Raw genomic sequence first — 144,179 nt, 5'->3', positions numbered from 1 at the left:
ATTATACGAATTCATCGTAATGCCTTTTGGCCTGTGTAACGCTCCAGCCACTTTTGAGAGAGTGATGGATAATATTTTACCCGGCCTCAAATGGAACCCATGTTTAAGCTACCTAGATGACGTAGTTGTCTTTTCCGCTGATTTCCCAACACATCTCAGCCGTCTCGAGCATGTTCTTAAATGGCTTACTGATGCGGGACTTCAACTAAACTTAATAAAAATTTCGTTTTGGCGCCCGAAAGCTCGCTATTCTTGGCCATGTTGTATCGCGAGACGGCGTCCTTCCGGATCCAGCCAAGCTCCGCGCTGTCACCGACTTTCTTCAACCAAACAAGTTAAAGGAGCTTCAAAGTTTCCTTGGTTTATGCTCCTATTTCCAACGTTTCCTTCGAAATCTCGATTCCATAAGTGCACCCTTCAGAGCCCTTCTAAGTGGTGACAAAGAACTTTCCACTTGATCGCCCGCCTGTGATGACGCCTTCACAAAATTACGCCACCTGCTAACCTCGCCACATATCCTCCGCCACTTCGATCCCGCAGCCCCACAGAGGTCCACACCGATGCCAGCGGCGTCGGACTCGGCGCCGTACTAGCGCAATGAAAAGCTGGGTTTGGTGAATATGTCGTTGCCTATGCGAGGCGAACTATAACAAAGGCCGAGACTAATTACTCTGGTACAGAGAAAGAGTGTTTAGTCATTATTTGGGCCCTTGGAAAATTCCTTCCTTATTTGTATTGTCACCCTTTCGATGTCGTCACTGACCATCACGCCCTTGGTGGGCTGTCTACCTTTAAGGGCCCATCTGGCCGACTTGCTCACTGGGCCCTTAAGCTACAGGAGTGCGACATCCGCGTTCTCTACCGTTCCGACCGCAAACACATGGACGCTGACGCCCTTTCTCACTCACCGGTCTCCGCTGACTGCGCTTGCCTATCCGCCCTTGAGCCCACACTTACATCTCATGCACTGAGCAAAATGCCGTCGGAGCAGCGCAAGGATCCCTGGATCACTGCTCTCATCAGCATGCTTTCTGAGCTATCCACCTCTTCACCATCTCGCGCTCTTCGCCGCCAGGCTACCCACTTCTGCATTCGCGACGGCCTTCTTTATCGTCGTAATTACACCTCTGACGGTCGCAACTAGCTTCTTGTGATGCCCCGCCATCTCCGTGACCTTATCTGCGACGCTTTCCACGCAGACCCTCAGTGCGCGCATGCCGGCCTCTTCAAGACCTATGCTCGACAACGCACCCGATTTTATTGGCGCGGCATGTATAACTACGTCCGAAAGTTCATTCGCTCCTGTGCTTAGTGCCAGCGCCGAAAATTACCTGCCGTACAAGTCTACCCGTCACAACCCCTTCCCTGCCCTAGTCGGCCCTTTGATCGTGTTGGTTTACACATATACGGACCGCTACCCTCCACTGCAGCAGGCAACCGCTGGATTGTTGTTGCAGTTGACCACTTCCGACTGCCACCGCCCACGAGGTTGCGTCGTTTCTGTTACGACATTTCGTTATTCGCCACGGTGCCCCTCGCAAACTTCTAAGCGATAGAGGCCTCGCCTTTCTTTCCGATGCTTTGAAGGCACTACTCGACGAATGCCGAATCGTCCACCGCACAAGTACAGCGTACCATCCACAAGCTAACGGCATGACCGAGTGCTTCAACCGTACTCTTGGCGATATGCTCTCGATGTACTTTGCCTCTGATCATTCAAACTGGGACCAAGTTCTCCCTTTCGTGACGTATGAGTACAATACTGTGGTCCAAGCAACTACTGGATTTTCCTCTTACTTTCTCCAAAACGACGAGAACGTTCTACTACACTCGATACCATTCTTTCACATACAACTGACGCGTCCGAAAGTACTCCGCTATCTGAAGCTGCTCCTCATGCCGAGGAATGTCGCCAGCTTGCTCGCTCTTTTTCCACCGAGGACCAGTGGTAGCAGCAATCCCGTCAACCTGCCGACCGTTCTGCACCAACTTTTTCTCCTGGTTCTCTGGTATGGCTTCGGGTACCCGCTACCATACCCGGCCTCTCCGCAAAACTTGTCGCAAAATAGCTAGCACCCTACCGCATCCTGGAGCAAACGTCCGCCGTCAATTACGTCGTAGAGCCTCTCACGCCATCGACGGACCTACGCCACCGCGGCCGCGAACTTCTCTACGTCTCTCGCATTAAGCCGTACTACGACCCAATTGTAAGCTCTTCGCCTTAAGTCGCCAGGATGGCGCCTTTTTCTGCGGAGGGCGATTGTAACGAAGAAGAGTAGCCTGCCTGTGCCACAACACCATCGCTACCGGCATGAGCTCGTGGTTGCTGTCCTTGGCGGAACGCTAGTGACTGCTACCCATTCGCCTGCGCCCGTTGCTAATAAATTTCTTAGCAGTAGCATCATTTACCAAAGTGTTAGTGTTGCCACGCGCTCTTTGTCACGCATCACGCAGATGACTCCGTGAAATATCTGGTTCCTTTGTTTATCGAGAAAAAAAAGACACCCGTGGTGGTGGATAGCGGATCCTGTTCTGAAACCGTGTTTTTTCATTTAAGAGGTTATCATTTTGTTAAGTGGGAGATAATGGCTTTAAACATAATCTGCTACATCACTTTGTAGCTTGTGAAAGTTAATGATATTGGTCGATAGGTATTTAGTTCAGTTTTAGAAGCAGATTTATGTATTGGAATTTTTTCCCTAATGGCCAGTCATCCGGTATTACTAGTGTTTGTAAAGAAAGACCTTGTGTAGATTCGCCGCTTAGTTCACGTTGAAGCGATAGGAGGAATGAAGGTCTATTCCCACCCTGCTGCTGCCGTGCTTCATCACTGCAGCGTTTCCACAACGAGGTTCCGCAGTCAGGGAGTTAGATGTATTCATCCTTGCTTGCGTGCGCGTCACACATGCTTATTATTTAGTTAGTAAGCGAACGTTTACAACCTTACACGGCGGATCAAACTACATCGTTACTTCGCTTGGATGTCCACTGTCTTACTATCACAATAGATACTTCGCCTTTTGAGATAAATTGTGACTTTTCTTTCTTAGAAATAATTGTGTTATTGAGCTGAAGTCAATAAATACATATGATAGGAAATACTTTATTAAAATGCCCGCAACTGATGGTTTAACGCGCCGTGACGTTAGCCAAGCGTCGACCCGGCGTTATGCTCTACTCTGCACCACCCCAGTTAAGCCCGTTTGTTGTGCGTCCTGAGGCTTGTGCTTTTCGAGCGCAGCCCGGGCCTGCTGGACGGCCCATAGTTCAGTATATTTGTCTGCGGACTGCACTGAACTTCGAAGTTTGGGTGTGTTAGTCCTGGATTTAGCTTCGGTCGGGAATCTGGCACAGTCCCACATGATGTGCCATTGGTCCGCCGGACTAACTGCACAGACAGCGCATACATCACTCGGATAGAGTTCTGGGTGAAGCACGTGGAGCACTGCCGGGGCGAGAAGTCACCCGGTCAGTACCTGCCTTAGGATGGTGGCCTCCTCCCGACCGAGTTCCGGTTGTGGAAGTGGCATTGCCCGTCGAGCTAAGTGGTGACAGCCAACACACGGAACGGTCACTCTCGGGGGTGCGAAGGGTAAGCGCACGCACCGCCGAATGGGCCCTCCCGTTGTGGTTCGGTGAGGATGCACACACGCCGGCGGGCACCGGGAACCACTTGATACGGATGGTGCTGCCGCGGTCTTGGAGCTGGAGCTTGCCGACGATGGCGGCAGCAGGCGCTCATACTCGCCCCTTGGCAAAATTGTGCACAGCGTTCCTCTCAGCCTCGGAGATCGCCAGAGCGATGGCAACCTCCTTGGCATCTGTGGCGTCCGTGCACCGCACGCTCGCTGCCGTAGTCTCGGTGCCGGTAGCCGCCGCAACGACCACTGCGGCGAAGCCTTCCCACTTGTATTCCGCTGCTTCCACATACCGAGCGTGTCGGTTTTGGGCGTGTTGTTTTGTGAGGGCCTTGGGCCACGCCTGCCGCCGTTCTTGGTTGTAACTGGGTGCATGTTCTTCGGGATGGGGTCCACGTGGATATGGGCCCGCGCCTCCTCGTTGATTCTGCACGGTTGCCGGCTGAGAGCTTGAGGGTAGTAACCCAGGGACGTCAGTATACTGCGGCCCGTCTTGGTGGTAGAGAGGCGCTGCATTTGCGTGGTGAGCTGCGCTTCGGATATTTCTCCTAGGGTGTTATCGACGCCGAGCTGCAGTAGCCTAACCGTACATGTGGTCTCCACTAAGCGCAGCACCGTCTTGTAAGCCCATCTGATCAGCGTGTTGATCTTGGGCCTGTCAGTGACCTGCCAGTTGAGGCAGGCCGCAACGTCCGCTATGTCACTGATACCGAACGACTGGACAAGGCCCAGCAGGCTGTCCTCACGCATGCACGCCCGTCGTTTCGGGACTCAGTGTATCAGCCGGATGGCGTCCATTGCTATGATTGGTATGACTGTTGATGGTCTCGTCGTTCTGGCCGCTCTTGTTTAGTAGCAGGCCCAGGACCTTAATTTTTGAAACTTTGGGGATGCGTTGCCCCGATGCAGTAACGATCTTGATGTGATTGTACTCCCGAGGGGGAGCGCGTTTCCGTCCCAGGCGTAGCGGTGTGAGAACGAACAGCTCGGATTTGGCCAGCGAGCACATTAGGCCTGTGCCGTCGATGTGCTGCTCGATGGCGGTAACCGCCGCTTGCAGCTGTTGCTCGACGCTGGCGTCGGTGCTGCCTGCCGCCAGGAGGGTTATGTCACCCGCGTAGATCGTATGCCGGACACCGGTCCCCGCTACTGACCTCGCTACCCCGATCATAACTAGGTTGAAGAGCAACGGCGAGATGACCGAACCCTGCGGGGCGCTCGTGCTGGCGAGCTGGCGTTCGGGGAGCTTGAGGTCTCCGGCTTGCTATTCCACAGTGTGGTTGGTCAAGAAGTGTTGGATGCAATTGCAGCTCGATAGCCCCATGTTGAGTCTTCATACTTGTGCTCACATGGTGGAGTGTTTGACTTTGGCGAAGGCGCTCTGTAAATCGAGCCCCAGAATTTCTTTGCTGTCTTGTGTCTTGTCAATGATTTATTGTTTGAGTTGTAGTATGGCATCTTGTGTGCTGAGTCGGCGGCGACAACCAATCATCGGGTCCAGATTGAGGCCTTCCTTCTCCAAGTATTCCTGCCACCGGTTGGCTACCACGAGCTCCAGGAACTTGCCCACACAGGACGGGAGCAAGATGGAACGCAGGTTGCCGATGTCCGGTGGTTTGGCCGGTTTCGGGACCGAGGTCGTTCTTGCCGTTTTCCACGATCGGGGGAGCCTACCCCAACGCCAGGAAATTCGTTGAAGTAACAGGTTAGGGCCTCGATCGATGCATCGTCGAGGTTGCATACCATCCTGTTGGTACCGAGATCGGGGCCGGCTGCTCATGATAATGAAAATAGTTCATGGGAGGACTACGACTGAAGACATCTGTAGCATCGGTCGCTCATTCTATATAAGATCATCCATCCCCCGCCGTAATCTCTGCACCGCAGACCTAGTTCTTGGCGCTGTGACAACTTTTAATTCACACACCGATTATGAATCTTCAATGTGGCAGCATAATCGTTACCGCGCTACGCAACGGGGCTGAATTTTTTTTTCGTTCTAGTCCTGCAAGGTTAGTCTAGTGTGTGTGTGTTTTTTTTAACCCGCCGTCGTTGCTCATTGGCTATGGTGTTGGACTGCTACGCTCGAGGTCGCGGGATCGAATCCCGGCCACGCGGCCGCATTTCACACCCATCGCTATGAAACGCTATGAGACACGCCGTAGTGGAGGACTCCGTAAATTTCGACCACATAGGGCTCTTTAACGTGCACAGAAATCTAAGTACACGGGTGTTTTCGCATTTCGTATCCATCGAAATGCAGTCGCCGATCCTGCCACGCATCGAATCCAGGCCACGGCGGCCGCATTTCGATGGGTGTGAAATGCGAAAACACCCGTGTACTTAGATTTCTGTGTACGTTAAAGAACCCTATGTGGTCGAAATTTCCGGAGTCCTCCACTACGGCGTGCCTCATAATTAGAAAGTGGTTTTGGCACGTTACACCCCATGATTTAGTTGTTTTCTTTATTTGCAAAGCCCAGCACTTTGGCGCGCGCTCCGGTGGCGAGCGTCGGCGTCCCTCGTACCCGATCGAACAAACACAGCAAAGGATGAAAAAGCTAACGCAGAGTGAAGCGCGAGAAGGAAAAGCGTATGTTCGCGCAGACGACTCTGTGGCGGCGATGGCTACGAGATGGCGCCAGAATAGCGCGCATCGCATGTTTACGGATGAGGCCACTGATACCATATCTGCAAATAAATTGCCGCGTGAGCGGATGTTTGACTGCGGCGGCTGCTGTCAATCGCGCCCGTGCGTTACCCTCGCGCTGCCTCTCGCGATCTCCCGATTAGCGATGCAGTCGCGACACACTTAGCTCCGTTTGCAACGTGCCGCACGACACAGATTATCCGCGCCTGCGAACCTATCTCGATATAAACAAACATATATAGCTGCGCTTGAATTTCGCATTAGGGAGTATCGTAACAGTCGGTGACTTTTCGCCGCGCGTTGTAGGCTGGGAAACATTGACTACCTGATTACATTGTGTCTTTTTGTTGTGCTTGTTTGGGATGGGTATCGCTGTGGAATCGGGCAAACGCTATTGTGGCACACTGACCTTAACATACCGCGGCTTTTTGACGGCGAAGCTGTTAGGTTCGATTCAATTGGCATTTTCCTCGCTGAGGCCTGGATGGAAAATAAGAAACCTTCAACGATTAGAGCGAAACGTGTATGCATTCTTTGGTATCACGTATAGAACATACAGCACAGTATTCGTTTCAAAAAATCTTCGCAAGAACAATTCACTGTCGCAAATAGTTTGTTTTTCATCGGGCGGATGCTGCTGATGGCCTGCCTAAAGGAAGTGTTTTCGACTCTAATTTTGCTAAACTTTAATTGCCTCTGTACAGTCGCATGCAGTTTTTTCTGCCCATGACTGGATTCCTTTTTGCGTTATGAATAGCTCTGAAGTCCACGTAGCCCTTGATAAAGCAGCTCACTTTAATTTTTAAGTGGTGAACCAATTAACAAATAAGTCTAAAGTCATCTAAATGTCTAATGATTTATTTCTACGTACGTACGCAAACTGCTACTTCCGCTGTGCTGTCATTAATTAAGGAGTATTCATGACAAATTCGTACAGTTATGTCGGCGTATATTTAAAGCCGACTTCGCGCGATCTGATAGTATCACTGCTATTTGTGACACAGCACCGAAAATGCCAGGATCTTTGCTCCACCAATCTTCGAAACGCAACAACACATATGTACACAGCTGCTATTCGCGTCCCCAGTTGGGTCACCCTATCAATATTTATAAAGACATATGAATGAGTTGATTCAAGATCGAGTGTTTCATTGTTCAACATTCTGACCGTAATACCAGCACACTAGAAAAAAGTCGGCAAGTACAGATACAGCTATCAGCGACCCGCCAAAATATACGCCTTGTATGCTTCAAGTGAATATCTATTCTCTGAGATGTCCACATTACCCTTACATGTACTTTTGCGCATGCGAGCTCATGCAAAATAAATGTTTAGTTTGAAACGCATCTGTCGCAAAACAACTGTCTCAACTCATCTGGATGGTCACACGCCATGAAACTTTGGAATGCCCTTCCCAATGATATCGCTTAATTGCAGGCTCTCACCATGATTCTTGTAGAACATGTATTTACATGTACTACAACTAAAAAAAATGCTGCGCACGCATATGAAAGTACCTTATTTATAGTGCATGTACTTCTTGTTTTACTCAAAAGTATATTTGTTTAATTTTGGTTCCCTTATCTTTCAAAAGCCAGAAAGGCTGTTTGTATAATATTTTGTGACAATCGACGCACATTATCGTGAAGAAAGTGTACTCACGTCTACCCTTAACCATCTATTCTCGCCATATTTGCCGGTTGTTCTAAAGCTCTCCCAGGATAATTTAGTCTTTCGGTGAGCGTGAGGCTTCAGAAGCAACACCCGTTCTAGAGCTATTGAGGTGCTATAAATAATTACATTTACGGAATTCTCGCTTGTTGAGCAGGTTTGTGGAATTTACCAAGTGACCTCTCTTATAATTCATGCGGTGTAGTTGGGGCATGGTCGCAAAAAAGGCAAGAACACTGCTTCAGGCATGCTGCCTTTAGCTCTGTTTCTTTACGGTGTATGTCAATAGGATAGTACCGAAATGGCTTAGAGTGTCTTTAAGTAAAAGAATATCTGCAGTATTTATCATTCTTGTGAATGGACGTTCAGCAAAAGTGTAATAAAATTTGGCATCAGATAATTTATTTAAAAAATATGTCTATATGGGGGGGGGGTGTATACATATATTTATGTATGTATAGATCCCATATGTATATATGTATATATCCCATATGTATATATGTATATATCCCATATGTATGTATGTATACTGTCACCTTTCGTGGAATTCAAATTCTCCTTCAGCCTAGTGTTAAGACATCGGCCAACTTGGCCCACATATGTTTTCCCATACCGACATGTTTTCTCGTGTGGGAAAACATGCGTGGGTCAAGCCGGCCAATGTCTCAACACTAAGCTGAATAAGCATTTGTATTCTATAAAAGGGATGGCCTACACACATCTTGGAATGCACGTAAGATACTTAAATATACAGGGTAAGTGCACACACAAGTTTGAAAATACATTCCCTTATAAGCACAAAGCTTAAACAAGGAAATTTGTAGAGGCTTAGAAACAAGGAATTTGTAGAAGAACGGTCCAGCTGAGGTGCAAGTGTTGCCAGCCAGTTGCGACAACGGGCGTCAACGCTTCCTGGAGCGCCGCCGCAAACCTCTAGCCACGGCGTCACTAAGTCGCCATTGTGACTGAATGCGTTCGACCAGCCAACTATTGTTACCGAACACACTAACGCCGCCCTGTTCTGCTATGAGTGGGGGAGTTGCCGCGGGAACGTGGACGAAGGCCCCTTCCCACGCGCCGACCAAGACGCAGGACAATGGCTACCCGGCCGCGCTACCCGGGTCAGATCCAAGTTCTACGAAGCCCCTGTGACGTCGGCTGCGGACCGTGCATCTGTGTGTGTGTGCGTGTGCGTGTGCGTAAGCCGTCCCGGGTAGAGGCGGCGTGTTTACAATGACTGGACGAACGTTTCCGTCCCCTTGGAATCAAGGGGGGACCGAGTGCTTATAAGCCGTTGTTGTGCGGATGCTCGACAGACTTCTTTAAGCAGTCATGTTGGACTGAGTCACTCTCTCAAGCAGTCGTGTTAGACTGACGTACTTTCTCTCGAAGTCATGCTAGACTGATGAACTGCATATAAGTACTGTAAATAAACCCTTATTCCTCGTTCTCAATGAGAAGCAGTCCTTCCCTTCATCAACGTCCTCAGCGTGGATAAGTTGGACGACAGCATGGGCCAGCTAACTTCTAATTCATGCCGGACTCCAATCTTGACAACGGATCACGAGCGATGGGATTGAGCCCCCAATCCTGACAAGGCCCACGAAATAAAGAAAAAAGGGGCGGGATATGTAAGTCATGTTTCTATAGCACTTCATGACACTGAAATATATGTTGCAGATGTGACTTGACACATGGCAATTTTTGGTGCGTAAACACCGATTATTGGTCATCATTTGTTTCTGGTTTCTTGCCATTTTTATGACGTTTCATGACGTTCGATGAAGTAGGACATGTCGCCTTTAGAACCTGCTTAACCGTTAGAATAAGCTTTCAGTTGCGAGTAGCGCAGTGTCCTGTTTTTTCTTGTGCTTTAGGTTGTGTCAGAATATTTCACGCTCTGAATTTAGCAATGGTCTTAGATGTTACCTCGAGGACAGGGCCACACAACCGGGAGTCCACCCTTGCAACGTGGAACCTGTTCCATAGGAACTTCCGCAAACCTTCGCGACAATTGTCAGGAAAGAAAGGGCGAAGTTGAATTTGAAGCCCGAATGGAGGTACCTAACGAGACCGTTGTCATCTTAACGGAAGCGCCGTCTTGTCCGCCACGCCGATCTGGCAATGTCCGAGAAGGAAGATTTCGCAGTTATGCGTACGTGGTGTTGAGCAAGAAGGTTTCACCTGAATGTTACAAACCCACTGAAGACCGTCGAAGAGTTTCTTCGTGAGACTACCAGCACCGAAAAAACTCTGGAAATGTGCAACCGGCAATTCAACCGCCGCAATATTCCAATTGCGGCGGTTCAATCTACGCGGAGGTTCAGTCATCAGGTCCCGACGACCTGCGCAAGACCATCAGAGCGGTCGTGCGGGAAGAGCTTCAGAGGTTGTTCCCTTCATCACAGTGTCAAGTGCCTTCAATGCTCCCTCCGTTCTCCTTCCCCGCCCTGAACAGGACCCGGTAACGCCACAGTTCCACCGTCCACCGCCGCCGCCGCCAGCCAGCAAACCCGTCGCCTCTCACAGCATTACAAGGAAGACTGATGTTTGGTGCGCCCCCGACCACTTGCCGCTCTGCTAACTTCGGAGAAGGGGGCACATTCACAACAGCGACTCGCCGTCAACGTGCCGGGTCCACAGCTTGTCAAGCGGCCACGTTACATTGCTGACTACATCGCCGCAACGCGCTGGAGACCCCCACAACCTTCGCATTCGCCGTCGCTAGGACGCTACCTCTCGCCGCAACACCGGTCATAAACTGGCCCAGCCCGGGGCGGGTCTGTAAGTCTGTATGCAGAAACCTAAAAGCAGCAACCGATTGAGGTACGGCTGCTGTAGGTTGAGGTGCTGAAGATCCTCCACCGTCGATGACCGCGCTTCAAGATCTTTCTCAACGACGCAGCGCAAACACGCAATCATCCCGACGAAGCCTGGAAGCCAATAATACACGGTCAAAAGTAGACCTGAAGACGCAATGCTCCAGCCACCGATCAACACCGCGTAGCCACGATCGGACGCCAAGAGCAAACTGCAACGCAAAAAAAAAAAAAAAAAAACATCGACACCGCTTAACAGTCACCGCTTTATTTAGCACAGGAGCGGACGACTCCATCATGAGCAGACCCATCGCTGCCCACTTGAAGAAAGTTAAGACTGCATGAGAAGACCCTACAATTTGGAAAGCTGGAGGACACCTAGTAACGCCGACTGGAATCTGCACGGCAAAAATTACCGTTCAGGACCGGACTTACCACCTTCGTTATCCTCGAATAGGGTTCACGAGACATCATTCTCTGCACAGACTTCCTCAGCCAATACGGCGAAATATTCTACCTGAAGTCGAAGTCGATAACAGTATCCGAAAACGAAGCGATATCACGGGAGTGCGCACGTAGACACCATTTCTTGAGTGTGCTAGATCAAGTCAGCATCCGCCTCCCCCCCGCATTGTCATTTCTATTTGCACCGAAAGAACTGCAGACGTAGAAGTGTCAACGAGGATCGCCAACCTCTGCTGCTCGACCGTGACCTTTGCGTCGCAAGAGCAATAAGTAAGCAGCAACAGCTCAAACGTTTTCTCCGCGGAAACAAAGACGGCTTTACGACGTCGTCGAAGATTCGACACATATCAAGGTAAGAAAAATAGTAAAGGGTGTACAACCCACAGATTCAAGGAACAGGCTTAACACGAAAAAAAAGCACCTTGCGGTTGTACTTTACGTTCATTATTTTCCCCATGGGCTAAAAATGTTGCCGGTCGGTATGGCGTTGAAGTGGTTTTCAACGCTCCTAACAAGGTGCAAAAACTATGCCAAGTTATTTCCAATAAGTTTGGCAATAGGGTAAAAAATGCAGCTGCGGTCTAAAAGAAGAACAAAGATTCACAAAATGCAGAATAGGTGTTGCGTACCGGCTTCCGTTAACCTGTGGCAAGATGTACGAAGGGCAAACCGGTCGGTGCCTAAACACCCGTCTAAAAGAACTCTCGGTAAACAAAACTATTCGCACTTATCGAAACACTGTAATCTATGTCATTGTGATGCGGTATTTTTTCACACTAGCATTTTGTTTTCAGGTAAAAACAAACACGTGAAAAAGAGTTCCATACCAATAAGTGCGCTGAAAAATGCATAAGCCAACCATCGGTTGTAATAACTGAAAATGAATTTGCTTTTTTTAAATACTGGTTGAACCTTCCTAATATGTGTTGATCTGTTTCTGTTTTACTGACGACTCTTGTTGCACATGTTCAGCGCTGATAGCTGGGGTATATATTTTCTGTATCTTTCAGAAAATAAAATAGTTGTGAGTAAGCGGTCGTGTGTCCCCCTTCACTGGGTCCTTGTCAATTGTGCTCGCAAAATATTTTACTATCAATTCGTACCAACTCGCCCAACCATCAGTTCTGCTGTATTACAGGTGCTTCGTCAAGGACATTGTTCGCGTCGCTGAGCCATTTACCTCTCTCGCGAAGTCGGACGTAGATTTCAAGTGGCAGGCGCCACAACTCGAAGCCATCCAAGAGCTGAAACAGCGCCTCCAGTCACCACCAGTGCTCTGAAGTTCGATGAAGATGCCGGCACCAAAATCCACGCCGACGCAAGTAGCCTAGGCCTCGGCACCGTCCAAGTCCTAAGGAAAGACAGACTCCAAACAGCCATTCCTTGCGCTAGCCGGTGGCTGTCGAAAGGGGAGCACCAATTTTCCACCATACAAAAATAATATCTTGCCATCATTTGGGCTATCGCGAAATTCCGCCCTTACGTATAGGCAAGCGCTTCAGAGTCGTAAGCGACTGGCATGCCTTGTGTTGGTTGGCAAGCTTAAAGAACCTTTCAGAACGTCTCGCACGATGGCGCTTGCGAGCAAGAAATTTGACATCACCGTCGTCAATAGATCCGGGCGGAAGCACTGATGCTGACTGGCTATCACGCGCCCCCACTGATCCGCCGCCGCAAGACAACGAGGATCACGACGCCTTCCCAGGAACAATAGGCGCGGCAGACTTCGCTGAATGGCAATGAGCAGACCCGGAGGTAGAGTCTCGTCGAGTATTTGGAACGCTACGCCGATGCTCTCCGTCGGGTATTTGGCTCATGATTGTCTTCGTTTTCGCTGGAAAGCGACGTCCTCGTAAAGAACTTCTCACCAGTTCTCGCAAACTACTTTCTTGCTGTTGCCTCAGCACGGCGTCCAGAGGTACTGCACGTCGTACTTGACGATCCTACCGCTGAGCACTTCGGCTTCTTCCGGACGCTATCGAGGATGCACGAAACGTATTACTCGCTGCGCCTGACCACTGACGTCGCCCGTTGGGTGAAGACATGCCGGGTCTGTCAGCAACGCAAGACACCACCGACAACGCCAGCGGTATAACTACAACCGATGGAACCTCTTTGCCGGCCATTTAAGCCGATCGAAAGGAATTTGTTGCGACGTTTTGAACGTCAACATCTGGAAATAAGAGGATCGCTGTGTCTTCTGAATAGCTTACCTGCTACGCCAAAACGAAAGCTCTGCCTAAAGCTAGTTCGGCAGAAGGTGCCAAATTCTTCGTCGAGAACATCCAGATGCGACATGGTGCATCAAGAGGTCTGATCACCGGCAGATGAACGTCCTTCACTGCAGAGTTCACCCAAGCCATTCCGCAATACAGCCAAACAGGAGGACATCTGCTTACCACCCGTAGACGAATGGTCTTACTGAGCAGCTGAATAAGACCTTCGCCGACATGCTTGTAATGTACGTCGACGTCGAGCGCAAGGCATTGGATTTCGTCCTGCCGTACGTAACCTTCGCTTACAGCGCGCCCGTGCGAAACATCTACTGCCCTTCCACTCTCTGGAGGATAACCAGCGAGGCTTTACTGTGTGATAACTATATTGATTGAATAAAGACCCGCACATAACTTCGTTGTGGGTCTCGCCTTTTATTTCTCGTACTTAGGCACAATGGCGACCATTGCTTTGCGGTCAGTGTGATATACTGCAATTGGTTGCGCTTTCACTCTAGCCACGTTCTTTGCGAATGTCAGATGGATACACTACATGTGAGACGCGATGAGCATATACACTTCAGCGTAACACCTCACTCCAAACCTTTCTTACATGAGTGAGATTAACCACTTTCCATCTGGTCTTGTTAGGTCTACGTTGAAATCGCATACAATGGCCATGGGTATAGCATCACCGCGAGTCACCCAAACAAACACGTCCGTCAGAAACGTTTTGACGTCGCCCTTGGACATAGCCGGAGGGATTTAGATTGTCGATACCACGGTGTCATATACCATCCTGACAGAACAATCGTCGGGAGAACCGGAGGCGGTGGCTTCGTTCATGACGGGCAGCGTATACGGTGTAACGCCCACGTAGTAACTCTTCGCGTCAATCGCGATGCCGCCAGCACGGGATTGCACGCTCTTGTCTCCAGTTCTCGTTGCCGCTCCTTGAGGGCAAGATCTTCTTCGGAGTGAGCAATACGCGTTCTGCTCATAGCGTAGCCGGAACACCACTGATGATAACGTCGCTAGTCGATGTTGGTGTCAAATAAAAGGCACACAGATAAAGTCGGACTATCAACGCATCATTCGCGTTTACAGACCGACGTTATCCGCGCGCGGACGAGCATGCCTCGATGCCAGTCGCGGCGGACACAAATAGGTATCGCGCAAGAGGGAATTCTCGTTCTGCAAGGCTCTTAATCACACACAATTTTTTCCAGAACCCAGCAATATATAGCTCGGCTGTCCAAACAACGCAAATCACGCCATTGAAACTTGTCTATGGCAGGAACCCGGCGACGACTATAGACTCCATGCTGCGGCACGTCACTAACGAAGGGGATGTCGACGTCACCGCCTATCTCCAGCGCGCCGAAGAAGCCCGGCAGCTCGCCTGCCTGCGCATCAAGAACCAGTAGAGCACCCACAGAGAAAACTACTATCTTCGACGACACTATGTCGAATACCAGCCTGGCGACCGTTTTGGTTTTGGACGATAATACGCCTACGAGGAATTAGTGAGGAACATTTTCGACGCTATTTCGGACCCTACATGATCATCCAACGTATTGGCGCACTGGAATATGAGGTCATGCTAGACGGCATTTCGTAATGCTAGTGGCGCCGCTCATGACATCAAATAATCTATATTATGCGCCTTACACCCTTCTATTAGCGATAACTCTAGGACTTTATTTCTTCGATGTTGATTTTAAGTGCACGTGCTTTGGTATCTTGCGTTCGTGTTCGTACAATCGGGACGATGATTTTTAAGAGCATGACACCTGCACTTAATTATCCTTTTCTCGGGGACAGCATTTCATTCCCGAACAAGTTAAAGTTATCGTTCAGATGAAGACGCGACTGTGGGACTGGAACTCTTAGATACGGACCATTGATTACAATAACTGAAATTTTCATAACACAACCACTCGCCGTCGAATTCCAATTATGGTGCCCAGATGAAAGTTGACGATGCTACCGGACCCGCTAGGCAGGTTGGTCATCCTGCCCTTCTGTGTTGCACGCAGAGCTTGTGGCTCCCCCTCTGTGATGTTTCCTGAAATAGCGACTGGAAGCCCCACGATTCAAGGTAGTTGACCCATAAAGCACTAGAACGTCGTCCAAGGATGACCTGTTCCCTCCAGCTGAGCGCCTTCCCGGCAGAGCGGCAATGACGCGCGGTGGCAGCCATCGACGATAGATCCCACGGATGGGTTCAACATGACGCCACTTGCACGAGCTCTACGTTGGGATTAAAATGACGACACGTTGCAGGGCAAGCCAATTGTATGAAAATGCAACACCTGCACAGGCTGGATGATTTGCTAAAAACGACATGACCCCGACAAACTGGACAGATTATAAGAGAGAACCATTGAAAAGAAATGTTTTCTTTTGCCGCGGTCCGTATCATACATTTTCTGCCCGTTGTAGATGACTTTTTACTATTTTTCTTAGATATATTATTGTACACAACGTAAACAAACCTTCCGTTCTCAAAGCCAACTCAACTTCGGCCAACACCCGCACTCAATGGCGAGTTCTAAATAGAACTTGCTAGAAATATCGATGGGAATATCGTTTTTCCGTTGTTACCGAAGCTTCAGTTTTCTGATTGCTTGCGCACCGTGAATTGTGTAGTACATTCTTGAAGACACGCGAGCACCAGCGATTACTCTAGAGCCATCGATGAATCATGCATAAAAGTCGACACGCTTTAACGGCACATCAGACTTCGACGATCGCCGTTTATGTTTTCCGCTATGGTTGTGCTTCGAGTCTCAGTAGTTTTGTGGGCACAGGTTCGTCCAATACATGTCACTTTCGTCATTTAGTTTTGCTGCCTGTGTTCGTGAAGGTCACTACAATCTGAGAATATGCTCATTTCTATGTGGGGTATATTTGGCATTATAATATTTTATTACTTTTAATGTATCACCGACCTAAACAGTTAGTTGCATGGCAGTCGTGGGTAGTGTACATACTGCAGTCCTGCTCCATTGTTATTCGAGGCAATTCTCATCGCGACGACAGCGCTTTCTTATAGTTTAGTCGCAAGGGTTGACTCAGGCACTCCGTGAGCATGTTCGTTTAACGTTAGCTGGTGTTGAAGCACAAAAAATTGCCTCCACCATTCATATCCCATCGGCAAACGAGTCGAGAACTGCGGGAACAAGGAGACACTCCAAATTTTCACATGCGCCAACAGCACGGACATTTATTTTCCGTTTTTGTTTTTCTTCCAATCACACTGAATCATTTCGCCTAATTGTCGCAGAGCTGAATTGTTTTGATTGCTGTCTTAATTCTTCTGGCTTTGTCGGAACTTCACTCTACCATGAGTCCAACGGCAAGCCTTGTTAGTGCACTATGAGGAACTGGCATGCAGTTCTCCGGTTACTGCTTTGTTCGTGTAATATTTCATTAAAGCAAATGAAATGCAACCTGCGCCAAAAGTAAATATAGAGTGAAGCAGAAGTGTTCTTAAATGTTGTACACTTATAATTTATGCACCGTTCCAGTGTTTCAAATGATCGCATTTACTCATTTGAATTAGTATTTCCGCTGGTTATTTACAACATTCGCCGGAGGCAGTGGTAGTCACTTCATAATAGCACTTGTGGTCAGGCGATGTCATTTCCACCATTGTATGCAAAACTGTCCCTAAGGCTTCGATGCCATGTCTTCTGAACAAAAACAACATACTGTATGCGAACAATTCCAATAAAGGCTCAACAGATTTCCGCTTGCGCGTCATATACCGTGCTTCGATACAGTGGCAAAGAATAATATGTTTACAGCAGCTCAAGCAGACTGTCCTAACACTTTCTGCCCGAGGAACCTTCGATGCACAGATTCCCATATATTGTCCACACGACACTAAAAATTTTCCATTTTGCCGTGCAATGAAGGCGTTTTTCTTGCTTTATGTTTTTGAAGTTCGATAGCAGATTTACCAAAATATATGAAGATTAAACTCAACTGAAACAGCACAATGCCTCCATTGTTAAATTTATCTCTTCTTTTCACACTACTTTCCAGTTCATGCTGCTTAGGCATACTCACATGAACTCCCAGCTCAGGCCTCGCATAGTTGATATTCGGCTCGTATGTTATAAAGTCACATGAAATGTAAACACGCGGGTATATTTGACATATTTTAACGTATTTTTCTTTCACTGTTACTCACTTGAATTCTACCGAATATGGTTTGAGCGTTGGTAATCTAACAATAATCCGAACCATAACACTACAAATCGAGCAAGGCAATCCTACACTTTTGATGCGTTAGCAATTTTAGGGTACTTCTTTTTATTATACGATAGGCTAACTATCTCTCTAGGTATGGCAGTGTATTTTATAAAGTTTTCGGGAGCTATGTATCTAAGTTTCTGTCCATGTACCTGCATAGATGTTTTCCCACCTACTTGGGCCACACCGTAGTCCATGGTCAAATGGTTAGCGCAGCGGGATGCTGTGCTGAGATAACAGGGTTCACAGTTTTCATCGTCACTATCGTCACTACACCGTGACAAAATCGTGGCTAAAGCTATGACACAGATATACTGGCCTTCCGCCAACCTCCCGAAGTGCAATCTTCGGAAATTCGGAAAGAGAAATTGGAAATTTCCCGCTCGGAGGCGGCATTGTTGTGCCGCCTCTGGCTCCGGGTAGTATTTGCCAAATCCTAGTCGTCCCGCATCGGAATGGAGGATAAGCCCAAGTGCGACTCTTGTGGAACCAAAGAAACGATTTAATACGTCCTATCCATGTGTCCACAGTACGACGTCGAGCGTGAAGCTCCCCGGACAACACTTAACCAGCTAGTCTCTAGACCAGTTTAAAAATTAAATATGGGGTTTCACGTGCCAAAACCGCTTTCTGATTACGAGGCACGACGTCGTGGAGGAGTCCGGAAATTTCGATCACCAGGGGTTCTTTAACGTGCACCCAAATCTAAGCACACGGGTGTTTTCGCATTTCGACCGCATCGAAATGCGGCCGCCGCGGCCTCTAGACCAGTTTCGGAAAAGAAGACCCTTGGACCAATGCCAAACGGGTCGATGGCACAGAAAGCGACGAAAGCGTTGTTGAAAAACCTCGATTCGACAGGACCTTGTAACCACGCGTAAACCTTCCAGTGTGCGCGAAACTGTGCCTTCTCTATCTTCTCTCTCTCTTCGTCCGCGTACCCTTTCTCCTTGTTCAGAGTAGCAATCCGCCCTGATCCCCACAACACAACAGCTGTTGAAGCCTCTGGTGCACTGCGTTCTGTCAAGAAACTACGCAGTTTTCTGGGCCTTTGTTCCTATTTCCACCAATTTATTCCTAAATTTGCCTACTTCATGTAGCCGCTGACATGACTACTACGAGTAGACATCCCATTTGAGTGGACTCCGGACTGCGACTCTTCTTTTCGTCAGTTGAAGATTCTGCTGACATCAAGAGCGGTTCTTCAGCACTTCAATCCTTCAGCTCTGGCGGAACTCCGTACGTGTGCCACTGGCATAAGTATTGGTGCCAGCCCAGTTCAAATCTATGGTCACCGCGAACACGTGATCGCATGTGCAAGTCGCTCCTTAAGTAGGTCCAACCGTAATTACACTGTGACGGAACAAGAATGGCTTGCGCTACTATTTGCGGTTCAGCGATTTTGTTTTCATTTGTATGGATGCCCCTTCACAGTTCTCAGTGACCATTACTCATTATGTTGGCTTGTGTGCCTTAGTGACCCTTGTGGCCGCCTTGCGCGCTGGCCGTTCCGACTACAGGAATACAGCTTCACCGTTTTTTATAGATCGGTCGATGACACACTGACGCCGACAGCTTCTCGCGTACGCCACATAGCACAACGATCCGTGACGCCAACGACTTCGATCACCTTGTGGCTTTTGTGTCACCAAATTTTCCAGACTTTGGCAGGTTCAAATCCAAACAGCAAAATGACATCAAATTATCACCGTTCCTCACCGCTACGATGGCTTGGAGGAACTGCTCCGTTTGTGTGAATCGCGCTTGCTTCACTGGACACCACACCGTCCATAAACGAATGGACTTACGGACCAGACCAACCGACCAATTATAAAAAAGCTATCTATGTACCTTTCATTCGACCACAAGAACTGCGTTTTATCACGTACGCGTTCAACACCACCAAGCAAGAGACTACCGGCTATAGCCATTTCTTTCTGCTGCTGGCGGGTCCACACTGTTATATGATAGACACTGTTTTCCCTTCCTGCCGTCCCACCAATCCTACGGTCGCCGCGACCCTCTGCTTTGCAGAAGTGTTGTATTGCTCGTTTACATATTTGGCGTCGCAGGACAGATAAAAAACACATTGCAACATTTGCCACAATTCGGTAACCTATCTCCCTGGTGATTTAGTTCGGTTGTCGACTCCTGTACGAAAACACGGGTTATGCCGAAAGCTCGTGGCCGCCTACGACGGAGCAGTTATTATTAAGGGACTCATGGAGGATGTCGTTAAGATAGCTTGCCTGAAGGCGAGTGTTTGAAGACCCGCCAAGACCAAAGTGGACCATGTTGTCCGCTTGAAATTTTTCACGTCAAGACAAATGGATCTCCCGGCGGGCTTTGCCTGCGACGAGAAGAATGTTGCACATACGCGTGAGAAGCACTCCTACCGATGAAGTGTTTGGGGCCTCTAGTTTGAAAAAAGCAACAGGACGATGTTGATATCTTGAAACGTCTGGCTGCTCTTGAGTTCACCTTCGCGACGTAAAAGAAACGGCCCCCTTCAGCCGTAAGGTTGATAAACGGTCTCCTTCGTGCGTACACGGCTCTCTTGCCTCTCATATTAACGCAACTTGTCATCCGCGGATAAGTGCAAATTGTTTACCATAGTGAATCTGCATACTGCAGCATGAAACTGGCTTAATGTGATCCACGCATTCGTATGTATGAATACTATGAATACTAGATGCATGCTAAAATTTTGGACACACACCAGAAGGCACCAACATTGTCCCAAGACGACACCACACCACAGTACGAAAAGCTTATCGTAGTGTTTACTTGTGGAAATGTACTTGCAAGCACCGCAAATACACTGCGTCGAAACCAGACTGGGCTCACCATAAGCACCAGGACGGATACACCAGACACATCACACGCGTATCCGTAAAGGCACTCTAGTGTAAACAATTTGTTTTATTTTTCGACTTGCTGCTTTACGTATAGATGCCAAAACAACAAAGTATAACCACAGATGTGTTTCTTCGGGATTAATGTCGAGAATTGAAGCTCGGATTGCTTGTCTTGTGCAGCAGGATTCAAGTATGCAATTTTTATTGAACATTGCTCTATTGGCTGCAATGGCGTGTGGCCCAGATATTGCTGTAGTCCTTTTATATAAATGAAATCTAACTATGGTATCAACAGGTTACAAGATATACGTTATAGACGACCAATGCATTATGCTGTTATTCTTTAAAGCCACTTTTTGAAAGATTAGATGTACAGCTATTTAAATAAGCACTTCATTGCAATGCAGTTGTAGTGCAACTTTCTAAGAAAAAGAATACTCACCGGAGAATATACTTATTTTTCCGAAAGGTACGTATCAAAACAACTCCAGTGCGTTTTTTCGTGCAGTATGCTAAGTATGGAGCAAGGCTTTACAAAAGAACCTGCATTGATTAATAGGTCTTGTAGAGTGAGCTTAAAAGCATAGATCATGTGATAATTCGGGAGAGGTGTGTCATTTAATCATAAGTGAAGACGGGTGAAGAGATCTTTAAATTACAGTGCTTAGTTTTCACTCAGCTTAATTGGCAATAACTAGTCGCTGTATATGCAATACAGGTTATGGATAATGCTCGGAGTGTAAAACTTTTTAGGGATATAGAATTTAGGTAATTTTTTCCCAGCGTGTTATAAGATAAGGCTATTCGTTTTTTGCTTCCTGTTCTGTCATTAAAGGTGCTTGACATTTGACCGCCATGTATAGGTCCCTGCTATGGTGTTTTGTGCAGACGAGATGCTACAATTGTACAAGAGAGACAGAGAAAGAATAGAGGGGAAAGGCAGGGAGGGTAACCATATAATTGTACAAGCCATGCACTGTAGCACCGACAATGAAGTAAGTTATTCGGTGTATCATTGCCACTGGTGTTTCGTGTCCCCATATCCGGCATGCCTTTAGTCACTCAGCATGCCACACATCACCCAACGTGCGACCTATCACCCACTATGCTGTCCGTCACCCAGCTTGCTGTCTAAATACCACCATGGCACCCAAAAACCAACGGGCCGGCCAACACGCAGCATGCCGCCCATTGCCCAGCATACTACCCATCAGCATAATCCACCATGAGGATGGATGGTAGATTCCATCATGCCCAACGACGGGCAACTTTCGAATAGGGTGGTACGACCTAAACTCGAGTACGGCAGCGCAGTTTGGGATCCTAATTAATTACAAAGAAGGCGCCAGATAAAACAACAGATGAAGGAAGGAGTCACGAGACAACTACGTAGGCGCCATCCTAATTTAATTGGACTTTCAGTCATGTTCAAATCAGTCCAAAATCGCCCTTCAAAGTTCATTTATTCAGAATACTCTTATCTAATTATCGTCACGGCCCTAAAATTCCGGGCCTACCTTCTAAGTCTTGAATGCCTCAGCGAAATTTCGAGGCTTTCCTTCTTTCACATATTTTACCACTCGTCGATTAACCCCGTTGTCATCCCTCCTGCTCATCGACTGTCGCTTCGCATCAGTCACCAAATAGCCGTTCATCCCTTACATGCGCACATTTCTGCCCATATGACTTCATTTTTTGTCCAAACGGTAGAAGATTAGAACAAGTTACCTGTAGATGCTGTAAACAATACCGACCCTGATAAATTTAAGGTGATTCTGGCTGACATTATTAAACAGTGCCCTGCCTTGCTTGCTCTTTTCAGGTTGTAACACACGGCACTGAAGTCTTTGTAACTAAACATGAAGTGAAATCACATTCTTTTAATATCACATTTATTTAACACTAACTCATTTATTGTTCACATTTATTTAGGTTACTGCTACAAGTATTGTATTTACTACTTATTTATGATTGTTATTCATAGTTACTTTGCATTCTTGTATTTACTTCGTCTTTCCTGTTGAATTCTTTCTAAGTACACTTAACTATTTCTCATATAAAACTGCGCCACAGGGGTACATTGACACACGAAACTAAATACTGCAGCCATCAAAATTCTTAACGTGCGCCTAAATCTAAGTACACGGGTGTTTTCGCCTCCATCGAAATGCAGTCACCGTGGCCGGGATTCGATCCCGCGACCTCGTGCTCAGCAGCCTAACACCATAGCCACTGAGCAACCACGGCGGGTCGCCATTTTTAACGAACCACTTCTGTTTGCTTTCTTTCCAAACTTCGTCATTGATTCGAAGGTAGCACGGAGTCTGACGCTGGCGCGTCGCTGTGGTCGTTGTCATCAGCACTTGGACCAGCGCGCGATTTTCAAGATATAAAAAAAATGCTAAATGAAATTCAACGCTACAAATTGACTGCAGCCGTTTATGGCTTCAAGACCGCCACGCCACCTCTCCATCCCCGTCAATCATCCAAACGGCTAACGCTTAGATAAATGAATACGGAGATATTAGGTCTTCAGTGACATGCAAGAGAATCGCTTGCGGTGTCACAAAGAAACGGCGACGAAGTAATAGTGACAGACACTGGTCGAAAGAAAATCCGAGCACACCTAATCCCGTCCTACGGGTTACGAACACAAAAGCGTCAATAATCAACTTAACGCTGCTGAGAGGCCCTTCTAGTTACGAACACCCCGCAGGCAAGCAAGCGCTTTGAGCCACTTGGCCAACGCCTCTTAGGTAGCACAAGGCCGGTGTCCTTCGATGCGTGACGTCATGCTATCTTGCCCAAATAATGCAAACTAATGGCATGCTCCTGAATAAGCCGTGGTGATTTCCACGACACCGTTTTCGTCACATTGAACTTGGCAATATAAATTTAGGTCCAAGTACCATGCAGTCATAAAGGATAGTGCGCACGCCTTCTATCAAGAAGGTGCTCATTTAGCAAAGTGGATAAGACAATCGGCTTTTCAGCGAAAGATCGTAGGTTCGATACTCACTACCACTAACCCTTATGTTGAAGTTTCATCCAGTGTTCGTCCAGTGCTGTGGTTGTCCCAGCAAAAGCTATTACCATCAGCTTTAGGACTCACCACCCAACAACATCGACATCTGCTGAACTAGCTGCTCTTCGCGCTGCACTTCGTTTCGTCAATCGGGAGCCACCTCGACAATGGTCAATCTTCAGCGACTCAAAGGCCGCCCTACAATCTGTACTATCAGCTCTGCGTCGTGGGCCATTCGAACAGCTCATATTCGGTATTAGATGCCTACTCCATACATCACAGGAGAAAGGACACCGCGTGACGTTTCAGTGGCTGCCAAGTCACTGGGGCGTCACTGGAAACGAAGACGCCGATAATGCCGCTCGGGCAGCTCTTGAAAACGCACAAGAGGCCATACCGATTTCACGATCAGACGCAGCTAGCAGACTTCGAGTGCTTGCACAGGAGATCACGCTCTCTCTATGGTGCACACCAAACAGCCAGACCAACCAGAGCAACCGTATATACCACCTGCCCTCTTTGATGCGTCTCTATATGCCAATTGGACTCCGCCGAAGAGAGGCGACTCTGCTTTATCGCTTATGGCTAGGGGTGGCTTTCAGGAAATCTTACTCCTTCTGCATTGGAATGGCCGACAACGCTCTCTGCAATGCCTGTCTTTGCGAGGAGACGCTGGAACACATTCTGTGCGACTGTCCTGAATATAATGTTCAGCGACAGTCCCTGGCATCTGCTCTAGCGCACCTTGACACTAGACCATTGTCCCTCGACACAATTTTCACATGCCGCCGATAGAAGACATCGCAGGTGAAGGCGACGAAGGGACTACTTCGGTTTTTGAAAGAGACGGGATTGGACAAGCGGCTGCGACAGGTTTGCCCCCGCACCCAACGAGATGTGAAAGAGTGTAGGGCGTGTGTCGCCGCAACTGGGGCAGATGCCGCGATATGTATGTGGGAACATTTTACTGTATCTGTGTAGGTTTGGAAATGTGTTTGTCTGAATAAGTCGGAGAGCTACGGCATCTTCAGTGCTGAGCTTCCTGTGAGGCGGAGGATAAATCCTGCGGTTGAGTCGCTGGATATCGAGTCGGTCGCAATAATTGGACGGCAGGGGCCTGAAGGTAAAGGGTGGGGGTTGATGAGACGATTCGTCTTGCCCCGCTCGGTCGATTAGCGCTCGAGCTAGGGCGTTCGCCCTTTCGTTCCCCTCCAGACCCGCGTGGCCCGGCGTCCACATGATTTGATGGTATTCTTGCAGCCTCGGGCCTAGAATCTGAGCCGCCAGCAGCGGTGTTCGTCCCTTGGTAAAGTTACGCCAGGCCTGTTGCGAGTCGGTAATGCCATGGACTTCCCTGCCTACCCTGTCTTCTTACTTTATTACCAGCGCCGCGGCTATGGTCTCAGCCGCAGCTGGGGTCTCTGCCCTTACGGAGGCCGCGAGGGTCAAGGAGTTGTCTCTCCCGTTTACGGCAGGTACCGCGAAGAGGCCCCCTACAGGGTACGCTGCCACGTCCACATACGTTACGTACGGGTCACCCTTGAATTTGCGGCGCTGTCTGTCGACGCGAGCCTTGCGTCGTCCTTCATGGAGTTCATGGCTCATGTGCTTCGGTATCGGGTTCGCCTTGATCTTGCCTCTGACCTCAGGCGGGAGTGATCATTGCCCATCGAGGGCACGCAGCTCCGTTGCCGTTCCGGTCCGGTGGAGGATGGCTCTGCCCACCGCCGTCTTCTGTAGTCTGGTCGTTTGCGAAGCCATAACCGCGTCCGACAGCTCAGCGAAGGCGTTGTGGATCCCAAGGGCCGCTAACTTCTCGTTTGAGGTGGTGAGAGGGAGACCCAGGGCCGTTTTGTACGCGTCTCTGATGATGGCATCGGCTTGTTCTTGGTCGCGTTTGTTTAGCGAGTGATAGTGATACGGCATGCATACGTTATTCTGCTGATCACCAGAGCCTGGACGAGGCGAAGCGTGTCCTCTTCTCGCATGCCCTTGCGACTTCTTGTAATTCGTTTTATAATCCGCGAGATCTGGTTAGGGGCAGACCTTAGGGTTTGGATGGTTTGGGAGGCTTTCAGGTTGCTCAAGGATCCAAAAACCCAGAATCCTAGTCTTATTGCCTTCCGTGATCTTCTGGCCCTCAAGATAGAGGTCGATAGGGCCGGGGGAGTTGTAGATTCCTCCTCCGTGCATCCGGATCACCTCAGACTTTTCGGGCCGACAACGCATCCCGCTCGCTGCCGCAAAGCTCTCCACGGCCGTCGCGGCCTCTTGAAGAGTCGCCTCTTTTCGCGCTAGGGAGCCGTTGGTGGCCCAGAGTGTGATGTCGTCTGCGTACAGGGCGTAACCTAGGTCGGGGATCTTCCGCAGCTCTTTGGTCAGCGCTAGCATCGCGACGTTGAATAGAATCGGAGAGAATCGGGGGGAGAGCAGTGTTGCGCTGTGAGGCTCGTGCCGCGGCATACACCACTTCCTCCGTGATGGGAGCGTCCAGTTCTGGTCTTGGCTCACCTTCATATTTTAGGAGGCAGGGTTGTATGGGGTCGCTACCCAGATATCTGGTTTTTAGGGTGTCAATCAGATCCTGGTCGTTTCCGGGGAACTTGTTAGTGATTTCTAGGAGCGTCCGACTGGTTGTCGATTTCGCCTTGTCGGGCTCGATCAGGCAACGTAGGATGGCCCACGTCTGCGCCGTACTCAGGGTACCCTTGAGCGAGGTGCAAAACACTACCGTTTTGCTGCGTCAGCTCGTTTGCGTAATTTCTGGCTTTGTCTGTTATTTTCGCGATTCGTAGACGTAGCTTCCGGTTTAAGCGCTGTCGCTTCCACCGTTTGAGGAGGCCCTCACGGGCTTCCCAGAGGTGTAAGAGCCGGCGGTCGACTTCGGGCGTCTCGACCGTGCGCTGGATGGTTTTAGTGGTTTGGATGTGGGCGTCCCGGAGGTGCTGCATCCATTCCGCTATGTCCGTTATACCGTTTTCGGGCGGGGGGTACCGCCTGAATGCCTCCCAGTCCGTAAGCCTCGTTTCGCCAATTGTTCTCTTGAGTTTCGGCGTGGATACCGAGATGCTGAGGATGTAGTGATCGCTGCCCAATGTTTCGCCCAGGTGCGCCCATGAGTATTCCCTTACGTTTTTCACAAATGACAGGTCCGGAAACGTGTCTCGACTTACACTGTTGCCTACTCGGGTTGGTTGGAGAAGGTTGGTTATCAATTCGAGGCCCATTTGGTCAACTGCATCGAGGAGCGACCTCCCCTTTTGTGTGTCTTGTTGGTAGCCCCAAGTCGTGTGTCCAGCGTTCATGTCTCGCACCACTACCAGCTGGTTGCTGCCAGCGGCTCTAACGCTCTCGTAAATGATGTTGCGGAAGTCGTCTTTCTGAGCCCTCGGTGGACTGTACAAATTCAGGATGAAAGTGCTACGTCTACCCCTCTTCTGCGGGAGGACTTCCACTAGCACATGATTAATGTCATGATGTTGATAATGTTGTCCGACCGCCGTCACTGTTTTGTGAACTAAAACCGCGACCTTCGGTGATCCCACGTGTCTAATTACGTAGTAACCCCGTAGCCTGATCGGCTGGTTCCCGACCTCCTGAAGGCAGATGACGTCGGGGGGTATAGGGGATTTTGGATGAAAAGTAGGAGTGAACTTGCCTTCTTGTTGAAAGAGCGACAATTCTACTGCCAGATCTCGAGGTGTTCGGGTGCGCTGCGTGTGGTGTTAGCCATTGCTGACGTTCATGGCACCGCCGTCGAAGTTGTCAGCGTCCCTGACGTCACCCGTGTTGTTTATGCACCTGTACGCCTTGATGCGTGGGTTGCTGCTCTCATCGTCGACCCGCTTGCGCGAGACAAACTCAATCTTGCGTGTTCTTCAATCAAGGTCTTCATGGCTTATTGTGTTCTCCTTGACTTTATTGTTTAATTCGCCCATCTGGTAAACCATCTTTTGTATCGTAGCATAAATACCTTCGAGGGTGACTACACTTGACTGGCCTGCCGCTGCCGAGGCCGCACTGGGGAGCGATGAGGGCGTGGTGGTTCTTGAGGGGGCAGGAATGGAGATGGCGGGCTGGTGGCCTATCGTTCCGCTTTGCGGCCCTGTCTCTGTATTGTTGTTTGTTTTGCTTAGCAACGCTTCTAAGCGTTGCATGCGTTGGTTTAGGTCGTTAACCTGAGCCTTGAGTTTTTTATTTTCTTCCTGATGTGCGTACATTCTGGGGAGCATTTACTATTTTCACTGATATTTTGAGCGGAGGAGGTACTAGACTAGGACTAGGACTAGGTACTAGGAAAAAAATATTGAAATATATTTGAAACAAGATATCGCATATGTGCGCGTAACTTCAACCGGGGATGAGCTACGTGGCTAATAATAAAAAAATGCAATGTGAAAATGCTTGTTGCCCCTTCTTTCAGGTGCGCAGGGGATGTCGTGGTTGGTGATTTCTTCCTCCCCAAGGGCACTGTTGTTCTTCCGAATATTTGGGCGGTTCACAACGACCCTACTCTTTGGAAAGAACCTACAAAATTTGACCCGGGACGCTACCTGAATGAAGATGGGACATTGCTTTCGCATAAGCCCGAACATTTGATACCCTTTTGCATCGGTAGGTGATGTCCTAACGACCTAAACCAACGCATGCAACGCTTAGAAGCGTTGCTAAGCAAAACAAGCAACAGTACAAGGCAGGGCCGCAAACGGAACGATAGGCCACCAGCCCGCCATCTCCAGTCCTGCCCCAAGGCATTCTTTACTTCTTCAGGCGTTAGCTGTGGGATTTCAGATTCCTCTAGGCCATTCTCTCTTCCATTATGGTCGTGGGTGCCACTGGTACTGTATAAATCTCCACAGAACTCCTCAGCCACTTGAGCTATCTCATCCATATTAGTAATGATATTGCCGGCTTTGTCTCTTAACGCATACATCTGATTCTTGCCAATTCCTAGTTTCTTCTTCACTGCTTTTAGGCTTCCTCCGTTCCTGAGAGCATGTTCAATTCTATCCATATTATACTTCCTTATGTCAGCTGTCTTACGCTTGTTGATTAACTTCGTAAGTTTTGCCAGTTCTATTCTAGCTTTAGGGTTAGAGGCTTTCGTACATTGGCGTTTCTTGATCAGATCTTTCGTCTCCTGCGATAGCTTACTGGTATCCTGTCTAACGGAGTTACCACCGACTTCTATTGCACACTCCGTAATGATGCCCACAAGATTGTCGTTCATTGCTTCAACACTAAGGTCCTCTTCCTGAGTCAAAGCTGAATACCTGTTCTGTAGCTTGATCTGGAATTCCTCTATTTTCCCTCTTGCCGCTAACTCATTGATCGACTTCTTATGTACCAGTTGCTTCCACTCCCTCCTCAGGTCTAGGCTAATTCGAGTTCTTACCATCCTATGGTCACTGCAGCGCACCTTGCTGAGCACGTCCACATCTTGTATGATGCCAGGGTTAGCGCAGAGTATGAAGTCTATTTCATTTCTAGTCTCGCCGGTCAGGCTCCTCCACGTCCACTTTCGGCTATCTCGCTTGCGGAAGAAGGTATTCATTATCCGCATATTATTCTGTTCCGCAAACTCTATTAATAACGCTCCCTTGCTATTCCTAGTGCCTATGCCATATTCCCCCACTGCCTTGTCTCCAGCCTGCTTCTTGCCTACCTTGGCATTGAAGTCGCCCATCAGTACTGTGTATTTTGTTTGGGCTTTACCCATCGCCGATTCCACGTCTTCATAGAAGCTTTCGACTTCCTGGTCATCATGACTGGATGTAGGGGCGTAGACCTGTATAACTTTCATTTTGTACCTCTTATTAAGTTTCACAACAAGACCTGCCGCCCTCTCGTTAATGCTATAGAGTTCCTGTATGTTACTAGCAATGTTCTTATTAATCAGGAATCCGACTCCTAGTTCTCGTCTCTCCGCTAAGCCCCGGTAGCACAGGACGTGCCCGCTTCTTAGCACTGTATATGCTTCTTTTGGCCTCCTAACTTTACTGAGCCCTATTATATCCCATTTACTGCCCTCTAATTCCTCCAATAGCACTGCTAGACTCGCCTCACTAGATAACGTTCTAGCGTTAAGCCTTGCCAGGTTCATATTCCAATGGGTGCCTGTCCGGAGCAAGGCATTCTTAGCACCCTCTGCAGCGTCGCAGATCTGACCGCCGCCGTGGTCAGTTGCTTCGCAGCTGCTGGGGACTGAGGGCCGGGGTTTGATTGTTGTGTTCATATAGGAGGTTGTGGCCAAGTACTGCACCAGGGTGGCGAATCCTGCTCTGGTGAGGGAGTGCGTTACCGGTTCTGGTCACCGGGATCAGGCCACACTCCTGGCCTGTTTATGCAATTTTATCAACACACGGTTTTTTTTAATCCGGTGGAAAATTGCGCGGCACCGGGATTCGAACCACGGACCTCCTGCACGCGAGGCGGGTGTTCTACCTCTACGCCACCGCTGCACTGCACTAAACTGTTAATTCCCTATGGAAAATCCCAGCATTACCCATCTGGCATATTGCACAGATCATGTGCTGGTGGGCTAGTTTTTTAAGCATGATTACAAAGAGAGCGCCGTCTTTGTAATCATATAACACTGGGCGTCATGGTAAATGTGCTCGGCATGATGGAAAACATGCTGGGTATGATGGAGTTCATCGCGGGTATACTGGGTGGATGGTGGTTACAATGATGGTGGGATGGATTGGTGACATACATACTGGATGACTTCCCTCAATGGTGGGAATGCTGAGTGAATGGTGGGTGTGCTGGATGGATGGTGTGATAGATGCTTGGTTACCTGTGTAAATGGTTTGTGAATGATGAATATGCTCGGTGAACGACGGGTGTACTGGGTGGATGGCGGGATACATATTGGATTATTTGTGTAATGATCTGTGAATGGTGGGTCAACTGAGTGGACGGTGGGATGCATAGTGGGAAGAGAATGGACAGACAGTGTATGCAACAGGGAGAACATAATAGGTGGCTTATGAAATATCAGCGACACAGTGGCGACGGCGGGTTCATGATGTAATGTGATTCTTTGATTTCCCAAATATTATCACTCTAGTCCCATTTCTTACATATATAAGCGTACGTGCAAATGTCCTTTTCAAGATTTATTGAAATATTTCGTGATATTTCATTATTATCTGTTGTTCACTGCTAAATTTGTGGTTAGCAATAATGCACTTTATTTTTGTAAGGATTACAGTATTTTCTCTTGGTTTTCATTCAAAATAGTATGTCACTGCTTTGCTATATTTTGTTGGCAATGCAGGTCATCAAACCACTTCCCTGCTGCTATTGCTCCCACCATTTGTAGTCTGCTTCGCATAAAAATTATTATTGAGTTCAACTTAGGAACACTGATGTGACCACTGATGTGCTAGATATGTATGTGCTACTACACTGCGCTGTGTATGGTAAGGTGCATGCCCATCAGCGTGTGGGAAGCACCACAGCCTTTCTCTCAATGGGTGTTTGGAGACCAATAGCATGATGTAGCTAACTGGAAATTTCTTAAATATAAATTGTTATGTGTAATGGGTAAAAATAACAAGCAAACATGTGGCACATAAAGAGAGAATACCACATTAAAAAGTTTCGAGAGGGATATCACAAAACCCCCAACTAAATTTCCGAAATAACTGATGGACAATGTTTTTTGAGGCAGTCACTATATTATGTGCACTGTTGCAAAGTCGTTCTGCAGGTGCTAGGTGATCAGCAAAAAGTGCATAAAGTAGGTTGTTTACAGTGTTTTTTCTTTCAATGCGATTGCTGTGCCTCTATATCTGTTTGTGTAGTTTCAAGGTGCACCCAGTTTAGAAATACAGCAGACCAGACTCGTGTATTCTAGTGTTTTCAAATGTAAACACCAGCACAATTTGAAGCTATCTGAAATGCACATCAGAGTAATCTAGTGTCATCTGGTGTGCACACTAGTATGGTGTAGTGCTACCTTGTGTGCACGCCACAGTAGTCGAACGTTAGTTGGTATGCACCTAACTGCGGTGCGGTGCTTGTCAGACGTGCATGCCAGTGCGTTATGGTGCAAACTTAGTTTGTACGCGCCAACTTGTTCCTTGCTTTATAGGTGTCTTCTCTGGCGTCTACGTTCGTGCGTTTTAATGCTAAATTTATTGCTTTGAAGTTAGCATAGCTAACAGATTGAAATTTCTTTGTTTTATTTACTTCAACATAGTGTAGCCCCAAATGGCTATTGCAGGAATGGAGAGTATAGAATAGAAATTAAGCAATGAAATAAAGTGAAACCGAAAGAAGATGCAATGCAAGACCAGTGGTCAAATACAAAACAGGAATTCAGCAGGTGACGAAGAGTGAACATGACAAGGTGAAGTATTGCACGCTCCTGTAGTGTGAAAAAAAGACATTTAAATGTCTCGGTGCAGTGTTGAGGAGACATAACCAGTCATCCCGGTGTTAACAGCGCAAAACGTAGACGAGACACGAGACGAGAAGACGACACCACAGGCGCTGACTTTCAACAACGTTGATTTGAAAGAAACACGGCTTCTTAACCATTTCCCACACGTGTAGCAGTCACGTGATTGCACATCATGTGAAACACGCACTTTTTTCTTTCTTTTAGCTTGCGCGACGCTAAGTTTATGCTCATTTAGTCTTTCGTTTGTGCAACTTGAAGTTTGCCCTATATACGTTTTTCCACATTTCGAAGTTATTGAATACACCATGGCATCTGTGCAGTCTGCGAAACGGTTCTGGGGATTTATCGTGCACCCTTGCTGCTTTATCGGCTCTTCAGCATTGACGCGCAGACAGAAGCGTTGCAGTTTTTCCGGGGCAGTAAGCACTACATTAACTCCAGCTTTGCGCCCTATCTTTTTCAAGCGGTGAGATAAGCTGTGCACGTATGGTAGGGCTACGGTCCTTCGCTTTTCTTTCGTTTTTGGCTTGTCGCCACATTGATCGCCATGGACATGCTCGAGTTTTAGGTTCTTGCTCATTTGTTCCGCAACAGACACAGTAAGGTGCGGTGGGCAACCAGCCCTAGTAAGGCGGTCAACCTGCCGACGAAAACATCGTTCCATCGCGCGGATGCATAATTTTTAAGCAGATTTGTTAGACAGGTTCGCATTGGCTCTGTTGACCGGTTTTGAATGCACTGACTGGGATGGCAGTGGCACCTTGTCGCCTCTGGGTTTATAGGCCAAGCAGACCTTCCCTATGGAGAGCTCGATCCTGAGATCAAGGAATCTCAAAGACCTTAGCGTGGGGACCTCATGCGTAACAGCAAGTGGCTGAAGCGCATGACTAAAGCACGTTATTGCCTCCGAAACTGCGTCATCTGAATTCGCGCCACAGCCATCACACAGAAATATGTAATCGTCAACACAACGAAAGACTTTCCGGACGCTTGCTCTAGTTAGGGCATTCTGAAGTAATCTATCTTTCTGGGTAAGATACAAATCACTAAGTGCTGGCGCAATACATGACCCTATACACCTGCATTTAACATGGTGCAAGATCCTCAGCACTGGGAACATGTTGATATTTCGACACATCATCGTGTGATTGAACAAGTTTTCATAATTGAAGAAGTTTAGATAATTTTGCTTTATATTTCTGTGTCTGTAGCTGAATTTCTATGATTTTTGTAATATCACCACTACCACCAGTTTGCAAGGAATAAAAAGCGGGATTATTGCAACCCCACTATCCACATATCAGTGCCCAGCAAGAACATCGTTTAAAGGTCTTTCAATGAAGAAGGCGAGCAAGACACAAAATTACACAATCACAGTCTAACGTCATGGAAACGCATTGTGGCTTCTACCGCAGATGCAGGTAAATTACAAAGATAATGTAAAAAGACTAAAGAAAAAATGCTCGTAAGCAGCCGCGTTATTTCGCTTTATGCACGGCTACAAGCACCTTGTTCGCCGCCGGACATTTCTGCGAGACATCACATAGGACACATTCATGCTGTTGAGACATGGGTTCTTCTTTTTTAAGTATCTCCGTATTTTGCACGATAAACAGAGAAGGCATGGACGATAGGAGCGCAAGCTGTGCGCATTAAGCACACCAAACGAAAGCATTGCTGACGATACGCATGTATTCTGCGCCACACAAGCAATGAATCCTCGTAGATGTGATGCTTTCCGGCTGAAATAGTCGCAACGAGGACGGAAACGTCGCACCTGCCTATGTACGCCTCCGAAATCATGTCCACAATTTCTAATAATACAGTAGAGGTTGACGACAGCAGCAAGGCATTTAAAACAATGCGACGGCGCACGTAGCAGGGGCAGTAGCGCAAGGAGTCATTGGTGGACTTCAATACCGCTGAGCGAACTCCAAGTTGTTCAAATCACACTCCAGCAACGGCCTCCTAAACATAGAATAATCGGATCTCTAAGACCATGCTATTGCTGCCTGCATGCTGCAGAAGCTACTGGAAATCGAAAATACATCATAGAGTTTCTTTTTGGGCTAAACTATAGCGGATAATAAAGAGTGTGGTGGTTGTTTTTGTAACGCAACACCTATATGTAGTTTAGCGCAAGAAGGAAGAAAACGAGAGTTTACTGGTTATTATTTTAACCATCACGGAGGCCACAAGAGCCCCACCAGTCTACAGGTGGCGCCACCCATCACCCCGCTTCAGAAGGGTCCTTCATAGTATCCACCCAACGACTCTGTTCCTCCGCTTTCAACGTGCCGGTTGGTGTTGTGCGAGCTGGCTGTTGCTACGATGCTTGTCTGATCGTGCATTTGTCTTTCCTGTGATGAAATGTGAGTGCACATGCACAAAACTGTCAGAAGATAGCTTGTGTCCCACTGCAAAGTCGCCCTATGAGTGGCGCGCCAGGGAAATCTCGACCAGCTGTTTTCATGCCGTAGAGTGCGTTTTCTTTGTCCCTGGTTGTTGTTGAAAGTTCGGTGGACGTCGCAAAGAAAGAATGCGCATAATTAGCGTGCCTCAGTTTGTCCGCTGCTCAGTGGCATTTTGCGAGGACGACTGCATGACCGTAAAGGGTCCGCAAAGAGGAGCTCTGTGATCAGCCAGTGGAAACAATGTTGAAGAAGTGCGGAAACGAGTTCGTTTGCCATTGGACCGCGTGTATGCGTCACTTCGTTCATTCAGCAATGGTCATGTGCCATCGATTGGGCCACGTGTGGCGAGCACGCGGCGACATGCTTTGTGGCGGTACTTAGCCCCTACGCTGTGGCAGACGGAGTTCCGCAAGCGAAAGTGTCGGACGTCTGCGATCGCTCCGAGAAGGCGCAACGTCTGCTCGAGTTGCAGCTCCATGGACGGCTGAGTTCCCTTGAGCCTTGATCGCCGGCGTCGCATATTTTGGTCTGTGATGTTCCGTCTGGTGTTGTGTGCGCGTGACACGCGCCACCAAGCATTTTGCTACGTGCTTGCCGCACGTATTCATTGTGGCATCCATAGCTTCCCACTGAAATGGGGGTGAAGGGGCAATATTACGGTACTCCCGTTGTATGTCGAAGGAATGCCCACCTAAGTGGCAGCATATCGAACGCCCTATTCAATGGGAGCAAAAACTCATACAGATGGGGATGTGCTAGAGCAAACGTGAAGAACGCCCATCTGGGTGTTTTTCTGTTTACAGTGTAAGTGAGACGTGCGACTTACGTGTAAATATGGAGGCCCGTAGGAGGAAAAATGCGTTGGCAAGAAATGTACCGAGCATGTTTAAAGCGAATCACTAAAGCACAGTACCAAACAAACCATGCGAATCTGCGCCGATCAAGCAGACGACTGAAGGAATTTTTTCTGTTAAAAGTTCCCTTGTGACATTACTTCTCTCACTCGTCACGCCAGAGGCGGTAGATAGAAGCGCAGAGCATTTAAACCGAAGAAAGAAAATCACCATCTACGCGTTCATCTTTTGCCGGTTGCTTTTCTGGTAATGCTGCAGACCCGACTTCCGCAGACTGGTGAGGCGACCTGCTGCTCTCTATTTTTTCGTTGCCCCGTCCGCTCCCCCCATAGGCGCTGCGTCACGCGTATGTACTTGTAGCAGAAATAAGAGCTTTTTGAACTATTATGACCTCCTCTAGAAAAGGATAAAAGAGGTCAGCGCCAGCCGTCGAGGGCAACCTTTAGAATCAGCCAGCAGTGTCGGGCCAACGTGAACCTGACGTCTGTAGCCAGTGAAACTTTCGCGCTCGACATTATGCAGCCCTACAAGCCCGGGCCGGCATCAGTGTTCAAGCCAGAGCCGGTGAAGCTGGCAACATAGATCCGGTTTTTTAAGGCCCAAACTCTCCATGGCGACATGATGGGCTTCTGTACACACATACATACATACATACATGCATACATACATACATACATACATACATACATACATACATACATACATACATACATACGTACGTACGTACGTACGTACGTACGTACATACATACATACATACATACATACATACATACATACATACATACATACATACATACATACATACATACATACATACATACATACATACATACATACATATTGCCACATGGGGTGACACAGCAAAGGAACTGAAGAAGAGGAGAACGAGGTTCGTGTCGGCATCGCGCGTCGCCGCTTACGTTTCGTAAAGTGCAAACGTCTGGATCTCCATTCAGCGTGTATACTACAGCAGGGTATACGCGACGATTTGGTGGAGGTGCGCGGTACGCTCAACTCGCCCCACAATTGGAGTTGATTCCAGTTCACCGCACAAGCCAGCGAATCCGAGGCTTCGCCCCAAAATTTGGAAACCTCGAGGAAAAAGTGATGACTGCGACGACTGCCACTTCTACGGAAAAGGTGACACCGACTTACCTACGCTGCTGAACCCCCAAGTGCTGACGGCTTTTCATAAGACACATTCGAAAACGTGCAAGACTGGCTTGCGGAGTTCGAGCGTGTGGCTGCGTTTAACGAGTGCGACAACAACGCCAAACTCAGGCACGTCTACTTCAGCCTCCAGGATGGTGATCGCACGAGGTTTATGAACCACGAATATGCCCTGTCATGCTGGCCTGAGTTCCAGCGCAAGCTATTGGAGACTTATTCCAGCCCCGATCGTCGGGAAAAAGCGGAGCGAGCAGTTCAGTCACGCGTTCAAAAGCCCAACGAGAGCGTCACGATGTAGGTGGAGGACATGAGCCGTCTCTTTCAGCGTGCCGATTGGAGCATGTCGGAAGAGAAGGTTCGTCATCTGATGAGAGGCGTAAAGGAACAGCTCTTTGGCGGTCTTGTTCGCAATACGCCCAAGACGGTTGCGGAGTTGCTCAACGAAGCCACCGCGATGGAGAAGACGCTTCAACAACGGGCGAACATGTACATCCGGCAAATGCCACCTGCACTCCGGATACGCCAGTAGGCTTCGGGTGCGACGTCGCCTTCCTTTGCGAGCTAATTCGCTCAGTGGTTCGCGACGAGCTGCAGAAGCACCACGCTAAGTCGCCACCTCCAGTCAGCTCCCTCACCAGCATCGTACGCAACGAAGTACAGTAGGCACTGCAGGCATCTCTATCCAGCAGTGAAGCACCACCTCTGCCAAGCGAGTCCCGGCGCAAGACTTAGGCAGAAACTATACTGAGCCCCGACCCGGCTTTCGATCCTCCTTCTGTTACCTCTGCAGTCGCGTTGCAATCGGCGCAAGCCGTTTCAGCACTCCGTTACCGTATTTCGACGACCACTGGACACCCGCGAGGAAATCAGAGGTTAGGCGAGCACCCGATCGACGACTGCTGTGCTACCACTGCGGCGAAGCTGGTCATGTGTATCGGGAGTGCCCCCACCGCCGACTCGGACTGCGTGGATTTTCCATCAATTCGCCTCAACCTAGGTTCAGTCAGAGGCTTCCCGACATCGCAGAATTCCTCGAACATCAGAGCAGGCCGGGCACATCGCAGCGGCAGTCCCGCTCACCCTCACCGCGGCGATATTTCTCTGCTCGTGGTACCACCTCGAGGACGACGCATGGGCGATCACAAAGTCCCCGTCGGGAAAACTGACGTCAGCGACCTTCCGAGGCGGGGCCGTACTCGACGCGCTGAAGACCTCGTATCGTACCGACCTCAGAACAACAAAAACACGATGACGCCAGAGCCAGTTTCCGCGAACAAGATTTTACTGGGCATACTTGTATTGATCGGCGGCAGAAAAATGACTGCATTTGTAGATACCGGCGCCGATTACACTATTCTTAGTGGCAAACTAGCGAGCGTTCTAAAAAAGAGTGACGTTTCCCTGGAATGGGGCACCACTTCGTACGCCAGGTGGCCACGTCGTCACACCGCTTGCCTCATGCAGGGCCAGAGTAGAAATTCGCGGTGCTGCTTTTCTCGCCACTTGTCTAGTTCTACGCGAGTGTTCCCATGATTTAATTTTTGGGATGAACTTTCTCTGGGAATATGGCGCCATTATTGACCTCCGCAAGCGCTGCATCACTTTCCCAACAGAAAGGGTAACAACACAGACCGACGCCATTGGACAAAGATTTGCAATTTCTGTTTCGGACGACAGCATCACGATACTGCCGCGTGTGACTTATGGTTCCGGTCAAGTATGACGAGCTGCAAGACAGTGAAGCCATTGTGGAAGGCAACATTTCTATGTTGCTGACCCAAGGTATTTGTGTAGCGCGAAGTCTTGTGGAACTTCGTGATAGCCAGACAGCGGTCCTCGTTGCCAACTTGACCTTTGACCATCGGCACAATTTTCGTGGCACTGCCGTCGCCTACGCCGAACCATCAACGGACATTATCGAGTGCTTTGCTTCTGAAGTGGAAACAAACGACGGTTCGCTCAGAGACATCGATGTAAACTCCGAGCATATAGACGTCCAAAAAAGCGCACTGCAGAAACTCTTGAACGAATTCCGCGCGTGATTCGCTCGGTCTACTAAAGTGGGCCAAACGCCAATCACGAAGCACCGCATAACGCCATCCGCCGACGCACGTCGCATCAAACAACAGCCTTATCGTGTCTCGCCGAAAGAACGTAAGGCAATTTAAGCCCAAGTCAAGGAGATGCTAGAGGGTGTCATTCAGCCTTCGCACAGTCTGTGGTCCACCCCGGTCGTTCTGGTCAAGAAAAAAGACGGAACGCTTCGTTTCTGTGTTGATTATCGACGCCTCGACGATGTTACTAAGAAGGACATGTACCCACTACCACGTATCAATGACTCTTTAGGCTGGTTGCGGCGAGCTAAGTATTTTTCGTCTCTCGATCTAAAGAACGGATACTGGCAAATTTAGGCAGATGAACGGGACCACGAAAAAACTGCTTACGTCACTACAGATGGCCTTTACGAATTCAGAGTACTTCCTGTCGGTCTCTGTTCGGCACCAGCAATTTTCCAGCGAATGACGGACACCGTTCTCACTGGTCTGAAGTGGCAAAGTTGCTTTGTCTACCTCGACGACGTGGTTGTTTTTTTCGGCGACATTGGACGACCACCTGAAACGACTGCGGCAAGTTTTTAAAGTCATCTTATCGGCTAACCTCGCCCTTGAGCCTCAGAAGAGGCATTTCAGCTAAAAGGAGCTGATATTTCTAGGACACGTGGTCAGCCGGGAAGCCGTTAGGCCTGACACCTCGAAAACTGCCGCTGTAGCCACGTTTCCAACATCGACCGAAGAGAACGGTGTCCGACGCTTCCTGGGCCTTTGCGCATACTACCGGTGTTTCATCGAAAATTTTTTGAAGATGGCGGAGCCGCTGACTGGCCTCACGAGGGACGATGTAACGTTCGTCTGGGCCTCAGAGCAAGAGGCTGCTTTCGCCCAGCTTTGACAGCGTCTGGTGTCAGCACCCGTTATGGCCCACTTTGACGAGGAGGCGACCAGGGAAGTTCATACAGACAGCAGTAACGTTGATCTTGGTGTGGTGCTTGTACAACGGCGGGAAGGTATTGGAAGTAGGATCGCCTACGCATGTCGCACACTATCACGTGCAGAGACCAACTACACCACCACTGAGAAAGATTGTCTTGCTGTCGTATGGGCGCTGGCCAAATTTCGACTTTACGTCTACGGCCGCCCATTCAAAGTTGTAAGCCATAAGCACTCGTTATGCTGGCTTTCAAATCTGCGGGACCCTTCTGGACGACTGGTACGGTGGAGTCTACGTTTGCAGGAATACGACGCGACCATCGTGTTCAAGGCGGGCCGCATACAGGAAGATGCTGACGCACACTCGCGCGCCCCTATCGATGCTACCGACCAAGACATTGCGGACAACGGCGCTTTCCTTGGGGTCGTAAGCGGTACTGACTTTTCCACACTGTAGCGCGCTTACGACGCACTACTGCCTATATTCGAACATCTGGAAGGGCGAAACCCATCAATACCCTGGCATATCGATCAGATGAACTCCGCTGCCACGAACAAGACCTATCTTTTGGCCGTTCCAGCAGACCTCCATGCCGAAGTTTTCTTCGCCTGTCTTGACGAGCCTCCGTCTGGCCATTTGGGTTTTCCAAGAATGCTTGATAGATTACGCAAATCCTACTAATGGCCGAAACTTGCCGAGTGGGTTAAGCGGTACGTCCAAGCCTGCCGGGAATGCCAGCGCCGAAGGTTGCTGAGTCCGATTGACCCACATGGAAAACCTTTCGACAAAGTAGGCATGTATCTTCTGGGCTGTGGGATCTCCACTGTCATCTTCCGACAACAAGTGAATAATCGTCGCCACAGACGTTTTAACGCGTTATGTTGAGACAAATGCGCTGCCTCGAGGCACAGCTTCCGCGGTTGCCCAGTTTTTCATACAGAGCATCGCCCATGCATCGTGTGATGACATGCATGGCGCCCCATCGCACGTCATCACAGACCGAGGCAAATCCTTTACAGCACAGCTCATTGAACACGTTTTTAAACTCAGCTGCACGACCTATCAAAGGACGGAGACAAACGGCTTGAGCGAAGGACTGAACAAAACGATGACTGACATGCTGTCTATGTACGTAGACGTATAGCACAAGACATGGGACGAGAGGCTCCCTTAAATAACGTTTGCCTATAACACTGCTACGGAAGAAAGAACACGCTTCACGCCGTTTTACCTCGCTTACGGCGGTGAAGTGCAGACTATGTTTGAAGCAATGCTGACGTGCGACAACATCGATCATGTCGACCTCGCCCGAGATGCCGAACTTCTCTTGCAACGCGTGGAAGAAGCCCGTCAGCTTGTCCGAGTTCACAATAAAGAAACAACAGAGCATCGATGCGCACCGTCACAATCTCCGCCATCGACAAGTCTAGTTCAAACCTGACGATCGAGTGTTGGTCTGGACTCCCGTGCGCCGAAAAGAACTATCCGAGTAGCTTTTGAGTCGCTAGTTTGGACATTACAGAATATTGCAGTGAATTAGTGACGTGAATTACGAAGTCCTTCCTGACGGAAGGCAGTCTCCCCGACGTCGACAGCCGCAATCTGAGATTGCGCACGTTGTGCGGTTGAAAACGTACTACAGCCCCTAATATTCGACGTTTTCGGCCGCTTAGGTTAGTTTTTGTTGCTCGCCCCTCAGTGCTTTGTGACTATATCGCAAACCACAGTGATTATGACTATTGCCTATGTGTTCGTCCTAGGCTACCTCGGCCCTCTCATGTCAGTCCTATGCATGTATTCCTTCTTTTTTTTTTTTTTTTTGAAGAGGGAGTAATGCCACATGGGGTGGCACAAGAAGGGGGCTAAGGAAGAGGAGAACGAGGTTCATATCGGATTCGGGCATCGCCGCTTACGTTTCGTAAAGTGCAAATGCCTGGATCTTCATTCAGCATGTATACTACAGCAGGGTATACCGATAATATGTGCAGAGATACGCACATAAACCCGATAAAATCCGCAGAATACCATAAGAACGCTAATGCTAAAAAAGGATCCTTTAAATTTTGTCCGTGCTGGACGGAATGAAACCGTCGTCACACGGCTTCCCCAAGAACAGCAGGCCGAAGCCTAACAGGCTTACCCACAAATGCGCTCTGTATGACTCCAATTTCGGGTAACTTTTTCCATGCTGACGCTTTAGCAAGCTGTGTCGCGAATGCACTGGGTACGTGCCGTTCTTCAATGTACCTCGTTCCTACTTGGTGCGCTGCAAGCGAGGGAACAGTTTTCTGCGTTCGCAGGCGCCTGCCATCACTCTTTGTTCCAGCTTCCACGCTGAATCTTCTAGCAAGCTTCGCTAGATGGCGCAGCGTGTCCAGCAAAAAGCTCGTGAGAGAAACACGGGTTACGCATTACGCATTTCTCAGCGTTCGAAGGCGACGTGCAGCAGCAGTTCATGCGCATATCGGATTTCGGTGGCCACGCACAGGGTTCGTAGTGGCACCGATAGATGCCACTACGTGCTCATAGAGAAGCCCAAGACAGGACTCCCACCGCAGTACATACCTCATATGTAACTCCTTACTATAGTGGCAATACACTGTATCCATGTTGGTTCAGTGCTAAACGCATTACCATCGATAGTCATCATGCGATAGGCTCGGCCGACTTTTATTTTACCGATCTAGAACAATTCAGTACCCTCTTAGGAATGCTCAATGGATATTTCAATTTAAGCTGTATCAAAAAGCTCTCCCCATTGCACATTTTTGATAAAACGATTTGTTCCTGTACTGTCCCTGTGATTTTGCTATGTTCATTGATTTGTTTCTGCACTAACAATGTTGTTTAGCCTCCTGCCTAACAGAGATGTTTGAGTTGCTCTCTAAAACCATCGGTCTCCGGAGCAGACTAAATTTGTTTTTTTCAAAAACTTGTTTTCGGATGACTGGCATAAATTTCCTTGCAATTTCGGTCGCTTTTAAAAAGCATTTATCTCGCTGATGTCTCCCTTTCAGTGTCTTGCGCGTGGAGCATTGCCGGCTTAATGGACGTCCCCATTACTGGGATTAAATTCTCAAAATTAATCGTTCACAAGCACCCCTTGCCTTTCGTAGGCTGCTTTTGCTTATGACATGTATAACAATTGCTTCGATTTGGTTTTTGAACCATTTTGGTGTATAATCATTTTAATAAATTTTGCCATTGATGTTGTCGTTCTGCCTTAAACTTTACTTTAAACACTTTTCTACTTACGCGTACTTTACACGGCCTTTTATGATGGATGCGTTGTTTGACTGTGCCCTGGTTATGACCCCGCTCCCTGTCACTACGCAGCCTTCAGCGTATACGCAGCACCACGTTCATGAAAAACATTTCTGCTATTTCGATGCTTTGTTATTGATCAACTCTAAAGGCAGAGCAGTGACGTTTAGTGCTGTTGCTCTTCATTTAGATGATGGAAATATACAACTCAACTTTCACGCAGACCGTCGGACACGAAGACACGCACAAGCGCTGAACTCGCAACTTATTTTTATTGAAAACCTAACAAAATATGTATGGAAAATTTATCATAGTGCAAGAATACAAAAAGCATTAAAAACGCATGCGCAACCACAGAAAATATTCATTTTGAGCATGCCACATCGTTGAGCGTGGTCACACAACCAGCGCATTCGCAAATTGTTACAATACTGCATTTCTTTCTGTTAACTCGATTGATGTATGGCTGACGCATCTGTCTTGTGTTTTCCGACTGTGGTAAGCTTCAATGATCAAGCGTTTGTTTATTTCTCGCAATGACGTTAGTCTTACTCATGTAGGGCACAAACCGCATGCACGGGAGTACAGGTTAAGAAAAGTCGATTTGTTGTTCTTTTTTTCTAGTTTCACGTTCCTTTATTATGACAAATATCCGTCTTTCTAATTGACCTATGTACGTAGCACCGTCCGCACGAGAAGGACAGACTATGTACAGCGACTGAATTACATTCCACTGACTGACTTGCTCTCGGCAGTGCAAGCTCCTTTGCCAACCTTGCCTCGAACAGGTGGGCAGTTAATAGTTAACTGACGCCGCGCGCGGAAAACAGAACACCGATGTCATAGAGAGCGCAAATACTCTTTAGGCAATGCGAATTAGGATGCAAGATTGGTATTGCGGCTAACCTTCATTTTCGGCTGCGGTTAACTGTCAACGTAACATTATTTCTGATGTGATGACTATCTTATGCCTCACTAACAATATCTTATGTGCACCCTTCGCTTTCTTTCAACGCAGAATACGCACCACTGTGAAATGTGTATTATTTCAATGCAATAATTTTGCGTGCTAAGTGCTTTCATTAGGTGCTTCCTTCTGGCATTTGTAAGTCATGCTACGTTGCTACAAAAAGACTGCAATGGGATTCGCTGTTCTTTAAAATCCATGGTCTGCAATGGTTTCTGTAATATGTTCTGGCAAAAATTTTTGTAAATGAGGTGTCCTCGCTGTGTTGCTTTCTTGAACGCTTGAAGACACGGTTGAGCAGAAGTGGCTACGTTGGATGAGTTCCAAACTCGCAGGTCGTATCTGTTGATATCACCTGTGAACGAAAAATGGGAAGGTATAAAGCTAGGGTTGTACGCAGCTTTTCTCTACAGCCCTATTGTACTGATACAATAGAGCTTGTTCTCCGGCTAGGCACTGGTAAAAAATCGGTAGATCAAGTTACTCAGCGCCGTTTCAGGTCACTACTAGTTACCATAATCGTTACCATTTGACACATCGCTTTACGTTGTTGTGTAGGGTGCCATCCAATGCTTTTTGTGTAGTACCACCTCACAAGCTGTATCTTGCTCCTGCACTGGCTGAGGTGAAAAAATATCTGCATCCTAGTCTAGCGCACATCTATTATTTTGTAGCGGCAGCGTCATCGGCAAGGTCGGCGATACGAGAGCGTCGGTGTCAAGCCACGAGAGCAAAGAGCGCCCTAGCTGGCGTGGTGGCAGGAGGCCCCGAAATAGAGAGAAGTGATTTATTCTCATAACCTAAAGGACGTCTTGTCACATCTCTGTCTCGCACGAGTTTCACAAGGTAATCGCTTACGTGATGCATAGAAACCTGGTCGTGTGTTTGCACTAATCGCGCTCCCACGCTCCTAATGAGAAAGCTGGCATTAGCAAGGGGTCATTGAACGAATATTAAATAAATTTCCTAGGCCTTGTGCAGTTATTTGGAATGGTCTTTCACTTTCTTTGTGATATCAATTTCCAATACATTTCATGCCAGTATGGGCGACTGGATATGTACCCGAATATACAACTTGGAAATTGAGAAGGCACACCATTAGATAAGTGCAACTGGGAATGTGCGAATGAGTACGTTCAAGAATATACAACTTAGACAACAGAATATGCGCAGCTGCTGTGAGGCAGTCGGTGTGTGCAAGAATATTCAACATGCGTCACTGAATATGTGCAAAAGCGCATGGCGCACTAGGTATGTGCCCGAATGCACAAGTTGGGCCATTGCGTATAGAAAATTGGGCATGTAGCCCTATGCGTGTGCTCATTCCTATTGAATTTTTAAAAATGGGCTTGGGTCAATCTTGAAGTGCCGTGATGAAAAAAATCGGCAGCGACCATCTCACGATGGCTGTCGCTGGCAATGCGCTTAACAATGCATTAATAAAGAGACACACCGAATTGCTAACGCCGACACACCTTATGGACAAGACATGTAATGCTCTGTCGGGCTTCCCTATGAAAACTCTGCACCATTTAGCAACGCCGCAGTGAAGCGTGTGGGTAGCGTCTGAAATGCTCACGCGCAGGTGCATGCGTTGAGAAACGCATAATACGTCAGCCGAGCTCATATCTCGCTCTTTGACTGGATGAATGGATGCATTGCGCGTCACCTTTGAATTGAGGTGGGGAGTTGTGCCACCAAGTTCTTATTATTATTTTGCCTAATGCCTTACCTATCTTTATGAACAAAGACAGGCAGAAAAAAAGAATTCCGAGCATGAAACTTTCTTAACCACAACTGGAATGTTTGTGTTTGTTCGCCCGCGTCGTTTATGGCGTCCACATTTTTCTACCACCAAACTTCCAATCGCCTCTTACTAGTGCCTGTTCTGGATATGTTTACGTCCCCTTCCTAACCATCAACCCGTAATCAAGGAGGCCAGGGGAGCCTAAACCAACGCTGGGTATATAGCTTCACATATTTTGCTCCATCATTTCCGTAACTTTTCCATAGGTAGCACATACTTATTCTTCGTGACTCTACCTTGCTTTAGAGGTACGCGTTTTAAGCCATCCTGATCTCGCTTCGAAAAGCAAGGAGCTTCTTTTTGACGTATCGTAAATTGTTTTCTTCATGATTTTGTTCTTTTACTTTTAGGAAGTTACGCAAGGTAGCTTTCGCTTGCATTGGCACCACGCATGAGATTCCCTGAGCGTTCTCCTCATCGATCTTCATCGTTCATCATCGTTCGCACACAATTTACACCATTGTGCCCTGCCGGCCGGACCCATCCGAATGCCTGCCGATCGCAGAAGCGGCCAGACACGCCGAGGAATGTCGCCAGCTGGCGCGCCGATTCACCTCGGACGACCAGAACCGTCAAAAAGCCGTTCACGATGCCCAGAACTCGACTCCCACTTTTCTCCCGGGCACTCTCGTCTGCTTATTAGTGCCACACCGCAACCTGGGCTCCCTTCAAAACTCCTTCCAAAGTACGACGGGCCATACCGTGTTCTGAAGCGAACATCACCCGTTAATTACCTGATTGAGCCGCTAACGCCGCCGTCCGACATGCGATGTCGTAACCGCGAAGTCTTTCACGTTCAGCGTCTCAAGCCGTACTACCATTCTACCATCCTTCCAGAAAACTAAGTCGCCAGGATGGCTCCTTTATTTCCGCGAGGCACTTGCTAGGAAGATAACGAACGTGCGCACAGAGTCAGCAGCATCGGCAGCATCAAGCGCGCAGCAGGCTTCAGCTCGTGAACTGCTCGGTGCATCCTAGAACCGGCGGCCTCTACGAACCCCAATAAATCTCCTTTATAGTATGTATGTATGTATGTATGTATGTATGTATGTATGTATGTATGTATGTATGTATGTATGTATGTATGTATGTATGTATGTATGTATGTATGTATGTATGTATGTATGTATGTATGTATGTATGTATGTATGTATGTATGTATGTATGTATGTATGTATGTATGTATGTATGTATGTATGTATGTATGTATGTATGTATGTATGTATGTATGTATGTATGTATGTATGTATGTATGTATGTATGTATGTATGTATGTATGTATGTATGTATGTATGTATGTATGTATGTCTGCATCATGAACCTATTTTATGTCCACTACAGGACGTAGGCCTCTCCCTGCGTTCACCAATTACTCCTGCCCTTCGCCGACCGATTCCAACTAGCGCCTGCAAATTTCCTAATTTCATCGCCCCACGTACTCTTCTGCCATCCTCAACTGCGCTTCCCTTCGCTTGGCAGCCATTCTTTATCCCCAATGATCCACCGCTTATCTAACCTATGAATTACATGACCTGACCTGCTCTGTTTTTTTTTCGTAAATGTCTCGAGGAAGCTCTGTCTCGCCCTTTACGACTTCAGGCCTCCCAGACTCTCATGACCCAGCTACAACGTTTGAGCGATTCTTCGCCCGGCAATAGCCTCTTTAGACGTGCAGGTAACAGGCCGCGCTCACATTTTTATGCAGCTCTGAACACGCTTCGGTTATTAGGATTGCGCTGCTAGAGACAGAGCAAAAAGGTGGACCCACGTGGACATTTCAGCATATTGCATGTCACCAAAATGTACCCTGAACGTAGTCAAAGAGCTGCATTCCTAGCTGCAGGAACCAAATCCGCAGTTCTACAACATTTGAACACGAATTATCCGAATCACCTGTAAGTATACAACGAGGGCTCTGGAAAAATAGAAAGAGACTACTGCGAAGCGGCTTTCGGTATTCGCCCTCTGAGATATGCTTGGTCTTGCCGTCTGAACTGTATAGCTTCGTCGACATTTGCGGAAGGCGTGAAAACAGCTGCTGTTCTGAGCATGCTAAACACATTGCCTCCACAGGACGTGGTTCTCCTGAGGGATTCAAAAGACTGCGTTGCAACCACTCTAGTGTGATCTATTGTCCATCATGTTCGACACCAGAAATGATTCCGAAGTAAGAAATAAGTGTCTCGCCGAACGTGGACCCCACGCGAGCCGTCTTTGATTTACCATGGTTCTGGGCAGAACCCTCCCTGCCACGCCACAGCTACCTTGCTGCCTAAGAACCCATGCACTTGATGCATAGGCACTTGATGTGGGCGGCAGAATCGGCATCACGTTATGTTGTTTCTCAGTTGGGCGGTAATATCACTGCGCATTAGACTCGGGGGCGAGATAGAATAGTTATAGATAAAAATACGCTATTTCGCAAACTAATGCTTACATCACTGCCCCAAAGTAATTCCTTTGTGTTTAAGTTATACTTATGAGGTTGTCACAGGGTCTCTACACTATGAAATGCATACAACCCGGCTGTCACAAGGTAAATAGTTGAGACCTTGAGAAAGTAATTTAGGATATGTCATGTATGTTTGTTTTATATATAACAGTTATAAATCTACGTTGCGTGATAATTCCCGAAAATGCTGAAAAAAACTCAATTAGAAGCAGGGGCCACTGATTGGCGCTTCCGTAGCGTCAGGCACGCGTTGACGAAAAAATCACACCACGTGTATTGTGTGTTTATCGATATGCCGCGGTTGCGTGTGGCGGAAAGGCAGCACATGCCAATACAAAGACAATGTATAAACAGCTGTGAAGTACGAGTACTGTACAAATAATATTTGTGTACGAAAAAGCAGGTATTTACATAGCAACCACCCAGTTTGGCATACAATCTTGCAGAAGGCAAAAAAGAAGAACACATAACAGCAGCCGCGGAATCAATTTCGCTGGTTAGATTATGAATTGATTGGAAACAGCACCAGATAAAAACAGCGCCATTGCCTGTTTCTTTCTCACATCCTGAAATTTTCTACCATTCCCGCTCTAGGAACAACAGTTCTCAAAATTCCCGGGTTGCTTCCTTTCATTCCTTTGTTATGTTTAATGTTGTGCAACTTATATTTTGCGCTGTTGTTATTTGTTGGTCTAGATAGAGTGAGCCTCGGTAAATATTTTTTTCTTCTCTAAGGATCGGCATCATTAGGCAATCACAAGGGAGAACGAGGTATGAGATTGGACTGCACTCAAGAAAAAGAGACGCATTTGGGCGCATTCGCTCGCACGGCGGACGAGAAACGAAGAGATATAAGCGAAACAGGCGTTCTGACGGACGGCAGGTTGTATGCTTCTCTCTCTACATGTCATGCACAACTTTAACCGCGCCTTCTTTGACGTCGTCTTGGAGCACTGCTTGAAAAAGAACTGGAGCGAACAGAAACATGCACAGGGAACTCGCTTATAGCAGAATGTACCAGAACTGTAGTTCAAAAGTTGTGCAGCAAGGAAATCCTTGGTAATGACTTAAAATACACGAGGCGATGAATTCCCAGACCCCAAGCAAGTGCCCGCTTCGCGCGCTGTACGGCCGACTGCGAAGGCGACATCAGTTAGCGGCGGTTGGCTAATAGGTTACACAAGCGCATTCATCGAATACTGCTAGCTTAAAATAAAATGTTGCGTTTCACGCATAAACGCCACGATATGTATATGAAGAGCGCCATAACAGAGGACTCAGGATTTAATTTCACCATCTGGCAGTCTTGAACATGCACCCAATGCACGGTAAATGAGTAATTCTGCATTTGGCTCACTTCGAAATGCTGCCTCCACTACCGGAATTTGACCCCAGTCCCCCGCTCAGAAGCGTAACAAAGGCACTACGCCATCACGGTAGGTAATACTGCATGCCGCGCACTGTAATTCCAGCTCCCTTGCGGACGTGCTTCGCTTGAGGACCCGCAGCCTCCATTGATATTTCGGTACCGCCCAGCATACAAACATTCTACGTGAAATACAACACGCGCGCGTTTATTATAGGTCATCTGCAAGCTAGTTCTGAGTTTTCCTTCCAACTGATAGGCCTGCGCTCATGATTAGGGGGTTAGGCTCGGAAAATGGAGAAAAAATTGCAGCAAAACGCCCCTAATGATGCCTCTCGACGGTAATGCATTAGTGTTGAATGACTATGGTGACACCACGTATTGCCACCGTAGAAAGAAGTTGTATATGAGGCGTGTACTGCAGCGGGATCCCCCCGTTTCGTCTTCCTTAGAATGATCTGCGTCATCTTGCGCCGTAACCACCAAGTATGAGCGTGGCCCCCTAAATGCATGGCGCGTCGGTGCGTGCGAACGCTGGGTAACGTGTCATGCGGGAAAGGGGTTCGTCTCTCGCGTGTCTTTCTGCACACGCTGTGCAATCTAGTAACGCTGCTTGTAAGTGCGCGCGTGGCCTACCAGACGAGAAGCCTGGCGTGCCGGTGCCAGCGAACTCGATAGCACATAGTCAGGGACCCAAGTTGCGAGATGCTCATTGCAAAGTGGCACCGACTCTATGCAATAATTCGGCAGCTCGGTAAAATATTAGGTTTAAAGGCGTTCTTTGAAAACTATCGCACACCCAGTGCAGTTGTGGCGCAGCCTGATAATGCATCAGGTTCCTGTGCATGGGAACCGTTGTGTCGTGGGTCGAATTTAGGAGGTACATTGAAGGCCAGCACGCACGGAATGCCAGATACCCAGTGCTTCAAGTGTGCGTCAAATTCTCGGACAACAGTACCTACTCAGTCCCGTAACTTACAGTTTCCGATGTCGGGAGAAAAATGTTCGTTGAAGAGCGACGCGTATGTACAGTTAGTGACCCAAGCTGGTCCAATGTTTGGTTTCAAACCCTGCTACCTCATCAGGGCAGTCCGATGCGCTATTCATTTTACTACAAACTGCCGATCGCTCTAGTTATACGGGGAAACGGCTGCACACGAACATACTGTATATACACAGAAACAAACATAGATACACATTAATATCGAGCCTCTAGAAAGTGCGTGAAGTACCCTAAATATAGTAACGCTATGAAAATGCAGGATGTCCGACGTGTTTGAACATTATAGAACAAAGCTTTGTGTTAATGGCATACAGCTTAGAAACACAAACTTATGTTTGTTAGATATCCGCACAGAGTAACATGTAAGGCTTTTCAGACGTTGTAAAGAAGTTAATGCAATATTGCCGCTGCTGCTGCGGATGCCCGAAGGTGAGAGTTCTGGTTCTTCTTTTTTCCCTACCCTCACACGGCCAGCACCGCAGCTGCCGCGGATGGATGCAAGAATGTATGGATGAATGGATGTTATAAGCGTCCCATTTAGAACGGGGTGGTGGGTTGCGCCTCCAAGCACTTGCTAAAAGAGCGCCATCTGGTGAGGTGCAGAAGCCCAGCGGCATGCGTAGCGCGCGTCCTTTGCTGTTCTTAGTTGGCCTATTAGACAAGAGAACAGCCAGGCCGCTGCACCGATGGTCACAAAACCCGGCAAGCTTTGCAAAGAATTAAAAAGGATGCGTGTTTATAAACAGATACGAGGTGTCTGCTTGAACTATAATGTCTAAGCAATAAGAAAAGTTGCATGTGTTCCTGAATTCATTGGGGTAGGAGACGACCCTCACACTTCAGGTGACATGTGCGCTTGTGCGTACTATTGCCGATGTTGCCACTTATCGTCATTATAAGACGCCCACTTTGCGTGGAGTAGACACTCCTGCATATTGAATAAAGTATATCGAGGGTGCAAACGCTTCATGGTCGCATTGGCGTTGATACACAATGTTGAAATGACGGGAAATGTCCCACTATTTGGCACGCCACCAGATGCCATCCGAATATGAAATTAGTGATAGATATGCAGGAGCGTACGCAAAATATGATTTACACGTGGTCCCTTCACGGTTAGTTGAAATAGCAGCAATCATTCAATTGGGTGCGTCAGCAAGAAATGTTTCGTGCCTCACCTACTTTTCATGACCTATATTCTGCCTTGATGTATCGTATACCACTTTTTAAGTGCCACGATATTCAATGTAAAACTTCATTTAAAAGAAGAAGCAATCATCCGAACAAATTCACGCGCAATATATAAAATTTCATTGGTAGCAAGGTTCTAAAATAATAAGAAAAGTTGACACTAACCAATAAAGGAAGACATTGACAGGACATCAATCACAGCACAATTGTGGACCTTATCAAAATATTCAATTTCTTCTTTCACTTTAAGCCTACTTCCTGAAACATAAGGAAAGAATGAACAATGATTAAGAAGCTGTAAACGCTGCAAATATTACAATATCAACTGTTATGCATGAAAAAGTACAAAGTGCATACGTTGTGTGGCTTTATTTACTCGAATGCAGTGTGACTCCCACAATAAATGTACGTCTGTTCTTCGATTTACGTACTGAAATACGATGATATGGTTCTCACAAATCCCAGAAAACTGATTTGCTAGATAGCCTTCTTTGATGTCCTGAAGCCTCGTAAGTGAGCAAATCTCTAAAATGGCCAAAAACTGAAGATTGCTCACGGAGTGTCCTGTGCGATATTTTCGGGCAAGTGTTTCCTGATATGTAAACAGCGAAATGCGTGTAATATTGCAACACCTTGATTGAGGTGAAAAGAAGCCTCCCCTTGGGTACCTGCCTCAGCCGCGGCTGGTCCCTAACAGCGTCGGTACTTGTCAGAGCGTCGCGCATTTGTAGGCAAATCTGGCGAGGACGTCCATGTGGCTCACACGCTACAAACGGATGAGCGACTATTACCATTGGAATGCGGTAACTTAGCTATCCAATGTTGTGTTTTTCTGAAGGGACACGGCGATTGTGTGCTTTGACAACCATGAGGACACCCTCAGGATGTGTGATCGCTTCGGACTGGAAATGAAGGAGCGTATTGGGGACTCAGTCGCGAAGACGAAGCAGGCTGAAGAAACGCTTCTGCAAAGAGCCCAAGTCCCAGGCGAGGCGTCCACGACGTATATTGAGGCTATATTGAAGCTCTGCAAGATAATCAATCCTCGCATGTTAGCGGAAGATAGGGTCGGCCACCTCTTAAAAGGAAGTGTCGAGGATGCACATCATTTCCTCATCGGCAAAGAGAATCTTGGTATAGTTACTGACATCGTACGCCATCGTGGTACATTCGCGACCTTGAATATGCGGTCTATCTCCCCAAGATTTCGTCAGTTACCGTATTTGACTACCGTTGCAAGCACTGATGACTACACCCTTTGATCTCGCGTCTAGAATACGGGATATTGTACGGGAAGAGCTCACTCGGCACGCGCACTACACAGCTTATGATGCTGCGCCAATTCCGGGCCCCTCTTATCATGGTTCTATCGCTGCAAATGGCGTCGAGAATTACAACTACAGTTCTCCCTCGCCACCGAGGCCGCCGAGTAATCACTACCCAGATTCGAAGTACGAACACCGCTTCAGCTATCCTCCTCAGTAGCCCGTGACACACCAGGAGCTGTGTGAAGATGTGTTTGCCCCACAGCACCGCGACAATGCTTTTCAAAAGTACATTGCATATAAAAAAATTCTTGCGTGTTATAGCTGTGGTGCTACCGGCCACATAGCGCAGTTCTGTCGTCGACGTGGCGAAACGTCACGATATGATCCTCCTTCGACGTTTATTCGCGCTGTCAACGGTTCCAACAACGATTCCTGTCCCGCGTATTCCAGGAGCACCTCACGACCAGCTAATCAGAGCAATAGTTTTCCCGCTTCTTACCGTAGTTTCACACCGGCGTCCGCTCGACTGCGCCGTTCGCCTTCACCGCGACAGCGGCTCTCATCACTGCCACCACCGGGAACCTAGCCGGCACGACCAACGGAAGTGAGGTCTCACAAAAAGATTCACCTCAGATTCCCCCGCTAGTTACGACACTTAAGCACAAAATACACATGTTAATAGATGGAGTATTCAAAACGGCTTTAGTGGACACTGGTGCGACCATCACTGTTATGACTCGTTCCTTGAAAGATCGCATTGGCCGCAAAGGTATGTTTCCTTGGCACTAATACACAATATTTGGTGGTGTTGACGCGGAAATATTTCATCCTCTCGAGTTCGCGTCGTTAACGTCCTGATGCTCGAAAGGTGTAGTAGGCGGTGCTACAGGATGAAGAAGGCCTTGCGGAGCGCTTGTAGGTCGCTTGTGACGCTGGCACTTGTAGCATCATAGGCCAGTAAAACCACTCCTCTATTCGATGTAAAGTGTGAATGAATCCAAGGTGGCCTGACGTCGGATCATCATGCATAACACGGAGAATGTCACATTGCAGGCTTACGAGAACAACCAGTGCATACTGCGCCCCACTTGCTGAGTAATTTGTCGTGTATAACAATCCTTGACGAACACAAAATGACCACTTGCCTTGGAACTGCAGACATCGGCGAACAGGGGGTCCAAGCATAAGCTATTGCGCTGTTCCCGCTGCAAAACGGTGGAGTGAGGAAACGTGTGAGAAACAGCAGCAAAACAGGCGTCGACATTGTCCGCGTTGTGCTCCGTTGTAGACAGAGGAAGGCGAAAAAGGCAATCAACGTCGGTATGGTGTCTTACAGTTTTGTGCGAAACAATAACGTCAACTTCTTGGAGCCATAAAGTCCAGCGTGCTAGACGACCGGAGGGGTCATGGAGGGTAACAAGCCAACATAAAGAATGATTTCCGGTTACGAAGGTGAATGGGTGCCCGTAGAGGTAGCAACGAAACTTCTTAACAGTAAATACAGCCAATAAACGATCTTGCTCTGTCACAGTGTGGTTTCGTTCAGCCTTGCTGAGAGAACGGCTTGCATAGGCAACCACATAGTCTTCATTATCATGGTGCTGCAGAAGCACTCCTCCGATGCCTATTCCACTGGTATGGATGTGCACTTCAGTAGGAGCAGACGAATAGAAGTGACGAAGAATTGAATCTGCTAGCAGCAGAAACTTGATTTGAGAAAATGCTGCGCCGCATTCAGCTGCCCACTTTTATGGATTCTCTTTTCGCAAGATACTTGTCAATCAATAACCAATGTCGCCGAATCTGGACACGAGCCGTCGAAAGAAGGAGCATCATCCTAGGAAGCTGCTCAGTTCTTTCAGTGTCTGAAGTGGCTTAAACGCCCTGAGTGCTTCTATATTATGGGGGTCTGGCCTGAGACTATCTTTGTCAAACAGGTGACCAAGGACTAATTTCTCCTTCGCCAAACCGGCACATAGAAATCAAGACCAAGCCGGCCTTTTTGATGCAGCCTAAAACAAGACCTAAAGGGGCGTTATGCTGTTCGAAAGTACGTCCGGAAATGGCAACGTCATCTAGATAACACAAATATACCTATCATATCAGGCCGCGAAGAACCGAGTCAATAAGGGCCAAACAATGAGATCTTCCTTACTTCAGTAAGGAAGCCTTAATTGCGGTGAGGCTACCTTATGTCACTCTGAAAGCTTCCTTACTGAGGGGCCCTCGGTGAAGGCTTCCTTGGTGCTTCCTCAGCGTAAGGTAGCTCCAAAGCTACCTTCATGCGTCCTTACGCCGCTCCTGGCCCTGAGCGAGCGCTTCACCTCACTGCTTAACCACGTGACGTTTGCTTGCGCATGCGCGCTGTCTCCCACCTGCGGAGAAGCGCGAGCACGGTACGTCTTGCCAGGCATGTTTGTTTCAGTCACGCGTGCGGCATGGAAGCGTTGCTAGGCGTTGCTAGGCGTTGCACGACGCCGGCTTGCCAGTGTTGCTGGAGCACATTAAGTTTTGCACTGTAATGCGCTACTTTTCTTAAGTTTAGTAAACAAAACTAGAAGAAAGCGTCCACGGTTCTTTATATTAGCTCTTCAATTTAAAGATTGTGCGACGATACAACATTTCTTTATTGAATAATGGTGTTCCCGTAAAGCTTTTAAGAGATAATCTCGAACCCAGGCATGCGGCAACCGCTCCTTACGTAAGGACGGGTGAAAGGGGCTTTCAGAGTACGCTTGCTTCCTCCATCGGTCCTTCGCTGTAAGGAGGCCTCACGTAAGGTTAGGAAGCGCTAGAAGGAAAGGAACGTTTCATTGTTCGGGCCTAAATCTTTCGAAAATAGCAGGAGCATTACAAAGCCCAAACGGCATAACAATAAATATATACAGTCCAACAGGCGTCCCGAATGCAGTCTTCTCCTTGTGAGCAGGGTACAGGTGGATATGCCAATACCCCGATCGTAAATTTAGTGAAGACAAATAGGAAGCCAAATGCAGACAGTTGATGACATCGTCTATCCGAAGCAATGAATTTAAATCTTCTGGGCGAGGGCGTTTATTCGTCTATAATCAACGCAAAACCTCTAAGAGGCGTCTGTCTTCTTTACCAAAATGACAGGTGCTGCCCAAGGGCTGCATAATTCTACAATAACCTCCTTCTGCAGCATAACCCGAACTTGTTCGGCAATAACTTTCTGTCCCCCTGATAACACTCGGTAAGGTTTTTGCCTGAACGGATGAGCAGAGCTTGTATCGATACTGTGCTGAGCTCGAGAACAGGGTAAAAATGGTCGCTTCTCCCTTTCGCAGCAGTCTAACACAGAAGCATGTCTTTCCAATAGCTCGACTATTTTTTTCGCTCGTGTGACCGTAGGTTCTTACTAACCATGCTCAGAATCTGCGACTCGTAGGAGCAACTGCATTCGCAAACGGTGAAGTAGTTTTGACCTTCTTTTGTTGTTAATGGCAGCGACAGAATGTCTGATGACATCATCCAAGACGGCGAGGTTTCTTCCTCGAGGAAATATAACCGGCGCTCGCGAACCGTTAAGTGCCCACAAAAATGTCGATTGGTGGATAATCGACACAGTACAGCCAGGCACTAAGATGTGTCTTTCTTAGCACACTGACCAGTGAGAGCTTGCACGACGGCGTCAAAGGTAACTACGGCAGAGGCGGAAGTGAACACGGCAACTGACCGCATGGATCATTGTGGCACCGCCCGCTCTTCGAAAACAACCAATGTATCTTCCGCGGGCTTCAGCTCGTCACCGAAGACAGGAAAAAAACTCCACTGCTGACGTAAAGTTCACCGGTACTACAGTCGATGAAAGCACCACACTCTTGGAGAAAGTCAATACTGAGACGTGTGTTCGTGTGTACACCGCTGCAGAACGAGGAACTCCATTGGGAACACCTTTCCGGCCAATAAGACGTTAACTACGCAAACTCCGAGATGATGATGTATTTCCCCGCCGACACCGGAAATCTTATAGATTGGTGCCAAGAAAACATACCTTTGCGGCCAATGCGATCTTTCAAGAAACGAATCGTAACCGAAATTGTCGCACCAGTGTCCACTAAAGCTATTGCACATACTCAATCTATTAGGACGTGTATTTTCTTCTTAACCATCGTAACTTGCGGAGTCATCTAAGGTGAATCATATTCTGCGACCTCACCTCCATCGGTCCTTCGGATTTTATTGTTTGTCCCAGTTAAAAAGGAAAAAAGAAATTTCTGCCGCAACTACAAAAATTTCTGTTGTACGACAGAAGTTCTGACGTTTCTGCAGTTGCTACAGACATTTCTGATATTACGACAGAAAGTATTACGTCGCAACAAATATTCTGTCGCGAAGACCAAGAGTTCTGAAGTCGCAACAACTGTTTCCTATCGTGACAGCGATTCCGACGTTATGACAGAAATTCTGACGTCGCAATAGAAACACTCTGTCACGACGACGAATAGTTTTGAAGTCGCAACAGAAACGTTCTGTCGGGGCAACAAGAGTTCTGAAGTGGCCACAACAAATTTCTATCGTGACAGCAATTCTGACGTCGCCACAGGAACTTTCTGTCGCGACGCACACTTTCTGTCACAGCGTAGGAAATGTGCCACTTTCTGTCGCAACAACATAAGTTCTTACGCCACGACAGAAGCGCTCTCCGTCGCTACGCATTCAAATTGTATGTCAGTTTCACATCGGTAGTGTCCACTATACTTTTCTCTTGCGCGGTATTCAATGGTGCGTTCTATGAATCCGGCAATGCTGGTAGCACCGACACCGGTATTATAATCGACGTAGCCAATTGCCAAATTGTGCAGTGACGACGAGGCACCAGAAACGCCCTACCGGTCTCCTCAAGGTCAGCCGGTGGGTAAAATATACCATCTGCGGCAATGGCTGCTGATTCAGTTTGTCTTATTTAGTAAGATGTGGTACATAGGCCTGTGGACTTTGAATACGCTAGTTAATTTCCCACAAATATAGCATAAGCTTTTGCGAAGTGCAAATGAAATTTTGGGTTGTTCCACCAACTTTTGTGAAAAGCTGTCTGGTTCGCGTGTCGGTATTCTGGAACAGCGCTTCCGTGAGAAACCGCTGTGCTGTCTAAATGAGCACTCATCCACGAATGTTTATGTAGCTACTTTGCACTGAATACACTTATTTACATGCGCGCTTAAAAGTGTAGAGAGCGAGAGACAGCTGTCGAAATTAGCAGTAACAACCCTAAATGTGTCCCCGGTCACCGTTGTATATTTCTGAATTTCTTATTTAATATGGATATCGTAAAGCACATTCGATATTCTAGCACTCCACAACAATGTACTCATCAGTGGTAACAACACTTTCCCTCTTCTAGAGAGGTGCGAGTTCACGCGGTGGAGTGAAAGCGCATCTTGGCCCTTAACATACAAATGTAAGCAAGGCAGACATTCTTACTATTGACACCGAGAAAATGTACAGAAGTGTCACGTTCAGCGTGAAGAAGAAGCCGTGTGTAACGGCTGTGACCGAAAATGCTATCTGCTGGAAACAGCGTATCCGCCCCAGGCCGAGGATCGTCGACCCCGTTTTTGAACGAAGATGCAACTTACAAAGTTGTCCTCCCGCGTCTACCAACCGGTAACGATGTTTTGAATTCTAATTTCCTTCATGCGGATTTGAGTGGCAGACCATACCGTGCTCCTGACTTCCGAGACGCTCTGCTTGAGGTAGTGAATAATTCAGATATTGTAGGTGTCGGACAGTATCAAATGAGCCATGTATGGATGTTTACTTGCGCTAGTAGTGCGGCAAAACAGGCTCTCGTCGCCCGTGGTGAGCTCCGTGTCAAAGGGCTGAAGTGCATGGTGATAGATCCGGAGACTAAAAACATCAAGCTTAAATGACTATGGCTTCCCCCGCACCTTGAACCACGACGCGTTGAAGAGCCGTTCCAGGCCTATGGTCAGGTGAAGTCGGTGGAGAGAGAAGTATGTTGATGCACTGGTATGGAATAGTGGGTGACAACAAACCGGGAGGTTTCCTTGGTGCTCAAGGACACTATCACCGTAAGCTTAATACCGCACATTATGCCCATTTATGGACACCAGTGCCTCGTACTTACCCCGGTAGGCCTCCGCTGTGCCTTGGTTAAAAGCGTGTGGGACACGTTCGGCGACAATGCAGAACACCGAGATGCTTAGAGTGCCACCGATTTGGTCACTCAGCGGACGACTGCGTGTCCACTTACGCCAATAAGCTTCGTTCTGGGCAATATAGCGCAGACGAGCCTCAACTGGACCATCTCATGGATTCTACAGAGGTAGTAGATGCCACCGGTGAGACTACAGGTGGCATTAGGAACGAAGACCAGGAGTCCTTGAAGCCAATGCCAAGCAGTCACAACAGGTCAAGTAATACTAGCGAAGCTACAGGCGAGGATGACTCAGTTTGCCCACTTGGCCTAGCAAGCATTAAAGAAAAGCCCCCTGATGACAAGGAAGAAGAGGAAGAGGTGATGGACACAAGTCAGGCAAGGAAACGTCCGGCACCATGCAACAACGAAGCAACAGAAAGTGCACTACGGGCGCCCAAAAAAGTGTCTCCTAGTGCTCAGCGAACTCCCTCTCCTGGTGATAATGCGCCGCGCCGGTTTTATCAGGGTAGTCAGGAGAGTGCCACAAAGGAGTCCAAAGGGAGCAAGACCACAGATTTACCTGTGGCCAAGGGTGATGAAACACAAAAACTTTAGGTGAGCAAAATGGCTACCGCCTTCACCCTCTCCTTATGCGTAGCGACACTCAACGTACGTGGGCTGAGGAATATAAGGCGTCAGCCGCAGTTACTACACGTGCTTAGGCAGCATGAAGTTGATGCTGGTGTAGCGCAAGAGACAAAGATATCGTCTGCTGGTGACGTCAACCTTGCGCTGCAAACTTTTCAACCTGATTACGAGGTGTGTATTAGCCAAGCATGTGGTGCTTCGGCTGGATGCTTTTTGTTAGTGAGAAAGCAGTTAAATCATTCTTCATTGTCGCTACGTGTTGATGGGGAAGGCCGCCTTATATGCTGTGACCTCTCTTTTCATTCCCGTAATTGGCGATTTATTTGCGTTTATGCTCCCTCAAACTGAGTGACAGGAAGGCTTTCTTCCTCTCACTTGCTCCGCTCTTAGATACTGACAGAGATTTGGTACTGTTGGGAGACTTCAACTGTGTTCGTCATTCGCAAGCCAAACAACCGCAAGCCAAACCGAAGGGATCCCAAATGTTGCTGTACCATGCATTGTCAACGCGCCTCGCACGCCTAACCAGCGCCGTTGAGGACGTTGAAGACTGGTTGGACTAGTTCGACCGGGTCGCCGCCTTTAAAGACTGGCACGATTGCCGTAAGTTCAAGAAGGTCTACTTCTTCAGACGCGGCAAGAGTATGGTACGAGATCCACAGAGCCTCATTTACCGGATGGCAGGAGTTTTACCGACGGCTTCGCGATGCCTTCAGCACCTCCGAAAGGAAAGAAGGAGCCGAACAGGCACTGTCTTCGATGTTCCAAATGCCGAACGAAATCGTCGCCATGTTGGCCGAAGACATGACGTGACTGCTTCGTCGGGCCGACCCACTAATGCCAGAAGCCAAGTAGGTGCGTCTGTTAAGGCGAGGCGTAAAAGAACAGCTTTTCGCGGGCCTCGCGTGCAATCCTCCTACAACAGTGTCTCAGTTCGTTCGTGAGGCAATGGTGATGGAACGTATGCTTCGAAAGCGGCTCTCGCAGTATGAACGCCAGGCCACCATGACTGCTGCATGCTCTCTCGTACCTGCAAATGATGATAGGGAGTCCCATACCGAGCTAATACGGCCAATTGTTCGAGAAGAACTGCAGAAGTCTTTTGCATCGGCTCCGGCACCTCCGTGTGCCGCGGCTTTTACGGACGTCATTCGGGAGTAAATCGGCAAAGTGGTTCATCCCTGGCCACCAACACGTACCGAACGGGCCACGTTCTCGTACGAGGATGCTCTTCGGGTTTCCGCGATGTCGAGGGGCCGTTTCTTGCAACCTCCTGCTGGAATTCCTCGACGCTTCCCAAGTCCAATCCACCACACGAATCTGCAAGCAGCCTTTCATCCTGGTCCGCGCAAGGCTACAGTATGGCGCACTCCCGACAACAGTCCGTTGTGCTACCACTGTGGGGAGGCTGGTCACATGTAGCGCGACTGCCAGTACCAAAGAATTCGTATGTGTGAACACCATCCGGACGCCCGTTTCCCGCGCTATGGCGAACGCCGGCCCGAAATCGAGGAATACTTGAAAGTAACTGGCTTCGTTCTGCCCTGCAGCGAAGACAGACACGGTCGCCATAATCTTGTCGGTACGCGTCACCAAACCACACTTGACCCGCCTTTGATTCCGATGGAGTCAGAGGTGGAAGCCCGCGCAGGAAAAACTGAAAACGGCCACCTTGGGGGGTGAGGCCGCTGTCACCGAACCGTCAAATAACCTCCGCCGACGCCACTCCCTCGAGAAGTACCGCTGACGCCTTCATTCAAAACTGCCAAAAGAATTTCCGCTGCTATTACGGCTTCCATCGACGGTTATCCGGTAACTGCACTTGTCGATACCGGAGCTGATTAGTCGGTTATGAGTGCGTCACTGGTCACTCGGCTACGCAAGGTGCTGACCGCATGGGACGACCCGCATCTGATCACGGCTGGAGGACACCTCGTGTCACCCATTGGATGATGCACCGCCAGACTTGCAATTTCTACATCGACTTTCGTAGCGTCCATCCTTGTGCTGCTCAAGTGTTCTCGGCTGGTTATACTGGGCATAGATTTTCTCCAGGAATATGGGGCGATCGTTAACTTGCGTGACTTGTTCGTGACTTTTTCTAACTATGTTTCTTTGGATTCAAGTGTAGAGGATGAACATCACCGCGCGGCTTTACGCGTGGTGAATGACTGCGGGACGTTACCACCTCGAAGTAGCATCTTCGTCCTCGGTGAATGCCCCCAAGACCAACTAGGAGTAGTTATCGCCGAATGTAAGCTCACCACTTTGCTAGATCAAGTCGCCTTCTCACGAGGTCTCGTAGAGCGGCAAAATAGGCAAAACACGATCCTAGTTACCAACTTCAGTGGCGAATAGAAGCACTTTGCGAGGCATACCTCCATGGCCTACTTTGAAACGGTGGCCGAGTCCAACGCCTGTGCTTTGGTAACGACAATCTCGATTCCGGAACCCAGCGATGAGGCCTTGACCAGTCACATCAACATCAACCCACAGCTAGACCAACCCGAAAAGCAGAGGCTCCTCAGACTGCTATCGTCATTTAGTGACGGTTTCGCCACCACATCGAAGGTCAAACAGACTCCTTTAACCAAACACAGAATCATCACTGAGCCGACCGTCCTACCTGTTCGCCAACACGCTTAAACCGTGTCGCAGAGAGAACAGGATACTATTCGTCATCAACTTAAACAAATGCTAGTGATGATATCATTCAACCATCGACAAGTCCTTGGGCTTCACCTGTTGTATTAAGTAGGAAGAAAGGCGGTTCACTACGATTCTGGGTCGATTATCGCAAACTGAACCAGATCAGGAAAAAAGACGTTAACCCACTTCCTCGGATTGACGACTCTTTGGATCGCCTGCGACATGCCCGGTACTTTTCTTCAATGGATCTGCGTAGTGGGTAATGGCAGATTGAAGCTGATGAACGGGACCAAAGAAAAACGGCGCTTATAACACCCAACGATCTCTGTCAATTTAAGGTCCTCCCTTTTGGAATGTGTTCCACTGCGACCACATTTCGAAGCATGATGGACACAGCTTTATCAGACCTCAAGTGGCACTCGTGTTTAGTCTACTTAGACGACGTAGTTGTTTTTTCCACTACGTTGGAACAACACATGCAGCGGCTTGAGTCGGTTCCTCAATCCGTCCGCATCGCTGGCCTGTCTCTGACGCCCGAAATATGTCATTTTGGCTACGAGGAGCCTAAATTTCTAGGTCATATTGTCATCAGCACCGGTGTGCGTCCTGACCCTGACAAAGTAAGGGTCAAGACGCACAAAGTTGCTCTGTTCTCGATGCCGAAGACAAAGCACGATGTCCGCCAATTTTTAAGGCTTTGCACGTATTACCGCCGTTTTGTGCCGAAATTTTACGAGGTTGTCAAACCTTTGCAACGACACATCAAGAACGACGTCACATTTGTTCGGTGCCCGGTGCAATCCGACGCCTTCCACGACCTTCGGCGACGTCAACAGACACAACCGACACTTGGTCATTTTGACACCGAGGCAGACACAGAAGTGCATACTGTCACGTGGTAGTGACGTCTAAGAAGGCAGCAAAACTGTGATTAACGAAACGAGCGTTTTACTGGGCGAGCCTGTGCCCTCAAAAACAGGCTACACTCAAAGAACAACGGTAGCGGCTAACACGATAGGCGGTCGTCGAAATATGATCAGCGGGTCAAGCGCTCCAGCTTTTATAGGTCAGTCGTCGAATGTTCCAGAGCAATCACTGGGACCCGCATGCCTTCCACAAAGTTCTACGCCATTCGCGTCACGCATACATGCAATCGGATTACACCAGGTTTGGCTACAACAGACAGCGAATGGAAGCATTGATAACATGCTACAAACTTCCGATACATGTATACGCGTCCTGCGCTGAGCGATAACATTTGTTAGGCGGTGAAACGCGTCACTCGATGAAGACAAGTACACGTGACAATACCCCCCTCTTAAAAAATGCATCGACCAGGGGCGCGATCGGAGATATGCTGTTCTATTCGCGTTCTGTTCAGTTGCTGCAACGTCGCAAAGTGGCAGTATGCAAAATTTGTGACAGCGGGGCGGAGAGGGTAGCCAACCAAGAAGCGGTGACCTCCCCGGAAGTTTACTGCCGTCGTTTGTCGTCTGCTTGCAGAGAGTATACTACAAAACGAAATGTTTCTCGTCTTCCAAATGAATGAAATCTCTACCTAAAAAAAAGTTTTTTTTCTCAAGCCCAAACACGTTTACAAATAGAAGTACGTGTGACTACTGCAATTTATAGCTATTAGCTTCTTTGCGTCGTCCCTAAGTGGTGTCGCTCACAGCGAGACGAAAACAGAAAAAAAACGACGGGAAGAGTGGCGCACTTTTCAAGATGCAGCGAAAACATTCCAGTGGCTCTCTGGCACCGATGATGGGGTCGATTTCTCTGTACAACCAACGAATTATTTATTTCGAGAAACAAAAACGACACCGGAATTCACTTTCTGCTATTTCTTCAAACGCGATTCGCACCGCCATTTGCTCTCGTCCTTCCTCTAGAAACGCCAGCGCAACAACCTAAGTTCCCAACGGAAGCTCCATTTTCTCGAATTAAACTATGGATTGGATTCAAACGTGCCATACTGCAGCGCCTGTTGGATCCAATCCAATCCTCCAGACGCGTCATGTGAAGCCGTATGATCGCTCCAAACTTCCCAGCTCCCGTCGAGTTCGGCGCCTAGCGGACGAAATGCTCGGTGGGAGGATGATTGACAGGAGCGTGTCGTCATTTTGACGTCACCAAAAACGTGGCCGCGCCCCGCGGCTGGCGACGTCGGCGCGGAGTAGGCCGATCGCGCGCGCCGGTAACCGAACGAACGCGCGGAAAAACCATCTCCGATCTCACCCCAGATGCTGCAAACAAACGAATATAATAAAGAAAAGCACTCGTAGCAACGAAAACAAAATAAGGAAGTTCGTCAGCGTCCGTAAAAGGGTTTAAGACACACTACGTGGACCACTTCAGATCGTGCGAAGGCGCCGGTGTGAATGCGAAATGCCGTCTGGCACGACCTCATAGTCCAGTGCGCGAATACGTCGGATGACCTTGTAGTGTCCCAAATAGCGTCGCAATAGTTTCTCACTCAGTACTCGTCGGCGTATTGGGGTCCATACCCAAACACGGTCGCCGGGCTGGTACTCGATGAAGCGTCGTCGGAGGTTCTAGTGTCGGCTGTCGGTACGCTGCTGGTAATTGATCCGTAGGCGGGCGAGCTGTCGGGCTTCTTCGGCGCGATGGAGATAGGTAACAGCGTCAAGATTCTCCTCATCAGTGACGCGCGGCAGCATGGCGTCGAGCGTCGTCGTTGGTTTCCTGCCGTAAATCAGCTTAAACGGCGTGACCTGTGTTGTTTCTTGCTCCGCCTTGTAAGGGAATGCTACGTACGGCAGGACGGCATCCCAGGCCTTGTGTTCGACGTCGACGTACATTGCTAGCATGTCTGCGAGGGTCTTATTTAGGCGCTCGGTAAGACCATTTGTCTGTGGGTGGTAGGCCGTGTTCCTCCTGTGCCTTGTCTGACTGTATTGCAGAATGGCTTGGGTGAGCTCCGCTGTAAAGGCCGTACCTCCGTCGGTGATGAGGACTTCTAGGACGCCATGTCGCAGCAGGATGTTTTCGACAAAGAATTTCGCCACTTCGGCTACGCTACCTTTCGGCAGTGCTTTAGTTTCAGCGAAGCGGGTGATGTAGTCCGTCGCCACGACGATCCACTTATTTCCAGTTGTTGACATCGGAAAGGGTTCCAACAAGTCCATCCCGATCTGCTGGAATGGTCGGCAAGGAGGCTCGATTGGCTGTAGTAATCCCGCTGGCTTTGTCGGTGGTGTCTTCCGTCCCTGACAGTCTCGGTATCTTCTGACATAACGGGCAACATCGCCGGCCAGGCGCGGCCAATAAATACCTTTCCTGTATCCTCGATAGTGTCCGGGAAAATACGAGGTGTCCAGCGCTCGGATCGTCATGTAGGGCGTGCAATACTTCTGGACGCAGTCCTGACGGGACAACAAGAACGTAGTTGTTGCGCACTGGTGAGAAGTTCTCTACGGGTAGATTGTTTTGAAGCGACAACGAAGACAATCCTCGCTTAAATGCCCTAGAGACAACGTCGGTGTGCCCTTCCAAATACTCGACGAGGTTTTTGAACTCCTGGTCTGCTCGCTGCTGTTCAGCTAAGTCTTCTGTGCTTGAAATGCCAAGGAAGGCGTCGTCAACTTGGTCATCTTGCGTCGACGACTCAATGGGGGCGCGTGATAGGCAATCGGCATCAGTGTGTTTTCGTCCGGAGTTGTAGGTTACAGTGATGTCGTATTCTTGCAGTCTTAGGCTCCACCGCGCCAGCCGTCATGAAGGATCCTTTAAATTCGCTAGCCGACACAAGGCGTGATGGTCGCTGACGACTTTGGAGGGCCTGCCATATTGGTAAGCGCGAAATTTCGCTGTACCCAAACGATGGCGAGGCATTCCTTTTCGGTTGTGGAATAATTACCTTCCGCTTTCGACAACGACCGGCTAGCGTAAGCTATCACGTGTTCATGTCCATGTTTTCTCTGGTATAGGACGGCACCGAGGCCTAGGCTACTAGCGTCAGTGTGGATTTCGGTATCGGCGTCCTCGGCGAAGTGCGCAAGTACGGGCGGCGGCTGCATGCGTTGTTTGAGTTCTTCAAATGCGCCAGCCTGCGGCATTTCCGACTTGAACTCGACGTCACATTTAGTTAGCTGCGTCAGCGGCTCAGCGATGCGTGAGAACTCCTTGACAAAGCGCCTGTAGTAGGCACATGCCAAGGAATCTACGCACTGCCTTCTTTTCGGTGGGCTGCGGGAACATTGCGATGGCAGCTGTCTTCTGCGGGTCGGGGCGGACTCCAGAATTGCTTATGACGTGTCCTAGGAACAGAAGCTCATCGAAAGTGAAGCGACACTATTCTGGCTTCAGAGTGGGCCCTGATGACTTGATGGCCTCTAGTACTGTCGAAAGCCGCCTAAGGTGATCGTCGAAATTTCCGGCAAAGACGACGACGTCTACCAAGTAAACAAGACAAATCTGCTACTTCAATCCTGCTAACACCGTGTCCATGACGCTCTGGATCGTTGCAGGCGCCGAGCACAGTCCGAATGACATGACCTTGAACTCGTAGAGGCCATCTAGCGTGATGAAGGCGGTCTTTTCGCGATGTCTCTCGTCCCCTTCTATTTGCCAGTAGCCAGACTTGAGATCCATCGACGAGAAGTATATTGCATAGCAGAGCCGATCTAATGCGTCGTCTATCCGTGGTAGGGGGTATACATCCTTCTATGTGATCTTGTTCAGTCGATGATAATCGACGCAGAGACGTAAGGTTCCGCCCTTTTTTTCAGCAAGACAACAGGGGATGCCCACGGGCTCTTCGACGGCTGGATGATGTCGTTGGGCAGCGTTTTGTCGACTTGTTTTCTTATTGCTTCACGTTCTCGCGGCGAAACTCGGTAAGGGCTCTGGCGGAGTGGTCGAGCGCACTCCTCGGTGATTATGCGATGCTTTTCAACTGGTGCTTGTGGAATCCTCGATGACGTCGAAAAGCAGCCGACGTAGAAGACGCCGCCAGAACGTGGTTTAAAAACCGGGAGGTGACCTTGACAGCATGGGACCTGTTCCGTAGCGGCTTCCTGCGCACCTTTACGGGCATTGTGCGCAAGGGCCGAAGCCATGCTGGATGCCCGAGTGCAGCTACCTAACGAGAACGCTGCCATATTCACGGAAGAAATGAACTGTCTGTTCCGCCACGCCGACCCGGATATGCCCGAGGAGAAGAAAGACCGCCTACTCATGCGAGGTGTGAAGGAAGAACTTTTCGGCGCAATGATACGAAGCCCACCGAAGACCGTAGAAGAGTTCCTTCGCGAGGGCACCAGCATCGAGAAGACACTCGAAATGCGGAACCGGCAATTCAGCCGCCGCACGACCTCTGCCAATTACGCAGGAATTCAATCAGTGGCCACCGACGATCTGCGCGAGACTATCAGAGTGGTCATACGGGAAGAGCTGCAGAGGTTGTACCCCAGGTCGCAGCCTCAAGTAGCCTCAAACGCCGAAATCGTCAAAGACGAGCTTGAGCGATCGCTTGGAGTTCCTGAGCTGTAACCAGAATTACTGCAGCCCCAGCCGGAAGCGATGACCTACTTCGCCGTCACACGCCGTCAAGGTCCCCCCCCCGCCTCGATTCCGTCAACCACTGCCGCCGCCGCCAGCACGCCCACGCGTTGCCCAGCGCAGCTACCCGAGGAAGACAGACGTTTGGCGCCCTCGTGACCACCGGCCGCTCTGCTACCACTGCGGAGAATCGGGTCACGTCTACCGACGATGCGAGATGGGAATGCGAGGGTTCGCCGGGAACGCGCCACGACCACAGCTTGGTGAATGACCTCGCCATATGGCCGAGTACCTCACCACCACTCAGTTGAGCTCTCGACGACCGTCCCGTTTGCCGTCACCAGGCCGCTACCTGTCGCCGCGGCGCGGACCATACACTGGCTTAGCCTGGGGACGGTGTGCGAGCCCATATTCGCAAAACTAAAAGCAGCAACCGACAAAGATCCTCCGCCACCGACGAAGACGCCAAAGAAAATACCTCGAAGACAAAACGACACGCCGCCGTCGCGACGAAGTCTGGAAGCGAAGAAAACGCCGACGAAAGTCGACCTGACGACGCCACATACCAGCCACAGGTCAACGCGACGCAGCCGTGATCGGACGCCAAGACCTAACTGTATAGCAAGACAATGAACCACCGACCTCGACGTGCTTCTCGACGGCCACGCAGTCACCGCCTTAGTTGACACAGGGGCCGATTACTCCGTCATGAGTGGACACATCGCCACCCAGTTGAAGAAAGTTAAGATTACATGGGAAGGCCCTCAAATTCGGACCACTGGAGGAAACCTCATCACGCCGACTGGAATCTGTACGTCAAGAATTACCATTCATGACCGAACTTACCCAACACCTCCACCAGATATCACGTGGTAGTGACGGTTAAGAAGGCAGCAAAACTGTGATTAACGAAACAAGTGTTTTATTGGGTGAACATGTTCCCTCAAAAACAGGCTACACTCAGAGAACAACGGTAGCGGCGAACACGATCGGCGGTCGTCGAAATCTGTTCAGCGGCTCAAGCGCTTCGTCTTTTGTAGATCAGTCGTCGAATATTCCAGAGTAATCGCTGGGACCCGCATGCCTTCTTCAAAGTTCTACGGCATTCGCGTCGCGCATACCTGCAATCAGATTACACCAGGTTCGGCGACAGCAGACAGTGGATAGAAGCATCGATAACAATCTAGAAACTTCTGATACATGTAGACGCGTCCTACGCTAAGCGATAACATTGGTTAGGCGGTGAAACGTGTCGCCCGGTGAAGACAAGTACACGTGTCAATACTGATGCTAGTAACGTTGATCTCGGAGCGACACTGGTAGAGTTTCAAGCTGGTGTTGAATGTCTTATTGCATACGCCAGCCGAACGTTGTCTGCTGCTTAAAAAAAACTACGCAGCAACTGAAAAAGAATACCTGGCAGTCGTATAGTCTATGCAGAAATTCCGGCCATACTTGCACGGACGCACCTTCCACGTCGTCATCGACCACCACTCTTTCTGCTGGCTGGCGCATCTCAAGGATCCTTCAGGCCGTCTCGCAAGATGGAGCCTTCGGTTGCAGGAATTTGATGTGACAATCGTCGTTAAGTCTAGCCAGAAACACACGGACGACGACTGTCTCTCCCGCACTCCCGTCGAACCCGTACCACTGGATACTGACGACTCTGGTTTTCTTTGTACTCTTCCGTCTTTAAACCTAGCTCAATAGCAACGCCAAGATTCTGAGCTCCAGCCCTTGATTGAATACCTTGAAGGAAGCCGACCAAGCCCCTGCGGCAGTTCGCGTGTGACTTGTCCTGTTTCAGCCTGTGCGGCGACAGCCTATACAAGCGGAACTTTCACCCTACGGAAACCGTTTTTTTGCTCGTTGTTCCCGCTCCTCTCCGCGACGACGTTCTACGTGCACGCCACGACGAACCATCGTCCGGGCATCTTGGTTTCACGCGTACTCTGGCAAGGACAAAGCAGAACTACTACTGGCGAAAACTCACAAGAACCGTGAAGCAGTAGGTCAGAAATTCTCGAGACTGCCAGCGTCGCAAATTTCCACCATTGAAACCAGCCGGTCTGCTTCAGCCTGTACGACCTCCTTGCTCACCTTTTAAAGAAGTCGGGATGGATTTACTTGGGCCATTTCCCAAGTCTTCGGCTGATAACCGCACGATCCGTGTTGCCACCAATTACATCGCTTGATACTGCGGAACACAAGCCGTTTAGCGAGCTACTGCTTCAGATGTAGTGGTCTTCTTTGTAAAAAATACCGTCCTTCAAAATGATGCTCCCGCTGTCGTCATCGCAGACAGTGGTATGGCCTCCGCCGCGCAGTCAGTCCAGGATATTCTGCAGCTGAGTGGAACAACGCACTGTACGGCAACTGCGTATCACCCGCACACTAACGGTTTAACTGAGCGTCTCAACAAAACGATTGCGGATATGCTTTCTACGTAAGTTGCCACGTATCATAAAATTGGGACGAACTGCTCCCGTATGTGACATTCGCGTATAACACTGCGCTTCAAGAAACCACTGGGTTTCCTCCTTTTCGTCTGGTCTACGGACGCGATGTCACCACAATGCTCGACGCTATGCTCCTGACAACTTCGTCTCAACCACCCACACCAGATAGAGACGCCTTTGTTCAGCATGCCGAAGCAGCGCGCCACCTTTTAAGGCAACGAATTCAATCCCGATAAAGTCCACATGCTCGTCGATACAACATACGCAATCGAGACGTCACATACAACCCGGGAGATCTCATATCAGTTTGGACCCCTATACGTTAACGAGGTGTGTCAGAAAATTATTGCACCGATACTTGGGACCCTACACAGTTTTGCACCGTCTAAGACCTGTCAACTACGAAGTCATTCCAGCCGAAACTTCGCACCACTATCGTAGATCACATTCCTCTGACATTCTTCGCTTTACCAGGATGAAGTCCTACCACTTGTGCTGACTCTCATCCACAAACATTCTGGTGCGGCCCCTGTCGTTACGTCCATTGTCTCTCTCCTTTCTTTTATTTTCTCCGTGTGGCATTTAACATCTCCCCAATATTTCATTTTTCTCGGGCGTGGGTTCATTTTCGTCTGGTCGCATGGAGAAATAGTCTCTCTGCTTTTTGCTTTTTTTTTGGAGTGAGGGGTAATGGCACGCGCTAGTTACGCTAGAAGCCGAGGATGGAGAAGTGTCCGTGGTAGCTGCTGCAGAAGCGAACAGTAAACGGCTGTTCGATTGGAACTGGCTGCTTGCCCCTCGTTCGCCTCATCCTCAAATATGGCTGCGTTGTATGAAATCCGTACAAACACTTTCAGGTCAAAAAACTAGAATCGGTGTAAAAAAGCTGTGCATTTTGTTTGTAGGAATGTGACAACGAATTTTAGCAGTCTAGCTCTCTTCCCCTATTTGGTCTCGCTCCTCTTACAGAGCCTCGCAAACTTGAGTGCCTAAAATTGTAGCACGTTAGTCAATTCTCCTTGCCTCACCTCTCTAGATAACTATTTGTCTTCTTCCCAAGCCTCATGTACGAGGATTCATCATTATCAGCATCATCAGCATCCTGGCTACGCGCACTGCAGGGCAAAGGTCTCTGCCATACTTTTTCAACTACACCGGCCATGTGCTAAATGTGGCCATGTTGTCCATGTAAACTTCTTAATCTCATCTGGGCACCTAATTTTCTGCCGCCCCCTGCTACGCTTCCCTTCTCTTGGAATCAAGTCTGTAACCATTAATGACCATCGGTTATCTTCCCTCCTCATTACATAGCCTGCTAATGTCCATTTCTTTTTCTTGATTTCAACTAAGGTGTCATTAACTCGCGTTTGTTCCCTCACACAGTATCCTCTCTTCTTATCCCCTTAACGTTACACCCATCATTCTTCCTTCCATAGCTAGTTTTGTAGCCCTCAATTAAGGTAGAACTCTTTTCGTAAGCCTCCAGGTTTCTGCCCCGTACGTGAGTACTGGTAAGACTAAGCTGTTATACACTTTTCTTTTGAGGGATAATGGCAACCTGCTGCTCATGATCTGAGAATGCCTGCCAAACGCATCCCAGCCCATTCTTATTGTTTTGATCATTTCAGTCTCATGATCCGGATCCACGGTCACTATCTGCCCTAGCTATATGTATTCCCTTACCACTTCCAGTGCCTCGCTACCTATCGTAAACCACTGTTCTCTTTCGAGACTGTTAAACATTACCTTACTTTTCTGCAGATTAATTTTTACACCAACCCTTCTGCTTTGCCTGTCATTGTCAGTGAGCATGCATTGCATTTGATCCACTGAGTTACGAAGCAAGGCAATGTCATCCGCGAATCGCAAGTTACTAAGTTATTCTCCATTAACTCTTATGTCAAATTCTTCCCAATGCAGGTCTCTGAATACCTCCTGTAAACACGCTGTGAATAGCATTGGAGAGATCGTAACACCCTGCCTGACGGCCTTCGTTATTGGGATTTCCTTGCCTTCTTTATGGAGGACTATGGTACTTGTGGGGCCGGTATAGATATCTCTCAGTGATTTTACTTATGGCTCGTATAAACCGTGATTCCGCAATGCGTGCATGATTGCTGAGGTTTAGACTGAATCAAACGATTTCTCATAATCCATGAAAGCTATATGTAGGGGTTGGTTGTATTCCGCACATTTCCATATCACCTGATTGATAGAGTGAATATGGTCTATTGCTGAGTAGCCTTTAGGAAATCTTGCCAAGTCCTTTGGTTGACAGAAATCTAAGGTGTTCCTGATTCTTATTGAGATTACTTTAGTAAATACTTTCTAGGCAACGGACAATATGTTAATGGGTCTGTAATTTTTCTAGTCCTTGGCGTCCCCTTTCTTATGGATTAAGATTATGTTGGCGTTCTGCCAAGATTCCGGTACGCTTGATGTCATGAGGCATTGCGTATACACCGTGGCCAGTTTTTCTAGGACAATCTGCCCACCATCCTTCAACAAGTTTGCTGTTACCTGATTCTCCCCAGCTGTCTTCCGGCTTTGCGTAGCTCCCAGAGCTTTCTTTACTTCTTCCGACATTACTTCTGGAATGTCAAATTCCTCCAGACTATTCCCTCTTCCATTATCGTCGTGGGTGCCACTGGTGCTGTATAAATCTCTATAGAACTCCTCAGCCACTTGAACTATCTTATCCATGGGCGCTGTAACGTAAAACTACTCCAAACTTTTATTTTCTGATTCTGCAATCAGCCCTCCGCGTTTGGTCAAAAACTTTTTGGACCATCGCTACTTCGCCTGTCTGCCATACGACGTCATGAAAACAGCGATAGCTTTCCATCTGATATTTGTTTTGAATACATATATGCAGGTAACAGGAAAGGGAAAGCGAGGAGCAGGCTCGCAACTGCCACCGGAAGGGGCACAACACCTGCCTATTCTTCTGAAGGGAGGTGACAGCCACACAGAACTGGAAGATAAGAAGAAGGGGAGGATAGAGGAATGGAAGAGCAATACGACAAATCTAAAGACTAAATTAGAACACAGCACAGACCATACAGTGTAGGGCCGGTCACTGAAGGTAACGCTGCTGCAGAATGTTGAATGTTCACGCTCCAACGTGAACCTAAATTAGGTGACTCTAGAAAGGTAAGTAGGGCGCGATGGGCCTGACCACGTTTAGACTCACAACCAGTGGGGTATAAACATTCCTCGATTGTCGCACACCATAGGCCAATGAGGTGATAGTTTCTCACTTGCGACATGCGCTGCGCACTGAAAGCGGGACACTCAAATATAAGGCGCTGAAGTGTGTCGTAGCAGCCACGAGACATACACAATAGACTTGCCACACCTCCTTGTCTGCATAAACGTTCGTGCACGTTCACGCAGCCAACCTTCAGCTTGGGTAGTTGTGCTCTAGCGCAACGAGGCAAGCCTCGACCGCGAACACGGGGCGGGAACGTTCCATTTGCGACGCGCTGGTCTGGATGCTGCTTGAGTAAGTGGAGATGAATCATCAGACAATTGCATAGCTACGATACATGTATAATGTGATGCTAGAATCTTGCGCTTACTACAGTAAAGTTGCTCAAGTACTAATATTGGTCAGCACTTTGGACTTAAGCTGTTTGATTATTATGGTAAAAGTGTTTGGGGGGTTTCCTTTTGGCGAACTCACGAGTAAACTTGCGAAGCAAAGTGAGCATGCTGTGCCTGAACGCGTGTTCTAAAAACGTTCCAATGATTTCAACTCCTAATTGCGTAGACACCAAAATTCTCATGCCAGATGACCTACAGCCAATGATCAAACTCGTAACATAGCTCGAACACGTGTCCTATGCTTCAAAGAAGTCGCACGAAACTGAGCATATTGGCTTTGTTAAAAGAAGTGGTTTATGTGCAATCAGCGTAATCGAGGAAGGTAATGAAAACAATTATAAGAGAATTGTTCTGAGCAGCTTGCATTGATGCATTGAATGCAGCCGGCTTACGTTTATTTCGGAAAATATTTCTCCATGTTCTGAAGCTACCAGTTGAATAATGCCTTCGTGCATCACTCTGTCCTTGCCCAACCTATACTGACGATCAATCGCCGATTGAGACATGCTCTGCTGCATTTATTGTATCTAAAGAAAAAACCTAGCGCCATTTGTGCGTATTGTCTTGGAACTGTGCCATTTATGCCTAGATGACTGTAGAACAAACGAAATGCATGATAAATTTTAAGAAACATGTGAAATATACTCGCGAGGAATTTAGAATTGATACATTCTTCGCAATATTAGAGATACCAATAAACCTTTAGCGGTCTCACATATTGTAGTGCGAAACAAAAGCACATCTGAAATAGGACAATACATAATTTCAATATGATTTTCTGGATATTTATCGGCACAGTAGCACAATGAGGGCTACGCAGAAAATTGACCAGGACGAGTTTCTTAATCGTGTGCGAAAAAGGTGGGTCTGCTACCTTTCATATTCTTTCGACTACTCAGAAATAGCTATTGCGACAACAAATGTTTGGAAGAGTTGGGCTGTGCACATAAAACAAGACGGACTTTTGTAGCAATTTTCTGTCTATGAGAAATTGTAGCAAGCTGTTTTACACATGCATGATCGCATTACAGAATGCGCACATTTGTACTGGATAATTAGATACTTAGCTCTACATTATTGTGTTGTGTAATGGATGTCTCGCTGTGGGATTGGTTGCTCAAAAAACAGTGAACAAACCACACAGCCGCGTGGCATGGCATGCTGGGTAGCGCATGTTGAACAGAAAAAGAAAATTAGCAGCTGAAGGCACTTCGAAACAAACTATGAAAGAGGAAAACAATCTGGAAAAAACTGATTGAAGAGGTGTTGGTTTCCGTCGGTGCCTGCAGAGGAAGTTGTGTGCGCGTCAAGTGCACAGCAGACTACAAGTGGGACGGCGTTTCCCCCTCACGCAACAAAACCGTTGCCATGGAAGCAGGCTTCATTTTTTTCTTTGTTTTTTTTTTTCCTCTGGGAGTTTGGTCAACCAAGAACCAGGGGAGAAATTGACTCTCGGGAAGCAATTCCCGCGTCCTTGGGGAGGTATACCAGCTGACCTAGCCTTGTCCGCGCCTCTTCATTTTCGTCACGCTTCGGCTTCGCGCCACCTGACGGCGAGGTCGGCACGTCACTGACGAGCCCCTTCCGGAGAGAATTCCCGCAGGCGTTTATGAACGCTGCCTGTTCTTCGACCGAACACACGACGCGCGGCTCGGTCCTGCTACTGTTCCTTCAACGCAGGCCGATCTTCAGTGAACGAAACAAACGCGGCCTGCCCATCTGACTGCTGGACCTGAAATGGCGGGAACCCCCGAGGTGTCCGAACACGCGATCACGCCCTTTCCCTCTTCCGGGCAGAGGAGACGCCTCTGACTGGCTCGCGCCTTGCCCTGCGCCCACGTCTTCATGCACATAAAACCCAGGTTTAAAGGTTGCATTTGATGAACCGACAGCGGCTGAATCGGCTACCGCGGTGGGCTCGCAACCCGGAGGTCGGTAGTTTGAATCCGCAGCCTGAGAAGCAAGTTTTCTTTTCGCGAGGCTTCGGCATTTTCGTACTATGACACCTACGCCGAGGCGAGTGAGGCAATAGTTTTGCCTGAATAATGCAGCGCCATTGCGCTCCATGAAGGTTCATGCCCAGCGAAGCCGTGCATGTGGGCCCCCTAATGGCGAACTGTGAAGTGTCGTGCGTCAAACGCCGTATGCACATAAATGGACGCCTCTGGGGATTGCATACACGGCAGTTATTTTTTTTATTTCAGCAAACTCAGTTTTAAGAGTGATAGATTGGCACACTGGAATTGTTCCCTAGAGCAAGTTTACATGTAGCACAGCCAAGTGACTTTTTGGTGCCATCTTTTATGATAATAAAGGACCTAGCAGTGATGCTGCCACATTTGCCGACACGAAAGTGACCACTGCAATCAAGTTAATTTATGGTGACATCATCATGGCAAATCACGGAGTGAGAAAACCAACAAGCCTCTGCGCTCATTCTGGCTCGAGGAAACAAATATACATTTGACAACTGTCAAAGCCGCAATCGAAGCAGCAGCAGCATCGAAACTGGCAGTCGAAAAATCTATGCAATACAATATTGAAACAATTTTGACAAAGGTGTGAAAAATTTAGTTACGCATTAATTTAGACGCCATTCCTTCAACCACGCCAACCACCACTGCTGCTGCCTGAAGAATGCTTACGCATTCTTCGTCACAACGGGTCACAAAGCCACGTACGTAGCCCACATGCTGTGGAACACGCGCCTTGTCAAGTACAAAGATCCAGCGCGCATGCTCGTGCGCTACTTTACATGAACTCACAGACTTTGCACTGCAGATATCATGCACGAACAGTAGAAGCACGCCAGATTTTTTCTTTCACTCTGGTCTTGTCCCACCTAATGTTTTATGACGTCATACTATGCTGAAAGCCCCAACTTCCTGATCTGCCTCCATTATCCAATCTATTTTTCGTAGCAGGTAACGCTACCAAGACGCCGTGCGACTATGTATCACCATCTGGATTGGCCATGTTGCACCTAATCAGGCTGTAACACTGCTTCGCCACAGGAAAAAAATATTTCGACATGCTGTTATCGTCTTTCTATCGTAGTTGCCGTCGTCTTACTTCTGCTGCCGTGCTAGCGTGTCAAACAAACTTTCTTGCTTCGAATAAATACACTGCTTTCGAGAAACACGCCCCAAGAAGAGGCCCAAGAAGTAACGTCGCTCATAGATGGCCCTCAACACAAGATCGGTCTTTTGAGCTCTTCGGCTCTTCAGTTTTACTTTTCTGGCGAAATTGTTCTGAGCTGATTGTGCGGTAAACTTTGCAGCATATTTCTTTCATTTCTAGAAACGATTATGAACTCCTTGTATGGCTCAAGTGTTCCTTAGGGATAAATTGCGTGACTATTTTGTTTAGAGGTCAATTTATTGTTTCGCAGACTTGCTTGTCTCATTAGTAAATTAAAATTTCTGCGGGAAAAGCAAACGCGAAGGAAATAATTTTATTACTTCAGCTTCCTTAGTTTGGAGAATTGCGCACCCATATTGTGTGACACCGAGTGCATCGCGGCCGTAAAATAGTCAGCCCACAATTTTCTACTAGAATATATTTGTCTAAAGTAGCCTATTCTGCAAGTACAGTGCAAATATAGCATATTTTCGCTGTGCTCTTGATAGAAAGAAATGTTATTTTTCATTACCGAAAACGTGGACATACATGACATTCTTTTTATCCAAAACTCCAACCAGTTTCTGGTGTCTCCTGTAAAAGATGTATATTCATGTCAGAACTGCGATTGAAACTGTTGTACAATGGTACAGTACCTGTGTTCATGCTTGTCAAGATAGTTGTGAGTGAAAGTAATGTCTTTTTCGCTCATAGATTGCATTACGTCCACTTGACACAAACATTCTCTGCTATCTGTGGTAAGATACGTCCATATGGGGGCTTTTGTCCATATAAACTGAAAACAAATATGAAAACATTCCTCAACGCTCACTAATATTTCATTTATAACGGCGGTGTTCGCCTAGGAGCACAACTTCTAGGTTGTAGCGGTAGGCTTAAACAGGTCGGTGCGATATCGAAACGGGGAGGCAAGCAGTTCTCGTCATCTTCTCTTTCACCAGCACTATGCCCACTGCCCCGTGCCTTCAGTACAATGACATGGTGCATGGGCAGTAATTTTTTCTTTATTGTTTGTTAAGTATTGTATAATGTGCCAGTAAAACACGTTGGGCTATTTAGTGCATTGTATTGGTACTGCTTTTTTGCAGGCTTTGTTTTAATGCTGTGCCCTTCTTCCTTCTGTAACTACTTTTTATTCCCCGAGGTATATAAATGAATAAGTACGTAAGCACATGTCATTCATTGATCTGCGCACACCTCGCACCATTCCTTGCTCAACAAACGTCACTGCCTTGATGTCACGCAGTGTGCACCTACATTAGCCGCCGTTTGCGTATCGGAATAGTTTGTGAAAAGTGTAGCGCATAAAGATTACACGACATTAAGGTTATGACCTATGAGGTGCAAAAGCAAACCTTCAAACAATGACATGTCGGATTTTTGAAAACAAGAGAAATTGTATGTATCGCTGTTACTTTAACAGCATTTAATTGACCATTTGACAAAAACTTCCCTTCGCATAGATTCCAACACGTACACTGAATCTGCAGTTTTTTTGCTTATTAATGTGGTCATTACTGCATGGCCGCATTGTAGATTTGAAAACAAAGTTCAATAAATTCGTTTGTTGCAATATAAAAATATGTGTAGATCACTGCGATTTCAGGAACAGAAAAGTATACAAACATGAACACTATAGGATGCCGACAAATGCTCAGGACAAACACCAGCATGTTTGCATCCTGATACCTATGAAAGTGAACAGTTTTATTCCATGGCTGTCAATGACAGAGAGAAAGAAAACGTGATTGTGTTTGTGGAACAAAACGCATTGATAAGCTTAGAGATAAAGTCATTGCTTAACACTTTCAAAATGAATAATTATAGCTTGCTATCGAAATTAAAGCAGCCTTTTGACAGCAAGAAAGGGAAACAGTTGTTCGAGCTCTGAACACTGAATTGCAGGAAATGCAAGCAGGCATAAAATTCCGCCAATATAATCTGTTTATGAATACCAAATTGGAATAAACATTGAGACTTTAATTTGTACTTTCTCTGGCTGAGCAATCTAGTTTGAAATAACCCCCATAAGCATGTCATAATGATGTTGACGTAATGCAGCTTGAATGCATGACTAGCTTAACGAATATGCATGATTGACAGAAATTACAGTGAAGAAGCTATAATATCTAATAACAGTATTAGTACACTAATTTTTATTTGCATAAAACAGGCTAACCGTGAGCGGCGTGCGCGGCTGTGCAGAAAGCTGAAAAATCCTACGGCAAGTGCGCCTGCCGTGGATCTACTGATTCTGCATTATGGATAGCGCGTATTGATAGGGTATTTTTGTTCAAAGTTCAAAGTATGCTATCAGCGCGAGACAACAACGTGGATGAGAAGCGTGTCTTTTAGAATGTATGTTACAACGTACATGTTTTTACAAAAGTGACGCAAACTGCTCAAAACATTTGCTGCGTCGGCTTTTGCGCCTTTAGAAACATTTGTTGGAGAGCACTCCCATATAAATATATATATATATATATATATATATATATATATATATATATATATATATAATATATCGCCGCTATCGTTGTGCTATAAGTGTAGCCTTTCTTGTGGGCACACGTTCGCCCAATAAAAGTGTGTTTTGTCGTTCAGAGTATTGCTTCTGTGTTCTTCAACGTCACCACCACGTGACATATATATATATATATATATATATATATATATATATATATATATATATATATATATATTGTAAAGGGGGTTTATTCGGGTCGTAGAGAAGCAGCGACCAACGCGGCAACAGCAGGTAGGGCGCAGCCAGCGAGAGAACAGGGTACGAGCCACGCGATGACAATGGGGCTTTTCAGCCTGCCGATCTTCTTCGTCACAATCACCCCCGGAATTGAAGAGTAGCCATCCTGGCGACCTATGAAGAGTTGGGTGGATCGTAGTACTGCTTCAGCCGGTCAATGTGTACAGTCTCTCGCCCTCGTCGACGGAGATCGGGAGATGGCGATACGGGTTCGACCACGTAGTTCACTGGTGATGTTTGTGCAACCACGCGGTAGGGCCCGTGGTACTTCGGGAGGAGCTTGGACGAAAGGCCAGGAGCAGCAACAGGCGGGACCCAAAGCCACACGAGTGAGTCGACGGGGAGAGGGTGAGGGGGAGGATTGAGGTCATGGCGCTCTTTTTGGCGGCACGGTTGAACAGACGTCAAAGAACGGGCCAGTTGTCGGCATTTCTCGGCGTGCTGAGCAATCGCAGAAACAGGTGAGCATTCAGCAGGGTCCGGCCGGTACGGGAGAACAGTAATAATGGTGCTGGAGGGATGGCGGCCGTACAGCAGGAAGAATGGCGAGAATCCAGTAGTGGCTTGAGAGGCAGTGTTATATGCGTAAGTGACGAACGGAAGTACAAGATCCCAGTTGGAGTGGTCAGATGCAACATACATTGATAGCATGTCACCAAGAGTTCTGTTGAATCGTTCTGTTAAGCCATTGGTCTGTGGATGATAAGCAGTAGTAGTGCGGTGAATAATTTGGCATTCAGATAGGAGTGACTGCAGGACGTCTGAGAGGAATACGCGGCCCCGATCGCTCAACAGTTCGCGAGGGGCGCCATGGCGGAGAACGAAGTTGTTTAGTATGAACGAGGCGATGTCTTTTGCTGATGCAGCAGGCAAGGCGGCGGTTTCAGCATACCGTGTCAGATGATCTACGGCCACAACAATCCATCGGTTGCCAGCGCCAGTAGATGGAAGAGGCCCGTATATATCAATGCCGACGCGGTCGAATGGTTGAGCTGGGCAGGGAAGTGGTTGGAGAGGTGCGGTGGAGAGATGCGGGACACATTTGCGTCGCTGGCAGGCAATGCAGGAGCGCACGTATTTGTGGACGAATTGTGGAATATATATATATATATATATATATATATATATATATATATATATATATATATATATATACGATAGCGGCGAACACGGTCGGCGATCGTCGAAAATCTGATCAGCGGGTCAAGCGCGTCGGCTTTTATACAGCAGTCGTGGAATGTTCCAGACTAATCGTTGGGACCCTTGTGCCTTCCACAAAGTTCTACACCATTCGCGTAGTGCATTGAAATCAGATAACACAAGGTTCGGCGACAACAGACAGCGGATAGAAGCATCGATAACTTTCCAGAAACTTCGGATGCATGCAGGCGCGTCCCGCGCTGTGCGATAACATTTGTTAGGCGGCGAAACGTGGTCGCCCGACAAAGATAAGTACACGCATCATTATCCCCCTCTTAAAAAGCATCGACCCGATGCTGCAAACAAACGAAAGTAATAAAGAAAAGCACTCGTAGCAAAGAAATCAACAAAATAAGGAAGTTCGTCAGCGTCCGTAAAAGGGTTTAATGCGCACCGCGTGGACCACTTCAGATCGCGCGCGGCGCGGCTGTGAATGCGAAATGCCGTCTGGCACGACCTCATAGTCCAGTGCGCCTATACGTCGGATGACCTTGTAGGGTCCGAAAGAGCGTCGCAGTAGTTTCTCACTGAGTCCTCGTCGGCGTATCGGGGTCCAAACACGGTCACCGGGCTGGTACTCGACGAAGCGTCGGCGCAGGTTGTAGTGTCGGCTGTCGGTCCTCTGCTGGTTCTTGATCCGCAGGCGGGCGAGCTATCGGGCTTCTTCGGCGCGCTGGAGATAGGTAGCGACGTCAAGATTTTCCTCGTCAGTGACGTGCGGCAGCATGGCGTCGAGCGTCATCGTCGGGTTCCTGCCGTAAAACAGCTGCAACGGCGTGATCTGTGTTGTTTCTTGCACCGCCGTGTTGTAAACGAATGTTACGTACTGCAGGACCACATCCCACGTCTTGTGCTCGACGTCGACGTATATTGCTAGCATGTCGGCGAGGGTCTTGTTCAGGCGCTCCGTGAGACTATTCGTCTGCGGATGGTAGGCAGTTGTCCTCCTGTGACTTGTCTGGCTGTATTGCAGAATGGCTTGCGTGAGCTCTGCTGTAAAAGCCGTTCCTCTGTCGGTGATGAGGACTTCTGGATCACCATGTCGCAGCAGGATGTCCTCGACGAAAAATTTCGCCACTTCGGCTGCGCTGCTTTTCGGTAGAGCTTTAGTTTCTGCGAAGCGGGTCCGTCGCCACGACGATCCACTTATTTCCGGAAGTTGATGTCGGAAACGGTCCCTACAAGTCCATCCCGATCTGCTGAAAAAGTCGGTAAGGAGGCTTGATCGGCTGTAGTAAACCCACTGGCCTTGTCGGTGGTGTCTTGCGTCGCTGACAGTCTCGGCATGTCTTGACGTAACCGGCGAAATCGGCGGTTAGGTGCGGCCAGTAATACCTTTTTTGTATCCTCGATAGCGTCCGGGAGAAAGCGAGGTGCCCAGCGGTTGGATCGTCATGTAGGGCGTGCAGTACTTCTGGACGCAGCGCTGACGGAACAACAAGAAGGTAGTTGGCGCAGACTGGGGAAAAGTTCTTCTTCACGAGTAGGTTGTTTTGAAGCGTGAACGAAGACAATCCACGCCTAAATGCCCTAGGGACAACGTCGGTGTGCCCTTCCAAATATTCGACTAGGGCTTTTAGCTCCGGGTCTCCTCGTTGCTCTACGGCGAAGTCTTCCGCGCTTATTATTCCAAGGAAGGCGTCGTCATCCTCGTCATCTTGCGGTGGCGGCTAAATGTGAGCGCGTGATAGGCAATCCGCATCTGAGTGTTTTCGTCCGGACTTGTAGGTTACAGTGATATCGTATTCTTGTACTCTGAGATTCCACCGTGCCAGCCGTCCAGAAGGGTCCTTTAAGTTAGCTAGCCAACACAACGCGTTATGGTCGTTGACCACTTTGAATGGCCCGCCATATAGGTAAGAGCGAAATTTCGCTGTAGCCCAAACGATGGCGAGGCATTCCTTTTCCGTCGTGGAATAATTACCTTTCGCTTTTGACAACGACCGGCTAGCGTAAGCTATCACGTGTTCATGTCCATCTTTTCTCTGTACTAGGACGGCACCGAGGCCTTGGCTACTGGCGTCAGTGTGTATTTCGGTATCGGCGTGCTCGTCAAAGTGTGCAAGTACGGGCGGCGACTGCATGCGTCATTTGAGTTCTTGAAATGCGTCGGCCTGCTGCGTTTCCCACTTGAACTCGACGTCACATTTAGTTAGCTGTGTCAGTGGCTCAGAGATGCGTGAAAAGTCCATGACAAATCGCCTGTAGTAGGCACACATGCCAAGAAATCTACACACTGCCTTCTTGTCGATGGGCTGCGGGCACTTTGCGATGGCAGCTGTCTTCTGCGGGTCGGGGCGGACTCCAGACTTGCTGATGACGTGGTCTAGGAACAGAAGCTCATCGTAAGCGAAGCGGCACTTTTCTGGCTTCAGAGTGAGTTCTGATGACTTGATGGCTTATGGAACTGTTGCAAGCCGCCTAAGGCGATCGTCGAATTTTCCGGCGAAGACAACGACGTCATCCAAGTAAACGAGACAGGTCTGCCACTTCAGTTTTGCTAAAACCGTGTCCATCACGCGTTGGAACGTTGCAGGCGCCGAGCACAGTCCAAATGGCATAACCTTGAACTCGTAGAGGCCGTCTGGGGTGATGAAGGCGATCTTTTCGCGATCTCTTTCGTCGACTTCTATTTGCCAATAGCCTGACTTGAGGTCCATCGACGAGAAGTATTTAGCGTTGCAGAGCCGATCCAATGCGTCGTCTATCCGTGGAAGGGGTATACGTCCTTCTTCGTGATCTTGTTCAGACGCCGATAATCCACGCAAAAACGTAGGGTTCCGTCCTTTTTCTTCACCAGGACAACAGGGGATGCCCACGGGCTTTTCGACGGCTGGATGATCTCGTCGCGCAGCATTTCGTCGACTTGTTCTCTTATAGCTTCACGTTCTCGCGGCGAAACTCGGTAAGGGCTCTGGCGGAGTGGTCGAGCGCACTCCTCGGTGATTATGCGATGCTTCGCGACTGGTGTTTGTCGAATCCTCGATGACGTCGAAAAGCAGCCTTTGTATCGTCGGAGCAGACTTCTGAGCTACTGTTGCTTAAACACGCCGAGACTTCGATTAATGTCGTAGTCTGGTTCGGGAACCATGGTCGTTGGGGTAGATGCGGCGGAATCCGAGAGGACAAACGCATTACTGGTTTCCAGAACTTCCTCGATGTACGCGATCGTCGTGCCCTTGTTGTTGTGCTTGAACTCCTGGCTGAAGTTTGCCAGCAACACATCAGTTTTCCCTCCGTGCACTCGAGGGATCCCTCTTGCGACGCAAATTTCACGGTCTAGCAGTAGATGTTGGTCGCCTTCCATTACGCCTTCTACGTCAGGATGTGTTTCGGTGCCGGCCGAAATAACGATGCTGGATCGAGGTGGGATGCTCACTTGATCTTTGAGTATACTCAAGGCGTGGTGACTACGAGGGCTCTCCGGCGGTATCGCTCAATCTTCCGACAGCGTTATCGACTTCGACTTCAGGTCGATGAATGCGCCGTGTTGGTTCAGAAAGTCCATACCGAGAATTACGTCTCGTGAACACTATTGGAGGATGACGAATGTGGCAGGCAAAGTCCGGCCATGAATGGTTATTCTTGCCGTGCAGATTCCAGTCGGCGTGATGAGGTATCCTCCAGCGGTCCGAATTTGAGTGCCTTCCCATGCGGTCTTAACTTTCTTCAACTGGGCGGCGATGTGTCCACTCGTTACGGAGTAATCAGCCCCTGTGTCCACTAATGCGGTAACTGCGTGGCCGTCGAGAAGCACGTCGAGGTCGGTGGTTCTTTGTCTGGCGTTGCAGTAAGATCTTGGCGTCGGATCACGGCTGCGTCGTGTCGAACTGAAGTTGGAACGTCGCGTCGTCAAGTCGTCTTTCGTCGGTGTAGTCTTGGCTTCCTGACTTCGCCGGGACGGCGGCGTTTTGTAATTATGTCGTCGAGATGGTCTCTTCGTCGTCTTCGTCGGCGGCGGAGGACCTTCGTCAGTTCGACGAACAGCGAGCGCACCTCCATCGGTTGCTGCTTTTAGTTTTCGGGATATGGGCTCACAGACCGGCCCCTGGCTGGGCCAGTGTATGATCGGCGCTGCAGCGACAGGTAGCGGCCTGGTGACGGCGAACGGGATGGTCGTCGAGGGCTCCACTGAGTAGCGGCGAGACAGTGGGCAATGTCATGAGGGCGTTCACCTTCCCGAGGGCGCGGTGCGTCGACGGCGAACCCAGGTCGCGGTATGGGCATCGGCGGTACACATGGCCGGCTTCGCCGTAGTGGTAGCAGAGCGGCCGGTGGTGGGGGCTCGCCAAATGTGCGTCTTCATCGCGTAGCTGCGCTGGGCGACGGGTGGGCGTGCTGGTGGCGGCGGCGGTGGACGACGGAATTGCGGCGTTACAGGGCCCTGGCGTTGTCGCGGAGGAGGACCTTGACGGCGGGCGACGGTGGCGTAGATCATCGCTTCCGGCTGAGGTTGCGGTGATCGTGGTTGCACCTGAGGGACTCCAAGTGATCGCTGAACCTCTTCTTCGACGATTTCAGCGATTGGGTCCACTTGGGACTGCGACCTTGGGTAGAACTTCTGCAGCTCCTCCCGTACGACCGCTCTGATAGTCTCGCGTAGATCGTCGGTAACCAGTGATTGAACCGGGCGTAGCTTGTAGAGTTCGTGCGGCGATCGAATTGCCGGTTTCGCATCTCGAGTGTCTTCTCGATGCAGGTGGCCTCGCGAAGATACTCGTCGACGGTCTTTGGTGGGCCTCGTACCATTCCGGCAAGAAGTACCGTGTACCAAGTTCCATGTACCGGACGCATCCGGTACATTAACAAAAAGCACCTGCACCGGATGTCACGTGGTAGCGACGTTGAAGAACACAGTAGCAATACTGTGAACGACAAAACTAACTTTTATTGGGTGAACATGTGCCCACAAGACAAGCTACACTTATAGCACAACGATAGCGGCGAACACGGTCGGCGATCGTCGAAAATCTGATCAGCGGATCAAGCCCGTCGGCTTTTATACAGCAGTCGTCGAATGTTCCAGACTAATTGTTGGGACCCGTGTGCCTTCCACAAAGTTCTACACCCTTCGCGTAAGGAGCAATATACAAACATCATTTCGCCAGAAGCTCACGCCGAGCACGGGTAGCGCGAGGATCTTGTTGGGCTGTCACGACGACTTCGTGGCACCCGAATCCCGAATACTGCATATGCGGTGAGGGTAGCTGTATGAACTTGTCGATAGGTCATCTTGTAGATTGTTGTAGCGCAGGCAGAACGAAACGGTCAAATAAGACAGATGAGACAACACGTAGCGCTGAACTACCTGCGAACCGCTGTTTACGTGCGCCATGTCGCACTGAGCTTCAGAAACCGCCGTTGCGCATTCCAAAACAAATCTTAACTTCAACACTTTTTAGAATCATAAAACACGCATTTTACTTGCTACTAATAAAAAAAGTCCACAATATTATAATGTAAACGTCTTATTAATTACAATAAAAGAATTATGCAGCGTGTGCCACGAAACGTGGCAGTAAGTAACCCTGGGCGCCACACCAGTCGCATTGTTCAAATCACAATTATGTAAACTGGGCCCTCTAAAAATCGCATTGCGACGCGTGCGACTGCACCGATTTTCGTCGTTCCAGTCGCAGCATCTGAAACAGGCTTGATTCAACCAAGACAACAGTTCACTTTAATTCACCTTCTGCGGCGCGACGAAGAGGAAGAGGCAGGAAGTATGACAGCCTATCTAACCAGAAAGTAAACTTGGGCAGAACTGAACTTGTGGCCGTACGTACCCTTCAGAACAGGTGATCAATATACCCTATTTGAATGAGGAAACGTAATAAAATAAAAAATCTTCGAAAAGAAAAACAGAAAATAACAAGTGGCAAAAAAAGAAACATTTGAGGTTGGTGGCGCCATCTAGTGACGCAAAGTTTACTTAAAGGGGACGCCGAGTTTTTATTGCTCTAAATAACTATATTATACTGATCTGCTCATGTGAAGTGTTGAGAGAGGCGCAATTTTCAACAAACAAAGTCTCAGCCAGGCGCGCGACGAATCACGTGGTCAGCTGGCGGCCAGCGCAGGCGGCGGCGCCGGAGCTAGGCGCACCGAGTCACGTGATGCGTTGCCAAGGCTACGGCACAGCTGCAGACAAATGAAAGCGATGGTGAAACTCGGCTCGACGAGGTTTGTAAAGCTTTCGCTTTAGAAGAAGGAAAAAAAATTGGAGGGTGCTTGAGCTTCGCCTTCAAGAGTGGAACGCGATAGCGTTCCCGTCGACCCGCCAAGGGGTGTAAGACAATGCGCTACGGCGCAGCGATCACTTCTGAGGCGCCCCGCATCGGACTTTGCACCCACCAATCACGCGGTGAGCGCCGAGCAACGCAGCGTTCGGTGCGGTAACGAAACGTGCGCCTGAGCAAGCGGAACGAACCAAAGAACTCGGCGTCTCGGAGGGAGAAACGATCTACGCGAGCCAAACGTCGTGATCGGTGGGGACAGCCGGGCCGCGATGCGCCATGAAGGCAGAGGCGATTATGGGGCTGACGCCTCGATGGAATCGTCCTCTATCTCGCTTGGGAGCACCACGCAGACGCATGACTCCTCGGAAGCAGCTCGGCACACATCGCAGAGGACCCTTTCCCACCCGACGCACTACGGCGCAGCGATCAGGTCAGAGGCGTCTCGCATCGGACGCTGCACTTAGGAATCGCGCTATGAGCGGAAAGAGGAGCCGCGTCGCCTAAACACGAGGGTTCGAGTGACGCACGCTGGAAGTTGGAAGGGGAGAGAGCGAGAAAACTTATTAAATGCAAGGGTAGTGGGGCATCCTCGCACCGCTCCCCGCACGGCCTGAAGGGGAGAAGTGGGCGAGAGGTGCGCCACGTTTCGGGGCAGCGCCGCACATTGCGAGCAGCGGGTCTTCTGTGTTTGCCGCAAGATGGCTCTGCGTTTGCGCAGAAGAAATGTAGCGGAAACGTACTTCGCTACTCATGTAACTGCGACTTCTGTAAGTTACATGCTCATAATTACCGATATATACCGCAGTATAACTTTCTACGGCTCGTTTCTAAGGCACCACCACATTCACTAGAGGCGCTTTTGTGCCGCTTTGTACCATTGAGCTCGTGGCTGTGTTGTAGTGTCACCGTCTCACACTCCGGAGACCCTGGTTCAATTCCCACACAGCCCATCTTCAAGCTGTTTTTTATTTGTGAAGTGCCTCCCGGGGTTTTTCACTCACGGCCAACACCGACGACACCGGCTTTTCTGCGACACGAGCTCCTTAACCCATTAAAGACCAGCGTGACCATATGGTCACGTTAGTCTGCACAGTGGATTTCAAATAATTAGGATTAACAAAATGGCACCAAAATCGCCTTTGACATGCCGATTGACAGATTAGAGTTCCCTTTAAGGATACCAAGTGTCAGCAGCTGTCAGTCGTTCTGTGGGAGCCCCTTGCAAAGGCGGGAATAAGTGTTGCTCTGCGAGTAACGTCGCAATGCATCGCTCCAAGGGTTAAGTGTTTCTCTTTCACTACTTTTTTAAGCAATAGTCGGATATCGTTACCTCCATATTGGTCTTTGAATATGTGACCTTTGATGAGCATTCGTGAAAGATTAATGTTTGATTTATCCATGAATGAGTACGTTATCTTGTGCGTTGCCATATGGTCATGCTGGGCCTTTAGGATACCTAACTTTTTATTTTTTTCTAAACTGCATTCTCATCTCTTGCACGGCTGCTGGCGCGTTCCCGCAGTGGTTATTTGTTATTTTATTGTCTGAATAAGTAGTTGTTGGAAGAAATAGCGAAGATACTCGAAGAGGAAGATGACGTCAGCCTCTCGCCATCATTGAGACCTCGAGATACAGTCGTCGCCATGCTATTGTCACCACATATTCGTCGTCATCGCTTTGTATTCTATCATTGTTATTCCATCGGCATCATTCAACGGTAGCCATACAATGTACGTCACGGATTCAATGCACGTCATGTCAAATAGCACAGTAGCAATACTGCGGAAGACGAAGCTAAGCTTTATTGGGCGAACCTGTGCCTACAACAACAGGCTACACTAAACATCTCATCAGCGCGTGAAGCACGTCTGCTTTTATAGATCAGTCGTCGAATGTTCCAGAGTAATCGCTAGGACCCGCGTGCCTTCCACAAAATTCTACACCATTCGCGTCACGAATACATGTAATCAGATTACACAAGTTTCGGCGACAACAGACAGTGGATAGAAGAATTGATATCATTCTCGAAATTTTCTGTACATGTAGACGCGTCCTGCACTGAGCGATAACATTTCTTAGACGCTAAAAGCGCCACCCCTAATAGATAAACGAGCTCACATGTCAATATTATCAACATAATGGCGCTGCCGTCGTTCCATCGACGACAATCTAGCTTCGACATTCGGCTCTGGGCTTGCCGTTATCGTCAGCCATCTTCATCATATCATTGTCGTCATGCCGGTATCGTCTCACTGTCGTCATTGCGTCGATGTCATGCAGTCTTTGTCATGTCGCCATGCTCATGGGCTATCTTCGTCAAGCGAATGCCATAGCTAAGTTCGACGATATCGCAGTATGTCAAATAGAGCTGAAGCAACACTAGTCTCAGCATGGTTGCTACTCATGGTAAAGAAACGTGACTTCAGAAAAAGGTTACTCGTTACATCACTAAAATTCTAATCGCATTACCGTCGACAGTTGGCGTGAGATGAGGGCAGCTTTTAGGCATCTGTTCTTGCGGCGAGTGTCAGCGTTTTTCGATGCCGTTGGAAATTCTCGACTTTACCGGGAAAGTAATGACTTCAATTATCAAAAATCGCTGAGCGATGGACTTGCTGTCGTTGAAATGTGGTGTGATAACTAGAAAGTGAAGATAAATGAACGAAATAAAATTGTTTTCAAGGTATCCAGCAAGATAAAGAATGCCCTATATCACAAAGACTTTTTGAACCCTCGAATACTCGCTACAGTTGATACACACAAATACCTAGGGATAACTATCACAGTTAACCTAAGCCGCGAAACACATATCACATATATCACGAGCACCGCCGAAAAAAATAGCCTTGGTTTCTGCATATGCAGTTGAAGCTAGCGCTTCAATCTGTCAAACCACGTTTTTTACTCATGTAAGTCCAGCGTTAAAGAACGCAAACGTGATATGGGACCCTTTCCAAGTGCGTCTAATAAACAAACTAGAAAGGCTGCATGGTTTGTTTTGCCCAAGTATTCCTCCACCGACTCGGTAACAGAGATGTTAAACGTGCTTCAACTATTATCTCTAGCCCAGTGATGTGCAGCGGCAAGATTAAAATTCCGGTTCTTGATTTCTGAACACCAATTTAGCATTGGCATTATTGGTTACTTAGCTCCCACCCAAAACACCTTCAAAAATTGCATAGGCGCATCTATAAAAACCTGAATATTTATGTTAGGTTCCACTCCTGTGCATATATTTTTTTTTATTTTTGTTTTTTTTTATGAACTAGTACCTATACCACACATCGTCTGTATTATAAATTCGGATGTTTTTCATGAATTAGAAAAGCGATTGTGGAAGTGTTATCACTGTGTTGAAATTTTCAGTACATCTATTTTCCATCAATATCATTGATGTAACTTGAAAATAAATTGCCGGAGTGTTATGTTATACCACAAATACTGGCTGTTTTCTATGACTGACACTTCGATGATGTAATCTACTGTTGCAATACCCCATTTGTATTTTTAACTACGGTTAAAATTATGACTTTAATGCACTTTTTGTGATTGAATATTAATCGATTTAATTTACTGTTCTAGCATCCAGTTGTACTTTTGACAAATTATTATTATTGTAACACCAAATTTTGTATTTGTGATGCCTTAAATCCCACTCTGACACGGTCTTATGGCCAACACTAGTGTAAATAAATATAGACTCCTCCTAGGCTGGTAGTGTCTGTCAGACAGTTTTCTAGAAGTGGCGTTCTAATTCAGCTACACTTTGCTGGAAGCAGTAGCTTGAAAATTTTGATCTGCAGATTTCAGTTTCGTAGAGTAACCAAGAAGCAAACGAAACCTGGTAGCCTTAGTTGACGTGCATTATTCCAGCAGCTTTTGTACAAGAGAGCTCGAACCCACATGTGGTTGGACACGTGGCGTCATTACACAATGAAAACCTCTACATGCGTACATCATATGCGCTTACCTTATTATAGCCTGCGTGTAAGGCAGCCTACGAGAGTGCACATTTGTAAGCGCAGACTTCTAACTACATTTCTTGAAGAAATGCATTGCAATAATTATATCTCTCATATACTGCATGCATCAAACTACACAAACAAAAACACGCATATGAATTCGAGAAAAACAGCCTTTCTTATTGCAGGGTCAGCGCGCAGAAAAAGAGGTAACTTCCAGTCACACGTCGGAAATCGATAATAATATAAAAGAACATAATAATTAGCTCCATTGAGTGATCAGTAATCTCGCAGATTTCCTTTCTCGGCTGCTTTTATATTTTCCGGCTATGTAGGTTGCAGCTTCTGTAATACGATTGCCTCCTGTCGACACGACTCGTAGGCAGTAACAAGAACGGCACAAGTCGAACGCCATGAAATCCGACATGCGTTTTTTTTACTTTGCTACTAGGTACTGTACTGTTTCAAGAAAATAAATTAAACGAGTGCCCCTGCTAGTCTTATACTTGAAATTAAAGCAGAACTAGGCTTACACCTTCAGCACCAAGTAATCATGCGGCTCATCAGCGTTTTTATATGCCAACTGAATTCCATTTGACGCATATATCTGCTATCAGTATTCGTAACGCTTCGCTTTTAACCTGGAGAATGTCCGCTCAGATTGAGTACCTGAAGAGACGTAGTAATATTTCTGCGAATTTAAAGAAACGCTAGTAGAGGATACCAACAAATTAATTGTGCCCGACATCATGTCTTGTGAACGCAGAAGAGCGTTTTTTGTTTACGTGAATATTCCTATAGAATAGCCGCGCACAATCGTACTTTCGCTTGATGATTCATACCTCCAGGGTAACAAAAACAACGTTGTTAGTTCAGCCACAGAAACGTATTGCACCGCATTGCTTTCAAGAAAGAGTGGCAGGACAGCTTCCTTACAATGACAATTATGCGGTCACATATGTTCTAGTTTCCTGAAAAAAACAACGCCTTTTCTTTATCGCTTCCTGACAGTTTTCTTTTGAATTTTTTTACGCCATACAGCGTTCATAGCAGCTGTCCGGCTGCAGCTGTTCTATACTCAACTATGCGCACAAAATTGCTTAGCTCGACAGAAATGAAAAAAAAAAAAGAAATCACATTGTCGTGACATTTTCAATAGTGATCTAGTAACATACATTGGCTTTAACTTGTTCGAGAAAGTGGTATGGATAATATCGTGCCTCAGAGCAGAAAATAAGCAAGCGTTAGTCCCTAGCAGAACACCTGCACTGCCCTGAACATGGCTCGTTGGTAAACAAACCGGCCCATTCACTGGTCCATCATTGCCATTTCGCGAAGGTGCTACCGCTACATTGCATTGACCCAATGATGTCAAATAAGGCAGAGCTAGGCATGACCCAATGATTTTACACAAATTGTGGGTACAGAGTGCTCCGAATATGTGTCAATGTTGGTCACATTTACCAATTTCCTGCACAAGGAGATATAGCACAGAGATGTAGCTACAATGAAAGGATAACTCCACCTTGCAGGGAATGTGCAAACGTAAGCGAGCGTTTAGCTCATGCATAAAAATGCGTGTAGGTTGAGTAATTACCGCATGTAATAATCTTTCAGTGAACACTTTTCTTAGCAGTTACCTTGCAAATCCTTCTAGAATTTCTCGTTGATATCACAATCAACTTGCAGACACTCAAGGAATACATATTTTTACGGTTTGTGCGACTTCCACCAGATTTGCAACATACGGGAATGCGTGTGTAGAAATGTGGCTGCTGCGGAACTTGCACATAATATAGGACGACACAAAGCGCATAGCATATGTCGTGGCAGAGGCGAAAATGATTTGCGAGTCAGTATTTTGACCCGTACTGTTTATGTGGCCTGTGCCTGCGATCCGCTATATCCAGTATATAGTTAGGATGACAAGTTTATAATTGCCTAGAGACTAAGACGATGAAAGAGTTTTACAACTTAAAAAATCAAAACGGAGGCTGCCAATAGACTTTTTATGTATCGCAGTTCCTACGTTATTATAATTTGCCTTGGCGTGGTTACGCTATTGGTCCCGTTGTGGCTAGCAACCTGTAGTCGCTGACAGCGTGAGAATTACAAACAAGCTCCTTTCGCAAAATCGCATTCCACCTGCTTACATCTTTCCACACTGCTTCTGTGTCCGATAGATGCCAATATTTTTCATTTATGGAAGTGGGACTCGCACTGGTAGATTACATTTTAACTCTCAGCCACAAAGTCATAGGAATCCTAAGCAAGTGGCACGAGATTGCGAATAAGTGTCACAGCTCTATTTCATAAAACACAATAGCGGGCCTATCTGCAGAAGAGCTTAATGCGGCTCCGAAGCTGTACCATGGAACAACTTGCCAAACAAACACGCAAATCGGAAATCTCTAGCCGAGTGGTGTGGTGCAGAGCAAGCACTGTCTTATTGTTAAAGCAGAACGCGAAATTGACTTGTGATGGTTCCGAAAGAGCCAGCAGGAGTTGGGAAGAGCCGTCGCAACGTCCTGAGTGATGACGAAGTGTGCGCTAAGTTGTCACGTGTAAGGCTTGTTTAAGAACAGCGAAGGGTCAACGGTCACGGACATCACCGCTCGCTTTGCGACTCTGGATTGTCCTTCCTGACAGCGTGGGCTGTTTAACGTCTTCTCCGCGCCGCAGCTTATCGCACGAAAGACAGAAGTAACCGCTTTGGTCATGATCGCCTGTTAGCGAAATACACGTGCGGCGTCGCAAGGTATAGGTGAGAGGCGGTCCATATACTGTGCGCAAGAGCTGTAGGTGAGCTTCGCAGGCATAGCTGAAACAGCAGACATTGCAACTGAAGTGCAAAAGTTGTCATCCTTGCCTATGCCTCCATCTTGTTGTCAGACTAGACGCCGCACTCAACAGCCGCGTCACACCAGGGAGGAACTTTGCGCAGATCCCCATCCTCGTGCATGCGGAATCATGTGATTAACAATTAAAATTTGAAGTCGGATATCTCAAAGCACAGATATGATAGAACAATTCTTCCAAGTGAAACTGTGTAGAAACATGACTGCCCCTTTGAATAATTTTGAATACAAACATACACGTTTACTGCACTCACTAAAAAGTTAACTACACATCTTTAGTTCTTTGGGATGCTGAATGCGATAATTATCATCTCACTTTGTGTCCCCCTGGCCACATAAGTTATTTTCAAAGGCGGTCCTCGCGCGCCTCCCAGTGCCTCATTTTAAGAAAACAATAAAACTTTATTTTTAACATCCGGTATATTTGATCGGTGGGTTCAACAAAAAGGCGTAAGCGTCAAAGTTTTCCTGAAAAACATTGATGTATTTGGCAAACAAGAACACAAGCCGGCTAAATCAGCGAAACTGGCTGAGACTCCCTTACATAATTCATTTTTTCTTAGGGATCTCATGTACTCGCACTCACAAAAATTATTTTCAATAGTGCTCACATGGACTCAGCCTCACCAATGCTCCACTCTACACGGCTCACTCGGACTCAGACTCGCCAACTGCCCACGGAGTTGCACTCAATCACGCTATTTGGAATTCACATAATTATGGACACAAGCATACTGATCGAAACATGGAATCAGACTTCACTAAAGCTGAAGGAGTCACCAGCTTACTCATTTCACTTGAACTAACATCCTTAATATGAATGCCAATCGCCACCTTAAAAAAAATCACTGATACAGACCATTATCAGAAAGAAAAAAAAAGAATGACGTACAGCCCGAAAGACAAGGTTTGAGGAAAATGACAAACACTGCGCTGCGCTTGTCGTCTCTCTCAGTCCTTGTGCTTTGCGCTGTACGTCTTTTTACCATGAGATACCAACTAGTCCAATCAACCACCCTTGTTCAATATCAGAACTCACTTGAAGCTTACGTTAATACTTGTGTCTAGAAAATTTCGCTGCGACGTACTCACTCGCACACCTTTCAGCTCACACTCAAGCGTAGTCGATCGCGATCATAATGAAGTCCAAGCCAAATCAAGAGCGTTAATTGATAATCAGAGCGGGTTACAAAACCGAAAACAAATACCACGCGATGTTCTAAGCGATGTGACTTCTTTCTGGTTTAGTTCTAGTAACTACAAAAAAGCTATAGCCGTTCGCAAACTAAATGGTGGTAGGTCACTTTATCCTGCCTCATAGTGACACGTTACTCTGCGCTATCGACTTGTCCACATGACTCACGTGCACATTAAGTCAGAAGGAGGCGGAAATTCACTTGGATGAATTGCTGTTCATAATTCTTGGGTTTTGCCAGGCCCTAATTGTGACAAGTTGTTTTTCGAAGCACTTAACAAATTCATGGGCAGCAACCGCACTTTGTACTTGTGCTAACTCCCTAATTCAATGTTCCATCCGTGAAATATGAAGGCGATTTTTCTGAAGCTATTTGTAGTTCCGCTGAGCCATTTGCTGACGTTGTTTTGTGACATGGTTTAGCCCTGCTAGTAAATGCACCTACGTGAACGCACAATGATGACAAATGAATGCTGGATCTTTTTCTGATAAGCGAACGTATCCTGAACAGCGCCCCAAACCTTGACCAACTCAAAATTGTCTCGGACCATTGCACGCTATGCTTAAATCTAGACGTGAAATTCGGATTGAGGCTGACAGAAAAGAATATGTTGTGACTCTTTTGTCATGTGCAGGAAGCCCTGATGCACCAGATGTTCTAAAAGATCATTTTCTTTGTTTGTTTCATTGTATCATATGAATATTTTGTGAATTAAATGTGGCGTTTCTTTAAGAACCTAGTCTTGACCTGTGTAAACAATTTCGTTCCTCAAAGATGTAAAATAATTGCACACATATTGAATGAATGACGAAAGAGATCGTACGTCCAAGACGGAAGCTAAACAGAGCGAAAACTCAGTTCAGACTTCGTCCGTGCCACAGCGACCCTAATAAAGCATGTTTCAATTATGGCTGCATGATCCCTTTTTGATACCAACATGCAGAAGGCAAAAGTGAAATGTGTCTTCACAGAAGCTGTTACATGTTTGCTTCGTGAGCTCACAACCCGCTGCAGCGAAAGGTGCACAATTTACGGGTCGGTGACTGTTGCATGTTTGTTTGGCGAGCGGCGTCCTGCTGCCAAGTCACTTCGGCGAAGGTACAAGCATTTGGGTGCGGCTTCCTTGTGTCTTGGGCTGCCAATTGCGATGCGTTCAGCTGAATGAATACAAGTGACAGGTTTCTGAGGGTGCGCCGCGAACACTCCAAAGCGTTCTCCTTTACGCTGTACTGTCGCCTGCTTGACGAAAGCGAGATTCGTCCGTCGCCGTAGTTGCTTTTCTGCTCCGCTTAGCGCAGCAGTTTTCTTAGTTGCTTCCATTCAAATAAAGCACCAGACGGAACGTAAGCACTGCTGATGCATGTTGAAGCTACATTCCGTAGGCACTAAGGTGTCACAGGCTAATGGGGTGTGAAAGACAGACCATAATCAGGAACCAAGTCACCTCAGCAGAAATCCTACACTGCCTACACCACGGTACACCGTGTTGCAGCCTCTGCTGCGCCTAGACTACCGAAGCGTTCACTCTCGGTGCTCCTAAGTGTCGCGATGTAGTACTTAGCTTCCCGCTGCTATGTAACTGCGCCATCCATGTCGAGAGAGAGCATACTTTACCCATTTGCGCGACCATCAGATCTGTTAGAGGAAGTTGATGGTGGATCACGGCACAAAACACTTGATTGTTTAAAAAAGCAGAGATTCGTATTAAAGCAATGACCTAGAAAAAAAAAACATCCTAGTCTCACCCTTACCAAAGCTTTAGAGATATATTTCGCCAAAAAAAGAAAAAAAATCTTTCTGTGGATAATATCCCTGTGAGTTATAGTGCCGCAACTGCGGAAGCCCTGAGTACTAGTTTTGGCTCTGTATTTCCAATCGATGATTTTAGGACACTGTAATTCGATAATTTTTATAGCGTAGCACCTATTAATGATGTGTGGTATAAAGGTTATAAACAGACAAGAGGTGCCTCAGAAAGGGTGGCCAACATTTTGATAGGAGGACATAAATTTGTCAAAAGCGGCCTCGTCATTCTCGGCATGTGAGTTTTAAAGGGTTAGTACAGTGACGTCACGTGCGGTTGTTGTCGGTGGCGGCTGGTTGCAAAGGGAGAGAATTTTAAGAGAATGGGCGCTGTCGCCTGATGTCTGTGAGCGTCCTTCCAACGACGAGGGGTAAGAGCGGGTGAGTGGGAAGGCGGAGAGAAAAGAAATAAAAGGAGAAAAGAAGAGAGGGGGAGACGAAGAGGAAAAACAAAGAACAAGAACACAAAAAGAGGGACATGGAGGGTGCTGGGGAAGCGAGAGCTTAAGGAAAATTCAGGGGTGTCGCTGGCGGAATGTTCTTGCGGCTTTCGGTCAGTCGCTGAATGCGCGAGTAACAAAAAGACCCAAAATGACATCACTTGAAAGAGTGACTTTGATGGCGTACAAGCAATGCGTCGAGTAATTTTGAAGGAGTTGAGATGGTGACAAGGAGTCTGGCGAGAAATGCATGGTGTAACTGAAAGGCAGCGGCATGGTTTTCAAGGGACGTTAGCCTCACTAGCTCAGCGTTGGTCTCGTTACGGCGGTATACACAAATCGCGATACCATGTGTGGCTGAGGCGCCGAAAAGGTAGCCTGGTGCGTGCGACTTTAGAATGTGTTAGGGTGTTTCAAAAAATACATATAGACATATAATAAAGTACAGGCAAAAAAGCGGCGGGAGCCGAAACTGGAATGACAAATAGGAGCGTGATGTGCGCAGAAGGGGGCGGGTGCAGGTGTACTTGGCAAAAGAGGGTCGTACAGTTGATATAAACGTAAAAAGAAGAAAGAATATAATAAATCCAGTAGTTAGCAGGAAAAAAGATCTCGAAATTGAGGAATAGGTGAGGTTAACCTTTTACTTGCCAATGTTCCAAAACAAAAATTAAAGAATTAAGGTCAGCTGGAGGCATAATGTGTTTTTAGCCTTGGTTGATGATATGAGAATTTCAGATTTAAGTTACCGCTCTTAAAGAGTGCCAAATTAATCCCCGTCGGGCGTAGGCAATTAAACTTTTGTATGAGGTATGATCAAGGGGACCGACAAGCCCAAATTGCAACCCTCATGAGGTATGATTCCGTACATTTCCTTTCACGAAGTGAGCGGAAATTTGTTTGCATTGTGTTTGTATTGAGCGGTGACCGTTGAGTCTTGTATGAATTTGTTGCCGAGTCTCACCTACGTATTATTTCCTACAAGCGGCATATTCTAGACAGTAGACTACGTTTGTTGATGTGCAGGTGAAGCCCGAAGTTACCTTGCGTGAATAATTCGACGCCGTACTTTTTACAGTAGTATAGATTGAATATGTTTGCATGTAGATCACCTGAGGCGGCCAAAGGGACCAGTTCCCAACTTCTCCTTTGTCCTTTGTTTGGCATGCACAAGAATAACCTTAAAATTAGTGTGGTGTCTGTAGTCTACTCTGGGTGGGTCGGGACGTTTTTATTAAGGTTCTGGTTGCTCGGTGAAAATCAGGTAGTATTTACTAAGGATGTTGTTCAGGTTTGGGATTGCGTCTGGGAATTTAGTAGTTAGAAGGGGCGCTGTTGTACTTGTAATCGTCGGGCGTGGCTTGAGGACATCGGCTCGACCAAGTTTGGTTGCAGCGGTGTAGGCTTTTTGAAGGTCACTGTTTGGGTGGTTCCTATTTGATAGGGTGCTAGGGATAGACAACCCAACCCTTTCAAGCTAACATGCCGAGGATGACTAGGCTGCCTTTGATGAAGATAGGTCGACCTATCAAAACGTTGGCCAGCCTTTTCTGAGGCGCCTAATCCCTGTTTTTAACCATTAAACCATACTGTGCTATTCCACCTGTCAGCCCCTTTCTTCATTTTGGATTAATGATGTGTGCATTTTTTGAGGAGGCATGTTTGCTCTGCTGGTAAATTTAGACGTCAAAATATTGCCAGGCACAGATAGAATACCGAATAGGTTTCTAATACGCTATACGGATTAGAGTTCGAAATATTTATGCTAAATATTCGGGAAATCCCAATTCCATGCGGAACACCTAAGCGCCTGGAAGTACGCAAGAATTATTCGAATTTCTAAAACAAGCGCGCCATCAGATATATCGTTATACAGGCCGAATTACGTATTAGGCACCGATGCAAACCTATTAGAGCGCACTATTTGCATACAAAGGGATCTGCTTTTTTAAACAACATCATCATTCGTTCCTTCTAGCATGGTAGCCGCCATGGTCATAACACAAACTTTACTGATTGAAACTGTCCATGATATAGCATCCGCCCTACAGAAACATATTCACGTAGACATTATAGATTCAAAGATTGTCCAAATGCTTTTGACTGTGCTTCCTTTCGCAAATTATTATTGAAGCTATTGCCAATACAAAAAAAGATACTTTTTCTATTGCTTGAATGGAAGCCTACATTTGAAATAGACGTGAAGTCATGGGCACTGACACCGTGAATTCATGCGCCAGTGCAACGCGGTCAGGAATTCAACAAGGCTGCGTTCTCGGTCGTCTCTTTTTTTTTCGCGTTTAGTAATGACATTGATGATAGCATTCCCTTCAACATACGGCTCTTTACCGATGATCGTTTTATATACCACGATGTTACATCACCTAAGGACTACGTTTTAGTAAACCGATCTAGGGCCGAAATGATACATGGTTTCCAAAGCGGAGTATGACCACAAACTCTAAAGATATATTCGAATGACGATTACTCTAAAAAGAACCCAATAACCTTCCCATAATGTATTGATAATAAGCACCTACATGTGGTAACAAAGTACAAATATTTTGGAGTCATGTGGTCTCATGTGGAATGAAGTGATTGATTATATCCAAGGGGAGTCGGTGAAAAGCTTGGATACTTCAGGTGGTGTTTGGGTGAATATAGCCAAGAAGTCAAACTTCCAGCGTATAAAACCTTTATTCGACCTTCACTGGAATAGTCTTCAGCTGTATGAGATCCGCACACAAAAAAGAACATTTCAGTATTGGCAAAAAATACCGAGAAAAAAAAACTTAGGTTCATTTCCAACAAATAGAGTTCGCATGCATCGCCCAAAGCTTCATTAAAAATATGCTACTCTTGAAAAGCTAGATATTGGGCCATACCGAGAACGAATGAAATTTTTATATCTGCTTCAGCGGGGACAATTAGGTATCAGGAAGGATGCGTATATAAGTGCCGCAAACCTACCGCACACGCGGCCCGATCATTCCAAAGTTGATGGAGCTCCCACCAAACACCAACATATTTCTGTGTTCTTTTTTTCCAAGAACTGTAACTGCATGGAATTGACTTCCCGCCGTTGTTGTTGAATGCCAGACGGTATGGTTCTATTTAAATGACCTAAAATCCGTCACTTATTGATCTGACGCACGTCAACATTGATTGTGATTTCCGCCGCATCTCTCCTGTATATTTTCTGGAACTTGATGGTATGGTATGTGCACTAAGGTTCCTGTTGCTATCCCTCCCGTTGCTTACGTACCTTACTGTATTTCCTTGTATTTATTCAATGCATGTATTTATTTTTTAACCCTTTCCTGCCTCAGATCTGTAACCCAGGCCTCCAGAATTGAAATAATAAACTACCTGGCATCAAAGAGAAGGCAACTCATATTTTTAGATGAATCTCAAAAATGAAGTTTAATTTTATGACGTCAAAAAACGCTTACGAAAAGCGGCTTCAAGCTTAGCAAATTGTGGCGTAGCTAGATGAATAGCGTCCGGCACGTGGTACGGTGCCTCAACGAGTCCGTAGCGGCGTTCTTTTCGTTTTCCCCGTGTTTTCCTTTATCGTAGTTCGTACTGACTTGACGCAAACTGTAAAAAAATAGCCTTCTTTGATGTATAAGCGCGCTCACTTATTTAATTGTATAAGGAAAGCTTAGCCAATTACTCTCACCGACTTACCTTAGGCCAACGTTGCTTTCACATGGGGCCCTACTCAAACCAAAGACTTCTCCGCCCTTGTACGCTTGCTCGCGCCTCCCCAATAGCTAGCTCACTATGATTCATCTGCCGCCACTGACCTTCACACGGATGCCAGTGGCCATCGAACTGGGGCTGTACTTGTACAATGACAGCGTACCGCCGCGCTCTTAAGTGCATGTACGAGCCGACTTCTGTCACGTGCAGCTCAATTACTGAACGGGAATGCCTGGCGTTCGCTTGGGCAGTTGCCCAATTCCGACTCAACTTGTACGGCCACATATTTTCCATGGTTACCAATCACCAGGCTTTGTGCTGGCTCTCCTCACTTAAAGACGCCCTAGGACGACTGGGTAAATGAGCGCTACAGCTCCAGGAATATCGATGTGCTGGTCATACAAGTCAAACCATTTCCACTCAGACGCGGACTGCCTCTACCGTCATCCTGTCGACCGCCTTGAAAATGATGCGCAAGAAACCGATGCCTGTGTACTGGCCATTTCTAATCTGCACGACAACCACACTGAACAACGGCATAATGACTGCTTAAGTGTTCTCGTCAATCCTCTAAGTTCTGCGCATTCGGAGCCCACGCTGCGCATGTTCGTGCTCCGTGATGACGTTCTTTACCGTAGCAGCATTTGTCCAGAAGGACCAGAATGTTTGCTGGCTGTACCACGCCACCAACCGACCTAATTTTTGAGCATTTGCATGACGGCGCTAGTGTAGGACACATCGGCGTTTTGCGTACTCACGACCGTGTGCAATTTCGCTTCTACTGGTCAGGCCTGTACCGCTCTCTGCACCGCTACGTTTCAGCCTGTGCGGTCTGTCAGTGCCGCAAAATCCTTCTGTGCTGCCCGCTAGACGCCTCCACCAAATCGATGCGCCCTCAAAACATTCGTTCGTGTCGGGGCTTTGATCTTTTTGGCCCTTTTCCGACGTCCAAATCTGACTGTAAGTGAGTCGTTGTCGCCACTGATTACGCAACCCGGTACACGATCACGTGTCCTTTGCGCACAAGCTGTGCAACTGTGGTGCCAGATTTTCTTCTATTTAACATCATCGTCACGAAGGCCTTGAAGCTCGAAGGGAAGCGATTCCTAACGTCACCTTCTCTTCCTTTTTATTTTATCCGTTCATGTACCACGCCTCTTGTGTTCGCGCGTTCACGCGGACCTCTCTTTTTCTTTCGTTCTCTCCACTAGCAATGATAGCAGATATGTTCTCTACTCGGGTAAGCAAAGTTGTAGTAAAAAATGTTAGGTGAGCTTTCAAAATACATCCCCTGATAACTTATGCTTACAGATGAACTAGAACGTTACCATCTCTGAAATTTTCTTTGGTGTCTGAGAGGCATATTGCTAGCCCGTTTACAAATTGACACTGCTGGAACTGCGCATAGAAATTCCGTCGCTATAGAACAACACAATACCCTTCGCGAAATTATATTTATCCGATACATCAGGTGAATTTTTGTGTTAGCGATTGGGATTGAACAATGACGCTCGCAAAGAAATCCGAACACCACGATATGCACTAGGGGATATTTGCTAATTGGTTTGTACCTTACAATCTACTTTATTGTTACTACTGTGGAGCATAGTGTCACGACGAAGCGCACACGCCAAATCACAAGTAATATAATAATTGTGCGGCAGCCGCTGCGACAAACTGGAGGCACTCGAAGCTGGGAGTATACACCATTTGCTTACTCGATCCAGGCACATGCGGAATCCCAATGATGAAGAATGATATTGTTGCAGGAGAATTTTATAGCGCTCACAATCTGAACCCGACTTCGCAGTCTTTCCGGGGAATGACCCTTTATCTACCTATCTTTGCATGTGTGTCTCTTACTGTTTTACCCCTAACCTGCGTCACTGTGGAGTTCATGGTAGAATGGTTAAAACATCAGGCTGACTGTGCTGAGGCAATAGAGTTCGAAACCAACCGCTGGGCAACTTGAGTCATTTTGTATGCGGCAATCTGGGCATATGTGGCGCTCTTCAACAAACCTCTTTCACGCCGAAATATCTCACTGTGGGTGCAGGACTAGACAGGTTGTTGTTGCTGTTGCCTCAGAACATGGCGCGTACCCACTAGTTGGATTGGCTGCACTGGATGGAGTGAAACGTAAACCCAACCACAAACGAAAAGGTGCAAAGACGAACGTTCAGAATGAAGCATTTGGCCACTAATTGGTAACATAGATTTTGAGAGGACGTATATAAACTACAACTACGTATGATAGAACTACAAAAAAGGAAAAAAAATAAAATGTTCCATGGTCAGTACCCTCACAGCACAACCTTGAGGATGCTTCACTGTACTTGCGCAAAGCAGTTATTATCGGACCATGGCTTGCTCCTCATAGAAAGTTATCCAAAGACAAAACATTTGATGTTGTTGGTGGTAAACCCAGTTTACTAGTTGGAACTATGCGGAACATTCTGCGGAGGGAGGAAAAGCCACGGCAGGAAAGAAATAAACAATCAGTTTTTACTTCAAGTCACAAGGATCGGAGGCCAGTTACGGATAATACAAATGCCATCATCTTCAGCATCATCATCATCATAAGCCTGGTTACGCCCAATGGAAGGCAAAGGCCTCTCCCATACTGCTCTAACTACCCCGGCCATGTACTACTTGTGGCCATGTCCCTACAAACTTCTTAATCTTATCCACCCGCCTAATTTGCTGCCGCCCCCTGATACACTTCCCTTCCCTTGGAATCCAGTCCGTAACCCTTAATGACCATCGGTTATCTTCCCTCCTCATTACATGTCCTGCCCATGCCCATTTCTTTTTATTTTTATTTTAATTAAGATGTCATTACCTCACGTTTGTTCCCTCACCCAATCTGCTGTTTTTTATCCCTCATAGTTACACCCATCATTCTTCTTTCCATAGCTCGTTGCGTCGGCCTCAATTTAAGTAGAACCCTTTTCGTAAGTATCCAGGTTTCTGCCCCGTACGTGAGTACTGGTAAGACACAGCTGTTATACACTCTTCTCTTGAAGGATAATGGCAACCTGCTGTTCATGATCTAAGAAAGCCTGCCAAACGCACTAAATGCATGACGGTAAAAATTGAGGCAGGGTGCACTACATAATGTCGCGTCGCATTGGCGTGAAATGCATTTGCCTCTGTTTAGCGAAATATTAGTAATCGAAAATCAGGTGAGGAAAGTGTTAGTGCTTCATAACAGTGCTACAATAAAACGTGTCTAAATCTAGCTCCTGTTATAAAAGAGAAATGAGGAAGAACAATCAGGACAGGACCATTTAGTGATGATGTGAGTGAGTCAGCTGATTCGTTAAAAAAGATTCCACTATGTTCGGCAACCCAATAACGCGTACTTTAGACAAATTCTCCGCGACAAGAGTCGGAAATATACTCAACAGGTGACCGATTATTAAGTGTTAAGTGTGAAAAGCCCTAAAGCGGGTCTGACAACTATTACGTTAAATGTCTGTGGACAAAGTTATCGCACTGCCAGAATAATTGTCAGCAATTCAGACAAGATATTGGTGTGTAATCAGTGAGACGTAGAGCAGAAGAACAGTTAAGCTAATTTGAAAAGAAGCTGGCTCCAGCGTTGTCTAAATGTGTTACGGCCGTAGAAATAATCAAGTAAGACAGAAATTAAGATATTGAAGGCCAGCTTCATGTATGCCCACCAGAAGAAGTTTTGCGTGTTTTGCAAAAATGTCTGCAAAAATCAGTTTGACCTTAAGCAATTTACATTTTAGAAAAAATCAGGCTCGGCAGACGAACTTTAAGTTCTGATAACATACACTTGTAGCGGTTGGTAACGGAACTAATATGTTCCGCAATATTATTCGGGCAATTTGATGGAAACGGGTTGTAAATGCAATAGGGATCCATCATTAAGCTTCAGGAAACTCAGGACAGTAATTTACTTCAATCTGTATTGATGCGTAGTAATGCCAGACCTCAGATGAAGCACATTGTAAGCGACAAAACTTGACGGCACAATGCAGAGACGCAGCGCTTGCCTTCCCAGTAGTATTAAAGGTCTTAACTTGTATGCCGCACATCCTGAAAAAAAGAACACAGCCCAATTCGAGAATATGGCCACGGCAGCATCGGAAGCATGCGGGTCACTAATCCGGTCGTCTACCTTGTGCAGTTCTATGGTCTTCTCGGATGGACAACCACTGCTGTCCGGATGTCATCGCGGTCGATGCATCTGCGCATGACAGCTATGCATCTCTCCGACACATGCTACAGAAAGTGCTACACAATTCGCATCGCGCATACTAACAAATAACTTTAGACAAGGTTCGGTGACAACAGACAGCGGATAGAGCCATTGATAATATTCCAGAAACTTGCAATACATGAAGCGCGTCCTGCGCTGAGCGATAACTTTTCTAACACGGTAAAACGCAGTCACCCAATGAAAGATAAACTAGTACATGTGTCATTATGAAGAGATAAAGAGTACAATTAGTCAAGAAGAAGCAGGTTAACCTAGGCCCAATAAGACTAAAAGCAGACAAATTCAGGCGGGTGCGTGCAAACAAATATTCAGCCTTCAAACAGGCGGATAAAGATGATATAGAAGTAATAAACGAATTGTAACTGGACTGGCTTCAAAAAAAGCAACTGATGTAGGAGGTAAGGTACCAAGGCAACTAGTAGGTAAGTTCTCCCAACTAACGAAAGACCTCATAAAGAAACCACAAAGAATGAAAGTTCCCAACTGAAAATATCAGATAGAATTTGTGAAAATATCAAAACTGATCAACAAGGAGATAGTAAGGGATACTCAAAATTCTAACGTCAGAAAGATTGAGATTGACGTAAAGAATGAACGGAGCATGAAATCAGTGAGCAGGAAACTTGACATAAGACTAGCCAAGATGCATGCAATGAAGTATAGGCACAGTAATATCCTCAGCAATTTCGGTGATACAGAAAAACCAACAGAAGGGTACCACACTGACCTGTACACTACCCAGAGTATCCACGCTACCTCCATTCGAACTAGTAATTAACGGGATACAGAGGTCCCTTCTATTACTAACGATGAAGTTAGAATGTCCTCGCAAGACACAAACCGGGGAAATGTGGCAGGAGGAGATAGAATAAGCCTCGATTTATTCAAAAAGGAGGAGAATTCAAGCTTGAAAAGCTTGCTGCCATTTATACAAAATGTCTCACGATTTCGAGGGTACCAGAGAACTAAAAGAATGCCAACATTACGCAAATTCACAAAAAGAAAACGTTAAAGTAATAAAAATAATAGGTCCATTAGCTTGCTTTCAGTATTGTATAAATAATTCCGAAATTTCAGAAAGAATAAGCACAACACTTAGGTCAGCCAAGAGTACAGGCAGGCCTCAGGAAGGGATACTCTGCAATGGATGATATCCATGTCATCAATCACGTCATCGCAAAATCTGCACAGTAATGTCAAACTGTCTATATGGCTTTATTAGATAACGAAAAGGTATTTAATTTAGTAGAGGATCAGCAGTCGTAGAGGCATTACGAAATCAACTAGTACTAAAGACGCGCGTGAATGTTTTGGTGAATACAAAGATTCTATAGCTACCATGATTCTCCACCGAATAAGTGGAAAGATACCTATAAATAAAGGAGTCCGATTATAAGTCACAATCTCTCCAATCCTATTGACTGCATGCTTGGAAGTATACAAACTATTAAACTGGGTAGGCTTAGGAGTGAGGATCAAAGGCGAATATCTCGAAGCCTTCGGTTTGCAGATGATATTGTCGTGTTCGGAAACACTGTGGACAAATTGTAACAAATTAGTGAATATTGAAACTAGTAAGTGTAAGAGTGGGGTTCAAAATTAATATGCAGGCGACAAAATAATACTTAGTAGCGTGGCAAGAGAACACGAGTTTAGGTTCGCCAAGAAGCATTTAGTCTGCGAAGTCGTACGTTTACCTAGGCGAAATAATTAGAGGATACCCCAATCATGAGAAGGAAATTCACAGAACCATAAAAATGGGTTAGTATGCGTTTGGCAGACACCGGCAGGTCCTGACTGGAAGCTTACCACAACACAATCATTGAAATGAAAGTTGTGCCATCAGTGCATTCTACCGGTGCTAACATGTTTGCTAGAGAACAAGCTAGGGAACAAAGGCCCCGAAAATAGCGATGGAACGAAGAATGTTAGACCTAACGTTAAACGACAGGAAGAGAGTGGTTCGCATGAGTGAGGACACGGGAATAGCCGCTATTCTAATCCACATTAGGAGAAAAAATGGAACATGGCAGGCCATATATTGCGTAGGATAAATAACCGGTCGACAACTAGAGTTACAAATAGTTGCCAAGAGGAGGGAAGCATAGTCCAGGACGGTAGAAAACTAGGTGGCTGATCAGATTAGGAAATTTACAGGCTAAGTGGAAATCGGTTTCCGCAGGACCGGGGTATTCGGAGATCGCAGGTAGAGGCGTTGGTCCTGCTGGGGACATAAAATAGGCTGGTAATGATACTGCCAATTGCTGCACCTACTGCGGCTGAAACTGTCGCATCAGGAGATGTGGAGTGGCGTGATGTAGCGGCTGCGTAAAATACTTCACGTTCTTTAATTGCTGCTGTTGTTTCTGCGTGGGAACAATGTCGTTTCTCTGCGATCTCATGCACCTCTATCCCTTGGCCTCCCGCGCGGCACTATGAGAGTCGTCGCATAAGCAAAAACTTAGTGCGTCTACGTCGCAGGCTGAGGTAGAGTGAGAGCCTCCCCAATTACACCATCTCACTGAAAATCTGCAAGCATTAACACTGTGCTCAAATCTCCAACTGTTTCGGCGCTGCGGTGGTCTACGTGTCAAGGTCTCCGCGCCGAACAAATGCTCCCAAGCCTTCTATTCAGACAGACGCATTAAACCGGTGAACGACAAGATAACGCTCGGATTTGGAACTGCGTTATCAGCTACTGACTTATTGGATCTGTAAACAGAAACAACAACCGGAGAGAGCATCTTCAAGAAGGCCTACGGAGTAATCTTGGTGGGTTCCCCACGAACAATGCCATTCACACATACAAGGAATAGAATCACGGAAGCATGAATCGAGATGCTAGAGAAACTCGTACATGTTAAGCAAATCATTGAGGAACTAAGCATTAGAGAACTTGCACAGAATGGCCGTCTTGCGAAAATGCCTCATCTTCGAGAGGGCAGTAAAGTGTTCGGTTATAATGCGCAGCTCCTTCTGGGAAATTTCTGATTAGGTCAACCAAATGGATCCACCATCTGTGGGAACCAACGCCACGAGCAGGGTATTTACTCGGTTCCAAAGAAAACACTCAAGGGCACCGATTCAGCGGGACGGCTAGCCGACCAGGGCGAGCCCCGGCCGGTACGGCAGACCGGCATTCTTGGTTTCTAAAGAAACTCACCTACACAAGAAACGAAGCACTACGTGCAGTTAAAATGCGGCCAATCCCGCTTCGGACACATGAGAAGAGGATCACTTGGAAGTTAGGCCAAGCCCTGCTGCGGCTCGTCCGGATCAGAAATACCGGAACTAACAGGAACACGGATATATGGCACGAAATTCTTTGTCGTTGGCGTGGCTCACTGGGTATGTGTCACGCGCTTTGTATTGGTCTTCTATGGACGCCTTTTATGCCTGCTTGCGTCGCTAAGTTGTGGCCGGTGTGTGCCTGTCTTCAATGAACTTTATTGCCAATTTGGGCCAGTGATTATGTACCATCAGGTATTTGCTCGTCTTCGTGTAACCTTTTTGATGCCAACTAGAGTCATTAGGTGTGCCACTAATTGTGTGCCGCTCTTAAATGTATGTCTGCCTCAAAATTCGGTAACTATGTATGTGCCAGTAAAAATGTAGCACTCTACAATGACGAACAGATCCTGTAAACTTGTTTGTAGCTGTACTGTATTGAATCCTCGTCACAAGGCTCACGCAAGCCCAGCAACCGATGCCTTGGTAGTCTGTGCCACAAATGCGATGCGTATGCGTCACTTTGAGTGAATATCTCTCATGCAAATATTTAAGAGAGCTGCACTATTATTGCATTCAGTATGTGGCACTCCTCAATGAAGCTCTCACGAACTTGGGTCACTGAGAATATGCCCCGGCGTGTGCGGCAAGTAAGGGAAATATTGTCAGAGTTTGAGCACACTGGTGGACTACGCTTCTCGTCTCCGAGAAGAGCTGACGCAGAAACACGCGGGTGGGTTTCTCGGCAGCACTACTTCATTGCGCAGCTTGTGCAAAAGTGCGAGAGAAGCCCGGTTGTCGCATGAGGAGCTAAGTAGCGTTCGCATGCACCATTGCAGCGCGGATACCGAAGGCCACACGCCATCTTCGCAGCAGCACCGCTACATGGCGCCGTCTGTTCTCATGGAAGTGCGAAAAAGGAGCGACACTGCAACACACATCTAAAAAAAACATTTTTTGACAATCATTTGTGAAGCAGCCTTTATAAGAATGAAGTCGCTAGCATTTCCTGAGTTGTTCTACGGCGTCTTTAAGTATGGTCGCTCGCTGCTAAAGAAAAAATTTAGACCTTAAACAGAACAAAAGGCCCTTCAATATAGCAATCATGTGATGAAAATTGTAACTCTGTTCTTTTGCGCATATACAGTGTAAAAAGCGGACTGATACGGAACGTCGTGCAGTCTAAACATTCGCTGGAACCCGAAAATGGTGTAGTGTGAAAATGATTCCCCTTGCCGTAGCTATGTGCAGTCCAAACGTGTGGACCTACCCGAAAGATTGTGCAGTCGAAATATCATATAACTGAACGTTTGTCCTGCTTCCCTTAGGCGAGGGTTGACTAGATTGGATCAAATGCCGCGCGGAGCGCGTATATTGAATGATGGTTGAATCACATTCCATATTTTCTTCAGAAGACACGTATTACGCTCTTTCATACGGCATCCCCTTTGAACTCCTCAAGGAATACCTCACAGCACCTTTCAATAGTGTCCAATAAATATTTGCGCAGGGTTAGTGTTTTTGCTGCCGGAAGGTAATGCCATGGCTCTACAAGCAAAAATAATGAAGACGTTTGTGTTTGTGTAAGAAGATGGGAAGTCTTCCCGACTATGCGCGATCCTTGCCATTAAGAACGGATTGGTGATGACTGGTGCATGCACAGAAACGTACGATAGATATTATGTATAAACAATATAATTTTTACAAGGAATTGTAATCTCTTATTATTTATGGCTCTACTCTTTACAATGTTAACAATACAATATCACAGTAATATTACGAGAGTATCTAAACTGCTACTATTAAATTTATTATCATATACTACATGAATTACCTCTGCAGAGTACAGAACTGCGCATGAAATACCTGCACTGCACAAGTACATTTATGTTTGCTGTGCGAAATATATTGTTGTCTAGAAAATAACCTGTTTGAATACACTTTGACGAAGACGCTGTAATATTTATTCGAGAGGACCGTCAACAGTGTACTAGTTGAGGGAACGAGAGCAAACAAATGGACACACTGGAGATGATACTTGGACAATGCCGGGACTCTGTTTGCTTAGCATCACGTGAACAGTGCTTGCAGTGACTCTACAGGTCATTCTTGAGACTAACATATGGCACAAATATGAAGTACTGATTTACCTAGACTGCCACTTTACCAATTAGGAAATAATATGTAAAAGATTGCCCCAATATTCGAGAAAACATTACAATGGATGGTGTTCGGAAAATAAAATATTGCATCGTCCTGGCAAGCACATCCAATACACACAGATAAAGGGATACTTTTTTATACGAAAGCAATATATGTACCATCGCACGATGATCGGGCGCTGTAGTCTGCGGAGTGACCAAATGATGGCACCAAAAATCGCCAACGGCAAAGAGTAAATCACATCAAAGAACGCACGAACTCACGTCAAGTTTCTCATGGGGGTTCCTGTAAACAAAGTAAATTCATGCCATTGATAAGAAGATTAGGTAAATATTTAGGTCTCGGTGGGAATCGAAGACGGGTCTTCAGGGTGCGAGACGATCACGCTTCCCAGACGCCACGTTGGGGCCACGGTTCTGGTTGACTGAATGTGTGCCCTAGTGCGTGCGTCGTTGTGCTCCTGACGGCGCAGCCAATGGGTAGGACATGGCGCCACGTCGTCAGCGTATACTGTACAAAATAAATAGCATTATCTTCCCACTGAACGCCGCTGAGCTCTCTTCCGAGTTATAAAGTGGTCGCGGGAAGCGAGCGTGTTGAGACCCTTGGTTCATTTTCCTTTGGCCTCACCGAGGCGTAATTAAAACGTATGGAAGGGCTTGTGCGGACAAGGAATGTGCATTGAAAAAAAACCTTTCACCAAATCGACTATAATGCTTTCGCATTCCCACACGTAAGGAGTCTTAAGCGTTTCTGCCGAATTCCTTTTTCTTGTCAACGAAAGCTACGCTTGCGACATAAAACAATTCTACCAGACACGCGTTAAACAGTTATTATCAAAAATATGTAGGGGCATTACATGTTAAGTTACTTGCTTTTTCAATCAATGTCATTGAGACTTATGATGAGGAAATATATACTACCTTTCGTATGTTGTATTTCTTTGGCAGACATTTCAAGCAGCATTCCAACGTGGTTAAATGAGCGCTGAGTAGAACGATGGTAAGCAGCTTCCTTGCTTCCATCTCTTCTCAAAAACAGCCCACAAGAAAATACTAGAGGTAGAGGCACGAAAGCTTCCATATCACGCCATTGTATGTAGCAGATGGTGGGCACAACATTATCATGCAGTAGACGTTTTTTTATTCCCTGTCAAGCGATTCCTTCGAAATTCAACTGCGTCCTTCTTCATTGTGTATATCCGAGGTGAACAAAAAGTGTAGAAAAATTATACTTCGTGGATATATTTAAGTACATGCGCTTTATATTTGTTTGAGTTGTTCTCCTTATACCTCCTAATAATATAAGTCAAATACTAACGCCAATTCTCTATGCCACTAGAATTATTTCTGAACTCCATCAAACGTGCGGTATTTCTTTCTGTATTTCCTTTTGTACGGACTTAACCGTTTTGCCACCAACTAGTCACTTGGTAGTTCATGATCCAAAGGGTAAAACAGGCTGCTGCACAGAGGAAAATGTCTTCAAAAAAACCAACCGACCAACTCTGGTCACTGATTACTTAAGTACACGCTGCTGTTCTGTGAACCTCTTCGGTCCCAAATTTTATTTCACAAGGTACGTGCCCCAAGATAGGTGCTGTACTTGAATGGACCTGTTTAGCGCTAACTTGGTTCGCGGGACATGTTCCACTGGGTACGAGCCTAATTTCAAGCGATCTTTTCAACATATTGCCACGACAAACTTGGTGACATTCAAGTTGAGCGCCCTTTGCATTGGGCACTGTGCACGCCGCACAGTGGTGTTGTTCAGTTACAACAGGCAGCGATCTTCGTGGCACGGGCAGCCAGTTGGACCCGGCTCGCATGCGGCACGCGCACGAGGTGTCACGCGAGAAAAGGAGGAAGACGGTTCGAGCCCAGTCTGGGAAAGCGACTGCCGCGGATTTCTTCACGACCGCAGTTACATTTACTTTTGGGCACAAGTTCGCCTTTAATAAATATCCTTGTTTTACTAACATCGTTACATTTCTGGTGGAGGTGCTGGGTATGAGTCGAAGCCCCACGAACGAAAGTCAGCGTAGCCCCGACAACCCGCGAGTCCATCCCGTGGAACTGACACCTGTACACCAGCGGACCAGCCGCCGTCTTCGAGGTGACTTGCCCGAATTCGGCCCTCTTCTCTTCTTGCCAAGAGAAACTCCCACAACGGACCACGCCACAATGACTACCCAGGTAACACCGGCACAGCTAGTCGTAAGCCAACCTCGCAAGCCGCCAACATTCCATGGTGACTCGTTCGAAGACGTGGAAGATTGGTTGGAACTGTTCGAGAGAGTGGCGAGCTTTAATGAATGGAGTGAGAGACAGAAGCTCCGTAACGTATATTTCGCTTTGGAAGACTTCGCAAAAACGTGGTATGAAAACCACGAACCCTCCTTGACCTCTTGGGAGGAATTTCGACGACAACTGCTAGCGACGTACGCCAGCACGGATCGTAAAGAAAAGGCTGAAATCGCACTTCAAACCAGGAACCAGCTCACAAACGAGAACGTGGCGATGTACATCGAGGACATGTCCCGCCTGTTCAAGCGTGCTGATCCCATCATGAGTGAAGATAAGAAGCTGCGCCATCTCATGCGTGGAGTAAAGCAGGAACTCTTCGCAGTTCTCGTCCGCAACCCACCGCGCACGGTCGCCGAGTTCAGATGTGAAGCAACGACCATCGAAAAGACGCTGGAACAGCGGGCTCGGCAATACAACCGTGAGGCAAGCTGCGCACCTGTCCATGTCCTCCCTGGAGGCCTGCCAAACGACCTGGGAGCCCTGCGGGAGCTTGTCCGGTCAGTGATCAGGGAAGAGCTCAACAAGTTGCAGATACCTCAGGCTCCAGCTGCACTATCTATCATCGATGTTGTCCGGGACGAACTCAGGAACGTCATACGGGATCCAGAGCGTGAGCCACAGCCGACGCGGCGCATCCCAACGTACGCCGACGTACTCAGGCAACCCGCGGTACACAGTAGTGGAGCAGTTGCGACGACCGTTCCCTACCCGCCTACAGTACGCAGTGAACCTCGTCTACTGGAACCACCGGCTGCCTATCAGCCTTTAGCACGCAGTGCACCTCGTTTTGTGGAACAAAGGCCCCGGAAAAGTGACGTCTGGCGTGACCACGAGCGCAGGCCTCTGTGTTTCCACTGCGGAGAAGCGGGTCACCTGTATAGGTTCTGCCCGTACCGTCAAGTTGGGTTAAGGGGTTTTCCCTTAAGCGCACCATGCCCCCGAAACGGTGAACGGCCAGCGGAGATCGAAGAATACTTGTCGACGCGCCAAAGCCCCGTTACTCCTCGCCAACGTCAACCACGATCACCGTCGCCCATGCGCTACCGATCGCCTAGCCCACGCGCGTCTCCAAGATTGCCTAGGCGTCGTTCACCAAGCCCACACCAGGAAAACTGAAGCAAGCGACCTGTGGAGGTGAGGCCGCTGATAACCAGAGTTACGAAGATCCTCCAACGCGATTCCAGTGCGGTGACGAGACAGTTCCAGTCTACAGGTGCAGGAACGAAACGATTACGTCAGATTTGCGGTTGATAATAGACGGATGCGAGCTGAAAGCCTTAGTCGACACCGGCGCTGATTATCCGGTAGTCAGCTTCAAGATGGCGAAGCACCTTAAAAAAGTTGTGACGAAGTGGACTGGTCCGCAGATACGCACGGCAGGTGGTCATCTTATTACGCCCCTTGGCCGATGCACCGCAAGACTTACGATAAAAGGCTTCACTTACGTTTCTGACTTTATTGTACTGCCAGAATGTTCACGGGAACTTATATTGGGAATGGATTTTCTACAAGCTAACGGCGCCATAATTAACCTACGTAGGTCCAGTGTATCTTTCTCGACAAAACAAGCTATACCTGTGGAAGAATCGGAGGAGCGACGTCTCGCTGCACTGCGCGTCGTTGACGATGACGTAACTGTGCCGCCACGCTGTAGTATAATGGTTCTTGTGGAGAACGAAAGATTTTCCGACCGCGAAGGCATAGCGGATGGCAACATAGAGCTCCTTTTCAACAAAGGTATTTGCGTGGCTCGGGGCCTTGTTCAGTTAAGCGATGGCCGTGCAAATGTCGCACTTACAAATTTCGGTAATGAATTCCAACACATCGCACAAGGAACAGCTATTGCCTATTTCCACGAGTTCTGTGAAGCGACCGAATTATGCAGCCTAACTACGTCAACTGCCCTGCCAGGAACCCGCAGTGTCGACAGATCAATTACCGTCAACCCGAGACTCCCGGAAGCCCAAAAGAAACAGATATATGCCCTGATAAAGGATTTTTCTGACTGCTTCTCTACGTCCTCGAAGGTACGGCGCACGTCTGTTGCGAAGCACAGAATCATAACAGAGGACGCCGCAAGACCGGTATGCCAACACCCGTATCGAGTTTCACCAAAAGAAAGGGAGATCATCAAGAAGCAAGTAGAGGAGATGCTTTCAGATGACGTTATTCAGCCTTCCAGCAGTCCATGGGCGTCTCCGGTAGTGCTCGTTAAGAAAAAAGATAACACACTTCGATTCTGCGTCGACTACCGTAAACTGAACAGCGTAACCAAGCGGGATGTGTACCCCCTTCCGCGTATCGACGATACGTTAGATCGGCTCCGATGTGCAAAGTTTTTCTCCTCCCTGGATCTCAAGAGTGGATATTGGCAAATAGAGGTGGATGAACGGGACCGTGAAAAGACAGCATTCGTAACCCCTGATGGCCTCTACGAATTCAAAGCACTTCCATTCGGCCTCTGTTCCGCGCCCGCAACGTTCCAGCGAATGATGGACTCAGTGCTTGCAGGATTGAAGTGGCAGTCATGCTTAGTGTATTTGGATGATGTGGTCGTATTTTCCACCACATTTGACCAACATCTAGAGCGCCTGCGACTAGTATTAGAAGCTATTCGCGCAGCAGACTTGACAATTAAGCCGGAAAAATGTCAATTCGGCTTCGATGAACTTCGGTTTCTCGGACACGTCATCAGTGCTGAAGGCGTTCGGCCAGATCCCGAAAAGACAGCAGCTGTTGCGAGGTTCCCGACACCCACAGACAAAAAGTCAGTGCGACGTTTCTTGGGTTTATGCGCATACTACAGAAGATTTGTGGAAAACTTTTCAAACATTGCTGAGCCCCTTACAATACTGACAAAAGAAGATCAACCTTTCATGTGGAAAAGCGAACAACAAGACGCCTTTGACGAGTTAAGGAAACGCCTGCAAGCTTCTCCAATCCTTGCCCATTTTGATGAGACAGCCGACACTGAAGTTCATACCGATGCGAGTAACGTCGGCCTCGGTGCCATACTGGTGCAGTGGAATAACGGCCAGGAGAAAGTAATTGCTTATGCCAGCCGCAAGCTCTCGAAAGCAGAGGCAAACTACTCCGCAACCGAGAAAGAGTGCCTTGCAGTCATTTGGGCAATATGTAAATTTCGGCCGTACCTCTATGGTAGGCCATTCAGAGCAGTCAGCGATCACCATTCGCTTTGCTGGCTGGCAAATCTCAAGGATCCATCCGGACGACTAGCAAGATGGAGCCTTAGGCTTCAAGAGTATGACATTACTGTCGTATACCGATCCGGGAGGAAACACAGCGATGCCGACTGCTTGTCCCGCGCACCCGTCGAGACAACTGTGTCAGAAGAAGAGGATTTCCCGTTCCTTGGTATTGTTGACGCGTCACAAATTGCTCAACAACAACGAGATGACCCGGAATTGCTTCCACTTATACAGCGCCTGGAGGGACTCGACGTTCAACTCCCGCGTATTTTCTCTAGGGGGCTATCCTCGTTCTGTCTGCGAGGAAGTGTCCTCTACAAGAGAAACTTCGAGAACAGCGAGACAAAGTTTTTACTTGTCGTACCCACATCTATGCGAGAAGAAATTTTGCATGCATGTCACGATGAGCCGACGTCTGGACACATGGGCGTGAGCCGTACAGTCGCCAGGATTCGTCTGAAATACTACTGGCCCAAGTTATTAGCATCAGTGCAGCACTACGTCAAGACTTGTCGCGAGTGTCAAAGGCGCAAGACTCCATCCGTAAAACCGGCCGGCCTCCTCCAGCCAATAGAGCCACCAAAAGCCCCATTCCAACAAGTCGGTATGGACCTCCTTGGACCCTTCCCAACGTCATCTTTAGGCAAAAAGTGGATAGTTGTGGCCACGGACTACCTGACCCGTTACGCGGAAACTGATTCCCTGTACAATGCAACGGCTGTCGAAGTTGCAAAATTCTTTGTCCATAATATCGTGCTCAGGCATGGCGCTCCCACAGTTGTTATTACCGATCGTGGAACGGCCTTTACTGCGGACTTAATGAAATGCTTGTTGCAAATGACACATACTGATCATCGGAAAACTACAGCGTACCACCCTCAGACAAACGGTTTAACTGAACGCCTCAACAGAACACTGACCGACATGCTTTCGATGTATGTCGACGTTGAACATAGGCTGTGGGACGAAATTTTGCCATACATCACCTTCGCATATAATACGGCCGTTCAGGAAACAACACGAGTCACCCCGTTTGAGCTTGTATTCGGCCGAGCAGTGACCACAACTTTGGATGCTATGTTGCCGTTAGATGACGAAAACCATAACTCATCTGACCTAGATGATTTCTTGCAACGAGCCGAGGAGGCACGACAGATGGCAAGGTACCGAATACGCCGCCAACAACGCATCGACTCCAGCCGGTACAACCAGCGCCGTAGTGAAGCTCATTACCAGCCCGGTGACAAGGTGTGGATATGGACCCCAGTGCGACGCCGTGGACTGTCTGAAAAGCTTCTGTGCCGATACTTCGGCCCTTACGAAATACTTCGTCGCATAAGCGACGTCACTTACGAAGTGAAATCCGCTGGACACGAGAGCCCAAGACGGCGCAACTCCACGGAAGTTGTCCATGTTGTCCGCATGAAACCCTACCAGGAGAGGTCATGAACAAAAAAAAAAAAAAAAAAAAAAAGTGAGATCCCACAGGAACCCCTACTTCCTCTCACGCATCGGGCCGATGCGGTAAGGAGGGGGATAATGCCACGACAAACTTGGTGACATTCAAGTTGAGCACCCTTTGCATTGGGCACTGTGCACGCCGCACAGTGGTGTTGTTCAGTTACAACAGGCAGCGATCTTCGTGGCACGGGCAGCCAGTTGGACCCGGCTCGCATGCGGCACGCGCACGAGGTGTCACGCGAGAAAAGGAGGAAGACGGTTCGAGCCCAGTCTGGGAAAGCGACTGCCGCGGATTTCTTCACGACCGCAGTTACATTTACTTTTGGGCACAAGTTCGCCTTTAATAAATATCCTTGTTTTACTAACATCGTTACAATATGCATGCACAAATGCGCCACGCGCGTACTCGTGGCGGCTCGGCCAGATGGCATAGCGCGTCCGCACCGAAGTGCGAGAGGACGCGTTTCGGCGGTGGCTAAACGGTATGTCGCTATGTTACTTGAATTTCAATCGGGTAATCGTCGACGGTCATTGTTAAATGGGTTATACCATAGTTTTTAACTGCAACGTTAAGCATACGCTGCGGCGACTCATATTACCCTTGAACCAGTAATGTGACACAGTAAAGGTACCTCAAGACCACCTTTGGTTCTCTTAAAAAGAAATTGGATGAATTTGTATTGTCAAAGGAAAACTTTCAAATGAGGTTTCATATTTGCATCCGTTGTATTAAACAAGATGGGATACAACGCTAGCACTGGCGAAAATAGAAGCGCACAAGGACAAAGTTCTACGTATTCTCCTCGCGGATCTTATGCCCTACATTCATCACACCTTCAAACCAACTAGCTTAGCCAGCACCTTGCCCTTTTGCATTTAAATTTTACTTGGATGGATTTACACTGCAGGCTCTAAAACATTGCATCTATATGATTCACACATTTATTCATCCGTTTAAAATACCCGCATGTGACGGCCTTGAGCACTTATTTTTATTACTGTTTAGTAAAGTTTATACTTCACCCACACAGAATTTAAACTGGCTTGTAAATTAGCCCAAATTTCCCACGATTTCAACCAAATTTTTTCTTCGATGGCTCCTAAATATCTTCCAAGAAAGCTTGTTAACTACTGCGTGGTTTCTAATACAGTTTTCTAACCTTGAGGAGCACTTCAAAATTAATTCACTAAAAAACTACGTTTATTCCACGCGCTTTGAACTTTGAATAAAATATCACCCATAAGCTGCTGCAAATTGCCCAAAATGTAAATGCGGGGATTGAATTTATTAGTCTTTACAAAGCTCTAAGAAATTTTTTGTGAATGATTGCGCCAGGTAACGCTCTCCATTGCAGACCGCTACGAAATGATGAACAAATTTAGCTGTCTCGTCACGAGAGCTTATCTGAATTCAATGTGTTTTTTCACGTGTATTTACAGTTGAAGATCATTACAAAGTGCCTCCAATCCTTATCATGAATTTCTATACATGGAGCCCAATAAATCACAATTGAAGTAATCGCACGCCTCATTACAAACCTTATTGTAACTTCCTGTGGTTGTCCCGATAACATATGTTCTAAAATCTCGTAGTATGCACTGTCTAGCTCTAGCAAAATATGTCAAATTTTGGTACAATCTTTATCGACAGGACATATTCACCTTAACTGAAAAGTTGGAAAAGCAATTCCACTGTGTCAAAGCGGTAACAGAAATACGGCGGGGAACTACCGCCCTATCTCGCAGACATGCATATGTAGCAAAATGCTTGAGCATAATATTGCATTAAATGCTTATAATAGCGTTGAGTTTAATAACTTCACTATTTAATAATCAGCATGTGTTCCGAAAATATTTTTCTTAGGGAAGCTCAGTTGCTAAAATTCTCTATTGATTTGCACTTTAACATGGATAAAAACCGCCAAAGTGACGGCATCTTTTTTGGCAACGATAAAACAATTTACCTCCTAGCTCACTGCCGACTCAAAACTATGCTATCTTAGACTAGAATCACTAGCGCTAGCGTGATTTTGTAACTTTCTATCTTTTCGCAAGCATTTCACCGTCGTCATTAATTTTGCTTCTTTTTCTGAGATCACATCCCGTGTTCTACATGGCAGTGTGCTAGGCCCTTAATTTTTTCTAATTTACGATAATGACCTGCGTTGTAACATTTCCTCTTACATGCGATTATTTGCTGACAACTGCGCCGTATGCCGCACTGTTGAAACTCATGGTGACCACCTCATCCTCCAAAAGGGCCTTGACCTTGTTTATGCCTGGTGTGGAAACTGGCTTATGATATTGAACTCGACTATGCGCGAAACAATTTCTTTTACTCGTGAACAGTCACCTTCTGACTTTAGGTATTCTATAAAGAACGTTTCACTTTCCCGTGTGGGCGTAGTGTAAGTAGCTAGGCTTCAATCTTACATCAAACATTTCATGGAAATTGCATAGCACCAAGATATGTGTTGAAGCGTCACTAACACTAGGTTTCTTACGCAAAAAATTGCGTCATTGCTCAGCTCATACACGAAAATTGGCGTATTTACCGCTCGTCCGCCAGACAACTTGAATTTGCTTTGCACATCTAGTCGCCTCATCAAGAGTATCTAATTTCAGTGCTGGAAGCCATACAAAATAGAGGAGCTTTATTCAATTCACGTAAATATAAGCGCCGTTCCAGTGTAGCAAAAATAAGCTAGACATTCCACTCGAGACGCCAGATAATCATCGTTCTGTTGATATTGTTGCGGGAAGAAAGCAGGCCCACGAGTGTAAAATCCCGTATATTTACAAATGGTCGATATGGCGTTCAGGCAACTGCCAGACTTCGTCTTTCTCTAGTCCAATACAACTTCTTCCTTCACTTCACCGTAACATCACCCTCCCGGCGGGGTAGCTCCGTCCCGGTGCAAGTTATACATCCTCACTTAATGGGGGGACATAGGGCTTGAGCCTGGTGACGTGAACAACATCGCTGGTTACGTTGGGAGGCACTGAAGGCTGACCGACTGGGGCGATCTCGTATGTCACGTCGGACAGTTGGCGTAAGATTTGGTACGGACCAGAAAAACGGGACAGTAGTTTTTCCGACAAGCCGACGCGACGTGAAGGCGTCCAGAGAAGGACAAGGGAACCAGGTGAAAAATGGTGGTCTCGGTGCCGAAGGTCGTAGCGTCGCTTTTGAGAAGCTTGCGAGACATTGAGACGATGACGGGCGACATCTCGGGCCTGGGCGGCTAAGTCAATAGCATCGCGAGCGTAACCAGTGCTGGGTGACTGTACTGCGGAAGGTAGCAACGTGTCAAAAGGCAAGGTGGGGTCGCGGCCATACAAAAGGAAAAATGGTGAAAATCCGGCAGTGTCGTGACAGGACGAGTTGTATGCGAAAGTGACGTATGGTAAAGCGACGTCCCAGTCGCGGTGATCGTTGGAAACGTACATGGCGAGCATTTCAGCGAGTGTGCGGTTGAGTCGCTCGGTGAGGCCATTCATTTGAGGGTGGTACGCGGTAGCAATCTGGTGTTCTGTAGAGCAGGAGCGGAGCAGGTCATCGGCGACCTTCAATAAAAAGTAGCGGCCGCGATCCGTCAGCAAGTGGCGAGGGGCGCCGTGGTGCAGGATGACGTCTTTTAGTAAGAGGTCGGCGACATCTGTAGCGCAGCTGGTTGGCAGCGCTCGTGCGATGGCATATCTAGTGGCATAATCGGTTGCTACAGCAATCCATTTGTTTCCTTTGATAGAAATTGGAAACGGGCCAAGGAGGTCGAGGCCCACACGGAAGAAGGGCTCTGTAGGTATATCAATTGGTTGAAGCAAACCAGCGGGAGGCATAGCAGGCGTCTTCCGGCGCTGAAACAGGTCGCAAGAAGCGACATAACGGCGCACAGAGCGATAAATGCCGGGCCAGAAGAAGCGGCGCCGCAGGTGGTCGTAAGTACGAGTGACGCCCAGATGTCCAGCAGTAGGAGCGTCATGAAGTTGCAGGAGCACGGCGAGCCGAAGGTGCTTGGGGACGACTAGGAGGAGCTCCGGGCCGTCAGGACGAACGCTGCGACGGTATAAAGTTCCATCGCGCAAGGGGAACATCCGAAGGGACGGGTCATTAAGAGCATAAGCCCAGAAAACTACGGACATCGTTCGTTGAACAAGGTACAGGAAAATTTCGCACGGCGTGCACTTTCTGTGGATCAGGTTGGATTCCGGCGGCGTTTACGAGATGACCAAGCATGTTAATTTCACGGCGACCGAAATGGCACTTGGAGGAGTTTAGCTGAAGGCCAGCCCTGCGAAACACGGAGAGTATGGTTGTGAGGCGCCGCAGGTGGCTCTCAAAGTTCGGCGAAAACACAATCACATCGTCGAGGTAGCACAGGCATGTAGACCACTTCAAGCCGCGCAAGAGAGAGTCCATCATGCGCTCGAATGTTGCTGGCGCATTGCATAATCCAAAGGGCATGACTTTAAATTGGTACAGACCGTCCGGTGTGACGAAGGCGGTTTTCTCGCGGTCCATCTCATCGACGCTAATCTGCCAATAGCCGGAGCCAAGGTCAATTGATGAAAAGTATTGGGATCCGTGAAGGCAGTCAAGAGCGTCATCAATGCGAGGCAGGGGATAAAGATCCTTCTTTGTTATCCGGTCTAGGTGACGGTAGTCAACGCAGAAGCGCCACGAGTTGTCTTTTTTCTTTACTAAGACAACCGTTGATGCCCACGGGCTACTGGAAGGTTCAATGATGTCCTTGTCCATTATCCTGTCTACCTCTTTTTGTATGATGGCCCTTTCTGTTGCAGAGACACGATATGGCCGCCTATGAATGGGGCTGGCGTCACCGGTGTTGATGCGATGCGTGACAACAGATGTCTGGCCAAGTGGACGGTCGTCTAAATCAAAGATGTCCCGATAAGATGACAGGAGGTGACGAAGAGCTGTTGTTTGCTCGGAAGGAAGGTCGGGGGCGATCATCTTAGAAACATCGTCCGCAGGCGTCGAGTACGAAGGAGTGGATGACAAAGGTCCGTTCGTACTGAGGAAGGATTCAGAGGTCAAAAAAGAAATCTGGAATTCTTCCAAAGGTGTGATATGCGCTATGGCGATACCGTGTGGCAACACATGTGACGAAAACCCAAAATTGAGGATGGGCACGCGAGCGCAGCTTTCGCGGATCCGAATTAAGGTGCTCGGTAGGGCAATATTACGCGACAAAACTACGTCAGTAAGCGGCGACACGACGTACTCGCCATCAGGTACGGGAGGACAGGGCGTCAGGAGGACATTTGTAGCCGCTTGTGGAGACAGCCTCGCAACTTCAGCAGAACATAAGCGGTGTGGAGCACAAGTGGTTGCGTCGGCAGGAAGCGGCAGATCCAACTGTACAACACCTGCGGAGCAGTCAATTTGGGCAGAGTGTTTCGAAAGGAAGTCGAGGCCGAGAATTAGGTCGTGTGGACAGTGTTCAAGGACGATAAATAGAACAACGGTATAATGGTCCCCAATGGTCACACGTGCTGTGCACATTCCAAGGACAGGTGACGTACTCCCATCGGCGACTCGCACGGTGCACGGTACGGCGGGGTCAGAACCTTTTTGAGCCTTCGGCGGAGAGCAGCGCTCATAACTGAAAGCTGTGCTCCTGTATCGACGAGAGAACTAACAGGAACGCCATCAACTTCAATGTCCAGTAGGTTTCCACATGTAGGCAGGGTCAACAGAGGATTTGTGGGCCGGGTCGGAGTTGCAGCTTCACCTCCGGAAGCTGCACCGCCTAGTTTCCGGAAGCGAAGCGACCGGCTGCAGAAGGGGACGGAGAGCGGTAAACGAGAGGCGAACGGGACCTACGACCTTGCGGAGACGGGGAGCGGCTGGATCTTGGTGGAGCACTGTCGGCGTTGATGTTCCTAGTCGGCGTATTGGGCGAGAAAGTACGATTGTCTGGTACTTGGCGGAAGTGACTCGGAGACGACCACCGAGGAGGCGACGACCAGTGGTTGCGGCAATGACGGGCGATGTGCCCAATACCAGAACAATTAAAACAGATGGGTTTATCATCCGCTGTGCGCCATTCAGCTGGGTTGCGACGGAGTGGTGGAAAGCTTTGCGTCTGGGAGCGAGCGGTCGGAGAAATCTGGTAGGTGTTTGTATGGCGGACCGAGCAGAGAGATGGAATGCCCAAACTTGCTATTTCCTCCCGAACGACCGCTTGTATAAGGGAGATAGCGGGTACGCTTTCCCGACAGCCTGAACGAACTGGAGCCGGGGCCATGGCCTCAAGCTCACGGCGAACGATGCGCGTTATTTCTTCCGGTCCTGTGGGCTGAACGAACCGCGGCGGGTCTTCGCAAGAAGATGTCGCGGCGGTATTGGGCAATCGGTCGAAAGTTTGAGTGACGCGGCGGCCCTTCGCTTGTTCGAAGCGCCGGCACTCCTTAATAATTGCATCCACAGTGGCACAATCCTTACACATCAAGATATTGAAGGCATCGTCTGCAATAGCTTTCAATATATGGCCAATTTTATCTGCCTCGGTCATGTTGTTATCAGCCTTGCGACAGAGGGCCAGCACATCCTGTATGTACACGACATAGGATTCAGTGGACGTCTGAGCGCGGCACGCAAGTTCTTTTTTTGCTGCCAGCTGACGACCAACAGGTCTGCGAAACACGTCTCGCATTTTTTCTTTGCAGACATCCCAGCTCGTTAGGTCAGCTTCATGTGTGTCATACCATTGCTTCGCAGTTCCCCTCAGATAAAATATTACGTTTGCAAGCATCATTGTAGGATCCCACCTGTTGTTGTCGCACACTCGCTCGTACATCGTAAGTATGTCCTCGACGTCGGCGTTGTCCGTGCCACAAAATGTTCCCGGGTCCCGTGGGTGAGTGAGGATGACCGTTGGCACGGGCTGCCGAGGCGTTGTCATTTGTGTCGGTTGATTTGCCATTGTAGCGGCAGGTAGATGACGTCCGCTGCGAAGTTCCGTGGTTGTACCCCGCACCTCCACCAAAATGTTGCGGGAAGAAAGCAGGCCCAGGAGTGTAAAATAACGTATATTTACAAATGATGGATATGGCGTTCAGGCAACTGCCAGACTTCGTCTTTCTCTACTCCAATTCAACTTCTTCCTTCACTTCACCGCAACAATATTTTATACTTAATACGCAAATATATTCATAGCGTAACGCCACATGACAAACCATTTCGCACATCCAGACGCCTTCACAGTCACCTCAGCATCAAACGCATAAAGCAGAACGCGAAATTGACTCGTGATGGTTCCGAAAGGAGCCAGCAGTAGTTGGGAAGAGCCGTCGCAATGTCCTGAGTGATGACCAAGTGTACGCTAAGTTGTTACGTGTAGATCTTGTTTAAGAACACTGAAGGGTCAACGGTCACGGAGATCACCACTCGTTTTGCGACTCTGGATTGTCCTTCCTGACAGCGTGGGCTGTTTAACGTCTTCTCCGCGCCGTCAGCTTATCGCACGAAAGACAGAAGTAACCACTTTGGTCATGATCGCCTGTTAGCAGAAATACACGTGCGGCGCCGCAAGATATATATGAGAGGCGGTGCATTGACTGTGCTCAAGAGCTGTAGGTGAGCTTCGCAGACATTGCTGAAACTGCAGACATTGCAACTGAAGTGCAAAAGTTGTCATCCTTGCCTATGCCTCCGTCTTGTTGTCAGACTAGACGCCGCACCCAACAGCCGCGTCACATCAGGGAGGAACTTTGCGCCTATCCACATTCTCGTGCATGCGTAATCATGTCATTAACAATTAAAATTTGTAGTCGCATATCTCGAAGCACAGACATGATAGAACAATCCTTCCAAGTGAAACTGTGTAGAAACATGACTGCCCCTTTGAATACTTTTGAATACAAACATACACGTTCACTGTACTCACTGAAAATTTAACTACACAATTTTAGTTTTTTGGGATGCTGAATGCGATAATTATCAACTCACTTTGTGTCCCCCTGGCCACATAAGTTATTTTCAAAGGCGGCCTTCGCACGCCTCCGAGTGCCTCATTTCTGGAAAACAATAAAACTTTATTTTTAACACCCGCTATATTTGATCGGTGGGTCCAACAAAAAGACGTGCGCGTCAAAGATTTCCTGAAAAAAAATTTATGTATTTGGCAGACAAGAACAGAGGGCGGCTAAATCAACGAAACTGGCTGAGACTCACTTAAAAAATCCAATTTTGTTAGGGATCTCATGTACAAGGACTCACAAAAATATTTTTCAATAGGGCTCACACGGACTCAGCCTCACCAATGCTCCACTCTAGCCGGCTCACTCGGACTCAGACTCGCCAACTGCCCACAAAGTTGCGCTTACTCAGGCCATTTGGAATTCACACAATTATGGGCACAATCATACTGATCGAAACATGAAATCAGACTTCACTAAAGCTTAAGGAGTCACCTGCTTCCTCATTTCACTCGAACTAACTTCCTCAAAATGAATGCCAATTGCCACCTTTAAGAAAAAGGATCACTGATACAGATAATTATCAGAAAAAAAAGCGACGTACAGCTCGAAAGACAAGGTTTGAGAGAAATGACAAATACTGCGCTGCGTTTGTCGTCTCTCTCAGTCATTGTGCTTCGCGCTGTACGTCGTTTTACCATGAAATACGAACTAGTCCAAGCAGCCACCCTTGTTCAATATTATAACTCACTTGAAGCTCCCGTTAATACTTGTTTCTACAAAATTTCGCTGCGACGCGCTCACTCGCACACCTTTCAGCTCACACTCAAGCGTAGTCGGTCGCGATCATAACGAAGTCCAAGCCAAATGAGGAGCGTTAATTGATAATGAGAGTTGGTTCGAAAACCGAAAACCGAAAACAAATACCACGCGACGTTCTAAGCGATGTGATTTCTTTCTGGTTTAGTTCTAGTAACTACAAAAAACTATAGCCGTTCGCAAACTAAATTGACGTAGGTCACTTTTTCCTGCCTCATAGTGGCACGTTAGTTTGCGCTATCGACTTGTCCACATGACTCACGCGCACGTTAAGTCAGAAGGAGGCGGAAATTCACTTGGATGAATTGCCGTTCCTAATTGTTGGGATTTGCGAGGCCCAAATTGTGACAAGTCGTTTTTCGAAGCACTTAACTAATTCATGGGCAGCAACCGCACTTTGTACTTGTGCTAACTCCCTAATTCAATGTTCCATCCGTGAAATATGAAGGCGATTTTGTTGAAGCTATTTGTAGTTCCGCTGAGCCATTTGCTGATGTTGTTTTGTGACATGGTTTAGCCCTGCTAGTAAACTCACCTACGTGAACGCACAATGATGACAAAGGAATGCTGGATCTTTTTCTGATAAGCGAAGGCATCCTGAACAGCGTCCCAAACCTTGACCAACTCAATATTGTCTAGGACCATTGCATGCTATGCTTAAATCTAAACGTGAAATTCGGATTGAGGCTGACAGAAAAGAATATCTTGTGACACTTTTGTCATGTGCAGGAAGCCCTGCACATGACAAAAGAGTCACAACATATTCAGATGTTCACAGCACCAGATGTTCGAAAAGATCGTATTCTTTGTTTGTTTCATTGTATCATATGAATTTTTTGTGGATTAAATGTGGCGTTTCTTTATGAACCTAGTCTTGACTTGTGTAAACAATTTCGTTCCTCAAAGATGTAAAATAATTGCACACGTATTGAATGAATGACGAAGGAGATCGTACGTCCAAGACGGAAGCTAAACAGAGCGATAACTCAGTTCAGACTTCGTCCGTGTCACAGTGACTCAAATAAAGCATGTTTAAATTATGGCTGCATGATCCCTTTTTGATACTAACATGCAGAAGGCGAAAGTGAAACGTGTCTTCACAGAAGCTGTTACATGTTTGCTTCGTGAGCTCACAACCCGCTGCAGCGAAAGGTGCACAATTTACGGGTCGGTGACTGTGTTGCATGTTTGTTTGGCGAGCGGCGTCCTGCTGCCGAGTCGCTTCGGCGAAGGTACAAGCATTTTGGTGCGGCTTCCTTGTGTCTTGGGCTGCCAATTGGGATGCGTTCGGCTGAATGAATACAAGTGACCGGTTTCTAAGGGTGCGCCGCGATCACGCTAAAGCGTTCTGCTTTACGCTGTGCTGTCTCCTGCTGGACGAAAGCGAGATTCGTCCGTTGACGTAGTTGCGTTTTTGCTCCGCTTAGCGCAGCAGTTTTCTTAGTTGCTGCCATTCAAATTAAACAGCAGACGGAACGTAAGCACTGCTGATGCATGTTGAAGCTACACTCTGTAGGCAATGAGGTGTCACAGGCTAATCGGACGCGAAAGACAGACCATAACCAGGAACCAAGTCACCTCACCCGAAAGCCTACACAGCCTACACCGCGGTACACGGTGTTGCAGCCTCCGCGGCGCCTAGACTACCGAAGCGTTCACTCTTGGCGCTCCTTAGTGTCGCGATGTAGTACTTAGCTTCCCGCTCCAATGTTGCTGCGCCATCCAGGTCGAGAGAGAGCATACTTTACCCATTTGCGCGACCATCAGATCCGTTAGAGGAAGTTGGTGGTGGATCACGGCATAAAACACTTTATTGTTAAAAAAAGCAGAGAGGAGTATTAAAGCATTCACCTAGAAAAAAAAAAAAAAACATCCTAGTCTCATCCTTAGCAAAGCTTTAGCGATACGTTTCGCCAAAAAAGAAACCTTCGCAAAAAAGAAAAAAAGAAAAAAAAATCTTGCTGTCGATAATATCCTTATGAGTTATAGTGCCGCAACTGCGGAAGCCCTGAGTATTAGTTTAGGCTCTGTATTTTCAATCGATGATTTTCGGACACTATAATTTGATAGTTTTTATAGCGTAGCACCTATTAATGATGTGTGGTATAAAGGTTATAAACAGACAAGAGGTGCTTCAGAAAGGGTGGCCGACATTTTGATAGGAGGACATATATTTGTCAAAGGCGGCCTCGTCATCCTCGGCATGTGAGTTTTAAAGGGTTAGTACAGTGACGTGACGAGCGGTTGTTGTCGGTGGCGGCTGGTTGCAAAGGGAGAGAATTTTAAGAGTATGAGCGCTGTCACCTGATGTCTGTGAGCGTCCTTCCCACGACGAGGGCTAACAGCGGGTGAGTGGGAAGGAGGGGAGAAAAGAAATAAAAGGAGAAAGGAGGGAGGGGGAGACGAAGAGGAAAAACAAAGAACAAGAAAACAAAAAAGAGGGGCATGGAGGGTTTTGGTGAAGCGAGAGCTTATGGAAAATTGAGGGGTGTCGTTGGCGGAATGTTTTTGTGGATTTAGAAGCGCCGGTCCGGCGGTGAATGCGCGAGTAACAAAAAAGACCCAAAATGACATCAGTTGAAAGAGTGACTTTGATGGCGTACAAGCAATGCGTCCAGTAATTTTGAAGGAGTTAAGATGGTGACAAGGAGTCTGGCGTGAAATTCATGGGGTAACTTAAAGGCAGCGCCATGGTCTTTCAAGGGACGTTAGCCTCACTAGCTGAGCGTTAAGGCCAAGATATAGTCCGACGTTCTCGGCGCGCCAGGCCGCGGCAGGCGAAGTCGGATACGCTGCGCTAGCGACGCCAGGGGTGCAAGAAATTTGCTTCCTCTACAGTTCGGCGTGCGCGCGCAGCGCGAGGCTGGCGCCATCTCTGCGTCCGGGAGCGCAACTTCACGGCTCGCGCATAAAACGAAAACTTTTGCGGCATGGCGTTAACTTGTCCTGGAAGCCAGAACATCGCACTCATATTGCTAGTACGTCGGCTACGTCAAAAACGGAAGCGGAACATGTACATACGAAAGCTATTCGACAAGCGCCCTCAACTCGGCGACTATCACCAGCTAGTACAGGAGCTACGAAATGCAGCTTACCTGTGGCGAGACCACACTGCTTTCGTATAGCGTCCCACGCGTTGTTCTTCCGCTCTGTGTCGCGGTAGTCCATGCGTTTCATCACATCGTATACACATGGATGGTTGCGAATCGCTTCAAGCAGGCGTCCTCACTCGCGCTGTCATCAGACACGGATGTTGAAAAAACCACAGCCGCACTGTCAGTACGCGCACCGCAGGCCGCCATTCTGCCTTCTGCTCGCTGCCGCTACAGCGCGCAGTGCATTCTCGTCTAGCGTCAGCCGCGTGAAATAGAACACGCTCTATCTCTGCGCCGGCGGCGTTGAGTTCGCCAAGCGCACCTGGGCACGCCGGCTACGCCGTGACGCCGAACTGTAGAGTGCGCGTTTTTCACCGACGTCGCTTAACCGCGACGCGCGTGGCCGCGCGCGTGCGTTACGCCGGAGTATATCTTGCCCTTTAGTGTCGTTACGGCGGTGTACACAAATCGCGATACCTTGTGTGGCTGAGCCTGGCGTCTACGACATTAGAATATGTTAGGGTGTTTAAAGAAATACATATAGATATGTAATAAAGAACAGGCAAAAAAGGGGTGGGAGCCGAAACTAGAATGACTAATAGGAGTGTGACGTGCGCAGAAGCGGGCGGGTGCTGGTGTACTTGGGAAAAGAGGGTCGTACAGTTGATATAAACGTAAAAACAAGAAAGAATAGAATAAATTCAGTAGTTAGCAGGAAAAAAATTATCGAAATTGAGGAATAGGTGAGGTAAACCTTTCACTTGCCAATGTTCCAAAACAAAAATTTAGGAATTAGGGTTAGCTGGAGGCAAAATGTGTTTTGTGCCTTGGTTTATGATATGTGAATTTTAGATTTAAGTTACCGCTTTTAAAGATTCTAAGTTTCCACGTGCCAAATTAATCCCCAGGTCTCTCAATACCTCCTGTAAACATGCTGTGAATAGCATTGGAGAGATCGTATCTCCCTGTCTGACGGCTTTCTTTATTGGGATTTTGTTGCTTTCTTTATGGAGGACTACTGTGGCTGTGGAGCCGCTATAGATATCTTCCAGTATTTTTACATATGGCTCATCTACACCCTGATTCCGTAATGCCTCCATGACTGCTGAGGTTTCGACTGAATCAAACGCTTTTTCGTAATCAATGAAGGCTATATATAAGGGCTGGTTATATTCTGCACATTTTTCTATCACCTGATTGATAGTGTGGATATGGTCTATTGTTGAGTAGCCTTTACGGAATCCTGCCTGGTCCTTTGGTTGACAGAAGTCTAAGGTGTTCCTGATTCTATTTGCGATTACCTTAGTAAATAGTTTGTAGGCAACTGACAGTAAGCTGATCGGTCTATAATTTTTCAGGTCTTTGGCGTCCCCTTTCTTATGGATTAGGATTATGTTAGCGTTCTTTCAAGATTCCGGTACGCTCGAGGTCATGAGGCATTGCGTATACACGGTGGCCAGTTTCTCTAGAACAATCTGCCCACCATCCTTCAACAAATCTGCTGTTACCTGATCCTCCCCAGCTGCCTTCCCCCTTTGCATATTTCCCAAGGCTTTCTTTACTTCTTCCGGCGTTATCTGTGGGATTTCGAATTCCTCTAGACTATTTTCTCTTCCATTATCGTCGTGGGTGCCACTGGTACTGTATAAATCTCTATAGAACTCCTCCGCCACTTTAAGTATCTCATCCATATTAGTAATGATATTGCCGGCTTTGTCTCTTAACGCATACATCTGATTCTTGCCAATTCCTAGTTTCTTCTTCACTGCTTCTAGGCTTCCTCCGTTCCTGAGAGCATGTTCAATTCTATCCATATTATACTTCCTTATGTCAGCTGTCTTACGCTTGTTGATTACCTTCGAAAGTTCTTCCAGTTCTATTCTAGCTGGATTGGGAAGAATTGGGGATAAAAGTTAATGTAGAATACCTTGGTAACTTGCGATTCGCTGATGATATTGCCTTGCTTAGTAACTCAGGGGACCGATTGCAAAGCATGCTCACTGACCTGGAGAGGCAAAGCAGAAGAGTGGGTCTAAAAATTAATCTGCAGAAAACTAAAGTAATGTTTAACAGTCTCGGAAGAGAACAGCAATTTACAATAGGTAGCGAGGCACTGGAAGTGGTAAGGGAATACATCTACTTAGGGCAGGTAGTGACAGCAGACCCGGATCATGAGACGGAAATAATCAGAAGAATAAGAATGAGCTGGAGTGCGTTTGGCAGGCATTCTCAGATCATGAACAGCAGGTTGCCATTATCCCTCAAGAGAAAAGTGTATAATAGCTGTGGCTTACCAGTACTCACCTACGGGGCAGAAACCTGGAGGCTTACGAAAAGGGTTTTACTCAAATTGAGGACAACACAACGAGCTATGGAAAGAAGAATGATGGGTATAACGTTAAGGGATAAGAAAAGAGCAGATTGGGTGAGGGAACAAACGAGAGTTAATGACATCTTAGTTGAAATCAATAAAAAGAAATGGGCATGGCCAGGACATGTAATGAGGAGGGAAGATAACCGATGGTCATTAAGGGTTACGGACTTGATTCCAAGGGAAGGGAAGCGTAGCAGGGGGTGGCAGAAAGTTAGGTGGGCGGATGAGATTAAGAAGTTTGCAGGGACGACATGGCCACAATTAGTACATGACCGGGGTTGTTGGAGAAGTATGGGAGAGGCCTTTGCCCTGCAGTGGGCGTAGCCAGGCTGATGATGATGATGATGATGATGATGAAATTAAACCCCATCGGGCGTAGGCAATTTAACTTGTGTACGAGGTATGATTCCGTATATTTCGTGAAGGGAAATTTGATTGCATTGAGTTTGTACTGAGTGGTGACCGTTGAGTCTTGAATGAATTTGTAGCCGAGTCTCACCTATGTATTATTTGCAGCAAGCGGCATATTCTAGAGTGTAGACTACGTTGCTTGTCGTGCAGGTGAAACCCGAAGTTACCTTGTGTGAGTAATCCGACGCTGTACTTTTTACTGTAGTGTAGATTGAATATGTTTGCATGTAGATCACCTGAGGCGGCCCCAGGGACCAGTTCCCACCTTATCCTTTGTCCTTAGTTTGGCATGCACAAGAATAACTTTAAAATTAGTGTTGCGTGTGTAGGCAACTCTGGGCGGGTTGGGAAGATTTTAATAAGGTTCTGGTTGCTCGGTAAAAATTGCGTAGTATTTACTAAGGATGTTCTTCACGTTTGGGATTGCGTCTGGGAATTTAGTAGTTAGGAGGGGCGTTGTTCTTGTCATCCTCGTGCGTGGCTCTAGGACCTCGGCTCGATCAAGTTTGGTTGCAGCTGTGTAGGCTTTTTGAAGGTCACTGTTGGGGTGGTTCCTATTTGATAGTGTGCTAGGGATAGACAACGTAACCCTTTAAAGCTAACATGCCGAGGATGACGAGGCCGCCTTTAATTAAGATAGGTCCTCCTATAAAAACGTTGGCCAGCCTATTCTGAGGCACCTTATCGCTGTTTTTAACCTTTATACCATACTGTGCTATTCCACCTGTCAGCCCCTTTCTTCATTTTGGATTAATGATGTGTGCATTTTTTTAGGAGGCATGTTTGCTCTGCTGGTAAATTTAGGCGTCAAAAAGTTCCCAAGCACAGATAGAATACCGTATAGGTTTCTAATACGGCTATACGGATTGGAGTTCAAAATATTTAAGCTTAATATTGGGGAAATCCGAATTCCATGCGGAACACCTAAGCGCCTGGAAATACGCAAGAATTGCTCCAATTTCTAAAACAAGCGCGCCATCAGATATATCGTTATACAGGCCGAATTACGTATTAGGCGCAGATGCAAAGCTATTAGAGCGCACTATTTGCATACACATGGAGCTGTTTTTTTGAAGAAAATCATCATTCGTTCCTTCTAGCATGGTAGCCGTCATGGTCATAAACACAAACTTTACTGATTGAAACTGTCCATGCTATAGCATCCGCCCTACAGAAACATATTCAGGTAGACATTTAACACTCAAAGATTGTCCAAATGCTTTTGACAGCGCTTCCTTGCGCAAATTATTATTGAAGCTATTGTCAATACTAAAAAAGATACCTCTTCTATAGCTTGAATGGAAGCCTATATTTCAAAAAGACGTGAAGTCATGGGCACTGACAACATGAATTCATGCGCTAATGCAACACGGTCAGGAATTCAACAAGGCTCCGTTCTCGGTCGTCTCCTTTTTTCTCGCGTTTAGTAATGCCATTGTTCATAGCATTCCCTTCAAGATACGGCTCTTTACCGATGATTGTTTTATATACCACGAAGTTACATCACCTAAGGACTACGTTTTAGTAAACCGATCTAGGGCCGAAATGATACATGGTTTCCAAATCGGAGTATGACCACAAACTCTAAAAAAAATATTTGAATGGCGATTACTCCTAAAAGAACCCAATAACCTTCCCATAATGTATTGATAATTAGCACCTACATGTTGTAACAAAGTACAAGTATTTTGGAGTCATGTGGTCTCATGTGGAATGAAGAGATTGATTATATCCAAGGGGAGTCGATAAAAAGCTTGGATACTTCAGGTGGTGTTTGGGTGAATGTAGCCAAGAAGTCAAACTTCCAGCATATAAAACCTTTATTCGACCTTCACTGGAATATCCTGCAGCTGTATGAGATCCGCACACAAAAAAGAACATTTCAGTATTGGCAAAAAATACCCAGAAAATAACAAATAGAGTTCGCATGCATCGCCCAAAGCTTCATTAAAAAGATGCTACTCTTGAAAAGCTAGATATTGGGCCGTACCGAGAACGAATGAAACCTTTATAGCTGCTTCAGCGGCGACAATTAGGTATCAGGAAGGATGCGTATATAAGTGCCGCAAACCTACCGCATACGCGGCCCGATCATTCCAAAAGTTGATGGAGCTCCCATCTAACCCCAACATATTTCTGTGTTCTTTTTTCCAAGAACTGTAACTAAATGGAATTGATCTAACGCACGTCAGCATTGATTGTGATTTCCGCCTCATCTCTCCTGTATATTTTCTGGAACTTGATGGTATGGTATCTGAACTGAGCTTCTTGTTCCTATCTTTCCCGTTGCTTACGTATCTTACTGTATTACCATGTATCTATTCAATGCATGTATTTATTTTTTAACCCTTTCCTGCCTCAGGTATGTAACCCAGGCCTCCATAATCGAAATAATAAACTACCTCGCATCAAAGAGAAGGCAACTCATATTTTTAGATGAATCTCAACAATGAAGTTTAATTTTATGACGCCAAAAGACGCTTACGAATAACGGCTTCAATCTTAGCAAATTGTGGCGTTGCTAGATGTTTAGCGTCCGGCACGTGGTACGGTGCATCGACGAGTCCGTAGCGGTGTTCTTTTTGTTTTCCCCGTGTTTACCTTTATCGTAGTTGGTACTGACTGGACGCAAACTGTAAAAAAAAATATCCTTCTTTGATGTATAAGCGCACTGATTTATTTAATTGTATAAGGAAAGTTTAGCCAATCGCAACGGAATAAGTTTTCTTCATAATTAGTACACCCTAATTTAGTCACAAAATATTCCACACCATCACAGAAATTGTGAACCTACAAAACCAAATATTATCAGTATGAAACAGAGCACATGCACAGATATGATAAGAGAAAAATAGTAGATGGAAATATACTCAGTATGTACCATCCAACGAGTCATCCTATTTTCTGTGCATCACCAAGTCCAGAAGGCTAATGAAAACGCACATAATGAGCATGCCGCACAATTATCAAATGCAATGCTGGAAGGACGGAGCAGGAAAATTAAATTTACATTTGAAGATGCAAGAAGCAATAAAAGTAACACGAATAAAAAAATACATTGTACCTTTATTTTTACCCTATCTACAATACGGGACCATATTGAACGTCCGGCTCACCTGGATATTTTTCTAAAGCTCATTTTTCTAATGATCATGTTTGCTAAATGTATAAACACCGTGCGCACAAACCACTCCTGCCCTTCTCAACAGCACACAGTAAACGAGTAAAAGGGCTATTGTTCAGGCTTGCTTCTCTAGTGCATTAGGCCAATCCTGCCACAGCGTGGTCGATGGCACTTATGAAGCACACACCTGAAAGCCGCAGGCTCTCTTGACGGATTACTCGTCTCAGTAGCTGATGCAATCCGTAGGAAAGGATCGAAACCTAACAGCGAAGTTATGGTCACCAAAGGACAGTCTATGATAAAGGACCCCGAAGCCGCGGTAATTCCAGACAAACAGCAAATCGCCAGTCGACTTTAAAAAATCGGTGAGCCAGGTGGTGTACGTGCAGTTCTTCTTCCTGACAAAAGCTTTGTTCAATATTAAAGGAAAGCACCCCTATCTATATGTAGAAAGCCCAGTCTGGTGTGAAGCACCGTAACCATTACGTTGATTGTGTGCAGTTGCTTGTGTAAAGAGTGCCCTCGAAATGCGGCGTATGGAACGAGGGTCAGACAGGCAGGTGTTTGACTGATCGTCCGCGTCAACATGCGAACAATGGTAAGTGTGGAAAACAAGGTTTTTTAAGCCTGCGCAACTGCGCATGAGGTTGTACCTCTCTGTTTGGGAAAACAAAAGTAATGTTGAAACATAGGCTAGATAATCGAACGCGCATCATCGTTGAATCGGCTATCATGGCGCGTCTATAAGCCCATGCATAAGTAAGTCATCCGTGGCCTTATCACGATGGGGGTTGGCAATCTTAGATAATTGCCGTGCGTCCGGTGAACGAAATAGTTTCTTTGTTTCTTTATATCTTATTTTTATGTCATTTTACTTTTGTTTTTTCTATAGCACCTTCAATAAGGCAATAAAGTCTCAGTTGACAGTAGGCGCTTGTCCTCGATTTTTCCTGTGGCACTTGTACGGCAGCGCGCTTTGCCACAAACAGTCAAGAAAAACCAACCAGCTCAAACCATCGCCCTTCTTCTGCACTTTCGTACATAAAACCTATAACACTATAATGGACATTTACCCGCGCTTTCGTTGACTTCGGTTCTATCAAACTCTTCCCTGTTTCATTCCCACTGCTACTTACTTACATCGAGAGCTCGTTATTTAATCCTTCCGTGTTCTTTCAATAGAAGTACTTTTGAAGGTGGACAATATCTACTTGGCTTCCTGGGCGAATATCTTGAAACTGCATTAGGATCGGCCGAGTTATAACCATGTATTTCTTTGGAACGGACACTCGCATCATCCGGCGGCATGTATTGGTTTCCGTACTCAGTTAATAACGATGGCGATTCATTAACATACCTATTTAACGGGCACTTGACAGTCACCTAACCAGTTTGAAACACACGCACACACACACACTCATATATATATATATATATATATATATATATATATATATATATATATATATATATATATATATATATATATATATACTTCCGATACACGGAGGCCCGTCCATATATATATATATATATGGACGGGCCTCCATGTATCGGAAGTTTCCGGAATGTTGTCGATGCTTATATCCACTGTCTGTTGTTGGCGAAGCTTGTGTTCGCGAGGGGACTGATCTTTATAAGGATATGTGAAGCCAATAAAGATTGACACCAAGTACAACATGAGGGAAAATATTGAGATCACTAATTGCAATGAAGAAGTGATAAAAATAATGAAGATGAAAGTGGACGAAAAACCATTTGCGGCAGGTGGGCAACGATCCCACGGCTACGCATTGCGCGTGCAATGCTCTCAATATTGAACAACCACAGCACCACTTTTCATTTATTTCCGTGGGTATTTATAGTTTACTCGAAGATCACGATTACCACAACATTGATGGCATCGGGTAGCATATGTGGTTTTCTTGACCAGTTGCTTTCCCTAAAACAGGTCACGTACTCGTTACGCCTACGGCAGAAAGGGTGTTCTGCATCTGCCGCCAATGTTACTGAGTGGGGCGATGGCTAACACTCCCGGTGTTTAGTTCCGGTAGTAAAACAGAAATACTCAAGAAAGTGGACGGGATAATGGCTCCGCGATAGCTCTGTCGGTAGAACATCGCACGCGTAATGCAAAGACGTGGGATTGTTCTCCACCAGCGGCAAGTTGCTTTTTCTCCCACTTTCGTTTCCAGTAATTTGTCATTTCTTTGTTTCAATTTGGGAGTAGATACAACGACATAACCAGTGCATATTTGAACGCCAGAAGGATATACCCACCGCCGAGTCCCAAATTGAACAGGAGGCACACAGGACGAACACCATCCCTAATCCATTCCGTCTGTAACGGATCTTCCCAGATAAGCATCAGGACGACACGTGCAAATTTTGCGAGGAAGGACCAGCAACACTCAAACACATGCTGTGGGAGTGCAATGTAGTTATAGGAGGGATGGCAGTTACTCCGGAGACCCTGTCGTCGAGGTGACCCGCCGCTCTGCGCAGCTCAGACCTCTGAATCCAGACGTGGGCAGTCCAGCAAGCCCGTGAGGCGACGTTGAGACAGGGCCTTGCCGTTCCCCCGTGGGAGGCCTGAGCCCGGGTTGCGTTAAACCTTGACGGACGTACAAGAAAGTTCTATGCATCCATCCATCCATTCCTGTGATGATTCCAAATTTCTTAATTTAGTACTTCGGCATTAATCCACATATTTGCGAAACACAACTGATCGGTGACATTACACAGTCGACTATTTATTTTGGGTGGCTTAGACTTGCAAGCTCAATATATAGTGTCTGGAGAACTGTGGAATGTCTGTACAAACTAACAACTCAAACACGCGGGTCATATACAAAAGAATAAAAAGTTGGGCGAGTCTATATGGTAACATGATCTTGGATCTTGGATCTTGGATCTTGACTAATCCCATGGTTTACGGAATGTGGCCAAAAGATATGACGTCAATACAGTTTTCTCGGCTCCCCGCAAGTTGTCTAGCATGTGCCCTATGAATAATAGGAAACTAGAACAGGGTAGCAAAAAAAGAAAAGTTGATAGCGGTGTTAGACATGTCCCCTTTTGTGCCTTGTAACACTGGTACAGTCTATCAGATTTCACTCATGTGCGGGAAAACCTATATTGGACAGAGCGGCAGGTGCATTAATATTAGGCTAAAAGAACACACACATTCACTAAACAACCCTAATGCTGCACATCTAGCGTCACATTGTTTCATTTGTGGTTGTAAACGTTTGCTTGAAGACACAAAAATTCTTTCCAGACACAAATGCCAAACCACACGGGAAATAATCGAGGCATTCCACATCAAAATATTAGGAGACACTTGCGTTAGTCATGCATTGTTGTCTCTGTTAGGATGCGAATTTCAGTATCTTCACAACACGTGTATTAATCTGAAGTAGTGTCTTTTTGTTGCTGCCTGTTTGACTTCCCAACGTCCTGATATGTTTAACTGATGTCTTTACTTTATACCATGTCATGGTTTTATGCTGCGGTATATTGCAATCACCCATATATATATATATATATATATATATATATATATATGGGACGAGATGACATTTCTTAACTTATCTTTTCATTCGTTCACTAATTTCATTGTGTTAGGACATGTAAAGTAATAGTGCCTGGCATGTAAGGAAGGTACGGTGTTATTTCTAATCCAGATAGTTTTTTACTGGTGGTGAAAAGTTTTTCTTGTTTTGCAGGTAAGAGCACATGCTATGTTTCTAACATTTGGTTCTATAATAAACTTTCTTCTTTTTTAGTGTGTGTGTGTATTGTGTATTTTTCCTTTCGGCAAGTAGCATCTGCTCTCGAAAGCGTTTGCTGGCCTCGGAGGCACTGCCCATAAGTAGCAATTTGCGAGGACGACTGCATGACAGTAAAGGGTCTGCAAAGAAGAGCTCTGTGATCAGCCAGTGGAAACAATGTTGAAGAAGTGCGGAAACGAGTTCGTTTGCCATTGGACCGCGTGTATGCGTCACGTCGTTCTTTCAGGAATGGTCCTGTGCCTCTCAGGAAGAGCAAAAAAAGGAAGGAGGTAGGGGTAATCAAAGGGAACGGAAAACAGAGTGAGCGCTAACTTCCAACTGATGGTTTATTTCGTGACACAAGACTACTTATACACTCGGCAAACCATATGACATCAAGAGATAACAAAGAAACCAAGCGACAAAACCGATAGTAACCAAGTGGTAACATATTCAGACAGCCTGTGGCTGCAGTCTGAGATACGCCAATTCATTGCTTGATAATGATAATGAAGGTGAGCTTACACATGCATGGCCCAGACCAATGATAGCCTTTGCTTCGATGATTTCTCTTGTGAGCTGATTACGACTGCGACCAAGAATGACGCATTCCTCTAAGACAGGTTCGCAACTACACGTTTTGCAATGCTGCGCAAGAAACCCCCCAGCTGTAATACAATTCTTGGCATTGTAACCGTGTTCGCGCGGCCTGTCATTCAGGTATCGGCCAGTTTGACCAACGTAACGTTTTCCGCACTTGAGTGGAAAACAATAAACAACACAATGTGCGCAATTGACAAACTTATTTTTGTGGTTCTTGTCACAGGAAAGAGGAGCTACCTTATTGGGATTAGTGAGTTTGCAAATCCTCATTAGCTTGTTAGGGGCAGAAAACACTACACGAACATTCGCTCGCTGGGCGATTTTCTTAAGTTTGTGTGAGACGGTGTGAATATAAGGGATGACGCTAGTCCTACCCCGAGTAGTTACAGGATTATCTGCGTGCTGGTTGTCTTTTCTACGCTCTCTTAGAATTCGTTCTGCTATTGACACTTGCAGGGACACGGGATAACCAGCCTGCGAAAGCCGTTCGCACTGCGAGGCAAAGCTAGACGAAACACTATGGTGGCACGACTTTTTCAAAGCAATATTAAGGCAAAGGTTAGCAATGCCTCTCTTGATCAACTTGGAATGGGCAGAATGAAACGGAAGAATTGGTTTGTTAGCACGAGGTTCATAGTACCAACACGTATGAATATCCGAACAAGCTAAGCGCAAATCCAAAAAACCGGATCTTATGATCCTGTGGGAGCTCGTAGGTAACGTCAAGGGGCGCAAGGCATTCTTGGACTATTGGCACTACCGAGGCAACCTCAGTCTCAAGGTCAGCCGCAGAACACCGAACACAAAACAAAAAATCATCCACGTAACGAAATATTTTAAAAATGTTAGTCTGATAAAGGTTGACTGACATGGCGACGTCTAGGCGAGCTAAAAATAAATCACTGATGAGCGGGGCAATGCACGAACCAATGCATACTCCGTTTTTCTGCAAATAGATGGTGTCATTCCATGTAATGAACGTAGATGACAAATAAAAGCTCAACAGTTCTAAAAAGTGATTACTAGACAGCCCAGCATTGTTTTGAAAACGGGTGACGCCAAATTCATCAATTGTCTGCGAAATAGCTGACAGCAGGTCATTGTGGGGAATAGAATAGTAGAGGTCCTTCACATCGACGGAGAAGACTTGAAAGCCTCGATCAGAGTTGTCCTTTAAAAATTCAATTACTTCATCGGAGTTGCGTATTAACAACGGGTCATTCACGGGTAAAATGGCTAGCTTGGCCTGCAGAAACAGTGCGACAGACTTCTGCAAAGTGTCCTTTTCTGAAACAATAACCCTCAACGGGACGTCAGGTTTGTGCGTTTTCGCGCTAAAGAACACCTCTAGGTGATCTCGTTTGCTGCTGGCAATGTTTCTCAACACTTTGTCCAAGTTGCATTCCCTGCAAAGTTTCTTAGCCTTAGCTTTTACCTTACTTCGACGCTACCGACCAAGATATTGCGGACGACGGTGATTTCCTTGGGGTCGTAAGCGGTACTTATTTGTCCACACTGTAGCGCGCAGACGACGCACTACAGCCTATCTTCGAACATCTGGAAGGAAGAAACATCTCAATACCCCGGAATATCGCTCGAGGATTGTCGTCTTTTTGTTTACGACATGGCGTCCTGTATGAGAACTCCGCTGCCACGAACAAGACCTACCTTTTGGCCGTTCCAGCAGACATCCGTGCCGAAGTTTTCTTCGCCTCTCATGACGAGCCTCCGTCTGGCCATTTGGGTTTTCCGAGAGTGCTTGATAGATTACCCAAATCCTACTACTGGCCGAAACTTGCTGAGTGTGTTAGGCGGTACCTCCAAGCCTGCCGGGAATGCCAGCGCCGAAAGTCGCTGAATCCGATTGACCCACATGGAAAACCTTTCGACCAGGTCGGCATGGATTTTCTGGGCTGTGGGATCTCCACTGTCATCTTCTGGCAACAGGTGGATATACGTCACCACAGACTCTTTAACGCGGTATGTTGAGACAAAAGCGCTGCCTCAAGGCACAGCTTCCGCGGTTGCCCAGTTTTTCATACAGAGCATCGCCCATGCATCGTGTGATGACGTGCATGGCGCCCCATCGCACGTCATCGCAGACAGAGGCAAATCGTTTAGAGCACGTTTTTAAACTCTGCTGCACGACCAATCGAAGGACGCAGACAAACGGTTTGAGCGAACAACTGAACAAAACGATGACTGACATGCTGTCTATATATATAGACGTACAGCACAAGACCTGGGATGAGATACTCCCTTACATAACTTTTGCCTATAACACTGCTACGCAAGAAAGAACACGCTTCAGGCCATTTTACCTCGCTTACGGCCGTGAAGTGCAGACAATGTTTGAAGCAATGCTGCCGTGCGACAACATCGATCATGTCGACCTCGCCCAAGATGCCGAAATTTTCGTGCTACGCGTGGAAGAAGCTCGTCAGCTTATCCGAGTTCACATAAAGAAACAACAGAGCATCGATGCGCACCGTTACAATCTCCGCCATCGACAAGTCCAGTTCAAACCTGGCGATCAAGTTTTGGTCTGGACTCCCGTGCGCCAAAAAGAACTATCCGAGAAGCTTTTGAGTAGCTAGTTAGTTGCTAGTAGTGTTGCAGTGAATTAGTGACGCGAATTACGAAGTCCTTCCTGACGGCAGCCAGTCTCCCCGACGTCGACAACCGCAATCTGAGATTGTGCACGTTGTGCGGTTGAAACCGTACTACAGCCCCTAATATTCGACGTTTTCAACCGCTTAGGTTAGTTTTTGTTGCTCGTCCCTTAGTGCCTTGTGACTATATCGCAAACCACAGTGATTGTGACTATAGCCTATGTGTTCTTCCTAGGCCACCTAGGCCCTCTCATGTCAATCCTATGTATGTTTTCCTTCTTTTTCTTTAAGAGGAGGTAATGCCACTTGGGGTGGCACAGGAAGGGGGCTAAGGAAGAGGAGAACGAGGTTCATCTCGGATTCGGGCGTCGCCGCTTACGTTTCGTAAAGTGCAAATGCCTCGATCGTCATTCAGCGTGTATACTACAGCAGGGTATACCCGATAATATGTACATAGACACGCACATAAACCCGATAAAATCCGTAAAATACCATAAGAACGCTAATGCTAAAAAAGGATCCTTTAAATTTAGTCAGTGCTGGACGGAATGAAAGCGTCGTCACAAGGCTTCCCCAAGAACAGCAGCCCGATGCCTAACAGGCTTACCCACAAACGCGCTCTGTGTGACTCGAATTTCGGTTAACTTTTTTCATGTCGACGCTTTAGCAAGCTGTGTCGCGAATGCACTGGGTACGTGCCGTTCTTCAATGTACGTCGTTCCCACTTGGTGAGCTGCAAGCGAGGGAACAGTTTTCAGCGTTCGCAGGCGCCTGCCATCACTCTTTGTTCCAGCTTCCACGCTGAATCTTCTAGCAAGCGTCGCTAGATGGCGCAGCGTGTCCAGAAAAACGCTCGTGAGAGAAGCACGGGTGCCGCATTACGCATTTCTCAGACTTTGGAGGCGACGTGCAGCAGCAGGTCATGCACATATCTCATTTCGGAGGCCACGCACAGGGTTCGTAGTGGCACCAATAGATGCCACTCCGTGCTCATAGAGAAGCCCAAGACAGGACTCCAACCGCAGTACATACCTCATATGTAACTCCTTACTATAGTGGCAATACACTGTATCTATAGTGGTTCAGTGCTAAACGCATTACCATCGATAGTCATCATACGATAGGCTCGGCCGACTTTTATTTTATTTATCTAGAACAATTCAGTACCCTCTTAGGAATGCTCAATGGATATTTCAATTTAAGCTGTATCAATGTTTTCTCCCCATTGCACATTTTTGATAAAACGATTTGTTCCTGTACTGTCTCCGTGATTTTGCTATGTTCATTGATTTGTGTCTGCACTAACAATGTTGCTTAGCCTCCTGAGTAACAGAGATGGTTGAGTTACTCTCTAAAACCATTGGTCTCCGGAGCAGACTAAATTTATTCATTTTAAAAACTTGTTTTCGAATAACTGGCATAAATTTCCTTGCAATTTCTGTCGCTTTTAGTACGCATTTATCTCGCTGATGTCTCCCTTTGAGTGTCTTGCGCGTAGTGCATTGCCGGCTTAATGGACGTCCCCATTACTGGGATTGAATTCTCAAAATTAATCGTTCACAAGCGCCCCTTGCCTTTCGTAGGCTGCTTTTGCTTATAACATGTATAACAATTGCTTCGCTTTGGTTTTTGAACCATTTTGGTGTATAATCATTTTAATAAATTTTGCCAATGAACTTGTCTTTCTGCCTTAAACGTTACTTTAAACACTTTTCCAGTTACGCGT

General features: G+C 47.2%; 1 long non-coding RNA gene across 1 annotated transcript; it reads right to left on the bottom strand.

The window, feature by feature from the left end:
* Positions 1–42,961: 42,961 nt before the first annotated feature.
* On the bottom strand, positions 42,962–111,952 carry LOC126534053 (uncharacterized). Its single transcript, XR_011895485.1, has 5 exons — positions 111,646–111,952; positions 77,548–77,687; positions 77,424–77,485; positions 51,660–51,752; positions 42,962–44,030 (listed from the first exon to the last, which is right to left on the bottom strand). It is a non-coding gene; the product is annotated as an uncharacterized lncRNA (long non-coding RNA).
* Positions 111,953–144,179: the final 32,227 nt, after the last annotated feature.

Source organism: Dermacentor andersoni, chromosome 7, assembly GCF_023375885.2.
Source record: "Dermacentor andersoni chromosome 7, qqDerAnde1_hic_scaffold, whole genome shotgun sequence".
NCBI classification, from domain to species: Eukaryota; Metazoa; Arthropoda; class Arachnida; order Ixodida; family Ixodidae; genus Dermacentor; species Dermacentor andersoni.
This window is presented reverse-complemented; position numbering and strand designations above follow the sequence as displayed.